We start from the raw sequence: 144179 nt of genomic DNA, 5'->3' as shown, positions 1-144179 counted from the left end.
GACATTGGAAACTAATGTCTAAAAAAAAAGATTCATTTAAAAAATGTTGGCTGCGTGGTTTAACCCCAGCTGGCAACTAAGCACCACACAGCTGCTCGCTCACTCCCTTGGTTGGGATGGGAGAGAGAATCAGAAGGGTAAAAGTAAGAAAACTCGTGGGTTCAGATAAAGGCAGTTTAATAGGTAAAGCAAAAGCCGCACATGCAAGCAAAGCAAAACAAGGAATTCATTCACTATTTCCCATCGTCAGGCAGATGTTCAGCCATCTCCAGGAAAGCAGGGCTCCATCACGTGTAATCGTTACTTGGGAAGACAAACGCCATCACTCCAAAAGTGCCCCCCTTCCTTCTTCCTCCCCCAACTTTACATTGCTGAGCATGATGTCATATGATATGGAATATTGCTTTGATCAGTTGGAGTCACCTGTCCCAACTGTGTCCCCTCCCAACTTCTTGTGCACCCCCAGCCTACTCACTGGTGGGGTGGTGTGAGAAGCAGAAAAGGCCTTGACTCTGTGTAAGCACTGCTCAGCAGTAACGAAAACATCCCTGTATTATCAATGCTGTTTCCAGCACAAATCCAAAACACAGCCCCATACTAGCTTCTATGAAGAAAATTAACTTTATCCCAGCCAAAAACGGCACATGGGCATGAAACTCTTTATATAGCTAAATCTCTGAGGCTCTTGACTCTTTTTTTTTTTTCCCTCATTGATGCACTGGGAGACACAGGGTATCTGCCAATATTCTATAGCAAGGGGCTTAGAAAATGAAATCTCTACAGCTTTTAAGACAACCTGCTGCAGAGAGAGAAACCTACATTCTGAAAGCTTCACTGCAATCTGATATTCATCAAGATCTCAGGGAGTCCAGTTGTGTTACAAGTGCTCTACCTTTAGACAGCTTAGACATCAGGACTGTTCCCTTGGAACTGACAATCAAAGCTACGGCTATCCAAATCAAAGGTATTGCTGAAGTGACAGGGTAGTAGGAACTGGTGGATGTTACTGAAACCTCTTTGTGGCTAATTAAAAAAGACAGCAAATCAGGCCAAGCCATGGAAACTTTCATTTTTGATTACTTTATATTTTCTAGCAGAAAATTAGTCATTTGTAAAATTACAAAGTTACTCATATTTTGCCATTGATTTTATCCCTAAGACTCATGTTCTATCATACTGTAGAAAGTATTTGGGGAAAAAAAAAAGCTAGAAAATAACACCTGAAGAGTTTGGTGCAGAGAATCATCAGCAAGCATAAATTGTACATGAAGGTCCTGTACAAAACTCCCAGAAATTAGTGGCAGGATAATTCCCATCTTCTCTTTGCAAAACTCGGAGCAACACTCACAGATAGAAAACATGTTATCTCTTTATTATAAGTACTAGTACAGTAACAGTTAATATCACACTGAATGGAATAGTTTGGTCCTCATGTTACCCTGGAAATTTCATAAGTATCTGTTCAAACACAATTATTATAATGCATTTCCTATATCCTGAGGAAAGATACAATAATCTTTAAGATTAAACTACAGCTCTGAGGTTCCTTATTTGAAGGACCTGACCTACTTATCCTTTCCTGTGGAGCTGCCCTATGTGATATGATTTGTACTGCATATTTGAGAGAGTTTCTCAGAAGGTAACTGTGCCACTCGATAGAAGTTAAAATATATACAACAGGTGATGTACTTTCAGGTGCAATGGAACCTGATGTCCGTATGTGAGGTGTAATGACAATTGCAAATGGTGTGGACAGAAGCTGAAAGCTAAATTAAAAGAAAACATTTGGTTTCCAACAAGTGTGTTGAAGGAACCTTTGTGTACAGACTGGGTAGTCTTTTATATTAGGCTTGAGTGGCTGCCATAAAACAGTCACTCTCAGCAGATATATATTAGTCAATGATTATGTAAGAAAGAGATTTTTAAACAGGCATTTATTTTATCATAGATGACAGAAAAACATATCCAATAGGAGAAACATATCTCCGTTGAGGGGGAAACAAACAGCCTTTCTCCACCCGTTATTGTTTTGGTGAAATTTCTTACATAAGCTAAAATTTTCATAAGCTTTGATGAACGTAATAGTGCCAATACCGAAGAAAGTTCTTATCATGTTGATTAGTCAGAAAAAATCTCCAGAAAGCCAATCTTTGGTTCAGCAGAGTGGCCCAGGTACTCAGAAAGATTTATTCTTTACCTGAGATTTTCCAAATGCGGAAAAATTATTTTGTTTTATTTATGAAGCTAAGAAATATTATATGAGTATTCACTATGATACTACTTTCTCAATAAATCCTCTATTTTTTTTTTCATATTTTTCAAACGGCAAAAAAATAAAGAAATTTATGTGGGTGAATACTGTTTCTCTGTAATTGACAAAGCAAGGTAAACCAGACATTTCTTAAGAGCAACATTAACTGTTAAAATTATGTTTTTAAAGAGCAATACAAATCAGCTTCTAATGAGCAAGTTTCATATTTATTGAGTAAGAGCTACTTACGGTATTAAATTAAATTAATCCTTTTTATATCATAAAAGATGGGGCTTATGCATTCATAAGAATATTTAAGATGTTGCTTAAATATAAAGAGGTTTCCATTATGAGTGCATAAAGGAAGAGAAAAGATTGCTGGGGTCTGCTAATTCTATGGCAGCCAATTTGACTGTTTATTAAAATGTTTTTATTTCTCTTTTGAAAAACACTTTTAACAGAGAGAATATAAGAGTCATGATTGCACCTCTGCAGAGATGAAATGCATAAATGCATTTTATAAATATAAAGGAATAAATAGAAATTTATTATAAAGTTATATTCCTCTTTCCTATATGATTGTTCCTTTCCTAACTTGAGCCTAACTAATACCAGAATCAGAACATGAAAGATTCACACACAGAGTCCCTCTCTCTCTCTCTCTGTCTGGCCTCTGTCTCTCTCCCCCCCTCCCACTCCCCACTCTATTTCTCATCATTTGAATGACTATGTTTAGCAATATAATGCTAACTAGTAAGCAACAAGCCACTATGAGATGTTTCCATTATATGATCTGTTGTTCACATTTTATAGCTATGAATATTCATATGAATATGCCCTGTAGTACAAACATATGATTCTATTTAGCATACAATAAAATATTGATTATTAAAAAAAAAAAGTACTCTCTAGCCTGCTGGTACCCTTCAGTGGAAAATACATTTCCTTTGACTGATTGCTACTGCAAGGCTGGAATTCAGGTTTCAATCTCTGCCTGTGCTGATTTCCCTCCTTTTATATTCAGGTGAAGTTAAAATTATTAGCATGACGCTGACAGAGATGCTGACATGAGGGGTTTGAAACAAAAGTTTTTGAATTATTAGCGAAACTACAAGGACAAAATCAGATTATTCAATGGATGTTGGGATCTTAAAAAGACCAATAATGGACACTAAATTTTAATGAAGTTCCAGAGTAACACTGAAATGCACTATTTCATTTGGCGTTAAACTTTTTGATATGCCACTCCTTGGACTTTAACTTCTTTAATAACGGGTGCCTCTTAACGACAAGGACAGGTGACTGTTCCACTTAAGTGAACATGCGTAACTGAAACATGGCAGGCTAGTTAACATCAATGGGGGTTAAATATGAAGGGATATAGCAGGTTTAGAGGATATCGCCAAAGACAGAAAGGGGAAGGAGGAGCTGTGCAGAAATAGAAGACATTGGGTCTTCTGAAAAAAAAAAAAAAAAAAAATCACTCCAAAACAGAACAAATGTAACTTGAGAGATAATAAAAAGGTCTAAATGTCTTCTCTGAAGAGGTGCTGAGAAGACTCAGTTCTCAGTTCTCAATTCTCAGTTCTTTCTTCATGCGCAAATACACCTAGCACTGATGGGGAAGAGACAACACACTCTAATGTCACATGAAGGCTTAAGGCTGGGCACTGATCTCATACTATGTTGCAGGACCTGGGATGTGAATTCAAATTCTTGTCTTTCTTTGTATCTTTAAGCAACCAATAAGAACTACTTATATGTTTAGAGAGAGCCATATACCTAGTAAGCAATACAGTTAAGACTGTAAAAAAAAAAAAGGAGGTTGCAATATTGGTGGAATGTTCTTCTACCAAATGAGTCCAACTTGGTTAACTTTTTAAAGCAAAACTGTAGGGATTTTTATGAAAGTTTGTAAGTAAAGTTACAAATGATATTTCAACAATTGGCATAAAAATGAAGAGACCTTACTGCCTGAAGTTTTTCTGACTAGAAAACACTTAAGGTTTCAACTGCTCCCAGAGCTGTTTCATAGTCCTCTGATTTCTATTGGGAAGTCTGTTGAGCCTGTGATTTGGGGAACTTTTGGGGATGGTACTTTTCATTATAGAAAAGGCATGAAAAATTGATGACCGACTAGTAAGAAAAGTCTTACCTGAGACTAACCTCTATCCTACAAAAATGTACTCATTACAGCATAGTTGCTGCTGTTCATTCAAACTGTAGGCATATGTACATAGCTGCAATCAGCAGCCCCAGAGGCAGCTTATCTTCAATTCTTAATCACTGCATTCAAAAACTACCCTATCATCCTGTTGGGTTATCTCCAGTCGTTCACAGATGAACATTTTGTATTCATTCATTTTATATTTCGGTCACCAGCTCCCAAACCTTTTTATCTGGGGTCTTTGGGGAAAATTTCTAATGCTTACACCATTTTTCTAATTCCCTCTAACAATATCCTGACAAATTTTATCGTAATTTCTTCTTTATATTCCATTTTTCCTCTTGGTTCTTTTGTGTATATTCCTTTTTTTCCCCTTTTGTTCCTTTTTTACAAAATATTTCAATGATAGAGAAGAAAATTATATTGGAAAACTCTCTCACTAAACTTCTAAGGAATTATGTGCAATTTTCATTTTTATTTTTTCTATTTCATTCAATAATTCCAGCTTTTCTGCCTTTGGAGAATCATAAACTCTTGACCTATACTGTTTATACAATTCATAGTCTTGCTGATGGGTTTGAAAAACCTGGTTACTCAAAAGGGACAAATAAAATTAAATTTTCTACAGCAGATATGATTAAGAAGAATTTCAGTTTTCACATGGATATAATTTCTTACTCAATATGAATGAGCAGAAATAGGAAAAACTAGGAAGAGTCTCTGCTGAAGCTGTGTGTGGTGATTGAAAGACAAATGACTACGAGATGCGTTTGGAAATTGAAAGGAGTGATCAAAGTGTCTGTTTCCTAAGGTCTCCTCTCCTCTGTGATTCCTTTTTTAAGTTATAAATCCCATTGTGCACCTGGAGATGAGAAGCTGCCTGCTTTGTATTAGTGTATGTATTGATTAGTTTAAAATGTCCATATAAAGTCAATTAAATATTTAACAATGAAAGGTTTTTGAAAGTTTTTTATCTTTCTAGGAACACTGAATCAGACCATTTACAATCTCTGACCGTAAGCCAGTGTAAGTGATACAGGAGGGGAATATACTAAATGAGGAGAGGTTATGAGTCCAGAGGTCAGAGGAGGGATTTGATCATAAATATGGATTTGACTTGGCTTGTAATTATTACTCACTCTGTTCACAATATCTCTTGAAAATAATTTTGAAAAATTAATCTGAACAGTTGCTAAGTAGGGGAGATTTGATAGAAAATCTGTAAAATTCTAAAACTCCAAACCTACCACTGTTAATACTTACTGTAGCTGTTTTTGATCAATAGACATTTACATAAATATCCCTTGCTGGAATTTACTACAGCACCTAGACACAGGAAACTTTATTACCCTATTAAAAGCTGTTGCTGCCTAATAAGAACATTTATTTGCCTCACATCAGTTTCACAGGACATCAATATTTAACTATTTACATAGTGTTCCTTTTATTGCATAGTCATATGAGCCTTATCCAGAAACCCTTCAATTCTGGTTCAGTGACTATGTGCATGAGAACTGCAAGGTGCTGTTGAGAAAATATGTAGCATTCACAGCTTCTACACATTTGGAAAGGAAATGTTTTGTAGGATTAGAAATCTAAATAAATACAACAAGACCCACTCTAAAACATGTCTATAGTCAAATACAAGCACTTTTATTTTATAAAAATGTATTTAATGCCTTGTAGACTGTGCTGGTTTTGGCTGGGGCAGAGTTAATTTTCTTCATAGCAGCTAGTATGGGACTGTGTTTTGGATTTGTGCTGGAAACAGTGTTGATAAAGCAGGGATGTTTTAGTTACTGCTGAGCAGTGCTTACACAGAGTCAAGGCCTTTTCTGCTTCCCACACTGCCCCACCAGAGAGTAGGCTGGGGGTGCACAAGAAGTTAGGAGGGGACACAGCCAGGACAGCTGACCCCAACTGACCAAAGGGATATTCCATACCATATGATGTCATGCTCAACATATAAATCTGGGGGAAGAAGAAGGAAGAGGGGGACATTCGGAGTGATGGCGTTTGCTTCCCAAGTAACCGTTACGCGTGATGGAGCCCTGCTTTCCTGGAGATGGCTGAACATCTGCCTGACGATGGGAAATAGTGAATGAATTCCTTGTTTTGCTTTGCTTGTATGTGCGGCTTTTGCTTTACCTATTAAACTGCCTTTATCTGAACCCACGAGTTTTCTTACTTTTACCCTTCTGATTCTCTCTCCCATCCCAAGCAAGGGGAGTGAGCGAGCAGCTGTGTGGTGCTTAGTTGCCAGCTGGGGTTAAACCATGACATAGACATATCAAATGAATAGTGATTTTCTAATGCTGCTAACTAACAGGAGGTCAGAAGTAACAGTAAATAAGGTGGGATTATAGCTGTTAAAAAGTCCAAGAGGTGGTACTCTCTCTGCTCTCCACATGTACATACTGCATCTTGCAGCTGGAAAGTGAAAATTATTGAACAACATGGCTTGTTACACTTATATGCAGCTTTCTTACATTATCGTCTTTTTATTGCTTGCACCTAGAACAAACAAGAGCCTTTCTTGCCAGCCTTAAGTTATTCAAAATATTTGCTTATTTTTTTGCACCATAACTATTACATGTGCTCGTTCATGTAGGAGGATGGTTACTTGTTAAAAGGATGGACATCAGCAAAACTGATGAAGGAATAAGGCAGTGCACAAATAAGAGGAGTTGTGGTCTTGGGTTCCTGCCTGTATTTACTGTCGCAAACAAGAAGCGTGCCTTCCAAAATATTTGGATCCCAATGATTCTACTGGGAAGTGCAAGAAACCTAATCATCTTGATATTCACTGAAGATTAGCATTCATTCTATACCTTTTACTGAACACTAAACATAACACCAATTTCTAATAATTCTATATTCAACGAGGGTTTCTTCATGCCCAGGCCATCTGTAAGAACCTCTTCAATATCTATCTCTAACAAAGGAAATGTCTTTTTTTCTTACACAACTGTATCAGTGCAATGAAACATTCGATGGTTATCTGCTTTGTATGATAGGATATGAAAACATACAAAATGAGATTACTTAATATTCTTGTTTTGGGAAATAAATTAATGAGCTCTTTATGACTTTATTTCCTCCTAACCTAATTCTGCAGCATATTTGCTCCAATTTTTAAAAGGTTTAGATAGTAACCCTAAACTGTGATTTATAGGTGTGTCCCAAAAGGAGACATCAGTCTGTTCTTTCAGTATCTCTAGGGCTTTTAAAGGTTTATGCGTTCAAGGGACATTTGATTGCTTGGCAAAGATAGTGTTAAAAAGGAGTTGAAGAGCTCAGAGAAACATAAAAATGAAGTGATGAAAGGGGCAATATGGTGCAAAAAGTATCTGCTGAATTGCCTTGCTAGTTACAGTATCTTCAAAAGTATGAAGCTTCTATGTCTGATGTGGAAAGAAAAGCACAAGAAAATCAATACCTTGTTAAGATAATTGTTGGGATGTCAGTTTGTTTCCTAAAGGTTAATTCTTTACGAAAGGTTTTGTGAATGACAGTTGCTCCTGTTACCAGTAACTGATGAAATGGAGGTGACTGCTCACAGAACAGTAATGGTAGTATAAGGGTCAAAGGAGGAAATATGGCAAAATGTATAAGCAATAAAATTATGGGAAATCAGAAGTAGAAAAAAGTGGTAAATATACTAATTATTACTGTCTCAGCTCTTTCTATTCTTCAGTTACTTTTTAAGCAAAAGAAAACAATGTATCGGATGAAATACCAGATATAAAATGCAGTAGAATTTCAGTGAGTCATTTAAAACTTGAGATACAAATAAATTTAAACTATCAACGGGGTTTTGAGAATAAGCATTAAATTCACTACTGCACAGAGGCCTGTACTCATCAGGTTCATTATAATTCATATAAGCATAGATAAGTTTAGGTTCAAAGGAAACTCTGAAGCTCACCTAGCCCAATCTTCTGCTGAAAGCAAGATTAAATTCAAACTGAGATCAAGTTGCTCAGAATCTTGTCCAGCTGAGTTCTGAAAAACTGTCAATAATGATAGCAACAATGCTAGCAGACAAACTGGGGTATTCCAAAACTATAAACATGAATTTTGACAGCTTGAGCTAAAAAGCCAATCTTTTAACAAGTCTTATGTACATATATATATTCTTATTTTTTTGTGAATTGAGGAAGGTTGGGTGCTTAGCCCACAATCACCAGTCTGCTATATTTGTAATTCATCTTTAAAAGGGATTAGGTTAGCTCCAGCCTGTACTGTGTAATAAAAAAGTCTTGTGCCATACAACTAGGTCTTGTAACACTGAGAGTTATGCTGACGAGGGCAACTTTAAATGTGTCTCTGCCTGACAGTATATACAAAAGAAATAGAAGTCCAGCAGCATACCAGCTGATTGAAGGAAATGCTCTGATTCAGAATGAAATCTGGGGAATAAATTAGAGGAAGGAAAGGACAGGAGAAAGCAGTTTACATTTTAAAAGTGAGGAAGACCTGATGAGACAGCAAGTATCCAGTAGAGAAAATTCATTGCTCAGACATCTCAGAAAGCAAGATGCAGAGGATAAGCTATTGCTAAGGAACACCCCACGTTCTGTTGTCAGTACAAGCGTAACATTAACAATAGTAGCCGAGGAAAGATATTTGCTATAGAAGAAACCTAAAAAAAAAATAAAATTAATATATTGTTAAGTGCTAATCCAGAGCCAGGTTTGGTAAACTTTTTTTACTTTTTTTTCCACTTTCAGTGAAACTTTTTTTCCCATCAAAATTGTGGGGGGGTCCCCCCCCCCGAAAATTAAGATTATTATAAATCAAAGGCTCAACAGGGTTATTCTTTTTACGCTGTATACATTTTCCCTCATCTTTTCTCCATTTGTTAATTTGTTAATTAACATTTGTTAATGTTTCTCAGGTTATGATTACCCCTTCTTGTTCTGCAGACTAAAACACCTTTCTTACTTCTCCCATGTCTAACATTTTTCTCTCCTCAACACAAATCAAGTCTGAAAGCATATTAAAACCAGGAAACATAAGTGAGTTAAACTCTGTGTGATCTGATGTAGTTCCTTCCACATTTGTTAATTCCCAAGACTTGTAATTGGATCATTTGACTCATCTGGTTTATACTGGTGGCCTATGAGCATTTACTGTCACAGCTGAGGCACCCACAAGGTACGAGGGACCCCAGAAAGGAAAAACCAGGGGCATGAGAAGCTAGGGGAAGGCTCATGAACCTTAACAGTCACTACTAGCCTGGCCTTCAGCTGAGGTTTTCTCCTTCTCTTTTAGCTACAAAGAAGAGGTGATGGGTTCAAAAGTTTATTTTTAACAACTACATTATTTTTTCTAATTAAGACCATCAGTTGTCACTACAGCCTTGTCTCACTTTCTTCCACTAAGTTTTTTTGTTTAGAAAGTGTAATCTTCTCCTCCCCCATTTTAATTTCAGAATAAATATTTTGATTTTCAGTTGCTAAAATCCTGGCTGGAAAACATAAGAATTGAATAGCATTCAGTTGTTAAAAGCATGGAGGACAGGTTTCTCTTATGATTTAGACTGTGTCTTGGTTTTGCTTTAATTCTTGTAATTAAAAAGATAAAAGTATGTTTGCTACCAAAACTCCCTGAAATGTAATTTCCCAGAAAGCTTCCACTGTTCCGGATGCAGGTTTTTACAGAGGTGGGGGTCCCTCAGCTGAGACGACGACCATGAACTGTACTGTCCTTGTTCTGTTGAGCCCCTGGGGCACCAGGGACCTTCACGTGGAGCAGCTACCACATGCCAGCAGAGACCGGCCTTGCCTTGGAAGTCCAGACCCTCCATAGGTAGAGGAGAGGAAACAAGAAAACAGGGCCCCACATCACACCTGCTCGAAGCAGGAATGGAAAGCAGCCTGCCTGGACCATGAGTAAAAGACCTTCTTACCTCTCCTTGAAATGGTCACAGCAGCGCCGTTCCTCAGGGCCTGGAGCATGGGGTCCCACCAAGGACTGAGGCCAGCTCAGAGCTGGCATCGCTGAGCGTGTCCTGTCCCTCTGGGGCCCTGGGGAGAGGCCCTGATGTCCTGTGGGGACACCCTGGCCTGGCCTCAGCCTGTCCCTGTCCCCACAGTCCTGCCTTGGGCTCTGTCAAGCTGGACCCATCTGTGGGCCCATGTTCCAGCCCAGAGCTGGCCCATCCCTGTCCCCAGGGGGGTGCCCGATGCCAAAGGCTGGGCCTGCCTCAGTGCTCCCCAGCTGTCCTGCTCCTGGCTGGGGTGGTGGGACGGGCCCTGGCTGCCAGGCGCTGCCGTGGCATGGTCCCGGCCCCCCCAGCGCCATCACACACTCCTGCAAAGAATCAGGAATGAAACTGCAGATCACTTTCAACTTGTTTTCAGCCTGTGCATGAACTTACTATAGTAGTAATATCAAAATTAACTAAACACTGAAGAGGAACAAGAAGATGGGAGTTACTTAATTGTTTTCAATTAATTTTAATTGCTGACATTTTGAGCAGCAATTTAGTTTCTTGAGCTCTCCCTTTCTCCTTCTCCGGATGACGTTGGGACTTCTGCCAGTTTTTTATTACTTTGGGTTCCCTCAGTGCTGTTTGAAAAAGAAGAGCTTTAACAGGTGAAAAGTTTAAAATCCGTTTTAGTCAAGTGACTATATGGAGGCAGGATAGCTTTTGAAAGCTTAGCAGTTTATTTCAGGGAGGGAAGAAGGACAAAAGGAGCCAGCTCATCATCAGTAGACTGAAATCCACCTTGCCAGTTTTGTGTACTTATGTTATATATAGCCACTGCAGCCACACACACATCATGCACTATACAGAAACAGCCTTTGGTACCATTTGGACTAATAAAAAGAAAGAGGTTTGTATGGCATAAAAAGGGGGATGGTTGTTTTTCTTCTCTTCGGCTGCTGCTGCTGTTGTTAAAATAGGACAAACATTTTAAGGTAAATCTTATTAGACAACATGGAATTAGGCAACATGGAAGAAGACCAGCAGCCAGAACTGACAATAAAAGGCATGTGGAGTTTTAGATACCATAATCCATTTATAGGTATAGTCATTTTCAGGTCAATATTTCTTAAGAAGCCACTTGCAAACATTTGCAAAACTCCCTGCAGTTGTCAGCTAGATTGGTCCAATGTACTCTCCTACCCCTCACCGCGTAAATGCTGACACCCTGCTTTTTTCTTAAATCCACAAGCCATTAATTACTGACAACTTGCCTTCTGCCTCTGAGGCACCTTGGTGACTATAAGATCTATTCCAAGTTCAAAGTTAACCATCTTACATTATGTCAGGGTTTTGCTGCTGCTGTGGTTGTTTGCAGGTAAATAATTTAAATGTTCCACCTATCTCATCTGAATCAATGCCCCTGTTTTATTCTACCTGTACAGCTCCACACCACGGATAGATTTCTTGGTGCCAGTGCTTCCAGCATTATAGCTGGTATAGTCATTAACTCTGCACATTAGCCATCATGATCAAAAACTTTGTTAATCTGCTTGTTTCCTGTAAAGACATACTGCTAAAAAAACAACCCCTGTATAGCACTTATGCTCAAAAATTGCTAAACGACCAGTGCTAGGTTCCCTGAAATTGGCAATGAGTCATATTGATTTTCCTGAAAGGCAGAATTTTTCTGTATTAAAAATAAATAAATAAATAAATAAATAGATTACTGAACATTCCTGTAACTTAATCCTTCATTTTAACAGTTACAAAATGCTTCTACCAAATGTGCATATTTATAGAAAATGGTCACATATTGTGCTTAGATAAAAGTGCAGCTGGATATTTATGAGGCACCAGTTTTCTATAAATATAGAAATTAGGTAATTATCACTGTTGTGCAGTAGTAATAAGCACAGCTGGGGAATGCTGCTGTTGTTGTTTCATTGGTTAGAAAGCTAAATTTCAGACTTGCAGGTCCTCTCTTGTTCTCATTTGCTTTTTTATTCTACATGGAAAAAAACAACTTCAGGACATCAGAGTTAAATCTGTGTCTGGTCCATACATCTGGTTGTCAATGGCATGTTCCAAGGCAAGTGGAGTCAGTATGACTGCTTCTGTGCCTTCGGATCAAACCACCAACATTATTCAGAACTGAACCACTGAAATGTCTAAGCAAAAAAATGAAACTGAAAACAACAGTACTTCTCCCCCCCCCCCCCCCCCCCCCCCATGTAAGTCTCCTAGCTGTTATGATAAAAATCTGGAATTAACCTCACAGCTTTTAAGTCTTTCATGCTTGCTTTGTACCTTTCTGTCTCCTTCCTTCTTTCCTTTCCTCCTTCCCTCTTTTTTATTGTGCAATCACATAGCAGTGCTGTTGAAACTAATGGACAGTATAGTATGAAAGAACACTAACTATATAGTGATAAACAGCTAACCTGTTTATTTAACCTGTAATATTCAGGAGGCCCTAATTATTTTGAAATTATCTGGACACATAGGCAGCTGGTGGCTAACATTCCAAATTGTCACCTACTAATTAAACATGATACATTCATGTACAAACTTCATTCATAGCTTGTAGAGCTTGGAACTGCCTGACTTGATAGAAAGTGCAGTATAGTTTAAAAAAAAAAAAAAAAAAGGCATTTAATTGAGGTATTTCTTTTTATTTCCTCTCACTTTGGACTTCCAGAACTAACACGGGGCTGGTTTCTTTTGTCTACTCCCTCCAGCATGCTATGATACTTAAGAGAGTCAGATAGCCCTTTTTCGGAGTGATCTGATACAATCATCCTTAACATCAGAATGAAATTTATTTATCACCCTCTTTTAGAAACAAGATGTCCCCAAAAGCTGATTGGAAGACTGGCCTTTGTTGCCCCTTTGCACTGGCCTTCCAAGTTAGCTGGCTGTGTAGAGGACAGCTACACTTCACACTGTGAAAGCCATTGTAGATGTATATCATTACACTTCCTTTTCCGCTTTTATAACCAACAAATACATTTTCCTTTTTGAATCTGTGTCTTTGATGATACATTTTCAATTTTCTGCGAACTACTTAGATAGAAAAGTCATGTAACCACCAAGACAGATTAACCACTGAACCTCTACTGGATTCCACACAATGATTTTCAAAAGTCCTACAAGATCTACAAAGTACCAAAACCCAGACTGAATTGGATCCTCTTGACAGAAGGCATCTTGTTTAATGGATGTTAAGGGAGAAATTTTTGGAACTTGTTCATAGTCTGGCTGTACTTTAGTTTTCATCATTCTTCCTTATAAACCTCTACGGCTGAAAAGTGCTGTCTGTGAAACAAGCGTTTAGAGACCACATCTTGATTGGTTAATTGGGGTATTTGAGGTTTTTTTGTTTGCTTTGTTTTGTTTTCAGCTCATGCAGAAGGAGGATATATAATAAAATAGAAAATAAGAAAAACAAAAGAGATATAAGGAAAGTAGGAAGTAATGTCATTCATAATAGCAAATGTCATACATAGTAGAAAAATGTAGCAAAACTTAGTGCAGACCTTCTAGGAGGGAAAGATGATTTTATTAAAAACCAAACCAAACTAAACCAAAAAAAAGCCGACTAATTTAACTCGTTAACACTCACACTGATACTCACATACTCACAGGCACCAAGATCTTTGTTTCTTAACAGCCTCTGCAGCATGTAGTGACCAAGGTGCTTGTACAATAGCAGTTGGTCCCAGGATGATAGAGATTCCAAGGAACACCAACTATTCATCATTTCCTTAGTTTTTCTTAGGTTGGTGACTACATGCTAGTTTTGCATGTGTCTGTTGGACCCTTCAGAGATTAATCTCTCCATCCTGTCCAACCTCTATGAGTCTTCAGAATTTATTCAGTTATTTGTCTATTGATATGGATGTTTTGAGAATCAGCATGTAGGTGTGTGTGGGTCTTGATGACCACCTGATAATCTATGTGCTATCAGCACATGCTATTCTTACAGGCCTCACTTTCTTCTGCTTTTCCGTCCATTGCTTTTGTAGCCGAAAAATCCTGTTCATTCTCCATTCACACCAGTTTTAATGTTTTTACTGCAGTTCCCTACAAATGAAAGTTGCAGAACCAATTATTTCCTTTGTTTCTGTTTGTTTCTCTTGTGTCAACTAATACATTAAAGCCATTTCTCAAAATGCAATAGTATGCTACATGCATAGTTTGTAAGTAAACCGTGCAAATCAGTAAGCATTACTGTCTGGTCAGATGTGACAGCTGAGGAATATGAGAGAACTCATAATGGTCCATGGTTTTCTGACTAGTAAACTGATCATTACCAAAGAATATGAAGTCTCTGAAGTGCAGGATGTTTGTGCAATGACAGGCGGATTGTTTTGAGGAAAACAAAGTTTGATGGGGATAAAAGGCAAGAAGAACATATCTGCCTAGAGATGTGAAATCACTTTGCATTCCCAACTTTCATCTGGGTAGTACAGACAAGGATGTATCAGCTGCCTTGAGGCCTGGAACTACAATTCCCATCTCAAGGCTGGGAAAGTCTTTAGAGAACATTTCAGCACATCTTCTCCTTTTTAGGTTTCTTCTGTATTAATTTTTCACTTTTAATTACAGGGCCTTTAGTCTAAACTATGGCCATTCTTATGTTCTTGTGGATATTAACTTCTTAATCTGGTCTGTGTCCTGACATACCTATCCAAATTTTCAAGGGTTCTTTGAATGACATCATCTTCTTCTTACCTAAAATGCTGATGTAATATTAAAAATTATTCACATAAATGTATTGCCATTTCTTAAAAATACAGCAGAACATGGATATTTTATATTCTCTAGACTACGATTATTGCCATATAAGAGCAAGTGTGTGTGAGGCGGGAGGAGAATATAAATGATGGATGATTACTCTCCATTATAGTGCTGAAAGGCAGCCAGTCACATATCCCTTGAGTGTAGGCCTCTACTTTCAATCTGTGAATGAAAAATACCAGTATGAATGAGAAACAAATAGTTAATCATATCTTGTAAAAGCTTTTGTGGGAACTCATGCAATCACAAACCCACAAAACCCATTAAAATTGCAAATCTGCAGTCCTTCACTGTAAACCTCCCTTACAGTATGTGACAAATCAACTAAGGTTCAGCAAGATATACTCAGAGACTGTAAAAGATTAACAAGTAGATGTTCGGTATTCATTCTGTGCATTGTTAGATATTTTAGTCCACTAGCACTCTGAACAAAGTACTAATAGGTGCATTATAGCACCCAAAAGTAATACAGCAGGAATCTAGTTTTCTAAATCTGTGCATATGTTTTAAATAGATCTTCTGCAGAGATGATTAAGTAACAGTTTTTATAGGTATGCTACAAAAATGTAATTTTAAGTGGGTTTGAAAGCATTGGTAATCCACTGGAAAATTTTATACACTTTGAATATTTTAACACCTGCCAGAATTCATAATTAAAAATTTATTAATGCTATTGCAAATACTGGAAAAGAGGTGAAAGCTCATGAAAATGCATGTATTTTTTATTATTTTGTATTTTCTCGCTTAAATATTGATCATAAGGAAAGAGTCCTCTTCCCCATATTTTTTGGTCTGATTCCACACTGCCTTAGGTAATCACCATTTTGCATGCAAAAAAGTGTAAGTATGATCAGAATAGTGCTGTTTTACATGCACTCTGAAAAGTTATAAGAAATTACACAGGCTTCAGGCAGTAGAGAATTAGATTCCCTGTCTACAGAGCACTGTACACTACTGGCTAGTGCCCAGTTTTGCAAAGGTAAAAGATGCACAAAAGATTTATAGACAGCTGTTCTGTCAGGCAGTGAAGCCTTAACCAAATACTCTTTCTTGCTCCTCCTGACTTTCTTATCAACTTATTTTTTGTTCTTGTTTTTACTGACATACAGAAGCACAGATCACTCTACAGGAAGCAGAGATAGAGATTGCCAGAAGACCGCACTTATTTTCCTGGCAAACCTTTACTTAGTGATTATATAAAAGCCTGTGACAGGAAAAATACACCTAAAATAACTAACTGCTGGTGTTAGAAATGTTATAGGTCTGAACGTCTTTCTGCACTGACTCATCCCTTGAAAGTTACACCTGCTTTTGGGAATTACTTTTCAGAAAGGCACATTGTGTTACCTCGGAAACAGCTGCGACTGCATGCGTATATTTAGATAGAAGGTATTTCACTTCCTTCGCATTCCTGTCTGATATGCCATTTACTTTTTATTTAAGCTGTTAATGCAGTAAGTCCTCTGCTATCACATCTGCTCTCTTTTACTCTTAAGTCTACCCAGATGCAAAAGATGGTGCTGTAAGGATGCACCTCTGGTGACACATCCAAAATTTCTACAGGATACACAGTAAAAGAATATTATTAACATATTTAGGACCAGAAAGGTAAATTCTATCACCATCTTTAGAGGATGCAATATTTCATCAAGACAGGTCAGCTAATAAAATCACACAAGGTGACTTCATTTCCTTTCGTTTCACTTCACCACTGAGAACAAGGGTATTTGTAAGACAGGTGCTTGGCAGGAATGAGGTCTAGCTAGGAAAAAAGGAGACCTAAATTATGGAATCTTATTTTTGTTACTGGAATAGAATTGTTGTGTGGCCTTGGGTAAGTCATTTAAATTGTCTATGCCCTGATTCTTAGCTGCTTCTGTGTAAATAGACCTCTAATACTTGGCTAAATGTTATTAAGCTTGAAAAATACTTTGAATTCTTCACACATAACATATAATATAAATGTAAAGTTTTATCACTATGATTATGATTCTCATTCTATAGGGGAAACAATTACATTACTTAGTTAAAGGTAACATGATTCAGCAGTCAGTGAATCTAATATTATAAGGCATTCTGCTTTCTGTAGATGAATGATATTTATTTAAAAAATACGTACTTTGTAAAGCTATAACACTGCTTTAAAACAGACAACAAAAGAATTGGGAAAATATAACCTACAATTTCCTATTACTTTCTTGTCATGATAGAGCAGAGAAAGCAGTGGAGAAAAAAAAGATTAAGATACAAAAAAAATTTTTTCATAAAAGCCTGTTTCTATACTGGTCTACATTTGTTTATTTTAGCGTATAAAAATAGTAAAACTGCTGATTGAAATTATGAAAATCTTATGTTTCCTTCTCAGTATTAAAAATATGAATTTCCCTATGCTTAATCTCAATTTATCAATTTTTTTTTCCTCTAGCAAAACCTCTTTACTTTTCCCCCATTTCTTTTCTGGACTACTGTACAGAAAAATACTGGAGATGCCTTCTGAATTTCTTGCTCTTTTCCATACAATGATATATAGACCAGCATCAGTCATGATATCTGAGTGATAAAGACTCCTGTGTGCAAATATCATGAGGCTAGAGCCTGCCAGGGTGAGCTGTCTTTTCCCAATTAACTACTGGGGAAGTGGTCTTGAGTGACATACAGTAGGGTAATGTTAACAGGTAGTTTCAGATATTCAACCAGAAATGACAGAAATTGGGAAAGGTGAGACAAGTATCAGTAAAGGGAAAAAGTCAAAGTTGCTTCACTAAAACCAGTGATTTTTGTAGTTGTATATATATGCAGTGTTTAAGGCACTCTAACAGCTAGAATTTTGTTCTTTACAATATCGATCCTAAATTTTAAAATATTACATTAATTTCATCTAATCCCAAATCAGATTTATACCCATTTAGTAACATGGACCCAGAGTGTTGCTTTAAGGCCCCGAAGAACAAGAATTACACAAAATGTGGTATTACTTCTGTTTTCAGGTTGGAAAAACAGTCAATAATACAGCTTAAACTCATAAATAAATACAAATAAATAAGGAAATAGAGCTTGCAGGGGTGGGAAAAAAAAAAAAAAAAAAGAGTTATAGCAATAGAGCCCAGTGCTCACCAGTTATAGATTAAAGAACATCTATTTGGATAGGCACCAAAAAACCTTAGCTGAACATCTCACAAGTCACAGCACTATCTTCTCTCAACAAACCAAAGACTTCAGTATTCTAACACCAGATCAAAAGCTACAAAAATGTATGGAAATATAGCTGAGAACATCAAGGGCATTGACGCTCTCCTAGATTCCTGGAAGAATGGGAGCAATGGTTAGATGAAACCATATAGGTAAGGGCACTGCATCGCAAATTAAAACAACTTTCCAATGTTTTCTGCCAGTCAGTCTTTGGGATGACTTCCTGAATGCTAATTTAATGATATGCGATGATCAATTGAGTATGTAAGCAAGAAATACCATGTAGGCATTTGAAAAATTTTCAGTATTGCTAGAGCCACTTGTGAACCTGTAAAGTAGCCTGTGACCAGTCTCCAAGTGCTTTTCGGGATAGAGAATAAAAAACAGAACACCAAAAAAGTGCCAGTTTATTCATCTGGGAGGCAACCTGAGCAACATGTAACTTTTGTGTAGTACCAAATGAATAGGGTCCATATTTTTGATCAATGAAACATTTAAGTTTATTTCAACTGCCTTGGAAAATTTAAATTGGTTGAATACACATAATCTTTCATCATGAGAATTAGGATTGATGTATTCTTGTCTTATGTGATCCCTTCTTCTATAATTTTTTCAACTTCTGTGTTAAAGCCAAAAATATTAGAAAGGCTATCCCAGGACCTTACTTAGAAACATCTTTCTAATTGTGATGACAGAATTATTCATGGCCATTTTATAGCCATGCATAGCATTGTCTTCTAAAACAGATCATTCTTGTCCTTCTTATATTTGCACACTTAAAAAGAAAGTCATCTTCTCTCAACATTTGTTTTACTATCTCTTCTAACATAATTTCATAGGGATTTTTCCATTCTCATAGTCATCCTTATAGCCTTTTTCTGCACCTGATTCAGGTTAGTCTCAACATTATCAGATGAGTAATATTGTATAGAATATTTTGAGTAAGATCCTGACAACATGTTACAAAGGGGAGCAATTTTCCTATCTGTACTGAGAATGCCTTGCTTGATGCATCCCAGGATATCATTAGCATTTTCACAGCCATGTCACACTGTCATCCTATTACTCACAAATGTATTCAGATTTTTCCTTTCCTTTGTCACATACAATTGATGTAGTTTATGTTTATGGGCTCAAATTCTCATTAATCCTGAAGTACATATCTTTGTACTTTTTATTATAAAATTTAATTTAATTTCCATTGCTTTAGCCCACAAGTTCATCTGATTCTTCCACTTACTCATCTGGTCTTCCAGAGTATGGAGATACTTTCCACTTTGCATCACCTGCACATCTCAGAGCACCCATTTACTTCCCGCATGATGTTCTCTAATGAAAATATTAAACAAACCTACCCCAAGAATAATGACTGAGGAAAATCACTGTCTAATCTCTTCCCAGTCTGATCTGTTTGATGTAACTTGTATAACTTTCCTATTACCTAGCTTTTCATAATTTCTGATTAATATAAGTTCATTTAAAATATCATTTTCTATAGGGAGCTGTATGAAGTGCTGTTGTAAGTCCATCTAGATTGGACTGACTTGACTATGATGATCTAATAGATCAGCTGTTAGAAAATATGCATATATATACACACTTGCAAACATATATATATGGAGTGAATCTAATGTGCTGTATCTTTAATACAATTTTGTAACTTACTTAAGGGTCTGCAGAGTTCCATGGATTTGGTAATTTCTTCTCCAAAATATGTTCTAAGCCATTATCCAGCATTGAGGCCTATTATGTACATACATCTGATGTATATGCAGTGTTGTATGTGCTGCTCTCCATTCAGAGAGCATTGCCATTCATTCATAGTACTGGACTTTCAAGTTCAAGTGATGATTCTTTTAAGGAACAGATTCTTCAGGGGCAGAGACTAATGGACCATCCTGATTTTGTTAGATCATACAGTCTAAGCTTTGTTTCCATTTCAGATACCCTTATTTCTGTTACATACTTCTCTTTTTTTTTTTTTTTTTTATGATATGTTACCATTATTTTTTCTGTATAGCAGGCATAAAAAAAAATCCGAGGCAAAAATATTCCTTTGGCAACTGGAATAAATTAACTTTGATCTTTGCTCCTTTTTGAGCATGTATTAGTATCACTTTTCTTGTTTCCTACCCCTGCTCACCCTTTTCTATTTTTATCTTTGTCAGTGACAGTTGTAATTTTCTTTAAAAAGTTCAACTTAACTATATTTTGACTATTTTCACTTTGTTTATGTAATGTACTTGTTGGCAATCATGTCATAGGCATCCTTCTTGCAGATTCTTTTTCCATACTTTGTGCTTGCCTTCTCAGTATTCTTTTGGACATGTTTGAGGTGCTTTTGGTTTCTTTCATTCAGTAGGTCTTGTACTTCTTCCATATCAGTTCTTTTGCCCTCCTTCTTTCAATAAAAAAATCTTGTTCAAATTTGCCCTTTTTACAGAAAATAATTCTTTGCTTTTTCCACATTCAAATCCTTGTGCTCCTCATTCAAGCCAATCAACATCACCAATTAGTAGTAAGAAACTAAAAAGTCAGAGGCTTACTTTTGTCTTGTACTTCAACACATCAGTCACAGATTACTTTCTGTGTCTAATTCTGTTATAAAAATACTGTCTGATCTAAAAGAATTTATTTCACTGTTTCATTTCGGTATTTGGTAGAGATATCTGCCAGCTCCATGTACCAAAATATCATGTCCCTACAGTTATTATGATATCTATTTCACAATAGGTGCCTAGAAAACTGTAGTGTTTCATAAATATGTTACTTATTACTTCCAGAATTTTACTGAGATTGTTACATACTGAACATCTATAATTTCATGTAGGTTAAAGGTAAAAAGATGTAAGAAAGAAGGAAGACATCAGAACTTTGTCAAAAATTGAATCTATCTAAATACATACCTGGTTTAATGTTTACTTTTTACCTGATTTGAACATAACAGCTAGAAGTTTTGAAAATTGATCATGGCAACTGATTAAATATCAGAAAGGTTTTATGACTGACATTAACTTGAATGATCTTTGCTTAGTCAACTATTTTATTTTGTTTCTAATGCTATTATAAAAATGCTGAATTAACAATCCATTAACATCTGAAGCTTTCTTGATCTTGTTCTGTGATGGCTAGTACAGGTTTTCTTCACCAGTGTGCCTAAAGAAAATGACCTAAAGGGAACATTTTGAAATCAGATGGAAAGAGAGAGGTTATTTTAGTGTGTGTGTTAATTCAGTACTTTTTGTCTTTACTGAGACTGATGACAAAGATGTTAAATTAATGGTCAGCAGTTATGTGAAGACTTATTCTCCATGACCTAATTTCAAAACACAACTCATTTGACATAGGCTTCCTGATAGCCAACTGAGAGTAATGTAATGTCTTTCAAATATTATTGACTAGCATCTCCTTCCCACTCACAACTCATTTTTTCCTGAGGCCTGAAGTCCCTTTTCTTACTCTGTCCTTTCCTCTACACAGTACCACAGTTTCTTGAAAAGTTTTTCTTTTAGAATTCATAGCATACACAGGCAGAAGGAGAAGACATCAGGCAGTGTATTGGGTTTATATCTTCTGCCTGTCTTTTATAAGAAATAATAGGCAAAATCCTGAACATATGTAAATTTTTTAGAGAATTTTGTTCTAGGTGGATCTAGAAAGCAGCCCTTCCAGAAGCACTGATTAAGAAACCCATTGCTGCAACCTAATTTTGCAGCCCAAATAGTGAGAGTACCTGGTACATCTTAACCTTTTAGAGATTCAGAGGTTGTATAATAAAATAGATTTATTAAAGGAGGGAAAAAGTGAAGGGGAATAAGGAGAGGAAAAATGGTTGTAACAAAAGTCTATAAAATCGTGTGACCGGTCATTTATTTTTCAAGATGCCAACATGTCTAACCTACAAAGTACTGATGGACTACCACTACTAATTGACCTTTAAATTGTATGCTAATATTATACTTTATATCTATTTTAGAGCTAGGAGAATGCTAAATTTATTTGCTTGCAGATTATAATTTACCTTTTTAGTCTCCTGTGTTTGGTTACATTTTCTGAAGTGCACTAAGTTTAATAATTCATATGTAAGAGCTCTCTGATGAATACACTCCATCATAAACAAGATATCCTGTTTCTAAGCTGGTTAAAGTTTCATCCTTTTAGCCTAACATCATGTCATCTTGCACATACTCACTCTTCTGCCTGTTCGCTCTAAATAACATGTGTATCTAGCTCCTTGGACAATATGTATAAAAACTACTAAATTTAATCTCTGTCTTGTAATGTGAAGGTCAGTAGGATCTTATTTATAGAACAATAATAAAAAATAAAAAGAATAGGATGTTTCAGAAGCTATTACAGTTTTGTCCTAAGCCCAGCTAGCTTGCTATTCTTCTAAACACAAGATATTCTGATTCTACATTTCATCTCACATTGAGTGTCAAAAGATTAGATTCTATTAAAAAAACGAAATAGTAAAAAGAGAAGCTTTATTATTGACCTACTGTATAGTTCTTCGTGTAGCAGGTGGAGACAGAAAGCATAGCAACTGAAAAATAATTACAGATTATAAAAGACTTCATTTTGAACCACCAAAGATTGCCAAGAAAAATCAAGGGACTTTCTAAAGAATTTAGCTTATGCAGTTTTAATGGGAATTGTGCAGACAAAATTTCATGCAATGCTTTGGTCATTTGAAGGTGAAAGACTGCTATGATCTCTTTCACTATAATAACAAAATATAAAAAGGTGAAAGTTATATATGACCTTTTTTTCTATTACTAGATTTCCTAAGGTAGAGTCTTGTCACATTTCACTGTCTAAAGACTGTTGTGCTCAGATGTCTGGTCTCCAGGGATTTTAGAAATGAGGGAACAGTTCTGATCCTGGCCCTTAGAGGTTTTTAGCTGCCACACTGTCATTGATGATGTGCCTAAATACCTTTGAAGATCTGAATCTGGCCTCATTCACTGAAAGACATCTTGTTCTCTGGGTCAATTCACTGCTGCTCTAGTAAGACAAAATTATTGCCACCATATTGCACAAATTCTGAGCTTCTGGATTCCAAATAAAACAGCTGTTGTAGTTACAAAAAGTCCTCTTTGAGCTCTTTGAACTCTTACGTCTTCTTTCTTTGACTTTTTTTAATTTAAACATGTTGAAAACAAACAAGTGGAACACTTGTTCGGTGAGGTCCCATTTAGTTTAGAAAATAATTTTGGTACCAGAGTATTGGCATCCTTTTTAATTCACTCAACAAAAATTTTAGCAGTCCAGCTTTACTGGCCTGAATCTTGACAAATTATTTCACACATAATATTTTTGGACAGTATGATCAACTTTTAAATTAATAATCTATCAATTTTGTCTGTTTCAATTGGTTTATATAATTTCCATCCACCTTCAAATTAAAGAGATAAAGTGATAGAGCAAAATCTGGTTTGCTACTGAAGTTGATGATAGCATACCTGAGCTGCCTCCACTTTGGTTTTCTAACAGATCAGTGATTCCTGGTGACTGTGGCAGATAAACTTTAGAGATATTATTCAGTTAGGTTGTCTGTTCAAGACCGTTAGCTTTCCCCACACATTGCTTTGCCAATACGACTTGCTAGTGAGGGAGCCTTTAATTTCTCTTTTCCAAAGGGAGGACAGATTTTTAAATTTACAAAATCATCGGGGCTTTTTAGGATTAAATGGAAAGAAGGATGAATTAACTATCCTTCCTCAGACGGAGCTTCCATATCAATGAAGTTTATATTTATAATTTCAGATTAGTTAAACCATAAGGTTTGCAAAGATATGTGTTTTACTTTAGGAATGGATTTTAACAAGCTTCAGCTGTTAAAGTAAATTAGCTGAGGAGACTACACATTCTCAAAACCTTTCCTGGTTACTTGCAAATATGGCTTCTTCCATATTAAAAAATCAATCAAGTATTTGTCTTTATCTACTTGTATACTCAACAGAAGGATATAAAGCTTTCTTTTACCTCAGAACAAACTATAGTAGCCCTCCAATATATTTATACACCACTGTTTCATTGTGGATTTGAGAGAACACGTACTTCAAAGACAGAATGAATAAGCAAATTAATTCAATCTTTCTTTGTCTGAAACTCTGTGGAACACAAGGTGTATGAAATGAAAGTAGTGATAGCCTTTATTTGTGTTTTTTTCTACAGCATTCCATCCCACTGGTATGACTATCATATTGCATTCGTACGCTTTCCTAATGCCAAATCATTTTCAGGAATGCTCATTGTCTCTTGATGCTCCTTTGCCATCCCATATACAACGCTGAAATTACATTTTTGCTGACATTGGCTCAGGAATGGTTTAATCCAGACTTATGCCAGGACTGAATTCTATCCACGAGTATACTTCATATTTTCAATTTAAAACAGAAAACAAACAACAGTTATTATGTAGATGTTACCATACTATTTTCATTCTCAAAAATATTGAAAACACTGTTCCTTTTCAGGCCTTTATATCAACAGATGACAAAGACAGATGAATCAACCAATGTTACAGAACAGATGAGTGACAAAGCTGGGCAGACAACTTGATATTCTGATTCCAAGACCAATAATGTCTCTTTTCAGCAACATCATTAATATTAGTAGTTAGAGTAACAGTAATATTGCTTTTCTGATTAGAAGGCCTAATCATCACCTGTAACCAATTGTATGAAGCATCATACAGGGAGAATTCAAAAAGATAAAACTTTCCTCTAGGAAGTAGCAACTAGAGAAAGAGATGAGCAGTGGATGTATATAGGAAAGGATGAAGAATGAGACAGCAGGATGTTGTCATTCAGCATGGTCTCTGCATACCATCAGTCTTAACTCTAATGTAAGTGAGAACAGACTGCCAGTCAGCCACAGCTTTGGTATGTATTTGCTTTACCTCTTCATGGATGCAAATTCACCAGAAGACAACAGAAATCTTTTCAGTGTTTTTTGTAGCACACAAAGGCCAAACTAAAGTAAGACAACTCTTAACACAGATGACAATAATTGGCTCAATGAGATTGATTAGAATGCACGCCATTGAAAGATGCCTCCTCTGCTTCTGTCTTGCTTTCAGTTGTAGTCAACTGGATTTATGTACATATTCACTACAGGTGTTAAATTCTAAAAGCTTCCCCTTCCTGTCTTCTCTGTATATATCTACCTGTTCTCAGAAGGATGAGAAGTCTGGATTGTTGGTTACCTCTGTTTATTTCCAAGGAACTGTGGCTTTTGAATGTTGACATAACCCCACATTTCACAGTTGCTATTTGAATTAAAATATCTTCATGAAAGTGCTTTGTTCATGAGCCAAGATGGTCTATGATAATCTTTGAGTCCCAATAAAGTACATTGACCTGTGCTAAGCCACAGTAAAAAAAAAAAGTCATACATAATATATAAATATATTTGTCATGATCAACTGTTACTAAGTATCAATTTTCCATATCATTTTATTTTGTTATCATACAATAATTTACACTGAAAGATAAATCATAGTTCTACCTCAAAGCTAGTTTGTCAAGGTCATATAAAAAGAGTAGGAAACTGTTAAATGTTTTTCCTAATTCCCAAGCTTTGACTTTGACACTGTCTTGGTCTCCATTCACCTTCTACATGTGACTACTACAAACAATAATGAATGTGTACCCAAAACAGCAAAATTACATATTAGCAAAAGCTTTAGTGTTATTTAGCATCTTTGAGGAGACAGAGGATGGAAAGGGAGAGAAGAGAAAGGGGGAGACAAAATGTTCATCTTTTCACTAACCTGTTTTAAAGAAATTATTTTTTACACTGCTTCAATCTTCACAGTGTCCTTGGAGGTAAATATACCACACTTTTTCATTGCTGCAGTTGTTTTCTATATGTCACAGTCAAACTCTACTAGAAACTGAAGGGGGAAAAAAATGTGAACAAACATCCAGCCAGAAATAGTAACTGCATCAACAAGTTCTATGTCCTATGAGAGCTATATTCACGTGTTCATCGCACTTAAGCTAGGAAAACTTAATGTTTTGAGGAATAGCAAATTTCTTATTAAGCTTATCACTTAGACATTTAATCTTTCTCCTTAATAGTTCTTTCTTTATATTTGAACAAGAATATGAGATGAGGGCAAATACTGTTGGAAGATACTGTTCCACAGGATGGAAACGTTATTAGCTCAGAGGAAATTGTATTCCAGTAGCATCTGGTAAAATGTTATTTTTCACATCATTAGGTCATATATGAAGCAATAAAAACACCAGGAAAAGCTTGGTACTCTTAATCTCTCTGTCATTTTGTTGCTTCAGCCCCTTTCTATGTTAATAAAATCTCAAGCAACAGCAAGATAACAGACTCCAAAACAGGAAGATTATGATCCATTTGGATTGTATCTACAGTCATGGAAGTCAGTAAAGCTACAGATGGTCACACTGTCTGGGGAAAGGTATAATAATTTGATTTTATAGCTCAGACATTGTATATGTTCCTAATTTTAGGGAGAAAGAGATTTTTTTTTTTTTTTCTCCAGTCAGTATTTCATCATTGGTACTTCATCAAGTGTAAACCTTTTGTAACATTTTCTGTATTTTGCATGTGCACAGAAATGATCATTGTGAGCAAGGGTACTATTTGTTTACAGTGAGGTTATGTGTACAATGCTGATAGTAAGTAAGTAGTTTATGCCATTAGAAACATCCTATTAAGCTACTTGCATTTCCATTAAAAGATGCAGATTGTGGCTTCTAGACAGGGAAAGTCAGCAGAAGAGATTGTGTAAAAAACAAAGGGTATCCAGCTCAAATTAACAACCTCTCATCTTGATGCTGTAAGTGGTTTTTTATCAGTCTCCTCTAACAATGCATAAATCTTGACACTTCTTGAAAGCCATAGAGATGTGCCAAGTACTTCAACATGATCAGCATTTCACCTAGCGTTTTTTAGGTGCATCAGTAAATACTACTTTCTCCATATAATTTCAACAGTGTCATAATAATAAAGGATGTTTTGATCATTAAGGAAATATAAGGACATTAAAATTCAGACTGACTGTTCTTGTCAGAGTCTAATGGTCTAATGTGGCTTGAATGCCTTGCTGGATATCACACTTATTCTAATTGATGAGTAGTTAGTCTCAATGAGAGGAAAAGCTATCAATGTATTAGGGAGTACTAAGGTAGAGCAATAATTAAAACACTGCATTAAAAGTCAGTACACATAGGGAACTGAGCTACAGGTAACAAACCTTGACAATTCTAAAAACAGATTTTGCTAAACATATAACAATTGCTGATAGTAGTTCCAGAAAATGACAGTATATTTTAAAGTTGTAAGATTAGACCCATATCATGATTTGAATGGTCTTAATGGCAGCTTAACTATAGTGTTTGTGAGCTTGTGTTTAAAGAAAGTGACAGATTAGTTTCACTGCAGTCTGTTGATGCTATGTTTAGCTTTTTCTCCATAGCTTCTTGACATCAAAGAGAAGGAACGTCTCTGGACTTTCCGAAGAGGTGGGTTTGAAGTCAAAACTGAAGAAAAGTCAGGATATACCTGGCTGGTATGTTTTTGACCAAAGAAAAAGAAAAACAAAAAATCCCATGAAGAAAGTCAACTCATCCAAATGTAAGCTTTTCACCAAGAATAACAGTTTTAAAAATAACAAAAAAAGAAAAAAGCCCAGCAACTTCACAGGTCTCAGTTAGCATGACCTAAGAGTCAAGACATCATCAGACAGGAATAATTTTATAGAATGACCTAGTAAATAGTCTTTTAGCCTTTGTGAGGAGGAGACCGAGATCCAATTCCTTACTGTGTCTAACTTAACTTAACATGATTTTGCTTTGATTTACAACGAAAAGACATTCTGACTTTAGCAGAGATGGTGGAGAGTAGAAAATAAAATCATTGACTTCTTTCTAGCCCTGGTTCAGCATTCAGCTTGCTGTTATGATGCACAATAGGTTTGTGCATCAACACAAGGTTTTGTGTTAGTTAATCAACCAAATATTAAACTCCATTAATCTTCACGTCATTTCTAGGAATAGGAATTTCAATCTGATACCATTTTATTATAAAATAATCTGTGGCTTTAAAACATTGTGGAAATAGCAGTCCTTGCAACAGTTCTAAAAGCTTTTAAAATATTTTGGGTCAAAATATGAAAAACATTTGCTTTTATTGTGGGTGCAATCTTAAAAGTTTTGCCTGAGTCTAAACAATATTTTTCTACGTCAGACATTAATGGACATAGACAAAGTTTTTGAGAGCAGGGTTAATTTCTTTGCATGCTCTCTGGTTGAATAAGGTATTTTAAAATAAATAGTGTATGGGTGGAATGTTTAAATATACATATAATTTTAGGAAATATGAGATAAGAGAAGAAGCATGCATATGATACACTACTGTGGCTTCAAATCAGATTTTTTTCTGATTTCCAAGAAATTCCTATGCTGTTTTCTGCTTTCATTGTGTTTGATTAGATACATAAAGATTCCATGACAATCTTGTGTCATATAATGCTTAGGTAAATCAATTTTTTTCAGCCGATATATTTCTGTCTGCAATTGTATGGTCTAAAGTTTCACAGATTTTAGGTACCACACTGAAAGACTTTTCTCTTTTGTGAGAAATTATAAACTATAGTCACAAAGCAAAGTATAGCATTCATATGTGGATTTTTTTTTTCATTCCCTTCATTTCATTCCCTTCAAACCATAGTGATTCTGTGATTCATTTAGGAAATAGATTATATATATTCCTGTTGTGTACTGTGATTCTCCTAGTTCAAAGAACAAAACTGCAGATAGGTATCCATAAAAAACTTTTCAGTAAACAATACAATATATTTTTAGGTGCATTGATACTGAGCAGAGGAAGAATTCTTGGTGGGGAAGAAATGGTGCTAGGGTGTAACTATATCTCAGGATATATTTGGGAAACCTAGATAGATATCTGGGAAACTTAGTGTTGCCATAGTTAAGGCTGTAACTTGTAGATCTCTGGTTATCTTGTAGACTTTCCTGTTTCTGTCAAATAAATAAAATGACATTTCTCTCTTTTGCAATTCACTTTTAGAGTCACAGACAATAAAAGTATACTTGACATTGAGGTGCTGGAGCGTGTCCAGAGAAGGGCGACGAAGCTGGTGAGGGGTCTGGAGCACAAGTCTTATGAGGAGCGGCTGAGGGAGCTGGGGTTGTTTAGCCTGGAGAAGAGGAGGCTGAGGGGAGACCTTATCGCTCTCTACAATTACCTGAAAGGGGGTTGCAGAGAGGTGGGTGTTGGTCTCTTCTCCCAAGTGACTAGTGACAGGACTAGAGGAAATGGCCTCAAGTTGCGCCAGGGGAGGTTCAGGCTAGACATTAGGAAAAAGTTCTTTACTGAGAGAGTGGTGAAACACTGGAATAGGCTGCCCAGGGAGGTGGTAGAGTCACCCTCCCTGGAGGTATTCAAGGAGCGTGTGGATGTGGCATTGTGGGATGTAGCTTGATGGACATGGTGCTGTGTGGTGTTGGGTGGGTTGTGGCTTGTTATTGTTGTTGTGTGGCGTGGGTTTTGTGGTGGTTTTTTTGGGGTTTTTTTGGTGTTGGTGTTTTGTTTTTTTTTTTTTTTTTTTTTTTCAGGTTGGACTCGATGATCTTACAGGTCTTTTCCAACCGTACTGATTCTGTGATTCTGTGATTCTGTGACCATCTATTACTGAGGTGAATACAACGTTGTCTCAAAACAGTATTGCTCTACATAGATTATAAAGCAGAGAAAAATTCTACATATAGAAAAATAAAATCAGCCACATGACAGGCTGCCACCAAGAATTTAATACCAGATTTGATATAGGTAATTGTGTTTAGCCTTTCAACTCTTTAATGACCTTAAATTCAATGTAATTGTATGCTTTATAGTGTATTTATTTCTTTTTCAGAATGAAAAACTACTACTTTTCTTAATATCATACAAGAGTATTTGTCCATAAAAATAAGATGCTGCCATTTTGTATTTCATAACATGCTTTCATCCAAAATCTCTAAAAAGAAAAAAGGACAGGAGATATTTTATTATGGATGAGTTCCAGCACCTGAAGGGCAAATAGCACAAAATAACTGAGAAAAGACCTTAAGTTTAAAGGGGAATTCCCCTTTCAAAACAACAAAGAAAACAGTAAGTAAAAAGGAAACAATTTTTTTCCCCTTAATTCTTAGGGAGAAGGAGAGGTTTTGGTTGGTATCATCAAATTTCACGAGTCCTGCAGTGATTGTATTAACCCAGCCATCAGAATTAGTAGGCTTAGGAGGCTTGTGCTGTGCTTAGTGGGGATATAACTTAACAGAATAAGTACACTAACTTTATTCTTTTGAGTAAAAAATGTAAGTCAGAATGTCCACTGTTTAACTCTGTTGAATTCAGTAGATTTTACACTGGTCAAAGCAAAGTAAGGAGTCTTGCCTTAAATCTTCTTCCAATGGGTTAACTTCACGTGGATTTTTTTAGTAGCACTCTTAAAACCATATGCTTTTCAAGGCACTTGGAAATCTCAATTTAAAATAAGCTTATTCAATTGTGGAAGGAAAGAGCTGTTGGTATTTCACTATATGATGGGAGTGGTTGCAATGTTTGACATACTTTTTAAGGAGGATTTGTGGCCTCTAGTTAGATACTGGAGCTCTTCAGAAAGTTAAATAAATAAATAAAATAGAAAGTCTTTATGAAAGGCCTTTCTAATTAATTTGCTCAAATAATTTCATAACCTTTCCAGGACAGAGAAAATATTTTACATTATTTAGTCAATATACTTTATGACATCAGGCTATGCAATATAAATAACAGTCAAAGGAATAATTTGAATCAGATTATAAACTGTGAAAACCTATAGTCATGGTAACTTATGGAGAACATTATATAGTATGTGTATTATGCAGACCATATATATATACTATAGAAACACCTGCCATCAAATGTAAGGGATTTCCATCTTTCTTTCTTACTGCAATAGTATAATCAATAGGTAAGCATATATAATGTAACAACAGATTTACTCGATTATTTTAGAACTGTGCAACAGAAAACATACATATGCAAGAGTTTTTATGGCATTAGAGTAAAGCATAACTCTTTCCACAGAAAACACACCAAAAAAAAACCCCTTAACATAGTTTCATAACAGGGGAGGTTTTTTGGATTTTTACAGATATAGAAGGTGGAAAAGCATAGGAATTGTTCTGTTTACTCTAAATCACATTTAAATCTCCTTTGAGTGTTATGTGCTAAAATCAGCATTTTTGACATCTTAATCCAGATGCATCAATTATCTTCCCACAAAAAAAAGGAGATTAATAAAAAACTGTTCTCTCAGAACCTTGCTGATTTAATACCCGCTTAACTCCTGCAGCATACCTTGCTCTCATTAAACTGCATACACATGGTTCATTTTCTTTTTTTTTAATTTTTTTATTGAAAATCTTACATGTATGACTAAAAGTCATGGGCGATATCTTTCATTTCCATTACAAAATCTGTTTTTTATATATATACCTATATATATATATTTAATACAACTAGAGGCAAATCTACTGAATTATGAAACAATGATTGTCTACCAAAATGTAACTCAAATTAAATATGTTGCAGATGATTAAAATTATTTTGTTTTTTCTAATGGAGCTGAAGGCCACTTTCACATAGTTAATTGATAATGCTGGGCTGCAAAAATTGCAGAGCCTTAATGATAGTTTCCCATCTCCCAGCCTGTTGTCACCCATTCACTAGGATTTTAGTACAAGGATCCTTCCTGCAGAAAGAATTACTTTTAGAGTGAGCATCATCCTCTGTGGAGTACCTTCTATTCACAAACGCAGTCCTGCAAACAATTCAGTATGCCTCTCAGTAATTACAGGCAAGACAAGTGATTTTGTTAAGTACAAGCAAAAAAGTTTGCAGGAGCAGAGTCTAACTTAGGAACTCATCTACAGCTTATCTAAACCAAAACAATCTGAAATAATACTTAAAACCACTATTTTACTTGAATATATGCCTTATTATCTAGTAATAAATCATGAAAGATGAAGTATAAATATTGTCAGAATCATAAAAAAGCTGTCTTATTCTAAGAAATCCTACTTCAAAATCGTACAGTATTTTAACCAACAGCAGTTGTACTTCTGTTTTGGCACTCCTAAACCAGTGTAGAAATTATGTGTAATGAGTTAACTCTTTGGGGGAAAAATACTTAAGTGCTGCAGGATCTAAAGATGATTTCTGGAGTTAATAGCATTACATTGCTTAACATAAGAAGGAAATTGAAAAGAGTCTTTTACTGTGATTCATCAGCAGCAAAAGAGAAGGGGAAGGAGCAAAGCAAGGTGGTTACAGTCTTTGAAGCATATAACATGTTTAACCTTGAAAATTAAATCTTGCATTAAAGACACCCCCAGCTACTTCTGTAGTCTTCTTTCCAAAAATTCAATGTACAAATATTTTATTTAAATGTCTCAGAGTTTGTAATGGCTCAGAAGAACAACTGCACGTCCTTGTAGCTGGTCTCCTTTCTGAGAGATGAACGGTGGGAGAGATAGTTTTACTGTAATTTCTCCATTCCCATGCTTCATTTCCTACATTTATCTGAGACCAGAGAAAAATCAGCATGTTCTGACAAGTCTAATACCATGAGGCAGTAAAATGGACCTGAATTTAGTGGAGATTGGAGCTCCAAAATAAATATAACACTTTATGTCAAATAATAATAAAGGATAAATTCTCCTGTACAAATCAGAAGAGATAATAAAAAATAGCAAATAGATAGCAACATCTTTTCTATACCTACATGGGCATCACAAAACTTTTCAACCATAAGAATATCCCTCCATATTTCTTATTTTATGTGGTTTGTAAACCACTTCAGTAAGTTGATGACAAACATTGTGGAATTTCTTAGTACAAACAGTAATTTTTCATAAAACTACCCAGAAAATTACAGAGATTTCTTATTAAATAGCTCTGAGAACAAACAAGGAAAAGCAAAAAAAAAAAAAATCTGCTGGCTTTTGTTTGTTTTCATGTCTGTCTTTCTGCTTTTGGCCTAGCAAGCTGCATGCAACAGTGTTAAGAAAATTTGTTAAAAAAACCTTGCATCTATAAATACTATATATTGTAAAGTTGTATTGAATGATATATTTGTAAATTTGTTTCTTCTTACACTTATCTCCACTTATCTCTTACACCAGAGACTCTGTGTTCTAGATATAGCAAAGGCATCTACAGAGTATCATTGGCTCATTGAGGTCACAGTGCATAACATACTCTTGAAAGTGAGTTGCCTCTGCAGGTATCTGAGAGTTGCTATCTATTTGAACGTGGCTGAGCATTTCATTTTATCAAAAATGCCACCAAATGCTCATATTCTGTGTGGTCAGTGCAGTCCCTAGGACAAATCTAATGAAGATATGTTCCACCAAGGCAAAAAAACCTAAAAGGTTAAAAATGGAGAAATATTTACAACTTTCTTCAGTCTGTAAGGTTGAGTATTCTGTTTTAGCATTCTTCAGTGCATTTGTACATAAAGGTTCCAAGGCTATGAGTATAAGCAATCTGGTCCAGTCCCATACATATCCGCAAGCCTTTTAAAGCGAGGGCCCCAGTCACTGAGGTAATCGTAGTTCTGGTCAGAGTTTGAGCTGATCGAATCTAAAGAACTGAGCGACTCTGCCACTGAGCCATTCCCCTCAAATGCGTATGTCTGCAGGGAGTCATAGGGTGGTGCACAGGGGTCCACATCAGCTTCTTTTAGTCTTTCCCAGATAAATTCCCTAAAAATCACATTATCTGGGATGCTTTTAAAAGTCGGTCTGCTCAAGAACTGAATCTCAGGTGTCACATCCCTTCTGGTCTTGGTGTCTCGGATAATGTTGAGGTTTCTCAAGGCAGCCATATCAAAAGCCTCAGTGTCTTCTTCCCCACCACCTTCATCATCATACCTGACAATGTTCTCTCTGATATCTCTCTCTTCATCAAAAATGAGGGGCTCTTTTTTCCGTCGCCGCATGGTGACAATCAGCAAGACAAGAACTGGAACACAGAAAGACTGGAGTTTTAGCAATGCTAAGTTTCCTCATGTTTTTCCTAGTGGTGGAAGTACTCATTAATTTATATGGCAAAGACCCAAGGAAATAGCAGGCAATTTATGCAGTTAGATTTGAAACCTACCAGGTTCTGAAACAGCTTTTAAACCATAAGCTTTTTAGGTGTTAAAGAATCTATTTCCAAACCCATTCTGGATTAACATCTTCATCTCTAATTCTATATCCTATGCTATCTGCTAACCATAAATTTTAGGACTGGTTCAGTCTGACTATTACAATCTCACAGCCATGAAATAAAAAAAAGACCTTTTCTTGAACTCTTAATTGCCCAGTGATAAAAGCACATTCATAAAATAACTGAATAGAATTTAACAACCATGGTTTGGGAAGTGACTGAATTAAAGTATATGGCCAATCTCTGCTGAAAAAAAAATATTAAAAAACGTAGATTGGAGAACACTGATTTGTCAAGCAATGTGTAAAATAAGACTGTCTTAGTTCATGGATTAAAAGTATCTCTATAGAAGACCTCACTTTTCTATAAAGTGCAAAGTACCGTACTTGAGGTTTAGGAATTACATCTAATGAGAACTGCTAGGGCTGGAGTTTATTGGATCAGCTAGTGCTAGAAATGTAACTATTTTTTTAATTTTAGTCTTTAAAGTTTCTTTCAGCTTGAAAGCTAATACTAGACTGCAGTGACAGCCAAAAGAACTGGGAGAAACTAACTCCAGGCTCATCTTGTTCAAATACAGTTTTAGTAGAGAAACATCATTGCTGACACACAAAATATGGAACCAATAATATTAATATTGCACCTATCTTTGGGACATGATGAAGTGTGAATCATCCTCTTAGAAAAGGATTAATACTACATTGTAGCATCTAGATAACATTTGTTGAGTTAATGATACTCCTAGAAAATAACAGGCATCAGTATGACTGTAAAAATAACAGTACATTGAAAAGTAAGTGTCATTGCACATTCAATTAATCTTTTCTGATTTTATGTTTATTTTTAATCTTAAGAATATGTGATTATATGCATTCAAATGTCTAAGGTTTACAATCTTTACTTACAATACTTTGATACACCAATTAAATGCTGTGTACACATTTGGAAAAGCAAAAGCTGATATAGAAAAAATTAAGCTTGAGCTTTCCTAGGTAGTCTCAAAAGTGTCCTCCATAAATTTTATGATGTAGGACTGCCATGCTTGAAAACCCTTCTTTTCATGGAGGAATTTTTAAAATCAATATCAATCTAGTCATTGTGAGGCATGATTTAATATTGAGATCACTTAGTTAGAATAAACCACTCAGAGACTACAGACCTTATAGTACTATTTGGAATTGGCTAAAGCATAAGATGACTTTAAAGGCAGACTTTCTGCAATGCTTTTTGTTTTCCTTTGGAGCCATGTATGTCTAAAAATACAACTGGAACAACTTCAATTTTTTTTCTAAACTTTTTGACAAATATATTAGGCAATATTTTTTCCCCTTTTTTAAGTAGCTACCAGGCACACATCTAATGATCTATCTACTAACAGATGCCTTGTGACTCTATATTACTGTAGCATTAGCATCACTCACTCACTTTTTTGCCCCTGGCATCTCCCTGATTCATGCTTTATGTATTGAATTCAGAAGCCACTAGTTTTGGGCGTTTTGCTTTGAACAATATTTACATAAACAGTTTGACAATATAAGATATTGACCTTTAACATGGCTTTTGTGAAATTTCAAAATGTTCTTATATTTGTATAATACAAATTGAGCTGTAAATTATACAGCTGAGAACATAAAATTGTCATCAGAGACAACACTTGCACTCCATTCTTAATGTTTTTTCTTATTATAAAAGATATTTCAAAATGAAAGACAAATTAGCTTGCTGAGAGTACAAATATACATTTAACCCAAGATTGCTATTGACATAACTTTTTAATTATTATTTTTAAAATTTACTGCCACAATTTTTATTGCCATATAAGTAAGCAGCTAATAATTTCCTTTACTCAAGTGTAAATGCATTTTCACACCATAGTCCCTCTTAACATACTTAATTTTGAAAGTAATAAGTGAAAAACATGAAATTTAGTAGGCAAGGCCACCTAAAGGTACAATAGCAATCAAGATACAATTAATGTTTTATATAGTATTTCTTGTACATCTCACACTTGCTTGAAGCCAAGAAAATTATGGAGTCCTTCTAAAGGTTAAATATTGTAGTATTTAGATGGCTTTATGAGATTATTAATTTCCAGCCTTTCCAACAGATATGAACAATAAAGTTTAACCTCTAAATAAACAAAGCTTTAGCTGCATTGCAGGAACTGCAGAGATGAATACAAGCCCAAAACAAGTATCACTCATACCTAAATCAAGTGCAAATGGTTTTAAAGCTTATCCATTTCTCATTAAATCATGGTGGGATTTTTTTCCTACATTTATCACAAAACAAGAGATTAAGTCAGTAATTAGTGACTGGCAGAACATGTAGAAAACCTAATTTTATGCTTTTTAGAGAAGAAATAATACAATGGAAAAGCTTTAGGAACATACATATTGCACATTGAGGCCACTAGTTTGGCTCGATACTGATACACTGAGTTCATGCTAAAGAGATGAAATGGCAATACTGATTTCATATGTGATTTAACAAATAAATAAACAAGCCAATAGATATTAGAAGTAAATAATTATAAAGAGTAAATAACCAGAATGAATAAAGATAAATCTAAACTAAACTTTTTGTTCTGATTTACCTGAATTGTTAGAAATGTTGACTTTGTTTAACAGGTACAATAGCTGAGAGAAAATGTCATTTGTATTTGTATTAGCTGTGGTAATATATAGTTTTATCCTTTTGTCAGTGTAGATGTAATGATAATATCAGTAGTTTCAGTTCACCTTAGTCAGTCTTTAAACAAACACCTTTGAATAGAAGAACGGATTTTTGCTTTGCCATTTTGCAGTGTGCTTTATGGAATGATTGTGAAATTTCCATTTAGGTATGATCTGGTAAAATGTCAGGTTTAGGTCACCTGAGCATATTTCTCTGTTTTAGCATTAATCTTTCCTTTAGTACTCAAGGCAACTGCAACATAAATGTAAGGAAGCTATAAAAGCCCTGAGACAACCTGAGGGAGACAACTACATGCAGAGCTGTACAGTAAGGTACAGAGCTAAATCACAAGTATTATCATGCCTTGTATATGCTACACCCCTAAGCCTGGCATTTGCTATAGCAATAAGCTGCATGAACTGTGAGCAAATCTGCATATTGGTTTACGCCTTGGGTGTGTCACGATTCATAAAGCTGAAGATTAGAGATCCTCAGCCATCTAAGCAGCACACCAATAGCCTATTTAGTTATACCTTGCAGTTGCCAGTACAGTCAGACAAGATTTGGGGATTACAGAGGCCAAGACTTGGGAAACCTGCATTTAATTCCCAGTTAACAAGCTTCATATATAACTGTTGTTTTATCAGTTTGGATTGATATTTGCAAAGTGACTGTGACCTTTAAATGCCCACACTGAGTGACCCTAATAGGCTCTATAACTTTCAGAAAACAGCTTCTGCATTGCATACTCAGCCACCTTTGAAATTACTTAATTTGGATACCCTCAAATTAAAACAGTTGTAGTTTTATCACTTTTAAAACTGCAAGACCAATCCACACATACTCCATAGTCACATTCTGTAGACATTTTACCTATTTAGAGAATAAGATACTGATGACTAGGACTGTTTCTTCTTGCTTACGAATCACACAATTATTTGTGTTGATTATTGGGTTCTTGTAGGTATTGTGATAATAATAACAAATTCCTCGTCTTTCAACTGAAAAAAATAATAATTTAAATCTGTATTTTGAAGTTTAACCAATGTATTATCAACTTGTAAACTTTACTACCACACTAATAGGAGGCTTTCTTTAGTGTTTCTAAGAAAATAGGTGGTACTAATAGATTATATTCAGATGTATGGAAGATATGTATGGAAGATAAAAATAATGAAAAAACAATGTTTTAATCTAGTTTTCCATTGTTTCAATACAAATATGATTGGATTATCTATAGGTGAACATTCTTTTTTTGTGTGATTTTATGTACACATTTTGTGCTAAACACTTGTTACAAAAGCAATTATTTTATCTGGGAGATGCTAACTGACAAACAAATTACCTTGAATTAAATTACCATAAAATTTTCAGAAGAGTTAAAAAAATCTTACTTACTTCTCTAAAAATTACATACAGTCTAAAATGAATACAAACTAGCTTTTCATATGCTTTTTATAGAATAAATTGCAAGCACTTTTTTTTTTTGTTTTTTTCTTTAAAACATAGCCTCACTGCAGAGTGAATAATTAAAAGATGTTTTGAGTAATTAGCAAAGTACTGGAATGTTCTTGTGGAATAAAATTTACAATTTAATCTCCATCACTCAATATGAGGAAGGGAAATGATTTTGATAAAATGTTTTTAACTTCTAAAAATTATTTTAGTGTGAAAAAATAGTCTACACTATGTTATATGCAATTATAATGAATTAGTATAATTTAGCAACATTCTTCCTTCTTAGCATCAATGAAAACATTGTGCTTACCTAAAATTGATTGGTTGCGTAAGTAAAAATAATAACATTAAGAAATCCCACCAAGACAATGTGAGCCTTGGTCAAGACAAATGGTTATTTATTAGACAAAGGGATGTATGGGGTAAGAACAAATATCAAAGTATATCATATTAACTTTAAGAAGATAAGAGCTTGTTGAGAATTCAAGATACTAGTGCCAGAATGCATGTATCCATGACATCTATACAAATCTTATGCCTTCTCCTCTTTAAAACTGGCACTCACATTGAGATGACATTGATGAATGTGACTGGATTTGCACTGCCTGTTAATCTTGGGTCAGAAAAAAATTTTGATCCAGTAGCCTGTCTCCTCTTTTCACTGATAAACTCTTACATAAAAAGGTACATTCCTTGGTCCCAGCCCTGGAAGCACTTGCCAACAGCTGAAGCCTATTTTTTATGCTGTGCTAGTGGATCGTCAGGATTTTTTCTCAGGAACGGATGTGAAAAGAAAAAGGGAAAAAGGAGAAAGTAAACTCCTAGCAGTAGTACCATTCAGCTGATCCCAGAAAATGTCTTCTAGGAGCAAATGAGAGAAGAAAGGTTCTGGGACCTGACAAGCATCAACACTTGACTGGGGTTTCACTGGGCAGCAGTGATGCTTAGGTACCTCTTCCTTGTGAATACTGGCACCTGGCTGGGAACAAAACAGCAGCAGGATACAGTACCAAAATGCAGGACTCAAAGCCAGAGTTAGCATACAAATGCAGCCTAAACTGAGCCTGCAGCTTTGAACTGTACCCAAAAGGAACAGTTTAGGTTGGAAGTGATGACAGCACATACAAACGTCTATTTAGATGAACAGTGGTGATGCATTCAGACAGCTGTATTTGAAAGTCCAGTTCTTTGGCAAATAAAATCGATGGTAAGGTGGTCATATGCCAGATTCCTCTTCAGTGCACGGCCCATTATTCAAGCACTATGTTCAGAGAGCTTATCCTCAATTTTTACCAAATGCTTGTTCGGCACACTCTAAAAACAACTGGAACAAAAACTCAAGTTTCTTCATTTATTGGTTGTATTTGAACCCTGGTGTACTGAGTAGAATAAGCAAGTTATTGCCTGGTAACATTCTGGGTCTCCACTCAGTGCTCTGTTTTAAGACATATGGCTCCTATTTAAGAAAAGCTTATGCCCAGGTCAGGCTGCATTGTATCTACAGTAGTTTCTTATATAATCTTCAGAAACTCCCTCTTTATATATAACAGAAATAGTGACATTTCAATTTGGGATGAAGTGAATTGCTATTGTTACAGAACTTTTATTCTTAAGTACACTGGACCAAATTTTAAAACGGGTGTTTTTTCACTGATGCCAATGCCAGTTGATATGAAAGAATCTTTTGTATATATTTTTTAACTCTACCATTTAGCTTCATGTCCAAATAAAGTTCATTTGGGTGTATAAATGGCCTAGAAACGCTACTAGAAAAACAGCATTTAAAATTGTTCATCAAAACTTTTGCCAATCATTCCCTTCCATTTCTCCTTAAACCTAGGTCTAACCATGTGTTGTACTTGTTAGGTTTTTTTGTCATAAAGATGGAAAACTGAAAATGCCACCTCCTATACATAGCTGTTGAGTGAGTTGGTTGGGTTCATTGCAGAGGTAGTGTTTTTTCTTACTCTGTAACAACAGTGCAAGAGGATTTCCTTTTTTGAGTCCTTTAGAAAAGTTTGTAGCAGAAGGGACATTTCCTTCCAATGATTTACAGTGAGGTGAATGAAAGTCAATAAGAAGTCTATACATTGTTGAAATACTGCCATGAACAGAAGTGTGGACAAAAGTTTCTTCATTTGACCTATTCAAATTACTTGGAAAACAGTGAGAGATAAATCACCACTGGGATTATACCAACCTGAGGAGACTATGGTCTTCCCCTTTCCATTAGACTGATATGTACAGCCAGGGAATAGAAAAATCTCTCCATTGGTAACAACACTCAAGAAAATTCTTGTGTGCTGAATTAGTACCCTTCTTAACATGTGATCTTTCTGAAAATAAACAAAACTGCACTTTTGCTCACCTGCATCCTGCAGGTGCAGGATGATCCTTCATCTTTACTCCTCAATTTGGGCCTTTACTACTAATATGTAGCCATTTTGTTTAAGGCATGAAATGAGAAATGCAAACCAAACTAGAATGTTGACACTGTTCCACTGTTTTCCAGTGTCTTTTATCTAGTTGCAGTTTCACTGCACAACATAAAATCCAACTGTGCTACCAGTCGCAGAAGTAACAAAAGATCATTCTGTAGATGTTCAATCAAATATGATGATTCCCATCAGTAAATTACATCTGTTGTATTTTCTGAATGTCTTTTGTTCTATGCAAATCAATAAATGTTTAAAAATAGTTATATCTCTGAAAAAGGGACACACACTGATACTGGTTGTACGGTGAGTGTGCTAAACCAAATACTTCCATAAACTCTATTGTCTATCTCTTAAATATTACATTTGATGCAAGTGATCTTTTTTCCTATTATTTCATATGTACATCTGGAGGCAGCTTGACATAGAAACAAAGTATCTGAACTTGAAAATCCCAAACTAAAGTTTTTGTGTGGCTCATGATACAAAACACTGTTCTGCCTGGAACGTTAGGTGTCACTGTTTACAGAAATCGGGGTGGGGGGCGTATTGAATCTTACATACATTTATAGATCTCTATCTTTTGCTACTATACATTGAACAGAAAATAAGGGTAACAGGAGGAAGACATACCTAGCAGTGTCAAGACACAAGCCAATATTGCTATCAGGGCTCCAGTGCTAAGTCCCGCAGGCAAGATATATGCTTCTGCGTTGCATGTCTGAGCAATACCATCTGCATCACAATCACAGACTCTGATGGTGAGGGTATTAGTGCTACTAAGTGAAGGTGATCCACTGTCCACAATGAATATTGGCAAGTAGAAAACAGACTGTTCCTGTCTTCGGAACCCATTTCTTCTGGTTAATACTGTTGCAGTGTTATCTAAATCAAAGAATACAAAGATAAATATAAAATATATGACTTTTCTAAAACACAAGCCTATGAAAAACACAGTCTTTCACTTAAAAGACTTTATAAACACATTTATATTATTTCAACAAGTTTATTTTTCCTGGTCATATATTTTTGAAGCTGCAGAGATAGGATCAGCTGAGAAAAGATATACAACTAAAAAAAAAGATTTCTATTTTCCACAAAAGACTGTTTCAAAATTGCAGAGGTCTGTTTGGTTTTAGTTAAGCTCACAGTTCCACACTCTTGATAGATGGTTGAAGATGAGATCATTATAAAAAAGAAAAAAAAATCACCCTTTGGTGATCAGATTAGGTATCTATATCAGATTAGGTATCTATATACCTGTCTCAAGTCTAATTTCCAAGGGTCTATTTCAATTATTTACAGATATAGATATCTTATTAATGGAAGGGATGAACATATTAATAGGAGAATAAGTTCTGAAGAGTAATGACATTTTTTTTGAATGTAAAAAAAATCCAGATGGTTATACAAATACAGGTAATTGCACATGTAACAAAGACATGCACTTGTTTTCAGTCTCATCTGAGAGTCAAGATGACTAATATAATCAATCTAGAATGTGTCGTTCAATGCTGCTCTGAGTTGGGTGATTCAAAAGTCCATGTGTTCCAGAAAACATGTGCAAAACTCACTGTGTTCAATAAAGGTTGTCAGCTCCTCAGAGGTAGGGAGTTACATCTCCTAGAATGTATAGAAAAGGTCGGTCGGTCGGTCTGTCTATCTATCTACTTATCTATCTATTTATAGCCAGATATATCGATAGTCCTGGACAGTTATCTTATTGTGTCATCTATTATGACCTATCTGGCAAAATATGCAAGCACTTGTTCTTGTAGCATTGTACGAGACACGCATAAAATTAATTAACATCAAAAGAGGCAACTGCTGCTGTCTTGTAACTCCATTGATTTTACTGGCATTGCAAAAGTCTATTATTACGTTTTCCAAATAATAAGTTCTCTGGAAGAGGGCTTGTTTTTTCATTAAATACTTTACAGTATTTGTAACAATGTCAGATTTCTGTATAGAGTCTTATTGTAATATATTTTTATTATTTTGATCATCGTTCCTATTACAGTCTTTAGTTTCGAATGGCACGCTACTCATATGAAGAAAATTAAGCATGTCAGTAACTGCATGCAGGGTAAGGCAATAAACAGCTGTGTGAGAGAGCTTTATTAGGTCACGTGTTATATTTAGTGAATGATGTTCAAAGTCTGTCTGTACAAACAGTATCTTTTAGTCTGCCATGTGTCTCTTTTTCTTATTCTATTAATAAGGATAACTTTGTAGCTCTGGTTTAGTACTGATCTATAAAAGAGCAATGCATGAGTAACTCAGGGTCTATTTGGTTCTGTTTGCTTCAGCTAATAGCTAAAATGACTGATACATGCCCAGCTGCTGTACTATGCAGCACAACTAATAACACTAATTCACAGAATCACAGAATCACAGAATCACTACAGTTGGAAAAGACCTGTAAGATCATCAAGTCCAACCATCAACCCAACACCACCATGCCCACTAAACCATGTCCCCCAATGCCACCTCCACACGTTCCTTGAACACCTCCAGTGAGGGTGACTCTACCACTTCCCTGGGCAGCCTGCTCCAGTGTTTCACCACTCTCTCAATAAAGAAATTTTTCCTAATACCCAGTCTGAACCTCCCCTGGCGCAACTTGATGCCATTTCCTCTTGTCCTGTCACTTGTCACTTGGGAGAAGAGGCCAACACCCACCTCTCTGCAACCTCCTTTCAGGTAATTGTAGAGAGCGATGAGGTCTCCCCTCAGCCTCCTCTTCTCCAGACTGAACAACCCCAGTTCCCTCAGCCGCTCCTCATAAGACTTGTGCTCCAGACCCCTCACCAGCTTCATTGCCCTTCTCTGGACACACTCCAGCACCTCAATGTCCTTCTTGTAGTGAGGGGCCCAAAACTGAACACAGTATTCAAGGTGCGGCCTCAAATGAGAACATTCAAAGCATATTCTCAGATATTTCAACTAATAGAAATGCGATGTCAATAGGAGTCTTTGCATAAGTCTTTGGGGAAATAGTCATAAGAATTCTGTGTAAATAGTGTAGGCAGCTTCCATTATCAAAAGCATTCTTCAGTAGCTGGTATACTTACTGAAAAGGTGTGGGTTATTTAAAAAAAAAAACCTCTCATTTTACCATGCACTCATGTTTTATGTCCTGAGTTATATTAATAAAACATGAATTCCTGGACATTTTTCAGCCACTGCCCCAAGGTAAAGTCTATTTTAGATAAAAACCTACAAATACAAGGAAAAAATGTGACAAGAGTGACTTCTGGAAAAAAAAAAAAAGAATGATTTGAAGTTGCTCTGTTTGGCTCAAGGCTTTAAATGATTCAAACAACAGCTTAATTCCCTTGACAAATAATCTACAGAAAAAATTATTTTGCAGGCTGATTGTACTGTAATTTATGTCCTTACCAGAATAGAAGTTTATGTAGGTCATAATCAGCACAAGATATTCAAAATGAAAGGTGTTAGTGGTGAATATTTACCCCAACAAGATGTCCTTACCTTTGTTGTCCTGCAGTGTAAAATTGTGGTTATTTGCTGCCTCTGCTGTTAAACTGAAGTAGAACTGATGGCCATTTGGTGGGTCATCTTTATCAATTGCACTGATTTTCTGGATGACCTGTTTTGACATACATCAAGGTTTCATTGTTTGGAATGGGAAGAAGCATAAATAGATGTACATTGTATAACCCCTCTATTACTTATCAAAGTATCAACCCTCCTTTGACTCCTGCTCATATTGTATTTTGGTTTTCTAATCTCCTAAGCATGTACAGACACTGCGAATTAAAACTGAAATGTGACTCAACACTTTACTTTCCCTGAATCAACTTTATTGGCCAAAAGTAATGATCTGCAGGGCCTGTGAAAAAGTTAGGTCCTGTCATTCACCAGGGCAGGGAATATAAACTGCATAGCAGTGAAAGAAGTGTATCTTCTGGATTGCCCTTAACGTAGTTATCAGTGACTGCAATTAACGTTGCACTGTAAACTTTCGCAAGGAGAAGACTATGATTTTGAGCATTTTAATTATTTTTTTTTTGTTTTAAAGACATGAAAAAAAAAAGCCAAGTCATAAGTACATTAATATTTTCTGGGTTTTTAAATTATCATTATTATTTTTCCAATTTTATTTTCTAAAATTCTGTCAAAATCTCTTTCTAGAAAAAGGTGTCACCATTGCTTACAATCCATAAAGAATGAATACTCAGAGTTAACAATCCTGACTAGATCACAGGTAAAATACAGGTACTCCAATAAGAGCACACATATTCTGTGTTTCTCGTGAACGCAAGCTAATAATTATAGTATTTTCTGTGGGTTTTTAAATTATGCTGTGATTTTGAAATATGCAACAAATAACATCTGCCACAGGAAGGACAATATTCTGGGAGAAGGCACAAAAGTGCAAAGCCTCACAAGAAATATGTGGGATCCATGTTGGTGAAACATAGACTAGTTTCCTAGGAGAAAGAGAGAATAAGAAAATAGATATATTTTCTGAAGTCTTACAAAGTAGAGACGAAAACTCCAAATATGGGAGACACCAAGGATAAACAACACTAGGTACTTTTAGTTGAGTCTAGGACTACTTGGAAGACATTTTGTGAATTAAAAACACTCGGGAATTTGGTAGGAATACATCTCCCTTGTGAAATTGTAGCCTTATGGCCCGTACTTTCTAAGGGAAATAAAAGTGTATACTCATTTTAGGAATGGTAGGCCTTCAGTCTTAGAATAACTTCCTTGTTAAGACTCCCCACTTCCCAGTAAAATTAGGAGGAAGGACGCATTCTTAATATTATTCAAAATTAGGTGAATTTAGCAAAATACATCAGTTACGTCAGTAAGAAAGCCAGAGACTTTAACAGTACCTTCAACATGTAATTTTTACACCTGAGTCTTTCTCTTTAGAGGTACAGTGAAGATGGTAGGGTTTGATGAATATTTGCTTGTGCTACATATCAAAGCATCATTTTTACTGCCTTGAAATGTTTATATTTTATCTTAAAGCTTGCAGGCTTTCATAAGGAATGACTGCCTATCTGATAAAAATAAACATGAAAAAACTATCAAGCCGCACCTGACCAGGCTGAGCATTTTCACAGACCGTTGTCTCATACTCCATGGCAAATTCAGGGGCATTGTCATTGATGTCAAGGATAGTGATGGCTACATAGCCTCTCCCAATCTGTGCTGGATTTTCTATAGGAAAATAAGCCAACAAAACAATCAAGAATAGCTCCTTTCAAGTTATTTTTTGGGTCATTATATTTTTCATTTGCATTCTTCTTTTGCATATACTTGTCAAACCAATTGCAGTCCCTCCTAGAAAGACAAAGAAAGCCCTGGGCTTGATATTCTGGACCTGGTGGAAACAATGTTTATGTTTTCCAACCACTTTAATTAAACTAAGATTTTATTCTCAGGGATAAACTGAAAATCTAACTCACTAATCACAGCACTGAATTGCATCATATGGAAGGATAAGAGCAGGGTGATGTAAAACCATCGCCAAGGGGTTATAGCTAGCCAGAACAGCACTATTCATATTGGGAACAGCATGTTTATTATGGTTTAAATAAATTTCTGTTGTAATTCAGATTGATCAGGCTATTAAGAAGTTAAAACCAGAATTCTCTCACAAAAAACAAATAACAGGGAAAAAAACCCAGGGAAAAAAAAAAAAAAAAAAACAAAAAAAAACAGAAAAAAAAAAAGGAAGCTCTATTCCCAAGCAAAAGTATTTAGAGTGCACACACAACTAGGTATTTAAACACCGTCATTAACATGTTGAACACCTTAAATATGAATCACATTGTTAAACTGATGCACATTTCTAGCTAAAATATGAACCTGTGCAGGATCCAATGTCATCATTTAATCTTAAACAGTAGATATTTTTGGATTAAGCATAAAGGACATCACTGTGTGCTGTACTTATTTTGCTAGATAACATTTCTCTTTTGGAGCAGAGAAAAGATTGGTTGCATTAATTTTTTTTTTCCACAAGTGGTAATGTTAATGATAAAGCAGGGCAGAATGGAAAACTGTACAAACCTTCAAATAGGTATGTCTTCATATAGGGTATTGCATCCACATTTTAGTAAATAGTATAAGTATTTAAAGCAATACATCCAAATGTAGATCGTGAAGTGTTTTGGGGATTTTTTTATTCCACATGTGAAATACCAGAGGAGTAAGCAATTTTTACACCAGCTTTTTCCTCTGCTGATCTAAGCCTATTGAAAACCAAGCAGGCCATGAACATAAATTAAAGCATTGCAAGGTATTAATTGTTCTCCTCGACTCTCATTTGTGTCAGGTATGCCCCTTGGCTACCTTGTCAGTTTTGTTACTACCCAGGAAAAATTTGGTTTCCATGCTGGCCTCCAAGACCAAAATTCTGCTCCTGAGAATACAAGAAAAATTCATACAGATACTAAATGATAAAAGTTAGTTTTCTGGTTAAACATTAAATTAACTGAAAGCAAGAAGTGAAGATTTTTAAAACAGCAGGTCGGAGTACTGATAACTCTTTTATTATCACAGCCCAACAGAGTAGCAATAAGGATGAAATTTGAAGAAATAAATTCTTCAAATATAAAGGCAAAAATATACAGATTTTCACAGAATGTATACAGAGTTGAACAAGTTTAGGTTTAGACTTGCATTAACAGAATTCTTGTTGTATGTGCTTAAAGAGTTTGATTCTTCAACACTTTTCATCTTACACCAGAAAAGATACCAAGTACAAAATGTCTTCTGCAGTCTTACCTTAGAGTCAGGAAAGTGAAACCACACAAGCATTCACATCCCCTTTCCTTCATACCTTTTAAAAATGCCATGGCTGACCAACAGCAATCAACTCTAAGTGAGTGCCATCGCTAAGATGGGCTAACTGCTCTCTTCTATACTTCATATCACTTTTCCTCTAATGACACTTGGTCTGAGACTGCTGACTTAACATATTTCATCTTCCTTTGCACTTTTTTTTTTTGAAATCAAAAGACTACACAAGGTGTGAGGCAAAGGAAAGACCAAATAGTTAATTTGTTGTATTTCTTAATTTTTATCACACAGGTTTCTTTTACATTGAGTAAGAAGTTACTTTTATCTGCCATGGTTTGAAACTGTCATAATTTCTCTCAATGCAGCTGATCACAACCAAGCCTGAAGTTTTACACATAAACAGCCACTAAAATCTTCAAATTGTTACTTACGACTCTCCATAGCCAAAACTGTGATATTATGAACAGCGTTAGTTTCCCTGTCCAAAGTTTTGGCAGTTGTAATGACTCCGCTGTTGGCATCAATATTGAAATACCTCTCCAGGTCTGTGTTTCGATCTATCGAGTACCTAGGTGAAGGATGAAAGAAAACTTTTTATTTATGTTCAATCACAGCTTGTAAAAATGTTTAATTGATTTCTTATTAGAGAGAAAGAGTTTACACTGTTTCCCCATTTTGAGCTCTGTTTTGTCCAGTTTCTCTGAGGAGTTGAGAGAAGCAAAGCCATATGGAATAGCAAGAGAGTTACACAGTCAACTGTGTGGACAGTGGTGGGCACCGTTCCCACAGTGCCCTCTTGAGTGATGTTATAGGTATTCCCCTCTCTTTTCTTTCTTCCTCTCTGTTGTAAGGCAAACCTTCATTTATTTATGGAATAGAACCTCAGCTAAGGAGAAGGCAAGTTGGAAGTTTGCTACATGGCTGTACCAGCCAGGCGCTGCTCCCATGGGGGCTGGCAGTCTGAGCACAGAGCTTTCTATCACCAGCAGAAGAGCCCCTGAGTCACTCAGAGCTGCAGGGTCAGGGAATAAAAGAGAGATGATGCAGAGTAGGTCAAGGGATTGCATGTCATCACTGTCAGCTCGCTGTGCTTTACTGTCTTTAGACAAACACAGGCTCATGCCCTTAACTCTTTGGCTTAACATCTTTTACCTCCAAATTTGTTCTAGAAAGGGGAAATGAGCTCCTTAGCAAACAGAAAATAGCATAAGGAAAAAGGTCAAATGCCTGTGGGTGTTTTGCTTATAACCCTTTTGAAAAAAAGGGACAGTTGGTTAGGCAGACTTAGATTTACAACTGAAATACTCTTGACATCCGATTTAATATTGGGTCAGATTCTTGCACTCTCATTTAGATCAAGTATGTACTCCAGAGCACTTCCCTACACTCAGGTTGAATTAAAATGTCCAAATCAGACCAAGTGTGATCATTACAATTACTGTCACATTGATGATATATTAGATTATTGATATAACATTAACTAAACACTTTGAACAATGTGGAAGAAAAGAATTATGTAAGATATAGTTAAAAAATGGGACTTCCCAGATATAATGATCTTATGGCACTATTTGTTTGTTCTGTGTTGTAATATACCAGCTTCTACTTTGTTGTATTACTGTGTTTTTATCACTTTTGGCTGCAAAATCTTAGATCAGAGACTTGTTATATAATTAGAATTGTTTTACCATCACATTGAGAGAGGGAACGGAGTAAAGAGTTGTAACAACAACAGTAACAGCAGTTTTCATGGATTAAGTTTCTCTCTCTTTTACTTTTTTTTTTCCATTTTATGCTAACTGTAGTTCATTTTTTATTTTATTTCATGCCAGCACTGTTGTTTATCTGGTCAGCAGTACTCTTCAGCTGTTTTGTGGCTGGTCAGCTTCCCCATGAGACTATGCCTGTCACCTCTGCTGTATAGTCAATCTTGGCAGGTCCTGTAGCTGGGATTCAATCTCCTACCAGCCCTTAGATTTCCCAATTGCTAACACTATCACTATGCATTCTGAAGAGCCAAAGACCTTTCTTAAAAAAAATAGTAAGAGAGAGAAGGAGAAGGAGAAGGAGAAGGAGAAGGAGAAGGAGGAGAAGGAGAAGGAGAAGGAGAAGGAGAAGGAGAAGGAGAAGGAGAAGGAGAAGGAGGAGAAGGAGGAGGAGGAGGAGGAGGAGAGAGGTGAGAAAGACAGAAAAAGGAAAAGAAAGCAAGGAAACAATAAAAAGAAAGCAATAAAAAGGAGGGAGGGAGGAAGAAAGGAAGAAAGGAAGGGAGGGAGGAAGGGAGGGAGGAAGGGAAAGCAAACAACTTAGATAAATTGGACAACAGATTCTTATGAAAAAAGAAGAAAAATAAATTTTATGCATAGGAAGAAGGCAGTTTCCCTTAACTTATTTACAAGCATTGTATCCATACTCAAATTCCAAAAAAACTATTTTAAATATTTTTAAACCTTTAATTCCTTGCAGCCATTAATGCTTGAAAATCTTTGAGCTGCAGGAGTTAGAAATCCTTTATTTAAGCTAGTTCAAACATCAATAGTTCTCTGGTCCATACAAGATAACCTCGTATTTTCAAAATATTTAGTATTCCCCCCCCATATTGTCAAGGTTTTAATTGTGTCTGATCTTGTCATTTCAACATTTTCTGAATTGTAACAAATCTGTTTTTTAATCAATATCAATATAATGCAATGTTTGGAATTTGGTATACTTATTTATAGATTAATAATTTAAACTTCTTAAACAGATCATGAAAAATATTATGCATTAATCCTCCTTAACACATTCCAATTTTAGGTGAAACTGGCCATGATGTACATCATAGCAGATGCAGGACAGTTTTAAATTATATGATCTGTCAGTACACTTGACAGGTTCATAAGCATATAGATAAATCGTCCCTATTTCTCTTTTTCCTCCCTTTCAAATTCCAAACAACTTTGAAGCGGAAGAAATCATCAAGATGTTAGTTAAACTGGTTTATGCTGGAGTTGTAAAAATTAACCAGATAAAGGCAAATAAACTCATCATGATTACACAGGAGTCAAAAGCATTCTGAGCATGGACTGCATTTGGGGAACTGAATTTAATCCTACTCTACACAACTATGCTAAACCAGATATTATACATCAGATGATAACATCAGTGCCAGAAAACACTGCCAGAGGAAAGAAAGAGCTCAGCAAAGATAATTTTCACAAGTAAATCCATGCCAACCATCCATCTAGGACTTGTTTATATATGATAGGAATCACCTGTTTTGAATATGTTGCAAATATATAATGAAAGAGAGAGAGAGAACACTTACATCATCCCTACGAGTGAAACATATGCTTTACTTTAAAACTTAAGATTGCTGCTTTAGAAATGACAGAGCTACACTAGAGTCCCAAGTTCATCTTCTATGCCTGAAAGTAAAAATTTAACATCACGAAAAAAGGTGACATCCAAACAAGTTCTGTACCTGTGAAGTTCTTTTCTATGTATGCCCTAAATGAACAGTAATAACAAATGAAACTTAGTACTAACTTTTAATTGTGTATGTGTTCCTCCTTCTGCAGGTGTTTAAGTTCACAAAATTCCTGAGTCAGAAGTATTACCCTCTAGATCCTTTGCACGTTCCTTTGACAATTAATATTACTACTCTGCATAAGAAAATTAATAAGTAACTCATTACTGGTTTAACAGGTGGTAAGTTTTTGTCCTTGAGCTTTGACCTTAGATACAGGCAAACATAAGATCAATACTTTGTGTTTTCTTATGGTTTCTTTATGATCCTGGACATTAGATTGTGGAAGACTTGCAGGTTCTTCACACACTGAAGACAAAGGAAGAGGCCCTTGGCAGTTTTCATGCATCTCTAATGTTCATATCTCTTCCCATTCGAATGGAAGATATTTGGCTGTAGCAGAATTTACAAAAGCAAAAAGATTATTGCCTTTAATCATCCTGACTAGGACAGGATGTGTCTCTTCTCTCACATAAAGAGTTTTTTATAATGTTTTTTTTTTCTGTGGGACTTCAGCTCTTGCTTACCATGCAAGAGTCTATGTGCTATTACATTCTTGTGCATAGTACACACAGAATATGAACCATTATGCACACACACACAGACACACACACATATATATGTTATTTTTTTTTTTTTTGGTCCTGGTTGATTTAAGAGAACATAACTGGTTACAGATAATAATAGACTCTTCCTAAACTTAGAGAGAAAGAAATACGAGTAATATGTTGAGCCTTTTTTTCTTTGGAATCCTGAAATTATATCTTCTCTTCCCTTCTTTGTTTTACAGAGACTTAAATATATTATTTTTTCAAAGGTTCTGTAGTTCAGGAGTATAAAAGTCAAAATATGCAAACTCTTAGAACATCTCAATCTCCCTCTGCAAGGGAAAAAAGCTAACTAACTGCATTCAGTGTAAGCAACAACAAAATGAACAACTTCAATAGAAAGGCTAAATAAATAAACAATTAAGACTTCTTATAATTACCTGACAGGACTGTTTGAGGCATCTGGATCATGGGCCGCTACAGTTCCAATGATAGTACCGACCTTTGCTGCTTCAGACACCACCATGGAGTACAAACGTGAAGTAAACACAGGTGGCTCATCAACATCTTCTACGATTATCTTTACTGTTGTCATGTCACTGAAGGGTCCCAGACTCAGGAAACGAGGGTCAACATGCATATTGGCTGCTTCTATCCTCAGGGTATAGCTTGTCTTAGCTTCAAAATCCAGCTCCTATAGAGGTACAGTTATTTGGAAATTTTATTATCCAGTGATGTTGCTGCAAAACTGTTTCACTTACAACTGTCAGCAAGTACATTTGTGTCCAACCAGCACTTTTGATTGGCAGAGCATAGTTGATGGCTCATTTTTTAGCTTTATCAAAACACTATTTGCAATGTCTCACTAGTAAATATTCCCCAATGACTTTAATGGTAAAGGCAGTTCTACGCTGTGAATGAAACAAGAATTTTCTGACTTAATGGCAAAACTTTCTGCAACTTCTGTGAGGACCAAATTCTCCCCCATTATTTCATCGCTGTGAATGAATACTTCTTTTTGTCTTACTCATATTTCATCTAAGGTAATGTCAAAGACAATGTGCCATACTATCCAGACATAAGAACTCAATATAATAGTCACTGATGAAAACACCTCATTCAGAAAATTGTGGTGGGATTTTTTTGCATAGCATTGGGATTGGCTAATCAATTATTACTTCAAGCTCTGTATAAATTTATGTATAAAAATGTGGCTATCAGTTAAACTACACTGTTTATATGACAGTATTTTGTATTGAGATGCAGCCTGGAGATCGTTTTCTTTTGCCTGGAGATTGTTTTGTTTTGCTTGTTAAACAAAATGCACATTAATTTTTTCCACTTTCATTCTGCTTTAATTTTCTTTGATGAAAGGATAGTTTCCTTTGGAATAAATACTGCATTAGAATTAAAAATTACCCCCCACAGCTAATGGGATATCTGTGATCTGAAGGACAGTCCCTAAAAGAAAATTATTCTGGAGGCAAAAAAGCATCTTACCTCACAGGCAATTATTGAAAGAAAGCACCATGTTAATATTAGCACCATTTACCCTGTATCTATAGTCTTAGTTTGGCATCTTGCACCAAATGCCCGGCTAACTATTCCATTGCAATTCCAAGTTTCGTCATTAAGAACAGCAGCAAAAGACCCAAGCATTTCCAAAACTGCAGTCTGGTTACTCAACTATCTTTTCAAAATTTAATTCCAAGTGTATAAAACAGATTTAAAAAGGTTTTCCACAGTTTTGATTCTGAAATATCATAGGGATCTGAACATGCTGGCAAAATAAACTGACAGCATCTGCAAAACATTCCTGTACACACTCAGCAGAGCAGCAGAGGTGAAACACACATCTGTTGACCTACAAATGCAAGGGTATAAGTTCTCCATTGAGTTACAGTAGGATAAGTCCCAAATGAGTATCTTAAAGTCAGCAATTATGCTGACATTACAATACAGCTATAAACAGTCTAGATTTAAAAATGAAAAATGAATTCCAACACATCACACTCAGAAAGGCACTGAACTTTTATAAACTATTTGGCAGCAAAAGACTTCTCGGAATGGGAATACATGTGATCCTGAATGATAACCTGGAGAATGTCAAAGACAAAAGGCTGAGATTTGTTGAACTGAAAAAAAGCAAGCTTTTAGCAAACTATATTTTCAGTCAGAATGTACAAAAATATGTAGCAGAGAAGGGAAGGCTAATTCATTCTCATTAATCAGTGATATCTGTTGAAATCAGATGATTGAGATTACAGCGATACTTAATCAAACACATGGAAATATATCATGAGACTGCAGACAAGATAGCTTCTTATGATATACTGATGTCAACACCACAGTCATCCTCAGAAAAAATTATTAAGAAAATTCTGATTTAATAGAGAAAGTGCATAGAGCACAATATATGTAATTGGACAAATCAAATAAAATCTAATTTTAATAAACTAAGCACAATAATGAAGAAATATTATTTTAAAAAAAATTTCTATAATATTCCCCTGTTTCTATATTGATTAAAGAAGGCTGAATTAGAACTTTAATAATTGGAATCATAAAAACATATGTTTTCCCTGTGAATGTTTATCACAAGGGCTGACACACACTTTTAAGTCATCATATTTCATTCTTGTAAGGTAGATATCCTTCAAATATCTTCTGGTACCCAATGCTGCTGATAGTTTCCAAAAGCTATAAGGGTATAACTAAAAAAAATTAACATACGTACATATACAGTGGGGAACAGTTAGTGTTTAGAAGAGGGGAAGTACAGATTGGCAAAGGGGTTTTACAACATCAGATGGTATTGTGTTATACAGGGACAGTATATTATATATTATTATTATATTATTATATTATTATATATATGCTTTATTTTAGTTGCTTGTGGAAGAGTCTGTCTCCTGTGGGGTGTGACAATGTCTACAAAAGCTACAGTCATCATCCTCAGTCTGTTCCTATAAGATACACATCCTCAGATCCTATGGCAAATACACAGGTACCAAGTTTTGAGGCAGAATATAATCTGGGAAAATAAACAAAGCCTCTAAGATATAATTAGTATGCAAGAGTTCTTGACCTGGTGGAAATGTTTCAACAATTCATAGGTAATATAATGAAGACGTTACATACGACAGACACTAATGAAACACTGAAAAAGTGAACTGAAAATATTTCCTTTTTTTCTTTTTTTTTATTCAATTATCACTTATGTCTGTTATACAGAGAACATTATTAAACTGGCCTTCGGATCATGCCTTCATTATTTCCTGCTATAACAAAAGCACAAGATTCCAGTAATGGAATACCAAGACAACAGACTACAAATGAATACATCAGTGTTGAAGGTTAAATGGACAATGTATACTTCAGTCCTTCAGTACGGTGAATAGAACTTGACAGCTTCATTCATATCTGTGCATTAGTGTTATCTGATTAGATCCTGTGCAGGATCCATTCATCTTTCTTTCATTTGGGGGTTTGTGGGGTCTTTCTTGCTTTTTCTTTTTTTTTTTTTTTCTTTTAAGGGCTAAGAATTTTATCCTGTCTGAAAGAAATTACAAAAAAAGTCATCTATATTACAGAAGCTGGATATGGAGTTATCATTCAGAGAAAGCCCATTTTTGTAATGTTCATTTTTTATTGTATGGTAACTTTAGGATTATGTATTAACCATTTTAAGATTACTGAGAGGTTCATCTTGAGGGCACTCAGAGGGCACGTGCAGGACAACCAAGGGATCAGGCCCAGCCAGCACGGGTTCATGAAAGGCAGGTCCTGCTTGACCAACCTGATCTCCCTCCATGACCAGGTGACCTGCCTAGTGGATGAGGGAAAGGCTGTCCATGTTGTCTACCTGGACTTCAGTAAAGCCTTCGACACTGTTTTCCACAGTATTCTCCTGGAGAAGCTGGCGACTCATGGCTTAGAGATAGGTGCACTCTTTGCTGCGTAAAAAACTGGCTGGACAGCCAAGCCCAGAGAGTCGTGGTGAATGAAGAGTGGCTGGAAAACTGCTCCGCAGAAATAGACCTGGGGTTGCTGGTTGACAGCCAGCTGAATATGAGCCAGCAGTGTGCCCAGGTGGCCAAGAAGGCCAACAGCATCCTGGCCTGTATCAGAAATGGTGTGGCCAGCAGGAGTAGGGAGGTGATCGTGCCCCTGTACTCGGCGCTGGTGAGGCCGCACCTCGAATACTGTGTTCAATTTTGTGTTCATTGAGGTGCTGGAGCGTGTCCAGAGAAGGGCGGTGAATCTGGTGAGGGTCTTATGAGGAGTGGCTGAGGGAACTGGGGTTGTTCAGCCTGGAGAAGAGGAGGCTGAGGGGAGACCTCATCGCTCTCTACAATTACCTGAAAGGAGGTTGCAGAGTGGTGGGTGTTGGCCTCTTCTCCCAAGTGACGAGTGACAGGACAAGAGGAAATGGCCTCAAGTTGTGCCAGGGGAAGTTCAGGCTGGATATTAGGAAAAATTTCTTTACTGAGAGAATGGTGAAACACTGGAGCAGGCTGCCCAGGGAAGTGGTGGAGTCACCCTCACTGGAGGTGTTCAAGGAACGTGTGGACGAGGCATTATGGGACATGGTTTAGTGGGCATGGTGGTGTTGGTTGATGGTTGGACTTGATGATCGGACTTGATGATCTTACACGTCTTTTTCAACTGTAGTGATTCTGTGATCCTGTGATTTGTAATAATGTACTTTTCTGAAGTGAAAATCCCATTTTAAGCCCAGTTGAGGTTTTGTATTGAAAACTGCAGTACATCAAACAAATGTACATTATCTCTCAAAGGAACCATGGAAGCCTCAAGTTCTTACACTGAAAACTCTGATATAGAATTGAAATAAAATTTTCTAGTTGCAACAAGGAGTGAAATGTTAACAGTAATGTAAAGATAGCTTTTCACTCAAAAGCTTATTCATAAACCCTCTGTTTTTATAATTGCCAGTATTACTCTTAGAATGAACTCAGGTGTTAGCAGTCAATTTGTATGAGAAAGTACGTTGCAACACTATCTTTACATTTTTCCCCTCTAACAATCAAGTTGGTTGGTAATATTGGTGGTAGGGCTGTGTATTGGGGGAGAAATGAAGGCAAAGCAAGCAAGCAAGAACTGTACCTTGGAAAGTTTTCTTAATGCTTGTCACTTGCTACAGCAAGACATGACAATCCTCTCTCTACAGAGTCTTCAGGCTTGTTTTTTTTTTGCACTTAAGTCCACTAAAATATCTCCATAGACTTCAAAATGGCTTGAATCAGATCTCATAACCTTCCAAAAAGTCACATATGATACATATAATAAAAATATACCTTTCAGCCTTTTTTATTATTAAATTACCATTACTACTTTAAGCACCAAGTATTTGATAAAGGTGCAGGTGGATACATATCATCAGGATTTTTCTTAAGTTGTTTTGCTACTAAGCAATTTTTATTACTGAAGTCTAACTATAGCCTGCAACTTTATGAATAAAGTGAGATCTGTACTTACATGATGCCTTTTTCAGTTCACTATTTTTAGGAATAGTTCTTTGGAAACTACAAAAAATATGTTCTTGGTATACATTTTGCATGGAAAGTGAAGCTAAGATGCCATTCATGTGTATTACAATCAGGATTCTGTGAACAGTCAACATGAATTCACTTTGAAATTGTACACATAGAGGTTTGCATGGACACTTCAGAATTTGTTGTATTAAATGACTGAATCATCATTCACTTCCATAAACGTTTCTTCATTTCTAAGGTTGCTACTGCAGAGACAAATCCAACACTTTTTTTAAGACTCCAATATATTCAGAAAAATTACACTTTTCTTCCAAACACCTTCACCACTGTGAAATGTAGCTATGCAAATGATCTGAGTCCTTACTAACAAAGCATTGATAGCAGAATGTAAATTACAAATGAAACCACAGGAAGGAATTGATCCAGATGGAGAATTGATACAGATGGAGAACTGAGTCACAGTGTGAACCAGGATAAAATTTTCAAATACCTCTAAGAAATATAAATGCCCAATTCCTTTTAAAAACTGTACAAGACTTTTTTTTTTATCTGAAAAGATCACCTAAGATGGATGTTTTCCTAAATCCTGCTTAAAAGTAACTTACACATCTAATTTAGCTTTACTTATCAATTCACTACAGAAAGTGTGCCTACAGGGTGGAGAATAGCCAAACTCTCCATTATTTGCAGCATCAGAACTCTAGCACAAAGTTTGAGTAGCTGGTATCTTTAGACTGCTCTATACAGGATAAAAATAAAGGAAGAGCTTTCTTCTGTTTCATTTGACAAGTGAGAACTTTTCATTTATTTATTATTTAATAAAAGAGGAAGTTGGAAAAGAAAAAAATGGGAAGGTTTCCGCAGTGACTTGAAGCTACTAGGTGACAAATTGTATGAACGTAGCAGGTTACAAGAAAAGACCCCCACTAGTTTTCCCATCACTTTCCCACTCTTCATGTAAGCTGAGAAAAATCCTCTGAGCTGTGCTTATGGGTCCCATTCACTTGTTATATCAGCTTCTGAAAAATAAAGTTTGTCTTCTAGCATTTTTCATATCCTACTACAGGTTGGAAGCAGAGCATGGCGTCCTAAAAACAACTTACACACTTTTATATACCACCCTAGATACATGCTGGATAATGTTTTGCATATGAATTCAGTCAGTGAACTCAGTTAATGTATTGCAGAAGAAGGTAGACTTTATTTTTTAGTGTCAATAACCAAGTAAATGGTTCAATACTGGTTTCACTAGCTCCTGTCATAAGGTGAAATTCTAGCTTCACTGATCTCACAAAAAATCTATTCTACCCAGACTTAAGCTCTTGTTATTATTTAAGCCATACATTCATGAACAAAAGTTAGTCTTTGTCGCAAAGAATATTTTGAAGAAGGTTTTTTTTTTTTTTTTTAAAATTAACTTAAGCAACTTGCTGGAATAAATGAACTTCACATCTCATTCATTTAATCATGATTCAAACATCCTAACCAGGATGAAAGAAAATAAGGTATTACAATATGTGAAAAGCCATGTAGCAGCAAATATTGTACAGTGGTACGGCATGCATGCTCCTTAGTTGTGCTGCATAAGGTAGTACAATCCTACTGTTTAATCTTTGGAGGGATAAAGACCACGTGGATGAAAACACAGAGAAAGTATTCCTCCCTTGTCTGATTCCATATGGTCAAGGGAGTTATAATAAGAGTACCAGCCTATTGTCAAAATGTTATCTTGAAATGAGGTTTAGTCTAGTAGCTAGCATATACTGACATTAGGCACTAGTCAGCAACAGTACTAGCATGTTCAGAAGCATGTAATCCCCAGTCTTGCCACGGCTATAAAAACTATGAGCAGAACTGCTACTATCTGAAAAATAGCACTGTTCTCAAACTGTTTAGAGAAAAATCCATCCTGAATAAACCGTGCAAGCCAAAGATATATCTGGATTTAGCAATGCAGAAGAGATATAAATGAGGGACGTATACACTCCATACTTCAGTGAATATCACTGTTAGAGTAAAACCATGATTATTTTTTTCTGCTGACTTTTGATATTTTGAAGTCTCTGTATCATAGGGTGCAGAGAAGAAATGTGTTCCAATGTGCATGGAAAAAAACCAAACCAAAAACTAAAACACACCCAAATCTTGTTCACCGATTTTGCCACCTTTCAAGTCAATGTATGTATTAGTCAAGTCACAAGTAATTTTGGGAAATATCTAGCCATGTAACATTTTTCTCTTTCTAATACCATGATTCTTGGTATCCCTCTTTTTCAAAAAAATTTCATTTTCCTGAATTTATATATATACATAATTTATTTGCAATTTTTGCAATTATTCACATTCCATCCACTTGGAGCATACAAAAATCCTTCTTTGCTCAATGAATTCTTAAATCTCACTTCTCTCAGTTTTTATTTTTTTAATGAAAACTACTTTTTTTTTTACTTGATGCTCCTTATGTGTTAAAAAAGGTCCTAGTTTTTAGTGAAGAAGTCAACTTTTCAAATTGTCTCAAAATAGTTATTCTTCTAAAAACAGAATGTAAAATCCTCAGTTTGTCTGTGGAACTCTGATAACCAGGTGCCAAACTTCCTCCACAACACCCAGCGCAGAAATGAATGGAGTAGTGCCTTCAGCTGCTTAGAGATACCGATGGTGATTTTCACGCCTGGCCTGCTGATTTGTATGTATGATTCCAGCAAAAGTATGCAAAGCTAATGCATGCATTTGCATTTAGAACCAAGTGTGCCTTTTCAGAAGTCTTTGCCTTGGCGTTTTACTGCTTGATGTGTACACAGACATGTCATCTGAGCATATAAATACACACAAGTTTAAAGCGATGAGCAGGTGTTCGGAGGTTGAGCTGTTTCTCAATGCCTCAGCTGATTTTAGGGACATGAAAAGGAGAGAGTTAATTGCACTCAGAGGTGTGCAGAATGTCACATGCTGGATAGTAAAACACTTAGGCAGAATCCAGGCTACAGACTTAATTTCTTCCCTGATTCCTTACTAACAAGCACACGGTATCATGCAGAGATAACCTCTGCCGGACTCCATAGTGATCTGGCAGGTTAGGCTCAGTGGTTGAAGCCCATTTAACCTGCATACACTGTCATTAATGGTCCTCTATGTACATGTCCTCCAGAGAAGAACAAGGTGCAGTTGCCTGTTAGACACTGCTTGAACTCTTCACTTACTCTTCACTTCACTTTCTTCCCTCCTAGCCAGCAGGGTTGGCAGGGAGGATCTTTCAGCCTTGGCCAATGCACCAAGTTCCCTGGAGTCCAAATGAAGAGCTAAGGCCATCCAGAGGTTTGGGAGGTGCCCCTCAGCGTGGGGACTCCCCTTTGGGTATGGCAGGGGAAAGAAAGTTGATAACAGTAGGTAAATGAGAGAAATGTTGTAACGCTGCAGAGAAAAAAGTCTGAGTTCTTGTGTTAAAATATTGCAGCATCTAGGTTTAAAAATTGTTAACAAATTGGAGCATTTCATCAGGTCAAAATTTTGTAACCTCTTTAATGTAGTCCAACAGCCATTTCATAGAGCACTTCTCAGAATAAATGTTCAATACTGAAAAGTCCAGTTCAGCTCCCTGGCTAAAGTGAATCTAGACATAATAAATGACAATTCTTTGGCCCTCCGTACCACACTGGAATCAGGAGATTCCAGGAACAAACATCATGACTACAAGAGCATACTAAAAATTAAGATGAACTCATCAGTTCTCAAATTAGATTGCCGAAGTCCCCGATTGATTCAGTGTTGCTCCCTGTGGCACTGATAAATGCTCTCCCTATAGGATAGGCATATTTCTTCCAGATCTTTGCTCAAAAACCTTAAAAAAGCAAACTGAAGGAGCCACATTGAATTTGGCTGTTGAACAAAGAGACGACTAACTTTTCATCACTTGTATTTCAAATGTGCTAAGCAGAAATTAACACAGTTTCCAAAAAGCCTAAGATGGATGGTTTTGCACTGAAAAAAGATGATACACGTTACACATATTAGAGCCTGATCTTTCAAGGGTGCTGAACATCCTCCCTTTGCTGTGACATCTATGGATGCTTACCAGCTTTCAGCAGGTGTTCAGGGCATCAGAGAATAAGCCCATTGCTTTGCAACAACATGCAGTATTAACTTATTTCAAAGGAGAAAGGTTACTGAGGTTTTATATTGCTTTAGAAAGGAATTGATGCACGGGAGGAAGGAAAAAAAAAAACACCACAACTGGTACGTGAAGTTTACAGAGATTTAAGAGTATGCAGGGAAGAAAAATCTGCTATGGAATCATATTAACTGCAAACACAGGTCCTTGTTCAGGAACATGCTTACACATATTCTAAAATGCCAAGTCAGTCCCACGTTTTAGGGGGTATTAAATTGCTTAGCAGAGTGACAACCATAGATTCAGTATTGTTGTTTCCAAGCATTCACAGATTAAGAATATGAAATTATATGAGAAGAGTTCTTCTGTCTAAGGTGTTGGGGTTGTTTTTCCTGATCTCCTCAAAATTTAAAAATTTTCTTGTAAAATACTTCAGCACACTTTTATTTTGCAAAAGGATACTCTTTAAAATATGTTGCGACCAGGTAACAATGCTGAGTTTTAATATTTTTACATAAACGTGATTTTTCAATTTTAAAATGTTATTTTTCTAACTGTACATACAGAAAGCTAAGAAGGAAAAATATTTAATTAAATATTTCCATTTTTAAAAATAATATCTTTTATAATATATTCTCTTGTAAAACAGCTATTCTTACTGACACATAATTTTAACATTCGTAATGTGTGTCTCCTGAATAGAAAAACATTAGCCAAAGACAATTATATTTTTTAAAAAAAATTGTATTTGGGATCCGTTTTGTATTTGGGGCTTGTATTTTTACTGTAAGATGTATTTTCAAATTTTCTCTTTAATACAAGGACAAATTAGACTAAAACTGAATTTCCCATCCAAATTTGTATGTGCTTTAAAAAAAATCCTCATCAAAACAATACAGCTATTGCCAAAAAAACGCACAAGAATTTTCAGTGTCAGTCAGTTATTAAAAAGCTCAAAATCACACACACATGCACACACTGAAGTCAAGATGAAATATGCCAATGGAAACTTTTACAGCAGAAAAGGGTCTTTCTTAGAAACAAAAGCTCATACTCTCATTACCTGCCCTCATCTTGCTCAGATCTGAACAGAATCACTGAGAAAAAACAGACTTACCTTCTGAATTGTTATGATTCCCTCCTGGGTGTCTTTGTCAACAGAAATTTTGAACACTCCCAAACCGTCACCATCCACAATCTTATACTCCATTTCAGCATTAGGTCCCACATCTGCATCTGCAGCTTTTATTCTGGCCACCACAGAAGCCACTGGCAAAGACTCCGGGACATTATACTGATATGATCCTGTGAAATTTAAAAATCTAGTGAATTCAGAGTCTTCTGGGACTTAGGCTAAAAAAAATCTAGCCTTCTTAAAATTTACGTTCCTTTAAATCATGCACTTGAATATTTATTCAGGCCACAAGAATATATTCAATTTAAAGTAGAATTGCCCTTTTTTGCTAGGTTTTCCTTGTGATGGACTCTACTTTAAGTAACATGTGCATAATTGCTTCCTATAATGAGAGAAGTACAAGGCAAAGATGCAAAAAAACATAATTCAAAACTTAAGCACAAATCATGAGATGAATGCCTGCTACCGAGTTCCAATGCAGAAAATATGTTATTTTCCACAAAAGAGGAAAAAAAGCAAGTAAGTCAAATAACATCAATATAAACTCTTATTCCTTTATAGCTGTGTATCTTGATTAGGCAGTTTGCAATCTGAATATTTTGCAAACTGATATATAGATATAGAAACTGGTATGTATTAATTTCTTTAATGGTAAGTGCACCATCTGCATTTTTGAAAATTCCAACTTCTTCATTCAAGTAGAAAATTATATATAAGCTGTCAAAAGGGCACCTGAGTGCAGTCTGTAGCCAATAACACCCTCACTTTCAAAAATAACTTCGTTATTCTATTATTATTTCAAGCAGTTGGTGGCTTGAAATAACAGGAAATTATATACAGATCTATTTTTTATATGATTGGAGGTGAGGCTGGAGTGGAAGTGAATATATTCACATTATTTTAATTCTATTTAGCAAAGACATTTTTTTGGTTTTTTAAGAAAAAAGCATGCCCGACAGAATGCTATTAATGAACTGAGCTCTTCAGGCTTGAGGGTACAACTGTGTACTCCTTTCTTTGGTTAGGATGAGAGCCACCCTGGTCAAAGAAAGTAAATGGAGGGAAGATGACTTTCCAGCCCTTCTGTGATTAACCCCTTAGGAAACACTGTATGCACAAGAAAAATCCTGCTAAAATGCCAAAGGAATATGAAGGATTAACAGTCAAGTTAAAGAACTGTGCATCCTGAAGTCCAGCTGGCAAGAGCTAAATATCTAAAAAGGTGTATCTTTTTTTGTCTTTTTACTCATAGAGAGGAAGTAAAGTACATTAAAAAATACACCTGCTAGACATCATTTCGACTCATCTGAAAAATATTAGGTAAAGAAAAAAGATTATGCCAATTTAATAATAATAACAATAATAACAATAATAATAATACATGGCTGTCAGTGATTCTCAAAGTACTTAACATGGAAGCTGAGCACTTTTACTCTTTGTTTAGAAATAGCATGACTTGTAAAGAAAATAAAAATGTTTAAAAATAATATTACAAATCATATTTTTACAAAGTAACTTACGTCGTGGAAAGCGGGGTGAGTTGTCATTAACATCAGTCAGGGTGACAGTTACAGATGTAGTCCCTGATAATCCACCATTCTGCCCAACCATGTCCTTTGCTTGAATAACTAGTAGGTATTGGTCCTTGGCTTCTCTATCCATATTTGGAAGGGCAGTCTTGATAACACCTGCAGTAAGACAAGATATGTCAATGGTTGCACAAGCAAATACATTACCGGGAAAGCTGAGTTTGCCTTTAAAACAGCAGATCAATGATTGCAACAAAAGAGGAAAGAATTAATTTCAACACTAATATCACATTTTTTGACTACGACATGAACTGACATACTGCAAGCTTATTTTAAGTAGTCACCAAAACCCACCAATTTTTATTTAGTACTAGATTCTTTGGGTAATGACATCCATGACTGTTTTTTCTGAATATCTTCTCCCTGAACTATAGACTTCATAATGTCTTGGGTAACACTTCCTTCCCTGGAGATATCATCTTCTGTGTTTGATTTCCCATTATTTTAGAGCTAGGAAGAACAGAATATTCTGCATTCATTTTTAAGACTCCAAGGTCAAGATTCATTTCATAATGTCTTGAACAGTCATTCACCACATTAACTCTTACTAATAATGATATCATGCCACACTCTGTGTATATATGAAATTATCTTATTTTACCATATATTTGCTTTAACAATACCCATTCCTAAAGCATTAGTGTAATTAAGAGATTTTGATTTATTAATATAAATACTGTAATATCTGAAGTAGTTTCTATTATATCTATTTGATGATCTGCATACAATTAGTAATTAATTCATTTGAAATGAAAACCAGAAAAAAGCTCCATGTTTCATCTTTTCAGTTCTGTTGATATAGATCAGAAAATAAATACGCCTTCTCAAAATGCGATGACTTTATGAATATTTCATGCTCAGTACACAGTACAGCCGCTAACACTGATTTCCAGAGAGGCAGCCGTTTACTCCACTAGCACTTAGTGTCAGCAGCAAAGGAAACATAAACAAGCTAAATAAAGGAGAGGCACATTGGGAGACATATCTCTTCATCTGATATTTGTTGAATGTTTAGTTAGAGTTTTATATCTTTCTTCCCTTATGAATGCAGGACTTGCTATTAATCATCTCTGGGTTGAAACATTTATTTCACAAACAGTCTGGCACTATTTCACCAATTTTACAAGACATGTTAAAATACAATTAATGTACAATTTCATAACCTTATTGTTTCTACGTTGCTTTTTCTGGCCTGCTTCTTTTTCTATCACAGTTAAATTGCCAGGCAACGTTAACCAATCATTTGGAAGCTAATTATCATGCACACAGGAAATTTGAGTATCACATCAAAGTGAAAATGTTTGCAAACATTTCAGTCTGAATCCTTAAAGATTTTGATGTAGCAGAAACTACCATATTATTGTTCAAGGGCTGTCTGCAGTCATTATGACAATATACATTGTACATACAAATACATGGAAAGAGAGAGACAGAGAGAAAACCGCTATAAATCATACTCATTGGGGGGAAAAAGAAAGTTCTGTATATTCCTTCTGAGGATGGACCTGTTGCAATATGAAGATAATTATAGTACTTATTTCTGCAAATTTAGATGTTGTTAAATAGAGTGTGACCTTTTGGTCATAGCATTGGGATTCAGGTCTAATTCACATCACAGATTGTTTATGATAAATAGGGTAAATGGTTTGCTTCTCTTGTCTCAACTTGTCCATCTCTGAAATAAAGATTATAATTCTTCGTCATGTTGGTGTAAGTGAAGGCTCAGGCACCAAACTGAACTGAGCAGAGCGAGAACTGATTTTCCTGCTCTATGAAATAATACAGTAGAATGGGTAATGTTTATGAAACTGACAGAGGATTAAAGGTTGCATCTTCTTGTGGGTTAAAATAGCCACAAAATTTCATGAAAATAGTAAAAAAAGTTCCACCAGTAATTTGTTTTGAAATTGACAGCAAAATGTTATATCCCATAGGGAGAGGAAGCACAGTGCTTTCTTCTTCAAACTAATAAAGAAAAGATACATTTCCCACAATAAAACTTCAGTTTAAAAAGTAGAATGGAGAGGTGTTTATGCCGTGAATCTATACTTAAGGAAATGTGGCTATATGACATTTAGATATTTCTAAAACAACATCCGCCAAAAACCTTGTTCACAGCATCTTAAAATTTTCATTGATCAGAAAGACAGCAACAGGCAGCAGACCAGGGAGCTGGTAGATTGACAAGAAGATAAAAATACCCATTCCAGCACAGCCTGCTTATCACGTGGCTCAGATGTGTGTTTTTCATAATCTATACTGAAGAATAAGAGATTAAAAGATCAACAAAATCCAAATGTGTTCTATTAACCAAGAAACCACATTAATAAGTTCCTAGCAAGTTTTAATGCACATTTTCTTTTTTCTCAGCATTACTGCAGAGAGTTTATGAAAGTTACCTGTTTTTGGCTCCACAGAAAAGTAAGGCTGCCCTTGCAATATGCTGTAAACCACTCGAGCACTGTTGCCATAAGTAGGATCATCTGCATCAGTGGCTGTCACTTGAACCACAGAGGTACCTGCAAAATGTTTAAGGAACTATTGTACATAAAAGATCCAAAAATCTGAACTACACTTATTCAGTATGCTGTTCCAATATATATCTGGAACAGCGTGAGGCAGCTTTTTCATGGTCTTCATCATTTCCGTCCTGATTCAGCTTAGAGTATAAAGTCCTCTTTGTAAACCAGTAGTATCGGCTATTGAAGAGTTCCATCTTCCCAGATAGTCTCAGCCTTTGACTCACAGCAATAAAAATGGTCTCATTCAGTAAATCCCACTCTCTATCTCTGCCTTTGGTTGGTGGAAAATATGTGAGTATCTTAAAGATATTTCTATATCTTTATATTTCTAAGAGAATATTTCTTAAATGATGGTAATGCCTGAAATGTGCTTAAGTATGAAATAAAGTAATAGTTACCCTTTGAAGAGAAGTCTGCATTCTAAAATTGTAATGAGTAGCTAGAGATTCAAATATACATACATATGTAAGTATTATATATTTTGATAAATGCACATATATATATATAAAAAAATCCTATAAAATTATTTACCTTTTTATAAATAGATGGCTGAAGAGTTTGTTTCAGCTCAGAGAGAAGCTTTTGAGAGCCGTCTCTAAATTCCTTTAAAAAGTACTCATTTCCTTCAATAATCTGTAATACCTTAGCATCAGTTGTGGTAATAATCTGCTGATAAACATTTCTTGAGCAAGAAATGCCTCTAGTTAACAGGAATAAGAAAGCGAAATATCTAACTGGCTAGCAAGCAGGGTATATTTTGTGAGGATCTCATTCTGCATCCAGCTCCTATTCATTATGTTCTCCATGTCAGTTCCCATTTGTTTTGTTCTGTACAACAGCTTCCATGATGTATGCTGAGAGCAGAATAAAACAACACTTGGGAGCCAGGGCCTTGGCCATGGTCACCACCCTTTGATAGCCAGAAAGGATTATTTTTTCTCACTGACAGATTGTCTGGAACATTGAGACCTTCCATTCAGCAGCCCAGGGACCCATTTGGAGGTTAGTTTGCAAATTAATATTGTAGCAATTTGGCAGATGCCCAGTAAAGGTCTTGAACAGAGGATCAGATTCCTTCATAAACTGTATTTAGACACAAGATTAGAGAAAAGCATTTGTTAAAGAGAGTGTTCATTTTCCTAATAAACACATTTTTGACATGCGAAAATGAGAGCAACAAGTCTAGAAATCACTCTTTAAGAACAAACTGCAATAGCAAGTGTCAAGGGTGAACTTAACATAAATTGTATTCTGGTCAGTTTTATTTGGATTTTTTGAGGAAATGGGTGGGAGAAAGTTCTGACATTCTTCATGTCTGATATAGTACATCCCACCACCCATTTTCCTCAGCTTTTCAATTCTCTGTTAAGTAGAGGATCATAAACGGGTCCTGAGACCAGGCTGAAGTTTTGGAGAGAGAGAGGATTAAGTGCAGCCCACCATAAGATGATGCAGATTACAAAGGATGGGATGTGCTTGAATGAATTCTGACCATAAATGATCATCCATTAGATAACTTTATTCAGTTAAGTTATGGACTAGCTAACCCACATTTCTGATCTCTCCTCCTGAAGTATCCATGACAAAGTATTATGATTGCAATTCTATTTTAAATGCAATTTTTCTCTCTTGTGGACTGTCTAATATTTTTGGACAGGGAAAAGGTTATTCTTAACCTGAAATTTCACATGCAACTATTAAGTAGATGGAAAGTTTAAAAAGAAAATTGGTAGTTAATCCATCAAGTCATTTATCTGTTATGGGACTTAAAATACATCAATTTTCTGTTCACCAGTAACTAAGAGCTTTGATTCAGTATGTCAAACTGATTTTACAGATTACTCTATAATGTAATTTCATAGAGACCTATTTTAAACTAGACAGAATCTCTCCAGCTTTTCAGTACAAGGGTATCATAATGACTATTTGACATCCTGTGTTCTTTGTGAAAACCAGGCTTACCACATTTACAAAGTCCCTAAGCCCTGCCAACGAAGCTTACAATGTCTGCAAATATTGGCAAAAGTGCTTATAAACCTCACACGGTTATGTCTTTGCTCCTTGCTCTTGCAGCTTTCAAGGACTCCAGACCAATACGAGAACAAAGAAATTACAGGCTCTGCCACCTCAACACAGGCATTTTGGAAATCCTGCAAGATTAGAAGTGCTTGTTTGCTGTAAAAATCTATTGATGTAGCAAACAAAGATCTACATTCCATGAGATGAATAAAGTCAGTATCTGAATCTAATTGGCTCTCTCCTAAAACACATAGATCCTTTAGAAAAGTGTTTTTTTAGGTAGAAAGTCTAACACCAAATCTTTCTGCACTCATCCGACTTGAGTGTAATCAGCAATTAAAAAACAATGATACTTTTCTAGTCCCTTTGTGCTAATCAACTTCTCTCAAACCTCATGGGTGAAAGACCTTTTAAAAGAACCATTATTGTCATTATTTCTTTAACAGTCGTACACAAAAACTTTGAGCTTCCAGAAGTCCCATGCTGAGAGGGAGATTTCTGCACAATATATTTTTTGAAAATAATATGCAAGCTAACATAAGGTATGCTAACTATGTGAAAAGCCCTACATGTAGCAAATAAGTTCCAAGGAAACATACTGCATGGAAAGATCAATATGTGAATATTTCCAGAGATTTTCCCAAAGGAAGCAGATTTCTCTTGAAGAACAAGAATTCCTTCAGAGTATGACCATCGCAAGACAGAGCTGTCCTAATTTTTCTTGCAATGGATTGATGTCAAATTCATGTGCTTATTTTCCTAAAAAAAAAAAGTAACCAATAAAGCTCTGTGGATACTCATGAATAGTCAATAAATCTATAGGTTGAGGAAAAATGAGTAGTTGCATCATAGTTGCCACTACATCATCTTACAAAAGGAGAGCTTGTGTTCCTGCACTGAAATTAGGTCTTCCATTTATTCCTGAGTACTTTGACCTCATAACAGGCAGTCAGCTGTCACACATGCATCCAAGATTAGGATGTACAGGTAACATGGGACAGTCAAATGGCACCACACCTTCATTCCATCCAACAAAATGAGTGTCCCAGTAAATCTTGTTTATAGCAGCATTGTTCAGAGCCCTAGAATGCAGGTGTAAACAGACACTAACCCTACCCCAAACTTTCATTAGTGACTTGTTATAACCTGTAGCTTCACAACTACCACTTCAAATATTTCTTATAATTTGTGTATCTGATATGGTTTGAAAAAATATATAGGGACTATTTATTTACTGAAAAAGTGTCTTTCCCTCTTAGGTATGGATTCCTCTACAATTATTTTTCTATACAATCATGTCTTTGTAACAAAGCTTGAATGTCAGTTCATTAAAAAAAGAATTCTACATGTAGCAACTTCATAAAATTTTTCAGCAATTGCAGCAAATACTGAGGGAAAATCCATGCTGCTAATCAAAGGGTGCTCCACATACTTCTTTATTGATACTAGCTAATAACCCACTGAATTTTGTGTGGCTGGCATGGATTTCTGCTTTTTTCCAGAATGTTTAAGCTATCCTTTTTAATCTAAAATTTAACAGAGAGAACTTGACATATTTAAGTCCTGATATTAGGTCAAAAGGAAGAGAAGAGTTTTGCAGAGAGGACCTTGAATTTAGAACATTATTCATACTTTAATTTACCCAAGTCAAGATTCAGCAATGTTTCTGACACATTGCAGAGACCCACATTTTCCGTGATAGGGTCAGGTAAAGGTAAAGTGGTTGCTGAAGTTTGGTTTGAGTTGGAGGTCCTTCAAAGGGATCCTTTTTAAATCTCTGAATTTATTGTTTTAGAAACCTCTGCACAGAGCTTTTTAAAAAGCTTGATAGTAACTTGTGTGGTATTTCACCAATTTAAATGAGTTTGTATGAGAAATGATTGTGTGACTTCCTTTTTTAACATTGGTGAAATCATTTAAGGGAAAACTGCTTTCTAAAACTAGATGAACTTAACATATGTTTAGTTTTGAAACTGCACAAACCCTTATCAATTGTAGCCACATTAACAAATTAAAAATAGACCTTTAAAGGCAGTCAGTTATTAAAGACATTGACTGATATCAATTAATGTCGTGTAATATGTGTAATACACAAAACATGATATCAGCTGCTACTGGAAATATTAAACACCTTTACTATCAAGTTATCCATAATACCTGCTTAATCTTTACATGCAACAGACCGGCCTGGTTCTGCTTTGTACCATCTGGTATTTCTGTGATTCTGCCACTGGCCCTCGCTCAGAGCTGATGCAGCAATGCCTCCACAGTCTTTCCCCTTCAGGAGTGTGAAGGGGGAGATAGAGCACCTGGAGGCAGGTTTTATCGTCTTCACCTCCGCCCTCTCTTCCCACAGCCTCATTAGGCTGCCTTCACTTGGGAACAAAGCCCAAGACTGGTCCCAGCTCAGCAGCAAGGGCAGATAAAGTGAAGCAGAGAGGGCTTGTAACTGGAGAGAGACAGTCTGCTTTCATTCAGGCTCTCAAAACCCACTACCCGCTTGTACCAAAGATTTAAGCATGATATAAAGCTTTTTTTTTTTGCTTTTTTTTATTCTTTGGTATAAAAATGAAATGTTTCTATCCATCTCAATCAGAAATAATAAACATGGCAAGAAATATATTTGTTGTGCTGGGTAACAAGCAAAGCTGTTGATACATCTGGAGAGTAGAGAAGATTAAACATAACTATGTTGAGTATTGGAATTTTTATCCCCAGTTCCCTTGGCTATAAGCCAAACAGATCAGTATCTCACATCAGCTGGTTTTTTGGTCAGTATCACAGGAACACTCTTTTAATACTCTTTTAACTCTAATTTGCAATCTTTTTGTTTGAAATATAACACTGCTAGATTTTTTAAGTAAGAGACATACTTTAAAAAAAAAGCCCTATGATTTTCAGATAAGCCATATCTTTGAGGTTTTTGCTACGAATTGATTTACAAGCCGTCAAGATATTTACCCTATCCAGGATAATCAATATAATTGGGTCTGACCCAAATATAATTTGAACCTGACCCGGAGTAATTTCAAGCAACAGAAAAGACTGACTTCAATTAGCCTGAGATCATATCTTAAAATATTTGTCAGATAAAATACAGAATCATTATACTTGCATAACCACCCTTTAGGTTAAAGGTTATAGTCCTCCTAGTTTATAGTTAATTTGGGTTTATAATCCTGTGACCTCTTTCTTTTTTTTTTTTAATATCCAATTAAAAATCTTTGTCATGGATATAATTTTAAACAAAATAGGAGAGAGATACTTTGTTTCTCCTTAATATTTCATGAATGCTTTAGGTGATTAATTTAAAATTGTGTTACATGAATAAACTATGAATCGATGTGTCTATGTAAGACAAGCGCCACACAGGCATTTCATGGTAATCCTTCATTCAGTAAGAATGCAATATTCGGTAGTTGTGTGATACAAACCATGAAGATGTTTAAAATGTACAGTTTCAGGAAGCTCATGAAGATGAAACCATCCTTAGTTAACACAACTTGCAGAGAGTGCACAAGCCTCAGCTAATAATTTTGCACAATATTCCACCTAAGTTGAATACATATTTGGTGCTGCAGTCCATATTGGAGAGAATTTCCTTCAGTCATTTATGTGGTAAAGATTCAACAAAATATGCAAAAGCAGATAATTTTGAAAAATAGTCCTTGTGTTCTTCACTGCACACTGTGCACTCCCCACAGATTGATTCCCAATATATTTTTTGGAACAAATGGAGCATGGGTTAGGGGTAGAGGTGTGGATTTGTGTGTGCAGGTAAACCTCATATATGTGTGGTAGTTGTCCATATGCCAGTATCGGACAAGACAGAGGTAACTCATGAAAAAAGGAAATGTGGAGATACTGCTTTTCAGGGCACAAGACAAACGTGCAAAAATTGAATCATTGTTGCATGCTATAGCTCACTTAAATAATCTAATTCTAAAACAAAACAGAATTTTTTTTAAAAGATATATTTTTTACAGAACATATTTTTGAAATGCTTAATATTTAGTTTAACAGTCTTAGATTATCTGATTATCTCTGTTTTTCCGAAGTGTAGCAGTAAAATGTTCTCAGCAAGGTATCAGGACTTCAGCTCCTCCCTGATACGCCTCAAAAGCTGTGGTGTCCATCTTTCTTTCCGAGGCTACTATTGCCTCTTCAACCATCTACACAGTGTTTGAGTGACCATGAACAGGTGCCAAGTATCAAATGAAAAATAGTGTCTATGCTCACTGCTTAGCAAAATAAATAAATAGAAAACTCATTAGCCATGTTTTATTTATTTCCTGTTGGCTCCTAAGCTGAGTTTCAAATATAAAACCAATGTTGATTAATAATTGCTGCAGGGTACTTAGGCAGGGAAGATTCTTTTTCTCTCTGTAGCTCTAATTTAGAGGCATTGTTTAACATCCAGAAACACAGGAGGTAGTATTAAGGAAACTATAGTAAATTCTATATGGGCAGTGTTACTGCAAGAATAGCAAATTTTGATATGGTTTAAAATCAGTCAAGCAAAGAAAATCCTAATTTCAATCATCATATATCTCACTTAACCTGAAATGGGACTTCCCATACATGCATTTCCACTGAAGCAGATTAAGTTGTTCTGCTTTTTTTTAGCTTCATGCTTACATATATAATTTCAGGTTAAGGTAAAATTTACCAAAATGTCTCCAGGCCAAATTCCTATCTGGTCTGAATCAGTCACCTTTCAAAGGAACAGTGGCACCTGACAACAGATGAGCATTTGGTCTCTTTAAAATGAAGACACAGTGTATTTGATGTAGAAATTTTTCCCTAATTCAAACTCAGGAAAAATTAATATTTCTTCTTTTCCAACAGAGGTTTGAAGCCTCTAAAAGCCATTCTTCTCTGATTACACTGGAATTTTGGAACTATCTCAAGTTCACTATCAAGGAACTATCACCAGTCCCTGCTGTTTGCATATAGTTCCCAGAGAGGTGGATTTCAGTATTAGAAAAGATACACAGTGAACTGTTACTAATCTATGCAACACTTACAAAGAAAATTGTGCTATGCACTAGCAGGAATTTGAAGAGTTTGTTAAGAATGGACTTTATCTGAACAAAATAATATATTATCACCTCTGAGTACCATAGTATAGGTGTGAAACTTATTATTGTTAATGAGAATTATAAAGCAAAGCCTCTGGGCACTGGCGTGAGAAATACACCATAAAATGCTTATCTGAATCCCTACATAGCTGTTTGAGTTTCACAACATTTTTGAAAGGGTAAATACTTAATCTAGCATGTTGTTTCCAGTTAAGTCTTGAAATATCTAACTGTTGCAGGTGCCTCATAGATAATTAAGTAGCTTTAGTGCGATACAGTAAAAAATAAGGACATTTTTAAAAAGGCAATAGGAACAAATTTTCCACAACACCAACAGTGTATTTTGCACTTACCCACAGGAGACATCTCAGGAACTCCAGCAGTGTAAGGGCCATCCAGAAATTTTGGCTCATTGTCATTGATGTCCTGAATCTTAATGACGAACTCAGATTCTGGTTCCACAGGTTTATTAGTCAGCCTATCTAGTGCTTGTGCTCGGAGCGTGTAGTAGGCCTGCTCTTCTCGATCCAGCCTCTTTGTAGCATGAATATCCCCCGTGTTCTCATCAATAATGAAAATGGAACTTGCCCCTTCGCCTGACAAGATGTATTTGATGGAACCATCTCCTTTATCAACATCAGAGTGAAGCTGGTGAAAAATTGATGAGAGATGAGATTAACTTACAAGTCAGTGGCATGGAGATATGTAAAAATAATTCTTATGTCGAGCAGTAGTACATGAAATTTTATTGTTCTTGGAAAGATAAGCTGAATGTTTATCATGCACGGCATGTGAGGGACCATTAGAATCTGTCAGCTTGCTCTTTTGAGCAAGATAATTTCATTCTTTCCTGCAAACAATCTAATTTTCAAATGCAATTGATATTGTCTTAAAGTCTTCTCATACCAGAGTTTTACATAGCCACACACATACACATGCACACATATGATTATAACCATGACTTTATTCCTACCTGAATTTAACTACATTGTTGGTTCTAGCTTATTATCCTACTGAAGGGTAAGACTTCAAACAAATGACACAATAAACTTAATGTCAGTGTGTGTTTGCTCCTGTGCACGTATGGGAAACAACATACTGATTTCCTTAGTGCTTACTGCATAGAGCAGTAAAACATCAAATGAATTGGAATGGATTGGTTGACGATTGCTCACTACTATCTGATGGGCTGGTAACTTGGCTTCCATATATTTTTTCCATTATCTGATTTCAGAAAAATGCCAAGTCTGAGAAAGACCAAGAAGTGTCCTGGCACCACCTGAACTACATAGCATCGAAAGTCAGGTGTAGTTTCCCTGCGACTGCTTGTAGCACGCACAGAACAAATGTACCTCAGCAGGTCAAAATGTATCTTCCATTAGAATTGCAAGGCAGATTTACAGAAAGAAACTTTCTTCCTTATCACACAAGCTATTCTAAGGTACAGAGCAAAATTCCACAGCTTCTGTAGCTCTTCTATGTCTACTGAGTCTCACCTTCCTGTTACAGAACACAGACTCAAACAATTCAAACTTGTATCAGCAATGTAATTGATCTGGATATCACATTAAAGAAACACATACATGTGATATATTTAATATGGTACAAGTGAAAAGAACATTGGTAAAATTCAAAGTACTTGCTCGCTTGTTAAAAAGCAGATTATTACTTGTAAATAGCTGAGGACAGTGGTAAAGATGTTTGGATTCTTTATGTCTCTTATCTACCTTGTACCTGCCCTGACTCCATGTCATGTTGAGTGTGGAGGTAACTCTACTGTCACCATCATCATAATTTCCTCCACTAACATTTTTTCTCTCTCAGCTGGAAGTATTGCTGAGATAGTAATCACTTCCAGAATACATGCAGAAAATTGCTATCTCAGGCATAACTTAGCACAGCTGCAAAACCTTTTCCTATTTCAGCAGGGAAGTATTCGTGATCAGTTTTGAAATTTTCAGCTGGATAGAAAGTAACCTATTTCTTACACATTATTTCACTTATAGTCTGGATATCTCATACTTATGCAATTACAGTGCACTCCCTCTCTCTTTTAAGACAGAAATGGAGTGTAAGCTTTAGACTGGATCAAAAAACAGAGCTAGGGTGTCTCAATCAGATTAGCTACATTATTTCAAAACATGGCTTATCCTCATTCTGCTGCTACCTAACTCCTGAGGTACTTAAACAAGCCAGAGATTTCTTTGGAAGAAGTATCTGTCTTCCCCACAAAGAAGCAGTGGCCTGTGCAAGTAAGAATCTGTCTGGCTTCTGTTTGATTTTGTTTTACTTTTTTTTTTCCTCTTTTCTTTTTCTAAGACATACTTCAGGTTGCATAAGTCTCCTCCTACAGAGGCACTGTGTGGGTCACCCTACCTAGCCAGAATCCTACAGTCTAGGCTGAAATGCTGAGCGTCACATTACTCAAGAACTGAAGTTATGGGGTACAAAGATTCAATGCCTTTGTCTTCTTGATGTGATTCAGTTTTCCCCATATCCTGTATTCTAGCAGAGCACTGGTCTTTCTGTGGTGGCTGAGACTCTCCCATTGTCCCTGTAAAAGTCCTTCCACCTTTTGTGGCGTACTTAAGGATGTTCTGGATGAGAGAAAAGCAGATGACACCAGCATACCCAACAGTTTATCAGGCAGAGCAGTTTTCTGAAAGTTAGAGATGTGCAAATAGATCTCCTCAGGCAGAGAAGGGAAGGGTTTCTGTGCCTCAACTTGCTGAGAGAAACATAGAGCTCTCTCATTGGGGTGAAGTCAAGCCCATCAGCATGCCAGATTGTAGTACTCACACCTGGATCTCATGCTGCAGGGCTGCACAGCCTCCCTTTCACCTTATATTTAGATCCAGCCCTATCCCGAATAACCTTCTAGCAGTGTTTTGAAAGAAGAGACCTTTAGGGGAGACTCCAGAAGTGTAAATCCTCAAAGATGCACTGAGTAAGGCTTTCACATCCCAGAGAAAGAAGAAATTCTGTAGCTTCAGCATTTCCCATTTGCTCACTCAGTGGCTCGCTGATTAACACTTTTTTTAAGTCCCTCTCTGATGTCCATAAATGTCCTCATGAATTACACTACAGTGGCTGGTGCCCTGGAATGAAGTGCTGGACAGAAACCACTTTTTGGAACAATGCCTTGGTAGAAAACTACTACCGCACAGATTAGTAAAGTGATTAGTGATGACCGTTGTTATTCCAAGGTTGAGGCTCTGGGAGAGCAAACTTCTTTGTATCTTTTATTAAGACTTTGTTCTGTTAAGCCTTTAACAAACAATGATGTTGGCCCATGCTCAAGTTAGTAAAGCACCATTCTCTCCCTACTTAACCCCAGGAAAGTGATATAGCTCAAGAATTAATTTATCTTTGGTACTACAGTACAATCAATTCTATCTAAAGCACTCTAAAGAATTTTTTTCAACATCTTAATGTGTATTTTAGTGTCAATCTGAGATAACTTAAACGTACAATACAAAAGAACAACGCAAAAATAAACAAGGCTGACACAATCCAGATGTATGTTTGGTGGAATTTTCAGATCACCTTTATTCCAGTTCCACCGAATATAATCCTTCCCAACACTGATCTTCGAAGACATTAATGTAGAGGCATCAGTAATTTGCAGCTAAGAACAACATTTTTGAATGCAGCCGTCCTGTACCATATTTACAGATCTTCTACTACCAATGTGACTTCAAACTACCTGTACTTCCAGCTATTTAACATCCTAGGAAGTGAGAAGTAATATTTTCCTTATAACGTTGGCTTTAGAAAACACGTTACACGTTCTTTTTTTTTGGTTTTGGTTTGGTATAGGTTTTTCCTCTTTTTTTAAGAAGCATTACATTTAAGAAGGAGACCAGTGATTTTTATTTGTTCTTGTGATTAACTTGGCAACAATTATATAGAATGATATTAGCCCTCAGGTCAGTTGTACTTTACAGGAAGGCTCCAGAAAGCATTTATGGAGGTGCCATCTACTAGCTTGTCCATGACTCCTCCCACTTTCTGCAGAGACATTCATGTAGGAGGCAGAACTGCAGCTCAGTCTGTAGCTGCACATGAGGACGACGACTTTAGAAATAGAGAGGATCAAGACAAAGACAGTTTAAAATTCTTGTTTCAAGACACATGGAGGATTCAAGGATTCACTGGATAAAACTCATCTGATCCTATTCTGGAACATCCCAGACAAATTTTCTTTCAGAATTAGTTTGCAATAAATATTGTAAATAAAATTTCTCCCTCTGTTTTCTGAAAGATGAATGCTATAGATAAAGATGGTTGTATACTTCCAATTCTTTTCATCCCTTACCACCTCCACACAATATCCATGATGGTCACTCTCCAATTTGCCTTCCCTTTCATGTAATCTTATTTCCAGGATGAGATTCATGATCCAATTATTATATGCTGATCCTATTGCTTCTTTGTTACATTCCACATACATTTAACCTGCAGATTTTAAGAGTTTTGCTGTTGGATGTTCCCTGCATTACATCAGGTACAAGAAAGAGTACATGAGAACAGAAAAGGGAAGCAGCAAGCTTCTGCAGAGAGATGATGCATTTTTAACAGGAGGATAACTTTTGATGTTCTAGGAAAGTTAGCAGAGAGTGAACAAATCTAACAAGAAAAGCCACACAAGCCTTGTGGAGGCAGAGAGGGCCAGTGTGTATAAGAAGTGCACTTTTTTTTTTTAGAAGATAATTTACTGAGTGCCCTCTACTGTCTCTGAACTCAACCTAAAAAGGGGGCACTCATATCTTCTTAGGCCCAACTCCTAAAACTCCTCTCAGTTTTAGAAAATGCTTGTTTGGATATGTGTGAGAGAAGGAAGCAGTCAGCTTCTCTCAGTAGCAAAGGCACTATTACCCTAACTCCTTTAATGAATGCAATTTTGTCTTCACATTTCTTGGCCCTGCAGCAATATAGCTTAGTATAGGGTCTTGCCTAATGCATTTATGTTTATGTGGACCCTTAGGATGATGATTATTCTAGGGAAACCTAAATAATACATTTCCTTCAAGTTCCGTAATACTCAATAGTTTCTGGATTTTGTCTATTTGTAGGTACAGATCTGTATAACCAAAGATGATGTCATTTTGCATCACTTGTCTCATTAAAGTATGATAATGCAGTATTTTCAATAGAGAAGGACATTTATTTTTATTAGTAAACAGAGATACTGCACTGCATTAAAAGCACTTTATCTGGCCACCACCGATCTGTTTGAGTCTGAATGAGAGGTTTGCTATTTCTCTGATTTTCAGTTCAGGCTCCCTTAAAGCAGGTGCAATGTTCATATGCCTCTCTTCTCTGTTTTTTCTTCCCCAAAGATCTGTCTCTGCAGTTGTTCCTCCCTGTGGCAGCATGGCTAATGTTTCATTGCAGAGCTTACATATTATGCATAAAGAAGAAAAGCACAGGGAGACATGAGGAGCTGCCAGATTTTCAGCACCAGCAGGATCACAGAGGTAACAGTGACAAAGACAAACACAGCAAACATGAAATGCTTCAATACAACCTAGCTCCATAGCTTCCTGAGACCATAAGAAATGTGCACTCATTTGCAGAACAACTGAAAAGTTTTCTCAAAAAGGAGTTACCTCGCCTGCACCCTTTGCTTTCTCCGTGTGAAAGTAGAAAGGGAGGAGAGGAATGAAAACTGCCTCCTCATGACTGTGCAGGCATCCATAATACTTGGTGATATGGAACTGACGCAACTTCAGCTTTATTCCTGCCTTCTCACTAAAAGCAAAGACAGACTAGGAAGCAAAAAAGGACAAAAGGAAGAAAGAACACCAAGCCAGGAGCAATCTTCTTGTTGACTTTATAACCACAACTTACTATCACAAAACAACTGAGAACTGATTGTGGGAGGAAGACTCTCTTGTGTTCATATACAACATGCTCCCCCCGCTTTCTGGAAAGACTTAAAAAGGCAACTTGTTGGTTGTGTACATATTAAACATGTCGTTGCCAGAAGATGACAGAAAGTAGGTGATTTGAAACAAAGACTTATTTTGGCTATTTCTATTAAATCTTGCTCATCACAACAGCCAGGTTCTTAGAAGTTTTGTCCTTGGATTCGATATTTAGTGTAGTTGCACCCAGAAGGTTTTGAAATCCCTTTTCCCCTCAGATTATCACTGCTAATGTTTTGAATTATAATGACTCATAAAGTACTAGATATTTGTATTTTTTTTCTTTTTTTTTTTAAATATAACACTTTATTTGTTAACTATCAGTATAACTAAGGGTTCAATGTTGCCAATTTGGAACAATTTCAATGCAAATAATAACTAATATTTAAAATTCAACATAGACAATGGAGTTAACGTTTAAGTAAAATCCAATGTGCACACAAACTACATTGCTCCAATGTTTAAGGGCCTCACAAACACATTAGATACTAATACAATTGTTGTTTTCAGAGGGAGGTATGAAACTCTCTCTCTTATAAACTGTAACCATATTTAAATATCAACAGCTTAAGACATCTTTTTTAATTTCATTTTCAGTCTCATTACAGAAGTTAGGTGGGACAGAAACAGATTCCTCAACATTTTATTGATGTCAGCAAAGGCTTGTGATTCTTATAATTTACTTCACACCAAGGCACTAGTGAAAGTATTATTCAGCAGGTTATGATTTTCTTATAAAAGTCTTTTTTTCCAAGAAACATTGAGAAAGTAATAAAGGAGCTCCTGGAAGGCTTTTGTTTGCTTTTATAAATTTATGTAAAACTATAGTACAAGCCTGGTCTTAGAAAGAAATATGCTGGCCTATGTTCCATGCTTTCAGCATAACAGATCACAGAATCACAGAATCACAGAATCATTAAGGTTGGAAAAGACCTGTAAGATCATCAAGTCCAACCATCAACCAACACCACCGTGCCCATTAAACCATGTCCCACAATGCCACGCCCACATGTTCCTTGAATACCTCCAGGGAGGGTGACTCCACCACTTCCCTGGGCAGCTTATTCCAGTGTCTCACCACTCTCTCAGTAAATACATTTTTCCTAATATCCAGTCTAAACCTCCCCTGGTGCAACTTGAGGCCATTTCCTCTTGTCCTGTCACTCGTCACTTGGGAGAAGAGAAGAAGAGAAGATAATACTGAGGACAAGAGATCAAGTCAATATAAATGGCTGTACTCAAAACCCTAACATTTTTAATTAGAGTTTGAAAAGAAGGAATACATTTGTAATGCTGCCAGAGTTTCCTTGTCTCAGCAAAGCTGCCAGTATAGTAGGGAACCAGCATAGACAACTGTGCCACAGTGGCACAATTTGCCACTTTGACAAACTAACAATTTCATGCACTGTTTTGTTGCCTCCAGACTTTCTTCTTGTCGGGGAAATGCAGAGATAACCATGTGGGAATACAAGGTCCCATGCTGTAGACCACAGTATAACCGCATTACATTTATCTAACACAAGCAGCTGGTGACAGGCTTGCTCAAAACCCAGTCAGCCTAGACAAGACTTCTGTTCTGTGTTGCTCTAAAACCCCCAAAATTGTGCCTAGCGTGCTCAGAGCTGACCAAAGACCTAAGAACTGCTGAGACAACTGAGGTCCAAGACATTTCTGAGATCTCTTCATATCCAGCACTGTCCTTATAGGCTGCCTGAACACAGACTATCTCTGAATCTTCTTTTGTTTTGCTACAGGTAATAGTAGAGTCCTACAAATGTCCACAAGCCAATATATCTACCCAGGATCACCACTAAGGCAATGAGATAACGAGTGGTTACCTATCACATGAGCTCATTTCATTCAAGGTAAAACCAGGGCACATCCCTTTGGGAGTACCAGATGTGCCATCCCACAGCTAGTCCTTAATAGCCCTTCTGCAGGCAAATTGTATGTCATTTGGTGCAGTTTGACCTCTGATATCTTCATATTCAACAGTGCATATAAAGCCGGTGAGAACAAAGCTCCATTTACAATCAAGGTATTCATGCAGGTGCATAATTAAGAAAGCAGAAGATAAGAGAGAAAATAAATAAGAAGGATAAAGAGGGAAGAGAGGAAACTGAGTTTAAAAAAAACAAGGTAAAAAACCCCACAAGCCAAAAAATCAAAGTGGATGAGAATACGGACAGGTCTGAAGGACCAGGAGAGAAATGGGATGGGAAACAGACTGATGAAAGACCTCAAATGTATGTTATGAGGCAGAGGAGATGGGGCAAGAAGAAGAAAAAAGGACACAGGTGAAAGGAAGAATGACAACTTGAAATGGGAGGAAATAGCAAGGAAAAATAAAAAGTACAAATGAAAGAAAATGCTGAAGTAGTAAGTGGAGCTGATCTTCAGTGACCGATCAGTGTTAGGCAAGAACAGTATTTGAGACTAAAGCTGTATAACTTCACCAGCATCTTCTTTTCATGCTCTGTTTAATGCAACAGGAATTAAAAAGGCTGATAACCCCAGTCTGGTCAGGTGTCATTTTACTGACGGTGTGTATTACTACTACTCCAGGTTCACCAAAAAAAAGCATACTCTGGAGGGGGAAAACAAAAAAGAGGGTACAATTTAAATTGTCGTTGATTTTTAAGTGCTGGAACCAGAGGAGCAAACATAAGAAACATGACTGATGGGCAGGGAAAGTAGCATAAATCTCAGTTTATTCTGAATTAACTAGGCACCATTCTTTTAAAAAAACCAAACCTTATTTCCCTTATTAATGTAGTTTCTGAACATTTTGCTGCCACAGAATGTATATTTCTGTGCCTAAGAAATTAAAATAGTAAGAATTTTTATTGATTTACTCAGACTTATTCTCTCCTGTGATCAAACTTGTTGTTTCCCCAGTAAAAGCTTCAGAAATGTTGGTGGAAGAGTTTAGTGAAAAATATATATGCCTTATACTCTTAAGTGACTGATCAGTGCTCCAGGAAGATAATAACCGTATCACCTCACCCACACGAAGTGAAGTGAATATTTAATTTTGCCAACCTTTTGAAAAAGGGGGGTGAAACAGGAAAGAAAACAGTGAAACTTCTTCCTAGTTCCTAGTTATTGTTCAAACAAAATTCAAAATAGAAGTACCAAAATTCTTAAACTTACGCTTCATAACATGCCAGGTAGTATCTAAGTAAGCCCTCAAGGCTTCTAAGAGGAAGACAAAGTTCAGATGAAAAGTTCCTCTAGGAATAAGAGGCACTGTCATCTAGAGGCTAGTGAGTTGAATAATTAATAGGAAATGATGAAAACTGGATGTGATAAGAGCAACCATGCCATATTTTTATAACATTTTTTCTCTTAATAACACTCAGTTGTGTCTATAGTGTTCTCTCTCTCTCTCTGTGCATACTTATATAATTTAGTTCTTTATATAGACAGTGATATAGTGATTGTATATATGTATACAATGTATGTGTACGTTTAAGTGTACGTATGTATACATACATACGTGCACGTGCGCACACATGTACATTTCCTTATTCTGTCCTCTTTTCTGATCTCTGCAGATGCTGTACTCACAAATCTGTGCCTTCCCCGCCCCCAGTTTTAATAAGAACACAAAATGCCCTGTGGCGACAAGGAATTGTGCAGCCAGCCCATTAAGATTAGTGCAGCTACAGGAGGAACTCAGAAGCAGCTGCTGCTGTAGATGGAGCTGACTGGGCATATGTAGCCAGCTGAGTATTCTTGAGGAGTTTTAATGGGCCATCATCATGACATGTCACTCTCCAAAATGACTATTTGTCATTCACACTCTTAAAAAGACAGTTTGGCAGCTTTGGGAGGTAAAAGCCATCTGTATACTGTGCATCATCACGTATTAATTGCATAATATTTATTGGGGGTGGGGGGACAGCAATACTGTATTGTAGCACCACCAAGAGCCTGCAGGCAACATAACACGTTCAGAATAAGAATGGAAAAAAGAGACCTGCTTTCCCCTCCCTCACACACTCACTTCAAGTTCTTCAGAAATTATCTTGCTAGAATTTAGAACGGGGAAACAGACCACAGTGTTTGTAAACAATATGCACATTGGAATCCTTACAGATCTGTTCAATAATCAGCTTCATTTTGTTTTGTTTTTTTCCCAAACCACTCTCAGTCCACCAATGTTTATTCCTTGGAGTATTAATTCTGAGTATTTCAGTAACAAAACTGCATCACTGACAAACCAAAACTGCATCACTGACAAACCAAGCCATAGAATAGTGGATTTGTTATCTGACTTACCATATAAAAACTGCTTCTGTTTTTACCCAAATAGATTTAATTTTTGATTAAAGAAACCAATGACTCAAACCTCATTTATACATGTGCCTAAAACAATTAAATCATATGAAAATACTGCTGTAGTGAAATTCTATTTATGAATTCCTGAATGTTTATTCTTACTAACTGTATTTGGGTCTCTGCATTTACTTATTCTCCAGGAAAGGGACTAAGTACTCTTCCATACATACCAATAGTATTTTCACATGATCCATATCTATTCATAATGCACCATATTACTTGCTGTTATATACTAAACCAACGTATTTACTGGTCCAGTGATTTGATTTATTTTGTTGCCAAGAATCACTGAAGCTGTAAGACAAAATTCTCTTAAAGTCACTGTTCTCTATTTCAGCAGTGAAATAAAATTGTGTGAGGATGCTCTCTCCCTGCATTCCCCACATACAGGTTCTATGAAAGTGATCAGGCTTAAAAAATGTAGCATGGCAAATAAATACCAAAGAACCTAGTATACTTCTTAGAATATCAACTCTGGGCTAGCAGATGTCCACGTGCTTGAAAAGTTTATGCTCATGTAACAGCTTACAGAAACAGAGCCTTCAAGAAACTTCACTCATTCTTCTTCTCAGATTACTTCCCTACTACACATGAAACAATCTCTGCTTGCACGATATTAATATAAATACAGTAAAGAACTTTTTCTTGAACATACACTTTTCTTGAATGAAATACATACATGTATATAAGCACAAATACATATATCTTTATGGTGATATTAATATTTTTATTCTTACACCATTGTACATTGTAAAAAATATGTCAATCTTTGTATTAATTATTTATGATTTTTAAGTCTTTTTTTTTTTTTTTTTTTTTTTGTGACCAGAGAATGCATGAATGCACTTTGCGTGATGGGACAGGAAAGAGGGAAAGAGGGGAGATGAAACAAGAAAGACAATGGCAGAATTTATATACCTGCAATAATGCAAAATGTATGTTTTTATTTTTTCAATGTTCTTGAAAATAGAAATAAGAAAAAAGAATATAAATATGCTGATAGGAAAGTTGTTTCTCCCATACTGCTTTTTCTACTTAGCCTTGATAATTCAGGCCTAGGATTTCAACCGCGGAAAATGAAAGCATATTAGAGGATCTATTTTTTTCATATCTAACACTGTAATCTAAAGAATTATCTGTAATAGCAGTGAGCGGGAAAAATAAACATACACAAAATAATACCAAATAATGTACACAATAATACCAAATTTACCAAAAAAAATTCATTTGGTATTAAAGTCTTTTCTGAGATAAGATATGTACTTATATTTAATGTCTTTATTTTAGAGTGGAAATGATACCTCCCATATTGTCTTTTTTTTTGTCAAACTACTGATCTATAGTTTAGAGCGATTATGCTGTTTCTGCTTCAACTATCCAAAACAGCTTGCAGCGTTGCTTGGTTGATAATGATTTTTCTCATAGCAACCTGCTTCCAAAGAACATTAGTACCAAGGAATAGATACCCAGAGGGTGTAGAGCTTTTTTCTGTGGTTTTTCGTTTGGTTTTATTCCTCAAATTTCATTTGCTCTTGAAAGTTTAACGCTACGAAAGATCCACTTGTAATCTTACCTTGCATGTTAGTGGGAAGTGCTGATACCCTGACAGACTAGAAGACAACAGTAAAATATGTAGCTGTAAAGCAGTTGAAGTAATTAGTGTGACTAATTGTGTCTGTAGAAGCTTATAAACTACTGGACTACAGAACACAGCACGATCTGATCATTTGAATGATGCAAGAATTACAATGCAGAAAAAATGTAATTAACTAACTGAGTCCACAGACACACTAACCTATAATTCCCTGAAAATAGCTAAGGACTTGTTAAATAAAATTTATGAATCTGTTAAAAAAAAGCGCAGAATTAACATGTTGGTCTACATCTCCATTTTTAACATACATACATGACAATATACATGTTAGGGCATCAGTGTTTGTTATTGTGTTTTGCTTCTTAAAAATTAAATTCCTATTGTCTTTCTTTATAAAGTTTTATATGTTTGGATACATGCAATGCTTAGTGCTGACTTTCCTGAAAGATTTATAGTCAACTTGAAATTGACAATGCTTCATATGATCATATTGGTTATATGTTATAAAATGTTTCACACCACCCAGATATTTCTCAAAGCATTTCCACAAATCTAATCCCATAAGTATTCCCACTAAGATCAATGGGACTACTTCTAGATTTAAAGTGCAGAAGTAAGAATTTGACACAATGCCATATCTCACATAATTAGTCCCTGGGAAGGTATGCTGGGGACAGAGTCATGACTGCTCAGAGCTGACAGTGGGTCAAGGAAATAAACCAAGAACAGAGAATTTTGAATGTAAAATTTTACTATAACATTTTAATATGAGTAAATTATTTCATATGAAAAAGGCAGCAATGAAAATCTATAGCAAAGCATTACAGTTTCATTGCTAGTATGACAATATAACAAGAAAAAACAATGAATGACCAAATAAAGTGCAGTATTAGATATCTTCCTGTAGACACTTGCCTTGTGTCTTGAGTTCACTTAAAAAGAGCAGAAGAATCCCTTAGTTAACTTACTATCTTAAAATACAAGTTACTGTTATCAGTGTGTTTACATTTCATTTAGTATCTCTTTTTTAATCTGGCTTGATTAAACACCCTAACATTTCTGTAGGGCTTTCTATTAACTAGTATGACCGATTACTAACACTACAGTTCAGTAAAGGTAAAACACTGAATGACAAATAAGTTGTGCTTTTTTCAATAGGCTATAGGACAATTTCTTTTTTTTTTCCTTTTTTCCATTACTCTTATGTATTTCACTGAAGATGGCTTAACACATTGATTTTTACCCAAAAGTGTTTCTAAAATACATATCCATCTATTCATATATGGTGGCTAGTTAATTAACAGCCCACTGTTCAAAATTTACTCTAAAGAGAAAGGAAATTTAACCCTGTGCTACATCAAATTAAATCTCTGTTTTAGAATTCTCTAAGTTAGGAAATTATCCTTATCCATGTACAGCATGTCAGGACTTGCTTTAATGCTCATGAAAGTTGGTACTAAGCATATGCCTAAGCGCCTTTCTGAAATAGAGCCTTAATCCCTGTGCAAAGGAAGGGTGCTTTAATGAACAGCAACGTGCATCACATAGACTAATTGTAAGAAGCAGAATTGAAAGCTTAAGTGATTCCATTACATAAATTCACACTGTAGCTGTTCAGTATTCAGAACAAGCTGAAGTAGGGTATGCACAGTAAATACGGATGTTTGAAAGTCTGCCTTAAAGTGTTCAGATCATTTAAAGTGATCCTTTGTGAAGAAATACTTTAAAAGCTTTGATTTCTTCTTAACTTTTTTTTTAACCATTTAAATTTGCAGGTCTTCCAGGGCTTTTGGATATAAACAGGCTGATCTCAAGATAGTAATTCAGATTTTGATAGGCATTTTTACTCCATAGGATTAAGGGCTGGAAAAGAAATGCTTTTAATGCCTGTGTTTGTGTTGTTTTTCAGAAAACATTTGAGAGGGAGGATAATGCATTAGTATTTCAAAACCATAACAAACTGCCTTAACATAAACAATACTAGCTTAATTGTAAAGCCTTCCAGCTTAGGCTTTTAACAGCTGTGTGTAAAGGGCAGTGCTCTCCTGGTGCCTTTTTCTATTTTGGTGAGTGCAATGAGTGTTTAATAAACACAACCTCATCAACTGCCTATGCAGTCATGACACCTTGTTTCCTTAAATCATATTTTGACATTTCAAGTTACGAGAGAAGATATTTATGGATTAGAATTGAAATTCAATCATGGTTTTTCAAAAAAATCCAAAGATGTGAGTTTTGCCATGTACAATGCTGATGCCAACCTAGGACATTTTTGTCTGTTCTTTGTGTTTTGTTTTCACCAGAACATATTCTTGCTCTGTTTCTTACTCACTGCTATTAAATGCAGGCAATACAATGGATTTATGTGCCATTGATGAAAAAATGATGACAAAATACTGAAATGGCAGGTGTTATTTTATGTTGGTGACATATACTTGCTGAATCTACATTAAAATTCAAATTGTGCAGACCTGTTTCTAATTCTGAAAGCCATCTGGATTCTACTGAAGATGTTCAAAGTCTTCCTTCAGAAACTCATTTCTGAAGGTTCCAGTACTTCACATATATTGAGAACTTTCAATTTACACAAAGACCGCTCTGATTATCTGAAACGTGTCCTTTTGCCTCTATAAAAGACGTTGCATAGGGTACTTAATTCAAATTCTTAGATGGTTCCTGATGAAATTAAAACACCCTTATCTAATGATCATTTTCATGTTGTTCTCCTGAGTGAGCTCTGGTTCAATAAAAATAGAGCACACAATGAGTTCCTTATGAGAACACTCCCTGCTTCTGAAGCACTGTGGTCAACATGAAGGTACAGGAGTTATTAGTATTGTGTGGTCTATTAATTGCAAACAAGTTCTGTCAATCTGAATTTACTCTCATCTACCTCAAATGTTTCAACTCAGATGACTGTTACTAATTTGTCTGTCATACGTTTTGTGTATACCATCAAACATCTCCTAAAGGGATCTTTTATTATAGTATCTGATCATTTTATTACAGTATTTGATCAGTTTTATAACCAAATCCAAAACCAATAAATTACTCTTGGAGCTTCGAGTTTAAATCACTATAATACTTGCCCCCAGCACTGAAGACTGATCTTTGTTAAGTTTCACTTGACACAGCATGTAAACTTCTCTACCAGATTGTCTGAGCACTCTCAAAGCTTAATTGATCCAATTTGCATGTCTCATCCTGGCAGAATTGCGCATCATTTCTATCCTCTTGGACTAAGTTATCACCATCTAATCACTTTGTATACAAAGCAGATGGAAAGTTTCCAGCTCCTTTGCTATCCCCTTGCATGCATCCATATTAAAGCAATTCTAATTCAACAAGCAATCCGATCTTTCTGTATTTTTATAGGATTACTGTCTCATTGATTAGCCTTCTGTCACCAATTGTAATGTTCAGAACTTTATACTCAAGGCATTTTCACTTTTGTTTCACACCTTCTGTGTGGTCCATTAAAATGATCACTTAATTTAACAAACTGCTAGATATCCCCCCTTAGGGAAGTTCTATATGGCTTGGTGTAAATCAGCACAGCTCTGTGCACTGGAAGGAGAGAGCAATTTCCATTCATTAGGATATGCTCCTATATTTTTAAGGGAAAACAATAATTAATTATATCCCCATTCATAAAGTTCTGAGCCTTATACATTAATAGATACTGCCAAAAATTTTATATCTTTTAAAAGGAAAATGTTATTTTAAATTCAGTAAATATTTTCCAAATAGTAACTGTTTCTGCACATGAAACAGAAATCTCTTGGTTATGTTATTTTTCTACACTTTTTTCCTTCAAAAATGTGCAAATTGTCATTTAAATACAATGGCAGTTTAGTAAAAGGTTATATTGCTGATGAACAGATGAGATCTAGCTTGTGAAAATAACACAAATAAATACAAGTTTATGCAAAGAAAAGTCACAAGCAGATCGGTCAAACTAATGAAGATCAAGGATGTATAAATTTCAAATATCATTAAAATCAAACTTTCTGAAGTGACCAGAAAATTCTACTTAATAATCTCACTTATAGCTCAGGCTGGAATTTGTATTCCCCACCTGTCTCTAGTTTATATACACCTTCAAAGGTCATTGTGTTTCTTGAACTGTACTCTATTCCTCACACTCCTAACTGGTGAATCCTTTGTCCTCTTAACGGTCCCACAGATCCTCTGCTCTTCTGGGTATTTGTGGTTGGCTAGTATTGGCTTATTTTCTTCTTAGATACATCCTTTTTATTGCTTCTTCCTCTTTCATTTTCTCCATTAATCTTTACTCATATTTGCTCAATAAAATATCTGAGAAGTCAAAAAGATTGTTTGGGGTTTTTTCTAATTTGTTTTCAGTGAAGAATACATGATAAACTCCAAAGCATGTTATTCACAGAAGGGATCAAACACTCTGTGTACAGTGCTCATGACAGCACAAGGTAAGGAATACCCTTCAGACTGCTCTGCAGCTACTTTTGGAACAGGTGGAAGACAGAAGGGAAAAACAATAGCTATATAAGAGAATAAGGGAACAAGAATGCACTATTAAATTCTCCAATTTTTATCAAAGAGAAAGCATGCCATGTTGTTGTGTCCATATGTACACAAATATAACGGTACAAGTGGAAGGAGAGTAGTTGTTCAATAGCAAAGCTAGTGAATTCAATGTTAACTGGCCAAGAACAAACTGAATTAAACAAGCAAAACAATTTGATCATAAAAAAGGCATTAAGATAGTAAACAGGATTTCTATTAATGTTCTGCATGCTGAAAAGTGGTAGTATAAAACCAGCATTGCCTTTCTGTGACTTGCATTTTAAATAGACTCAGTGGACAAGTCGTGTGTAAGCTGTTCACATTGCAACCTTGGCTGAGTCTTGTAAAGACAAGCTCTTTCCTTCCAGGAGACAAATTATGCCTCCGATTACATAAGTAAGTAAAACCCCTGTGATCTTCAGATTCTGTTCTCATTGTAAAAATGTATGGTCCCATAGCTTACAACTGGTTTATGCAGGTGTAAGTCAGTGGAACATAACAAACACGTCTGTGGATGACACTCAAGAAATAATAGGATGCAATTTGCTGTCTCTCAGCTGTGTTAGCTTAGCAGGACTAATAGCAATAATAAGCAGAAAAAAAATTATCACCAGAACAGGCAGGTGTGACTCACACATAGAATTCATCTACTGAGTAATGAAGTATAATTTTATACAGTCACTTTTAAGAGCAAATTTTCTGCTCTTCTGTAAACAATCAGACACATATCAGACTGTTGTATTATATTTAGAGAAGACACCCAAGGTTTCTAAGCCAATGTGAAGACTTATGGCCCTGAGCTGCCTTTTCCATGTGGCAACCTGCTGCTTCTTCTGACAGTCCCACACTCCACCTTGAAGGCATTTAAACCTTCAGTTGAAGTAAAAAAATTAACAGTATTGAATGTTTTCCTTGAGCCCAACATTACAGCAAAACATCAGGAAGGGTCTATTGATTAATGAGACATACAATTTCAGCATTTTGAAAAACAGAACAACGCTGACTTTGCCTTCCAAAACATCATTCATAAAATAATGTTATTACCTTCTAAACATTATTAAATAGCATCTTAATGTGTTAGAGTTTAAGAAAATCTATCTTATTTCATTGCATTACTTCTGTTGCCACCAACAAAACCAAAAGCGTACTTTGATTTTGAGAATAGATTAGGAAAGCATTGAATGTAATGTTCATCATCAGTTGTATTTATATTTCCGACAGATCCAAATAATTATGGGAAAAAAAGATCTGGTTTCACCCCATTACTCTACAATGGCTCTCGTATCGGTTCTGTTGGAGTTCTGTTATTGGTAAAGGTTATTTACAGGTGCAAGAGTGTTTTACTCCAGAAAAATTTGTGATATTGCTGATCAGTTTGTTCACTGTAATAAACTTAACTCTTCTGACCTTGATGGTTAAGCTGCAGCATGTTTCCCCTGTATCTTGCTAATTACCTTACAAAGTAATTTTCTGGAGAATTGAATCTGATCCACGACCTGTTAGCTCATCCTGCTGCAGTCCAAAATTGTGTTCCAAATTGGTCTTTGCAGTTTAAGGATAATACAAAGCATGCATGAAATGGTCAGAACTGGAAGGTGAGCCACTGTCTCTAAGTACACAAAAGATAAAATTATTTCAGAAGCAAAGGTAAATATCTTGTATTTTTAATGCAGTCTGTTGATACAGATCCTTTTATCTCTAAAGGTATCTGAAGGATCTGTCATCAAGGTGGACATCTTAATCTTTCTGTCTTCCTCACCTGCCTTCCTTGCCTGCTTGGCAGATATTACGGAATCAAGACAAAGCACCTGGGCCCTCAGTCTGCATCATCCCATATGAAAAGCAGTCATTGATTTCATTTTGTGCTTCTAGAAGTAAAATTGGGGAAAAAAACATTCTGGAAAGATGATTTTGACATCAGTCTAGCAGAATGGACCATCATCTTCTACTCAGCTCTATTTACTAAAATAATAGATGAAGGGAAATTGTTGAATGTGATACTGCGGCTTACATAGTATGGAACAAAATCTAATCTTGATAGGACATTGAAATTAGTCTGCAGGAAAAAATTCTCATGTAGCCTGAAAATAGATTGAAGGAAACACAGTTACAGGAAATTATGAGTGTCAAAATACCAGTATAGAAGGAAAGATGTCTACTGAGGTTCTGAAAGACCTAGAAAACCCACGAGTGTCATTATTTCATCCCATTAACTCCAAACACAAATTTACTTCATAAGGTGCAGGCTGCTTTCCTTAGTGGTAGACCAGAACATTAATCCTTTTGATTTTCAGCTCTTAATTTGGAAATAGTCTAGATATGGCCCAGTTGCTGCCCTGACAGCTGCACATATTCACATCCTTCTATCCATCTGGTGAGAGCTGAGACTTGCTTGGACTCCTCCAGATCTGCATGTTGCTTTTTTGCTTATCCACACTCTGTCTTGACCCCATGATTCTTGGAACCTCTACAGATGGAAGGCTTTTCGTTCTTCTCCTATGTTGTTTGGCACCATATTTGCACACGATTTAGGCTTTTTTGGGTCAAATTCTGAATTCTCTAGCCCTCTCCAGTAGTGTTTTATAAGAAATACTTACATCTTTCCTTTTTTATGCTTTGCTTCCCTGCCTCCAGAAAAGAAACATAAAAACTTTTCTACTAGTTTTTGTCTTGACGATATTTGTTTTTGCTGCTATCTTGTATCACAGATTACCTTGTTGTACGTGGCATCTTCCTCTTTCGATTACAAATCAGCTTTACTTTTTGTCCCTTTCAACTGCATCTGCTGGTTAACAGAACTAGTCTCCTGTACATTTCTCAAACCTGGGTGTTACCAGATCTCTGGCTAGCTGCCCTTTTTTCCCATCTGTGCTATCATAACTAAGTCAGCTAGCATTGATACCTACAAGGCCTTCTTTCTAGAACCCTTTCTGTGGTGGATTGATGTGACTTAAACCAATATGTGTCCCATATACAAGCATATAACATCCTTAGCAAAGAGCAAAGGGAATCAAGACCTATACATATGATTGCTATACCTTAATGTAAATTAATCTTTTCATTGACTGCTTTGGTATGTCCTTTTCAGCTTTACATCAGGCTTTGGAATGAGAAAAACATAGTGTGTTGCTTCACAGAATCACAGAATCATTAAGGTTGGAAAAGACCTGTAAGAACATCAAGTCCAACCACCAACCAACACCACCAGGCCCACTAAACCATGTCCCACAATGCCTCGTCCACACGTTCCTTGAACACCTCCAGGGAGGGTGACTCCACCACTTCCCTGGGCAGCTTATTCCAGTGTCTCACCACTCTCTCTGTAAATACATTTTTCCTAATATCCAGCCTGAACCTCCCCTGGCACAACTTGAGGCCATTTCCTCTTGTCCTGTCACTTATCACTTGGGAGAAGAGACCAACACCCACCTCTCTGCAACCCCTTTTCAGGTAATTGTAGAGACTGATAAGGTCTCCCCTCAGCCTCCTCTTCTCCAGACTGAACAACCCCAGCTCCCTCAGCCGCTCCTCATAAGACTTGTGCTCCAGACCCCTCACCAGCTTCGTCACCTTTCTCTGGACACACTCCAGCACCTCAATGTCTTTCTTGTAGTGAGGGGCCCAAAACTGAACACAGTATTTGAGGTGCGGCCTCACCAGCGCCGAGTACAGGGCCACGATCACCTCCCTACTCCTGCTGGCCACACTATTTCTGATACAGGCCAGGATGCCGTTGGCCTTCTTGGCCACCTGGGCACACTGCTGGCTTGTATTCAGCCGGCTGTCAATCAACACCCCCAGGTCCTTTTCCGATGGTCAGCTTTCCAGCCACTCATTCTCAAGCCTGTAGCGTTGCATGGGGTTGTTGTGACCCAAGTGCAGGACCCAGTACTTGGCCTCGTTGAACCTCATACAATTGGCCTCAGCCCATCCATCCAGCCTGTCCAGATCCATCTGCAGAGTCTTACTACCCTCGAGCAGATAAACACTCCCGCCCAACTTGGTGTCGTCTTCATCATGGTCCTTGCATTCGCACACTCTTTGGGATGCTTTTTCTTCTCTTAAACTTTTTCAATCTCTTTTTTCCTGTACTAAAATCATTAAAACTAGAATCTTTAAATTTTCATTCAATCTTAAGATAAATCTGAATTGAATAAATCTGTCAGTACAAGTGGGGATTATTCCTCAGTGTAAGGTACCTCCATTGTTTCCTATACTTATGCACACATTTATGTATATGCTCGATCACTGCTATCACTCCAGTTCCTGCGGGTTTCCTCCATAAAACCTCCTTTGACATGGCTTCATTCAGTTTATCATTCAAATAGGTAAACTGAAACAACTTTTTAAACAATTAATGCTTCCTTTGTTTTCCAAATTTTTCAAGAGGGATTGATATGCACTCAGGAGTACACTTGATTCAGCAGAGGGAATAAAATAGAAAAGCAATATGGCTTTAAGATCCTCAGAGTAGTAGTGGACATGAACTTGCAAAGAAAGAAACGAACATGAATTGTGTAATTTGAGTCATACAATGAGACAGGAAATAACAGCTTTACTTGGCTTATTTCCTGTTTAGCCAAAGATATAATAGAGTGCTTCTGTTCAAGGCTTTTTGTTGTCAGGAAGATATTGAAAAAATAGAGGGAATGAATAAAAAAGCAGTAAAGATGAACACAGAACTGCAGTGCTATGCTGCAGTGATGACTAATGAGGAAAACTTTTTAAAAGCTTGAAACATACATTGCTTGGCTAAGCAACAGGTGAAAGTTAAAAAACGGGTGGGGAGGACAACAGTCTACATATGCATGAAGATTATGAACATCCAGGAGCAAGAGGAATTATTTAACAGTTTGTAATATAAACACTCTGCAACATTATAGCCCTGCAAGTTAAAAAAGAACTATAATAATATGCCAAGTACTTTCCCAAATGCCTACTCTGCCCATATGATCTGTGTAAATTGTATAAGAAAGACAAGTTAAGTATTTTGCTAATATATGGCATTGCATTTATACCATGATTACGGTAACTTAAGAAATTACTATCTGCTTTTCCCAACTGTGTCTGAAAAACTTTTCATTGTTACAGAATAACAAGCTAAACTTTGCCTACTACAACACCTGCCTACCTTGTAAGGAAAATTAATTACCTAGTCAGCAGGGTTATAATTTGGTACCTCAGTATGAAATGTTTAAGCAGCTTCTCATCCTTACACATGTATCCAAGTACCAGATTTTCCGTATTTTGGAAGCATTTCAAATTGAAAATAAATTTGTGGGCTCAATTCTTCTCATACGCACTCCACAGCAACAAAATTGCATGCCTCTATAGTCCTCAAGGTAATTTCACATGATTTATAGACACGGGAAAACTAAATGGGACAGTATGACTATGGTAAAGTTTTGTGAAATTCATGCAGCAAAATCTCCTTATCTCAACTAGAAAATGACATTAAATTTATTTCTTCCTACTGAAAGAGGGCTAAAGAATCTCCTGCGATGTAGGTAAAACATTATGTCGGACCGCCCTTAGCTGTTCTCAACATTTATGAAACATATATGAAACACCATAATGGAGGCTTTCAGTGTTCTAAAAATACTATATAACTATCTGAAAGGAAGGCACTATTTTTTCAGTGTCAAAATGTGAAATATGTTGCTACCTGTTGTCAATCAGTCCTCAGTACTCCTCTTTTACTAACCTACAGAGTAAAATATCAGTTAAAAATTCAATTTTAAAATGTCCAAATAGTTGTATGCCAAAATTAATATTCTCAAATGGTTTACTAGGGTCGATAAAACTGATCTCAAGATTCTGGATCAAACCTTCAGTTATTCTATGAACAGCATGACTTAATAAACAACACATATTAAAAAACTTCTGCCTTCTTCTCAAATGTTTAGAACTACCTTCTTCTTCCAGGGGAGCATTCTGAAAAAGGCAGCCTGAGAATGAGCCAGTAAGGCATATTTTCTATTTTCTGGTACATGAATAATTGCACATGTACTACTATATGCAAAAGAGCTATATTTGCCTTGGTATTCCTATTTATCTGAAAGATAAAATAATGTTTGTTCTTTGCTATATTGTTTATGATTTTTAGACTACTAATACTATACTATGTGCTTTACACCCACATAAATAACAATATTACTTTTGCAACAGCACATGTCCATAGCACCAGCAAATACTTAAATATGGAAGTAACTACTAACGGTAGTAATTTTTAGATGAGTCAAAAACATCTGCAAGAATTAATCCTAAATATATTGTATAATTTTATGAGCATATTTATTGATTTTGGTGATCAGCATCTTTTCATGACATGTTCTTCTGTTGTCAATGGAGCTTCTTCATTGGCTAAGTTTATACTTAGCCTGAGAAGGTTAAGGTGGTTCCCCTTTATAGACTGAGGTCAAGCAATCTGTAGTTAGGTGTTGACAACGTATTTTTAATATCATGTGAACAAAACCCCCCTATTTTCAACTGGGTGATCCTCCTTCTTACAGCCTTGAAGCTATGAGGGATTAAGCATTATGACCTCTTCAAACTCCTGCTCATGGTGTAGGCTGGTATTCATACCACGACCATGGTTTGGACAGTTGGGACAGAATTAGAGTTCTCCTAACAGCATAAACTCCACTGATTTATCTAAGAGCTACTTGTCTCTAATTTACGTGACAGTAAGTGTCTCTTCCAGCACAAAAGTGGCAGAGAAAATGCTGGTAGCATAAGGTAGCTAATAGATATTCTGAGAGAATTGAGCAGCCTAGTGTATTAACTTCTTTCTTCTCTCAGCAGTTCCACCATTAGCACTTAGCTCAGCCACCTCTTTCAGGGAAATGCATAATGCTGAGAGAGAAAGATTATACTGCAGAGATTTTCCAGGACTTATCACCAGTATATTTATGTAAAAGCTAACTTATTAGACACGAAGGAACCGTTCCCTGATTCTTTCAAGATCTCTAAACATGTTGTCCCAGGTGCTCCCCTTAACTGGTAAAAGTTAGCATTGAAAAACTGATATGTGTACACATATACTATTTTATTAAGTGATTACCATAAAAAAAAAAGACAAGGAACTTGAGAAGTGCAGTGTGATATTTAAAAAAAAAAACCAAAACACCAAAAAACCCACCAATAGTGTGGAGCAAAGAAGACATTCAGCAAAGAATTGTGACAAGGCAGTAATAGTCCTGGCAGCACTTTTAAACTGTGACACATGGAAAATACTAAATACATGGAATGAATGCCCAATGGGTCTCCAGACAGACACTTATGTGTAACAGTACAGATATAAGAAAAAAGACAACATGGAAAAGGTAGTGTGATAGCAGGCTACAAGATGTAAAACTTTAAAGTATATGCAGTTTGATCTTTTGAAAGCAATAGAAAAATATCCTTTATCTTCACTGGCCTGAAAGAAGAAGTAGCCTTGTATTAACATAGATATCAAATAGATCTGCACTTACGAATTTCAACTAACTTGTCAGCCATCTAAAGGATGGAAAATAAAGGCAGGAAAGAACTCCCTGTTATCTGTTCATAATGTTTAAAAACATTGCATGAGTCTCATTTTCAGAACAAATAATATTCTATCTCCATAGAAAAGAACAATAGTGAGCTATTGTTCTCAAGCTGTTTTCAGGATGTTGACTAACATCTCCATATTTCTCTGGATTCTGTCATTGCTTCTTAATCCACTATTGCTTCTTGTCTTACAAGACCACTGCCTCAGGGCAGGGGTTGTGTTTGCTTGCACTGTGCTAGCACAGTGGGAATTTGGTTCATGACTGGACTTCCTTAGCCCTAGTATAATGCAAATACTCACAGTTCTTAGTAGCCCTAGTTTTACAGTACCGTATTTCCAATGTCATTAATACACTACTGTGAGACTAGAAGACAGAGGTAAAACTGGATGGTGAGTGACAGCCAATAGCATGAACTAGAGGGCTAAAAACAAGCTCAGCAGATGAAAAGGAGAAGGAACATTAGAACATGGCTAAAATAAAGTCAGCTGAAGCAGCATGGGTTCGACTGACATCAAAAATCTAAATCTCATGCTCTCATGAAAAGAAGGCAGTTTCTGATAACCAGCCAAGCACACAGGAGACTTGCATCTACATATCATTGCAAAATTAGCTTTTACTCTTGCTTTTCTATTTTATCAGAGACCCATAAAATATAGTTTTAAATAATGCCCAAAAGAAATTCAGAGCAGAGCAGTGCAGGTACAGCCTATTAGTCTACTGAAATACAGAACTGGTATTACAGGATAATATAAATAGTATGGCTATACCATTGAGTAAAAAGCTGCGATAGGGGCTACTTAATTTACGTAAGTTGTCATCACCTTCACTAACCTTACTCTTCTGTAATGCCACATGTTAAGGAAGAATGTTCTATATTATACCAAAAGATCAAAAAGCTGCATGTTCTGGTTCAGTATCCAACCATAAGTGTCTCAACTCTATTATCACTTCTAATAATGAAATTACATACAAATTGTCTTTTAGTGCTTTAGCAAGTGAAATTGTCATCACTTTAAATCCCCGGCATAAAACCCATTTCTGTATCTGTTCAGCTATGTGGGAAGACAACTTCCTATAAAGAGGAAAAGAGGAAATTACACTATAGCTGTGCAGGCTAATGAAATCAAGCAGGAAAAAGCAGTAGATTTTAGGTTATCCCTTTGGATAATTCTTCCTGTGAGCCTTAATCTCACCGTTCTCCCCAGAGACACTTTAGCCCTGCAAGCTAAGTAGGAAACGTTCAGATTGTCAGTCAGTTCTCAGTTATTCGGGGTAATCCAAATAAAGTAAAGCATGGAATAACGCAAAGCCCACAGTGACTATCCAGTTAAGAAAAGTGTGTGCTAATAGGGACTGCATAGTACAAGCTGAGATGGTAAATTCATACCACTGCTGTACAGTCGAAGCATCCCTTCACCAAGATCTATTCAATCCACAAAGCAGGTAAGTAGGACTTGACTATTTTGTCTGTTCATTTGTTTCATTTGCAGCACTTGTGGTAAAAAACCACACAGACAGGAATGGCATATCCATTTTACTTAAAAGGACAACTGTTATCAATTTTCATAGCACAGAACAACAAAGAGTTCCTGAGATGGATAAATATCAGAAATACAGCAGATTTGCTTTTTCACTTTCTTAAATGGCCTTTTGGGAGTATATGAAACAACAGTGCTTCAAAGATTATGCTAAAAGTAAAGATAACATAAATAGAAAAGGAGCAAAAAATACAACAAAGGGGAAGTTTCTCTCTGAGTTATTATGCCATCTTTATTTCCCATATAGCGTCCACAAAGACAGATGAATAATAGTTGGGTTGTGTCTGTTTTTTGGTTTTTTTTCCAAAAGTACTGTGGGGGGGAAAGAAAAGAAAAAAAAAATCTGTGCAGAGCTGTAGCTACTCTCAGCCAGGAACTTACTTGCAGAGCAGACATGAACGTGTATCTTGCACAGGGTGCTTGGAGGGGTGAGACCCCAGGTTGAGGCTGGGCAGAGAGCACAGGTCCCTGTGGGTTGCCTCCAGAGGCAGAGGGAGGGACAGAGCCCTCCAGGGAATTGCACCCAACCCACCTCCTGCTCATTATCTGCAAATGAGGCAGCCTAGCCTCTATTACCCACATTTAGCCTTTGGAATTTCACCCCATCTCCTCTCCATTTTCCAAAGTGTCAGTAAAACTGCTGTAGTGTAGTTTCTAGAGAGAAGAAAAGCTATTTGGGCTAATTTCTATTCAGAGAACCTCTGCTCTTTCATCACAGATGAAGTTCCTTCAGTTTCTCAGCAGCTGATATTCCCACAGTACTCACCATCTTAAAGTATTTTATCAAAGACACTTATTAACCAAGTCAGTCAAAAAGTCATCAACCACATCTGAAAGTGTCAGGCTATGATCTAGAAAAAGAGCTCTACTTCTCGCTACATCTGTATGGCTTGATATAGGGTCACACTACAGATAAATATCATATGTGAGTAATTCTGTCACCATATTGACACATTCACCAACACCTTTGAAAAACAGAAAACAAACACAAAAAAAACAGTATCTTCCCCTGTCCAGCCTCCTTCCCTCCAAAATGATGAGGCTGGAAAAAACAATCCACTCTCAATGCCGACAATAACATACACTTCTTGTTATTTTGCTGCTTGAAAAGCCTTTCCCCACCCTGCCTTGGCGCAAACCTCTAAATTTTCTTAAATACACCAATTTTCTAGGAAATGTTTAAGTTCACTGTATTTTTTTTTATGCTTCACTCATTCTGTACTACTCCAGAAAATAATAATGCAATTATTAGCTTTTATACACTTTGGTCCATGTTTGAAAATTGAATGCAACAAGCCTTGGTAAAATGGAATTGGAAGACAATGACTGTGAGCTTTAACAAACTACATGCTCTTAGTCCACTCATTTAACCTTTTTTTCTTGATTTTATCATCTAGAAAATGGAGGTTAGGATTTATGCTTTTCTTCCCCATACATTGTAAATAACAACTACATGCAGGCCACCTTACAAGTTCCAAGTGTTATTTTTGAGAAGTAGCAGTGAGCCTCTCAAAGTTAAATATCAACTTCTTGGGTTTGTGCTCAATCAAGCCTATGTCTTTTTCTCTTTTATTTTCAGTCCTTCACACCTTAGTGAGGTTTCAGGGAAAAAACAAGAGTTGAACTCAGCAGAGAGCTTGAAACTATCCCTGTCTTTAACTATACCTAAATTTAGAGCCATTGGAAAAGGAGTGTTAGTTTGGATCCAAAAGAAAACAGTGAAGCCAGCCATTAATCGGCATCTCATATGGAGTTCACAGCCTTGTTTCACTTCTTCAGGTTTATTTGTGCCTTCTTTTGATTTATTTTTTTTAATAAGAAAAATGAAAGGATTACTGGCTAAGACTTTGTGTCATTATAATGCTTTTGAGGAGACTGACACTCGCAGCAGAACACGTAAAATGAAATTTAAAACAAAATTAAAAAAAAAAAAACAACAGCAACAAATAAAAAAAAAACCACAAGCAAAACCTAACCCTGGACAGCTGATAGCTATATAACAAAACCAAAAAGGATATAAAAAAAACTTTAAAATTCTACTTTAACTGCACCCCTTTTTTGTCTGTATGTACTCATATAGACTTTAATTACAAGACTGTATACAGCTTTTCAAATATTAAATATAATAGCATATACTTTTTCCTAATTTTAGGTGTTTATGCATTGAACCATTTAAAACTCCTCTGTACTATTATTTTTATGTCCAAATAGATTCCATTAAAGTCATTTATATGGAAAATACAGAGTAAGGCATTTTACAGAACATATTAACAAGCAATAGCAAATATTTTCTGGAAAACAGAAGCCACCTATGCTTCTAGCTAAATTAGCATCATAGTTAACTGCCTCATCTCCTACATGGCATGTCTGGAAGATAACAGTGACTATCCGAACAGGTAAATGGGCTAAACAGTTAAATGCTTCAGCCCTTTAAGTGAACATAACATATGCTGTGCTGACAGAAAGAAATTGTATATGGTTCAGTCCACAATCTGATTACAAGTTAAGCACCTCCCAAGAGGCACTCAGAATTACTCAGAATTGAATCCAAGATGATTAAAATTCATACCATGGAGAGGAAAGACCTACATTAAAAAAAAAAAAAGCAAAAAACCTCAGTCACCTCTGACTCCTATTAGTGTAAAACTAATGGAACTTCTCCAGAGGTTTCTCCAGAGTGATGTGAGAAACAGGCCATTGCCGCCTTGAGAAAATAAATATTTTTTTTTTAAAAAACAAACAAAAAACATTCTGCCAATAAAAGGATGTCAAGGATGCAAGAAGGAAGGCTGCAATATAACTTAGGTATGGATCTGAAGTCTTGTTAAAGAAACATGAAAACACTGAAAAATTATTTTAAGTGAAAGACTCGTCTTACTGAGGTGAATAGGAATCCTGTTACATTATTTAAACAGAATAAGATTTCACCCTGCATGATCATGTAATTAAAGTGTCAGAATGCACACACCCAGGAGGACAGAGTTAATGCTGAACATGGAATTAACATTGGTATTTCACGACTCTTGAACGATTTGCTGTGTAACCCTAACATTCTCCAAATGCCGCCTTCCAAACAGAATTGCCTAGGGCTTTGTAAAATTGAATAGTGGTGGGGAGAAAATATTTCCTATTGCAGCTCCATTTGCCCGAGTGTTTCTGAGGCATTTTTATCTCACAGCCCTTAAAATCTGCAGGAAGGTTCCTTGTTCCTGGACGTGCAGTTAGATTGGCACCCTGCAAAGCATCCTGAATGTAAGGTAGTGCAGGACTGACCTCCCCAGGAGCAGAGCACTCCACAGAACACGAGGCAGAGTCTGGTTGCTGCTTCCACTTCACTTGATGAGAGAAGTAAGTTATGCTGACTCTTTGCTTTCTGTAGCTTCCTCACCAAGGGGAAAGAAATAAAAAAAGAAAAAAAAAAAAGAAAAAAACAACCTTCCTCTGCAAATCTTGGTCTTCTTAGTCCCTACCTGCATGCAAAGGATTTGAAACAAGAACAGCAAGATTTTTTAAGGGGAGAAAAGGGGCAGGAAGCCAACTGCTGCTCATTTCAGAGTGGTGCTACACATAATATGTTAACATATAGAAAGAAAACCACTTCTTCACCTTTTTGCTCCCCTGCATGGGAATGCAGCTTCGGTCATGATTGCACCTCAGGAACCACACAGTAAAAAGCCTCTCCAGTGAGAAGGTTAGGAACTGAGCACGTCTTATCTTATAAGATGCTCAGCAAGGGCTCTGTTTCCAGGAAGATGGGCACCTTTGCAGGTGCAAATTTTTATCTGCTTTTCCTACAAAATGAATTGCTGGTACAAATATGAGTTCCTGAGCCAACAATTCATACTGCTGATACAAAGGCAGGCTGGGCCACAGACTGTTTCAAAAAAACAGGTTTGCTTTTCAGAAGATATCTGCTTATGAATGCTAGGACTCCCATAAAGGACAGGAAAGAGCAGACTGTGAAGCTAAAAATAATGACATACATGCAAATACCATGTACTCTAGCGCTACCACAGCATCTTTGGCCATAATATAGCAATGGAATGAATATGAGAACTGATACAGATAAAAACCAGACTTCAGTCGGGTATTTAAAGACACTTCTTTTCCAGGAGAGAAATTCTTATTTGCAAGCCACACTTCCTTTTTTATCAGTGGGCAAGAATGCCAAATATGCCATTTTCCAGAGGCATGAGAGAAGCTCCAACCTGAGAACAAATTTGCGTAAAAGACAAAACTCACACAGCCAAGCAGTAGCTGCATGACATAAGAAAGGAAACTGCTATACAACCTGAAACTTAACAAAACCTTTCAGGACCTCTGCAATAAGAGATGATATTTCTGATTCTAGCACATCTTTCTTAAGGGATCAGTTGTGCAAAGTACCAGCCCCAATTCAGAAAAGCACCTAAACATAACCATAGCTGTAATCATGAGAGGAGTTCCCCATTTAACTTGATTATTCCGTTGGCATGATTAAATTCTAGAATGCTTAACTGTGTTAACACAAACATCAAGTTTTTTGTCTCAGTACGACAAATTAAGTAAACTGAAATTCATTGCACTCATATATTTGAAGCGGTGGATTTCAGATTACTTCATCTCCTTTTCTGTAAGCATGCCATTTTGCCAAAAGCTGTCACTCCCTTGTTTTCTATGCATTTGCTATATTTTAATGAGAAACTCTATTTCTTGATTCTGATATTACACAGAAAAATGGGGTTTTCTTTCAAGAAGATGATTACACATAAATGTTACGTAGAAACACAAGAGGGTTTTTTGTTTGGGGTTTTTTTTGCCTTCGTAATTGCTGAAGGAAGCATGTTACCCACTAGCGCAAGGCAGTGAATGAGCTAAAGCCTGGATTCACAGCTGTGCTCAGTGTGCTCCACGTGCAGTGATGGGCGCTTGAAATGAGCTGTTTGGGATGCCCTGATGTACGGGCTTGTTCTGCACTGGCCTGGTGCCCATCAGAGGGAAGGTAAAGACACAAGGCTGTGCTATACATGGAGGGCAGTGAGGCCCCCAAGGTGCCAATCTGCCAGCCAGGCAACGTCAAAGCAAAGCAGTAATGCAGACATGCCCTCCTTTTTACTTGTCACACCCCCAGATGCCTGTTTCTTTTTCTCTCGACTTCAGCAGTGCTGATCTTTAGGGAGCAAACAACATAACACAGAATTTTCTGGGACTAGCTGTTAGCTCTTATAAAAGAATATTCATCATTATATTTCTCTATTCCTATGTAAAAAAATACATCTAATATTAGTCATAAAATATTTTCTTTGCATCAATGGTGGTAAAACACTTTCATTATTGCACTTCTTTAAAGAAGCATAGGTAATATGTAGAGCTTTTAGAGAAAAATTGCAAGAGGAATCAAGAATGTAATGTATTGCTGTTTTGAAATACAAAACATTTTTCTTTCTCAAACTATGAAACTTTGTGCCACCCTGGTTTAATTCAACCACACTGACAAAATTGCAATTTTCATGTTGCACCACATAAACACGTCAAAAAGCAAGCATCTGCACCCTCCAAAGTTTGTTTAAATCCCCTACCTTTCCTACATAGAGTGGGTCTGTACCCATGTATTCTTCCAGCACAAAGAATTGATTCCACACCCAGCTGCGTTTTGTTCTCGTCCTCCCTGATTGAAAGTAGGGCTTTGACCTGGACCTCGAGAGCTCTGCTTGATTCATCCCAGAAAAACACAGGAAAAGAGCTAGAATCTGCAGAAAATGGCAGAACTCCACTTTGCCCAACTTCATCTTTTTTTTTTCCCCGTGTAAGAAAAAACCTTGATGAGAGCAGGCACAATTCCAGTTGTCTTAGTAGCTCTAGCCTCCGGCAGGATGTCAGCTGGGAGTCCAGAGATAATAATTTGTGGAGTGGTCGATTGGAAGAAGTCACCACTGCTGAATAGCCTTCACCAAAGAAATGGTGTAATAGGTACCTATGCGGGAAAAAGACAAGAACTGTTGTCAGAATTTTTTTTTCTTTCAAGAATGCAAATTCTTTGCAGCTTTCACATAATGCATCAAAAATGTTTATTTATGATTTTTCTCATCATCAACGCAGTTGAGTTAACATAGTAAGTCTCTGAGAGTTTAGAGTGCATTCCTTGGATGGCACTACTACTGCTGATAGATCTGTATTTATAGTTATAAAGTTTTCTCGTGACTGTTCTCTTAATACACCAGTTTCCCCAGTACAAAGGCTGATTTTTTTTCTCTTTAAAATCACAGAATCACAGAATCAAAGAATCATTAAGGTTGGAAAAGACCTGTAAGATCATCAAGTCCAACCACCAACCCAACACCACCAGGCCCACTAAACCATGTCCCACAATGCCACCTCCACACATTCCTTGAACACTTCCAGTGATGGTGACTCCACCACTTCCCTGGGCACCTTATTCCAGTGTCTCACCACTCAGTAAATACATTTTTCCTAATATCCAGCCTGAACCTCCCCTGGCGCAACTTGATGCCATTTCCTCTTGTCCTGTCACTTGTCACTTGGGAGAAGAGGCCAACACCCACCTCTCTGCAACCCCCTTTCAGGTAATTGTAGAGAGCAATGAGGTCTCCCCTCAGCCTCCTCTTCTCCAGGCTGAACAACCCCAGCTCCCTCAGCCACTCCTCATAAGACTTGTGCTCCAGACCCCTCACCAGCTTCGTTGCCCTTCTCTGGACACGCTCCAGCACCTCAATGTCTTTCTTGTAGTGAGGGGCCCAAAACTGAACACAGTATTTGAGGTGTGGCCTCACCAGAGCAGAGTACAGGGGCACGATCACCTCCCTGCTCCTGCTGGCCACACTATTTCTGATACAGGCCAGGATGCCGTTGGCCTTCTTGGCCACCTGGGCACACTGCTGGCTTGTATTCAGACGGCTGTCAATCAACACCCCCAGGTCCTTTTCTGCGGGGCAGCTTTCCAGCCACTCTTCCCCAAATAATCAAAGCAAGTGTAGTTTTTTTACAATTATTTATTTTGATTTTTCCTTCTCTGTCTGCTACAGTCTGCTTCACTTGCCATTACCATGATATAATTACAAACCAGACAGAGGCAGGAAGTTATATTAATGGAAAGGACATATGCTAGCTTAACTCTCTTCCATATAACTGAAAAGTAAAATAAAGGAGTATAAGATGAATCAGATCAATTTGATTGATTCTTAGTCACAGTACACCAGATGTTATGATTTGTTCTGATCTGAATCTGACCTGCTAAAAAGCCCTCAGAGTCTCCCCACTCATTTTTACTGCATTCCTAAAGCAAATGTCAGGCATGGTAAGAAGCAAGCTAGACTAGTTTATATACTTACACACAAATATGTTCAGAAAGATCAGAGGATAATTTGAATGATTGAATGTTTTCAATGAAACCTTGATTTAATGACAAGTAATTTTTCAGCAGTAACACATACAGGTTTTACCTTTTTGTGCATCTTGTCCTTTTTATTTCAAAATCTTGATCACTTAGTAACTGGTGGAACTCACTAAAAACCAAATCATTTACAACAAAAAAAACCCCTTTGATTCTTAAATAAGTCTTTTTTTCTGCCTTTTAAAATTGTGAGCCTTCTCTGGCCAAGTAAAAATGTATACTTGGTATAATGTTTTTGAAAGTATAAGTTCTGTCAGTCAGAACCAAATATAGCTTTGTGTTTCAGAGGAATCACCTGCATTAACCACAGGTAAGCAATGCTTTCTGTGAAATAGACATCCTCATTGTCTGAGTGAGCAATGAGGCAGATGAGAAGTATATAAGTTCCAAACACAAGGTGAAAATGAGGATGAAATTAAAACAGATAACAAGGCATTGATTTGGAGTGAACCACTGCTACTTGGGAAGCCATGGAAGAAAGAAGATTTCAGCCTTTCTACATTTAATTAATCTAAAAAGACTAGACATTAAATCACATACACATTAAATGCCTTAGATAGATTATTATTATATCCCTACCCACTACTATTAAAACTCAGTGAAATGTGATCTCTGCTATCTGTTTTCAGTATGTCAGGCTCTTTTAGCTTAAGAATGCCTATGCATCATGCTGCCAAAGGTACCTAGAGGGCAGAAACATGAAACAAATAAAAAGCTCTTCTGATTACAGACGGTACTTAAAGCCTTTTTATAGTAATCCCTTCTGTGGTACTGCCCTGCACCAGAAAAGCTTTGCTTAGAGACTAGTGGGATAAACCACAAACCCACTGAGTGCATTTGCTAAGCAGCAGCAATTTGAAAGCTTCCGTATGTGAAAATCTGGTGTCTCCCTACAGGCAAAACAAAGCGAATAGGCAATGTCTTACCTAAAGACCCTAATTTCCAAAACGTGATCCTACGGTTATAAAAGACATCTCTCCAGCATGGACCAAAATTCTTTTCACGGCGGGATTAACACGCAGGTGTCATCCTCGCTAGCAAAACATAGTTTAAAATGATTAATCCCAACTAGTCATAGCTGAGTTTTGATCTGGTCCTTTGGGTAAATCATGACCATATGACATAGTAATTACTGAGAGAGCTGCCATGAGCGTTAAGGAGGGTAGCTGTGCTTCCTCAAGTGATGTTCGCTTCCTACCGCTCAGTTCAAATAAGATAAGTGTTGTTTGTAGCAGAGCCTGTTTATGCACCCTTTACTTCCCCTCCCTGTTTCTAAGTTACATCAGGTTAAAGATATCTGATATTGATAAACTGTAAGTTTATTTCAAAGAGGCAGCAGATTGTTATTTAACAGAGATAATAATATGAAATGGCTTTTCTTAAGAATTGTCACTAAAACATTTACAATATGTTAGTCTTTCCACCAAGCAGTTTGAAATGTCTTGTTCTTGCTCTGAACAGACATTTAAACCCCAGAATTGCTCTAACCTTTACCTCAAACAGTGTTCTCTTATATCCTTTCTTTTGCAACTGCAGGGAAGTATGAAAGCCACCATATGGAGTGCCATGGTCCCCAGCCACACACAACAGCACAGAATTGAAAAACGCACCCAAAATACCAACTGAAAAACAGTCCATATGCTAGACAGCGCAATCTGATGAAAAGCAGAATACTCACACCCCATGGAAAAAAATTGTTGTGGTTTACTCATTCTCAAATACTTTCACCACACAGTTTCAAGTATTCCAATTATTTTTATTCAGCTGTGTAGCAGCACTTTCTGCTCTGAAACACTCTTCCCTTCCTTCCTCCCCTTCTTCAGAATAAGTCTTCCTATTCCTCTTAGAGCCCTTTTTTTTCAGGTTTTTATTTATAGTTCTTTCAGCACATTGCCTTTTGAGTGTGATACTTCTCAAAGCAGAAGTACAAGTGTCTGGTATTTAAAAATATTTTCTGTTTTGGGAACACTTATTTATTAAATTGCATTTAATTACCTTTCTTACTGATATCAATATACATATTTATACAGATTTTTAATATAAAAATAAAAATATTGTATTTCTGTCCAAGCATAACTAGCACTTCAACATGACCTGTTCTATGAAGTCCATAAGTATGAAGTCCACAAGTCCACATACGTAACATCACAGCATTCATAAAACTGAAAACTATTGGGGTTTTTTTCCTCATCAAGGCTTAGCTTCAGTGTTCAGGGTTGCACTTGCAGCAATGGATTTGACTAACACTGACAGCAATAGAGAGAATGCAGTGCCCTGATTCCAGTGCCTTCTCTGTCATCTGCGTTTACAGGCCTGAGTGTGAAGTGAAGGCAAAACTGACCTGCAACCATTTTGTATTTTGTGTTTAAAGATGCTCTTTTATAAAATGGTATCACTTTCTGTATAAACAGGACTCAGAGTACACAGAACTGAGAAATATTTGCACTTGTAATTGATGTCATTAATTACCCTAAGACGTAAGTGCACCTTTACATCTTGTTTCTGCATCTCCAAAACGCTACTCCCCTCCCCAAACAGGGCAAAATGCAATCACGTCTCCTCACTCATGCTTTGCCTACATAAAAAGTAATTTAGGCTTTAAAAATAAAATTAATTTGTCTGCTGGTATATTTAAAGCACTAGGCTTTACCTTTCACATCTAAGCTTGTATTCCCTATTTACTTTGCATATAGTCCTGACAATCACAAATATGAAAAATATGAAGTATGAAAACTGGTGTGTAATTCAAAGAGTATGTTATGTGATCTGGACTGTGCACGTAGTATGTCTTACCAGAGCACTATACATGCTGTCTATGTGAACAGCTATAAGAATTAAAAAAAAAAAAATAAAAAATATACAGTAAATATCTAATCTCTCATGTTTGTGTTCTTAAATATCTGGTTGAAATATAAAACATCGGACTGAAGAATATACATTTGAAAAAATAATAACCTTCTTATTCAATATATACCATAAAACTTACGTTTTCTCCCATCTGCTGTATAGAAATTGAACTATATTTAAACCACAGTCTAGTAGCAGAAGAGGTCTGGTGAACACTGCTAATCTGAAAAATGTTACTACTCTACTTCGCCAAAACAATCTGCTGGTGTCAAAAAGACACTATTATGCACTGTCTCCAAGGGGCAATATTGATTTGCTGAAAACATTCAGATCATGAATAAGATCCTCAGCTTTAAGGAATAGTTCCCCTCACTGTAAGCAATTAAGGGTAATTTACACCCACTGAAAATCTCTCTGAATATTTTGCTTCGCTCCATAATTTCTAAAACAACATATCAAGACTAGTCCTTGCTGTTTGTGAGTAGCGGTGAGCAGCAGTAGATATGGACAAAACATGTCTTCAGTCTCCTAGATACCCTCTTTCCCCACCGCAGAGATTTCTCCAGCCTTGTAGAGCCATTTGCTGAAGGCTCTTGAGATCATCTTCGTACCACCTAACTCTTGCAGCCAAAGTGCAAATTCCTGCAGACTTCCACTCACACATTGCTACTGGTGTCAAAGTGCCAGCTTAATCTATGAACTATATCATTTCCCTGTCAACCTCTTCAACTCAACAGGGAATTTTGTCCTTCACCGTATATTGTCCTAAAGTCTTTCCAATGTGCAAAATTCTTCAGCAAAAAGTGAAAATCCAAAACCTTTTCCATTACTAAACTCCACCGGTCTGGATTACATTTCTCTATTTTGAAATCTCGCTGTCAGCTCAGGGCATCCACTGGAGGTGTGATTGAAGAGTTTTCCACTCCTATTACCTTCCCTCTCCCCTGCCCCATTATTCTCCTCTCATCAGATTGCTTCAATTTTTTATAGCATTTCAAAATTTACTGCATAATCCTGGACCTCACTGTCTCTGAAAGTGCAGCCCAGACAACACCTGCTAGTAAATTTTGCTTTAGCTTGGTCAATAGCGCAGTTATCCCATGTTTGGGGGGGGGGGTTTTCTACTTTAGTCACCCAATAAAATAAGACCCTGCATGTTGAGATAATTCTGAGGGTGGCTGCTGCCACTGGATCTTGAACCATGATCCCTTAAATGCAGTGGAATCAGCAGGTGAGCCCCCTGACAGCTGAACTACCCTACTGAAGTATTTATGCTTTGCCATTCAATTTTACAATGCCCATTGGAAAGGGTGTCACTTTCCGTGGCAGAGGAAATTCCCCTTTGTTACAAGCCTGCAGCTCCTTTATGTCACACATCCTAAGTATCACAGGAGACTCCTTCACAGGCAGAGGAACTCTGTGATCCTTGAGACAAAGGGTTTAGAGAAGATAACATGTCTAATTACGGTGTGGATTGCAATGTCTGGTTATCCCTTTTTTCAGGGAAAGAAAGAAAAAAGAAAAAAGGAGGGTGCCTTGGATCAGCTGAGGTGGGGACACTTCCGTGAAATGAAGCTCTGCAAGTCAAGGCAGTACAATGAAACCTATTAACTCCCTGTGCCAGATGACATTACAACTACAGACCACAACCTCCTGCCGCTAACTGGCCTAAATATTCACATGGGAGATCTGTAAATGTAGTGCACATCCTGCAGTCTGCATCTGGTTATCAAGCAAAAAACTATCACTGCTCCAAACATATGGTGCTGTTACACTAAACTGGCTGCAATACCCTCTGACTCAGGTGAAAGGACCTGATGAGACAACAGAAAAACACTAGGCACACTTCAATAAATGATATGGCTTCAAAAAATACGTAAAGAAAACCAGGCAACAGCTTTTGGTCTTTCATACTGCTCTGCAGTTGATCGTAAGATTCCATGTGGCTAAAGTGCTAAGTTGTTTGAGTTGTTGGTAGGTTTCTTTTTTCCCCCAAGAACAATTAACAAAAGAAAGTGGGTTTTTTAAACATAATTTTCTCCACGTGAAAGTGCTCTGCTGATTTTTCACCCTGCTATGGTACATTTTATAGATCTAAGGTGCTGGAAAGGATGATGCTAATTTGATCAGTTATTGAAAAGAAGCGCTAGCAGTATTTGTATATCTGTGACCAATCAAGTCAAATAGTTAAATTTCCACAAGCTCAGTTTCTGCAGCCTCATTTAAGCTGAGGAACTTCACGTAATACCTAGGGATGACTTTCTTGCAGAACCGCAGAATTCCCAGAGGAGGCACTCCTACATTACTGCTTAGAGTTAAGCCTGGTTTGACAGGAAGAACTGAAGTAACCATGATCTATTTGATGCACCTTTCCTCAGCTAGAATTTAGTGATTTTTATTGCCACGAGTAAACAATACCCAGCAGTAGCATGAAAGTGTACGTGGAAAAAAATGTGCATGATAAACTAAAGGAAACTGAATGGCTCAAGAAAGGCCTTCATTGATGAACCACTGAACACATCAGATATTGAAGCCAATAGCCAAAAACATACACAGAAATTTACTAGCCAACCTGTCACTAAAACTGACTCCCAAGCAGTATATTAATCTGCAAAACATTTGAAGTTTAAAATATTTTCTGTTTTCATTGCACTTTGGAGTCAATTTGTGAGTTGAATACCTTTGAGTAAAGGCTTAGACAGGTTTAGAGCAAAGCAAGAGTTTAACTTAGAGTAGAACAACCTAAGGTTTTGCATTAACAATGATTTTCTTCAGCCAAGTCTCTGACTGCTGAAAAAACATAGAAAAATATGGACACAACATGCACACACACACAGTTATACGTGAAAAGGATAGATGAAAATCTACATGGATGTTATATCCATTCTTCTCATCAGATAATTCCTGGATAATCTGCTATTATACAAATGCTTTACAATTACCCTTTTATATGGAAAGATAAGAATGCTTTGATATTAAATCAATAGCAAATAATCAAGAGTGCTTGCTATTAAATCAATAAAAGTAGGCTTAAGAGAGTTGTGAGGCTGTCATCTGACTCTTAACACAATTCTAATGACCTGCTTCGGCCTTTAATTACAGTAAAGTGTCCCATTATAAGGGTGAAATGCCCTATGATTAAAACTGCAATCTTTAATGACTTTTCACAAGAAAAGAATCTACATTACTGATGTTTGTATTTTTATTCACATTAACTGGCACACAATTTTAACATGCAGTGGTAGCTCAGATATTTCCCTAATATTCCAGCTAGTACTCAAACCCAAGATATTTCACATGCTTAACATTAAAATTTGTCAGAGTCAGCTTTTAGCTACTTTGCTCTTCTCCCCTTGCTGTGGATTTTATTGCAATTGTTTTTTAAATCTTACTTAGCCTTTCTTCATGACCCTAAAAAAGAAGTGTGTCTAGATTAGATCCCCTGGTAGTTGCAGGCTGGAGAGCTAGTAAAGTGGGTACAAGGACTTTAAACAGGATGTCACATTTGGTCCCTAGATAGTTCTTATGATTTGTTTGGTGGGTTTTTTGTTCTTTTTTGCCCCAAGGATGATAACACACCCGCTGCACTGAACTAGCTCTAATGAGGCAGAGTCACATTATTTCTAAACATCCTCACTTCACTTTTGCATCTTTAAAACTGTAATGATATTGCTAAGAGCAAACCAGCACCATTTCCCAACTGATCTTTATCTGTCGACCTGTTGTACCTTCAGAGCTGTATTCTAAGCAAACTTTACTTATGCAACTTTCATGCTATTATTGCCTGTCTGAATAGCTCTTCACCTGAGATGACGTAGACCTATCTTTTTCAGAAACAGAGTAAGTGTCTAGCTTTCACCAATTAGAATTCCCTGCAAACTTCAAATAATGCAACAGAGGAACAATTAGTAAATGTAATTAAGTGTAGAAAAGTAAAGTCACACATCACAGCCAAGGAGAGACTGTTTCAGAACCTTGCATTCTTAAGAGTTTGGCTCCTTTACGTATTTACTTATTTGTCCTGGAAAAGTGATTTATTTTCTGCAAAGCTGTACAGTCACCTATGTTTTAGCTGAAAAATGGCAAGGCAGTGTATCTTGTTAGAGAGACTATAAAGTATACGCTGCCCTTTCAAGTCTCTGCTTTGACTTGAGAAGTTATCTATCAGAACACAAGATTTTATCCTTGCAATAGGAAAAGATTAAAGTATCAACATTTCAGTTCCCAGAATCAGAGTGCCTCACTAGGTCTCCATCTCCCATCCCTCCCTAAATCTCCCGATTTGTCGAGGAAGACAAAATTTGCAGAATCCGGGCTCACCTGAACTACCTCACCTTTTGAAAGCACGAGTATAAAGGCTAAATCTTGTCTCAAAAAGGGATATTTTTTCCTCCATTTAGCAACTAGAGGTCTGAGGATCCAGATCACAAACCACTTGCTACCGGTGCACACAACCTGTTATAGGAAAGCAGAACATGCCCGTGTGTGGATACGTGGATAGGGTGATGGGGCGAAGGGAGAAGGGTCAGTATCAAACAGCCAAGCGCTGCACAGCTAAGCTAGCCTTACCAGTTGAATACTAATCAAAGAAAAAAGCTCCCATCATTTCAAGATTTGCAAACTCTGTAACATCCTTGACATAAAAGGAGGAGAGCTCCGGGAAATAATTCAGGAAATTCCCTGGCCTCAGTAATCTTTTGCTCTGTAGCATCAGTGCCAGACTCTGAGAACAAGCAAGACAGCCGCTTTGGTTTGGCAGAAAGGACTGAGATAGTCAGGACTTAGTGCTGCCTATATTTTACAGAAGTCTGTGGTCCTCCCTTCCCCCACCCCACCTCCCCGCTTGTCTGTGAGACTTCTCCAAAGAGTCAGAGAGATGCTATTGTTCTCTTATTTGTCAGAAGGTGCACACACGCGTACAGCATTAGTGCTTTTACTTCCCACGGTTCTCTTGCCGCATCTGGTGCTGATGCCCCCGCGGCCGTTCCCAGCCGCGCTGCCCGGGCCGCCCGCAGACGCTGCCGGGGCCACCCCGCTGGCCCCTTCCCCGCCGCCCCGGGCACGGGGAAAACGAAACTCACCGCTGCGCCCGCGGCCGCGCCGCCCTGCAGACTCCGCAGAGCCGCAGCCCCGCGGCCGAGCCGGAGCGGTTTAGGGGCAGGGGGGAAGAAGAACCGCACACAGCCCTTTCCTGCAACTGCTCCGATCTCCCTCTGCCTACGTGGGAGGGGATGGGGAAGGGGGAGAGGAAAGCAAGGAAAGGCACAGGTGCAGCCGGCACTTACCTGTTCCCCCTCTCCCTCGGCTGCCCAGCACAGTGAGTGTTTTAATCCCAAGGGCCGGTGCCTCCGCGGCGAAGTGCCTGCGGGATGCTCCCAGGCGGGGGCCGGGCTGCGGGCGGCGGGGCGCCCGCCTGGCATGGGGGCTGCGCGCCCGCCCGCGCACTCGCCCGCACCCGCGGATGTAGGAGCGCCGCCGCCGCTCCGCTCCTCCTCCTCCGCGGCGCGGCACGGCAGGGCACGGCACGGCACGGCACGGCACGGCGTGGCGCGGCCAGCCGCTGGGCACACGGTGGGAGAAGTGGGTGCCGGTGCCAAGCCCAGCTCCGACTGGGTGCGGATCGTGGCTGAGGGAGGAGGAGGAGGAGGAGGGAGGGAAGGAGCGGGGTGGGAGGGAAGAAGGCAGAGGAGGTGGGGATGCTGCTCTGGGCAGGGGATATCACCGCTCGGCGGCCGGAGCCGGCTGCCAGCTCCGACCGAGGGCGCGCGGAGGAGGAGGCACCGGCGGTCTTTGCAGCTCCCGAAGACCCAGCGGCGGCTATTGAAAAGGGATCCAGGGAGCAAGCAGCCTGCCCGGCCCCACTTCCCCCCCCCCCCGCCCCCCGCCTCTCCTCCTCCTCCTCTTTGACAGGACATACAGATGGAGTCCTTTGGATAAAAATCAGGAGCCGGGCTAGGGGGTGGGGCGGGAGCCAATCTATCTCTCATTTGCATTTGAAACGCGGAGCTGAAGGAGGGAGTTTAATAATTTTTTATCCCCCGCCCCCCCCCAAACTTGTCCTAGAAGCCGCGATCAATTGAGGCGTGAAGGCGAAGTCGCAAAACTAATCCGAACTTGCGGGGTCCCTGCTTTACAATTTTGCCCTTTCAGTCTCCCCAGCCTGCCCTGCTTCCACTTGCAAAATCCACACCCCCTCCCCCGGCCCGTTCTCCTGGACGGCGGTGGGGAAGCTGGGGACCGCGGGGCTGCGAGCGGGCCGGGCCGGGGTCCCCTCTCCAGGTCTCGGCGCCGCGGGGCGCGGCGAGGCTCTCCGGGGCCAAGGCACGGACCGGCCACCGACCTGCTCAAGGGCACCGACCTGCTCAAGGGACCGCATGCCTGCTGGCCTCCGCCTCCCCCGTGCTGCTGTCCCTCCTACCCGGCCCCTTGTGTAAACCGGGGGGATGAGGGGGGAGGAGAGGATAAAAACAGTACATGGAACAAATAAAACAGGTGCTTTCCATAGAATAAACGGTGGGGAGAGGCGACCGTGCCCGTGCTGGAGCTCTGCGCACCGGTAGGAGGAGAAGGCGCGGTGTCACGCTGGGGCTGGAGCCCGGCACAGCCCCACGCACAGCCCCGCGAGCCCAAAGCTGCCCGGGGAAGACCCTCTAGGAAACGGATACCTGCTTCGTTTGGGCTTGGTCCGGCTGGAAAAGCGGCAGCACAAACTTTCTCCCTCATTTCAGCACTGCTGAAGCCTTTCGGGTCTGCAGAACGAAACAGGTCTACAACTGAAACGTGATCACCCCGGAGTCAGGACGCCTCCTGCAAAACAAGGCAGAGGTTGCAAGTGCTGGCGGAGCTGCTGAACTGTCATTTTCCACGGACAAAAATGTTTTTAACACCTACCGTTTTTAGAACAATGGATCCTACCAAGGGCAACTGTAAGAAATGAGCCTTGGCCAATGTCTTTGGATTTCTAGCTTTAGCAGAAAAGCATTCTCAACATACTATGAAGAGACTAATAATGTGCATTTATAATTCATTTTCATTTTTATTATCCATTACACTATGAAGTGTGGTGCCAGCAACAATAAAGTAATCTGAGGATAAAGCTACCTCTTAAAAAACCCCAAAAAAGTAGTTGGTTTAGATCACGAAGGATTTTTTTAAAAAAATCATTTTAATTTCTGGATTTGTTTGTAGCCTTTGAATACACAAGTGCAAACATGCATGAGTATTTTAATAAATGCAATATGTAACTGCTATGTGTTCCTCGTCTTTTAGCTTCATTTTCAGACATGTGATTTCCAATGTCACCCTTACAATCAGAGAGAGGCAATTCAGCATCATGGCATTTGTGAACTGAAGAAGTGGTTTAAAGAGGGCGAGTAGAAGCAATCTTCATTCTCCAAGAGAGTCTGAGTGCATGGTTGCAATGTAATAAGATGTATTCAGGCAGGAAAATCCTGAACCATGATTGCACACAGTTACTTAAGATTGTAATTAAGGATTCTTCCTTCTTTTGTCCTCCTTCCCCCAATCCTAATTCATCTTTCTACAAGTTAATCAAAATAAGACTCTGCACTGATCCTTAGAGGACAAGGTTCACGGACAGATTATCTTTTTTCATCACTAAATATCACAAACACCTCTGCTTTATCTTCTTTCAAATTCATTCTGAGATGTAACCAGTACTTGGAAACCTTATCTTTTCCTACTTAATTCAGTAGCTATGACTTCAGTGGTGAAAATAGAAAAGTTTAAAAAGAGAAAAGAAAAAAAAATGTTTGGGAGTGGGATGATACAAAAAAAGAATCTACAAGGGGTCACGAGCTTCATAAACTTTACCTAATGTCTTCAAATATTTCTTCGCTCTTCAAGTTCAAAATAGGGACTAAATAGTTTTACAATCACTTAAAATCTCTATAAAGGAAGGATTCTTTCTCATTATTTTTGACTCTGATCCAGAAATTACTAATGGAGAACTGGAATAGCCAATTATCACCCAATTAAAAAGCTTTCATGTGTAGACTTTCACAGAGTATTTCATGATTTTCTTACTAACTTAACAGACCTCTCTCAAAGATGTGCTTTATGTTCCAAAAATCTATATTCTCTCAAGCAAAACCTTTCATTAAACATCATGTCTGTGAAAACATATGAACTTATTTTTACTGTGTTGAAAATAGGATATTTTTGTCTGATTATTTTTCTAAATACTTATTCTGTCATATCAAAATAAAATGTATTAAACCCTTTGACTTTCATGGGAGCAAAGCAGCCCAGTGACTCCAAGCAAAAAGTGTGACTAAACAGACCAATTTAATTTCATTGCACAGGTAGAATAAAATATAAAGAAGCAATTATTCTTAGTCACTTTTGGCAATCTACCATTTTTAGTAACAAAAGCAAATGTATATTTTTTTAATACAATTTGTTCTTGACTGTCTTGGTGGTGGGTTTTTGCCAATGAATCAGTCCATTCTAATACATTGACTGGATCATTTCCGCTGTAATCCATACTTACAGTCCTATTGTGTTTCTTTTTAATATGTTTTGTAGCACACATAGTCATCCTGAGAAATACGAGTGTACCGTGTCCGGTGGAAAGTCTATGGTTTGTAAAAATAAACATTGGACCATGCTAGGCTGTCTTTTAGGCAGGCCCTGTAAAGACTGACTGCAGTCATCAAAGGGTGCATTGGTACTGGCACCTTTCCCATCTTTTGACTTCTGAAAGTGTCAAGGATGCCTCTTCACAGTACGAGTTGTGTTGCTGTTCTGTATAGTGGATCCATAGGCAGATTTAGGACCAAAAAACCTGCTCTGAAACATACTCTCAAATGCTTCTTAGTCAATGAGAGCTTTTTGGCTGCTACTTAGGGAGGGTTTTGACCTGAGGCAGAAAATGGAAAAGTTTTATAGTTTTTCTCAGTCCCCTGAGCCACTGACAGTCTCTCAACATTAACATTTCTACTTGTACACTCATAATATACACTCTGAAAAAAGTAATGTCTGGTAACTGCTACCTGGGTGCTGGTAACTCATTGACTGTGTAGGCAGAAATAACTTCCATTATGCACTCAGCAACAGCTTGCAGCGTTCCTTCGATATGAGAATGTATTAGACTCAGAGGCAAAATGCTGACTTTTCCTTACTTCTCCTGAAAATATATATGAATATTAGGCTTTCATGAGGCAAGTAGGAGAGCTGGTAGTTTAAGATCTTTTTTTAAAGGAAAACACTTCTTACCACCATGAGTACATGGTTCCTCTGTACAAGTACTAAAGCCTCTATAAATGACTCTTAGATAAGGACTTCTGCTGTCCAGAGGTATTATTTACAGGTGGCTATAATTCTGATGTGCATTTCTCACCTTCTGTATCATATAGGAAATCACTGTCCATTGCTGTGGTTATACTAGCTGGGATTCAAATCTAGAATTGAGCATTCTTGTCTTCAGTCTTCTTTAATTCTCATTTCTACCAATAGCAAAAGGAAAAACAAAATGTCTATTGAAATTGAAGACCTTTAACAAGATGCTCAACACAGGAATGTCTCTGCCTTTCTCTGTACTACCAGTTATTGCTTAATTCCCTATTTAAACTGAGTTTTTGAGGCAATTACATTGTTGTCTATAACCCGGGAGTTTTTTCCACCCCCTGTGGAGCCACAATAATTATGGGGACATACCTAATAGTCCCCAAAAATTCAGCAACCTGTTCTTTAGAAGCTATTTTGCAGAATATTCTATAAAGATTTGGCATCCCCAAAGACATAATAATGTGAACTAAATTGTAGCAAATAACAACAGAGGTGACTCAACTGGTCAATTTATTAGGTCTCTATATGTATCCACAATCACCCATTTCACTTGGGAAGTGTTACCTTATAATGTCAACACTACCATCATGGCTCCACCTGTTCCTCTCTGGTTCTTCTTTATATTCTCTAGAGTCTCCACAGTCTTTTGAAATATTTGGCCCACGTATACTGGCAAATCTGGGTAACAGATATATTTGCAAGAATGGTATTCTTCTTCAGAAGTAAATCTAGTTAATTTAAGGGAATGTAACTGTAAAAGTAATAAGAAGTTACTGTTGCCTAAGGTAATAAATATGAATGCAGATAAAAATGGAGTTTATGTTGTGAGGAAGAACAGAGAAAGGAACCAGAGGGAGTTGTAGGAAAGGAACCTGTAGAGTTAAGAAACTGTAGATAGAAAACAGTCTTGTTTAATCATAAGGAGGCTGCAAAATTAAAAGAACAAGATTCTGCCATTGAGGGTAATTTATTAGTCACACAGCAGTAAGAACAGCACAAAGAGAAATCAATTGAAAAACAACTGCATAGGAAGAATTTTGAAAATCTCACAAGAAAATGGTGGCAAATGGCAGGTAGGCTGTCAGGAGACTGCAAAGAGAAATGGAGAATTTCATTACGGCCACACAGGAATGGGCTATTTGTACAAGCAAGGATAGATGGCTTAAAAAAGCCCTAAGACCAGAACGTAGGCTGTGTGGCCAGGCTCCAGATGCTATTCATCATATTTTAAGTGGATGTACCAAGCTGGCCAGCACTGAGATAGAAAACGGCAGGGAAAAGCTGGCAGTGTTGTGCACTGAGCGCTTTGCAAGAAGTATGGATTACCAATAGGGGGGGGAAAGCAACCAAAGAAAGGTGCTGAGAATAAAAGCATTAAAATTATTTTTAAAACCTTAGAATTAAAAAAAAAAAAAAAAGCTAGGAATAAGAGCTAGGAAATGAGATATTATAAGGCAATTAAAAGAGAGGAAGAATGCTTAAAAAAGCCTTTTTTTGTGTTTCATTAGATGAGTTCGTTCAAACAAAAATGCTAGGAAAGGCACAGTGAGGGCAGGAGCAGAAGAAAATCCAGTTTCTGAGAAGTGCAAACAAAGTGCCAATTACTTGTGTGTCCTCGGACCTGCACTAACATTGCAAAGGTACTAAGTTAAACAGTAGCTCTGTAACAGACCTCACAAAGCTACACTTATGAGCATCTCTAAAATGCTGATAAACACAATAGTTCAAATTGTAAATAAATACATCCACAAACAGTTAGGTCTCAGATTAAGGCTTCATGCCAGCAAGATCCTGCTGGTGGAGAAGAAGCATCACCATTTTTAAAATCAGCACTCCTCTCTTTTCTGTTGTATACAGAAAAAAAATTAGGTTAGATAAGTTTCTGTTGGATATTATGCTCATTTCTGCAGGGCATTCACACTGTGGCACAACTAAGGCCAATTTTTCAGAGGAACTGCAATCTAGACTGAAAACACTTGTCTGACCCTATGAAAAGTTATACATAGGAAGTCCAACTGACTTCAGGGAGTTTTGCACGCTTCAGGGGGCTGCTACTGTGTAGCACTCATCTGAAAATCTGCAGCTAAGTTACTTGTGAAAAATGCCAATATAGACACAAATAAACCAGTAACTGCCCATACAGAGAAGGATGTATCACTTCAGGTCAGAGTCTATGCTCTTCATCAACTTACACAAAATTAATGTGAATAACTCCGCCACTGCCTCTAAACCCAAATCAGATGTCAGTGTTCCAGTGTAGCTTGTCAATATAACCTTGAATACTTGCATGAACAAAACCGGAGATTACAGCTGCAATTTTAGAAGTCTTTTCTGAATAATTTGCCCAAATTATGTATACTCCTGCATCATGACCAGTATTCAAAATGCTCATAACCTTCCCTGTGTGAACACCTTAGTTAAGTAAGCAAATTTCATTTATTTGTATGTTTTTCCCCGGACCGCAATAATTGGACAATCTCTCTCACGCTTTCAAAAAAACCCCAGAACTATAGACAAAACAAGCCAAAAAAACCCAACAACCCAACCCAAAACACTAAACATTTACAAAATGTACAATCTGAGCATTATAAGCACAAGAAACACTACAAGCAAGGAGCATACTGGTGACCCTTCTTTTTCACCTTCAGACGATCAAACTTTTCATGTCTGAATGTTAACGTAAATGCCAAAATCCTATACCTGAATATTTATGGAGAAAATTCTAAAATGACATGTAAGCAGTTGTATAGAAAGCAGATGGAATTATCTTCTAAGTGAGCTAGAGAAAAAATGTGACTATCTTCATCATCTTGAACTGGCCACTTTCACAATTCCGTGGTATGAGTGCCGAAGGAGACATAATTCGGTATGTCAATTTTCCACCCAGCTAATGTATCCATCAATTTTTTTATTCCTTAGGAAAGACAACTCAGACATCACTTTTATACTTAAAATGTTAAAAATATTATAAATACCTTAATCCTATCCAGCTTCTGCCTGTTCTTGGAATAGATTCTGCATTCATTAAAATCAGTGGAAAAACATCTTTTGATTCAATGAGAGAAGAATAAGTTTTATGAAAGATCTAAGTCATTGTTGGTTAGAAAATTACCTCAGAGTATGGAGCACAGCACTTTGTCCCACTCCCGCAGAAGGTGGTAGAAATTGTTGTCCATTGCTATGTAGATGCAGGTCCCAAGGTATTACACCAAAGGTTGTGCTGCAAGAATGAAAACAGAGGTTTACCAGTTCCTATTTCCTCCGACTTCTACCTAGGCCTGTATGTGTAAGGGAAAAAAAAGGTCTGCAGGCAGGTGGAAGGAAATAGCAGTTCTCTGGAACCTGCTTCCTCCCACACTTAGCAGGTCAATGGTATAGTGCCCTAGCACCAGAAGGAAGAGCTATTCAATCCCCTTCACTCTTTTAATGTATTTCCTCCAGTTTGGCCTTTGGAGACATCAGGGACTGGTCACTAGGATGCTGTGCCTAATCATTCAGCAACACTGACCTTAGTGTTACCAGTCCTACATGCCTTAGTTTTTCAATAGAAGTACTGCTTTTGTTTTTCTTTGACTCACTGAAGTTTGTCGTATCTATTTCTGCTGTGAACTTTCCAAGACAAGGTTTTTTTAGGTCAGTCATGGGACATAGACAGAGCACAAGCACCCTGATTTAACTGGGAAGTACCACCATACAATAAATATTAATAATTTACTACACACATGCATACAATACACACATGTCAGCTACTCCCAAGTCATCTCATGTCATGGAGCTTGTGTTCATCCATACATATTCATGTTGCTTTGAAGTTAATGGCCATGGCTTGATTCACCAAAATTCAGTAAAACTGGAGGCACCACAAGATTTCTTCCTGAGTATTCTAGCACTATTTCCTGTGCCTAAAAATTGTACCTCTATAAAGCTTTATTGCTAATCTATGCAATTGAATAACTCTACTAGACTTCTTTTGCATAGCTTTTATTTAATTTACCGTGATTACCTTCAAAATAGTGGAAGGCTGATAAGAATAGCTTCATGTATGGGATGCAATATACATCCTCAGTCTCAAGGCCAACAAAAGAATAGGTGCCTTCTGAGCAGCAGATGCCTGCAGGAGAATAATATACCCACGAGTTACTCAGTTGCTTCATCTGTCATTTTTATGAAGGCATGTCATGGTTGGACAGAGCAAAATTGCCTGTGAAAAGCTATGTGAGGAAAAAGGGGAGAGAGAAACAGGTAACTGCCTCTCCCTAAGTGCTGGATAAAATTAATGTTTTTTTGGGGGGAAAAGCACATTGGAAAACAAACATAACAAATATATATTTTTAATAATATAATAATTTAATTTTTTTTTTACAAAATATATTTTCATACAATATCAGTCATTACAATAGTGCTAAAATGCTGCAGTTCCTCCACTATTACTAGTTGTTTTAAAAGATAAATTAAAGTGGAAATTAGAAAGTAACAGATGTGAAACAATCTTAAGCACAAATTCCTTCACACTTCTTATTAAGCGTGGTTAAGATTTCAGTTGTCTAACACCCTTTGGTTCAGAGAATAAAAGCAAACAAGGGAAAATTTAACTATTCTTCAGTGTTGTAAGCCCACTGAGCTCTGTAATTTGCGGAAGATTTGTTTTCTGACACATTCATCAGAAAAGGGAGAGAGAGGGGGAGAAAGTGTTTCTCCAAAAGCATTCTGACCCATAAAAAGACCCCACTGTGTGTGTTGGGAAACACGTCCAAATGCTGCTCTATTTAAGGCTTTTTTCTCTTTCAATAAAATGTCAGTACCTCTTTGAATAGATATTGTCCTTGGCCAAGACCCTAGTGAAAGGCAACAGATGTTGCTAAGATTGTACCCAGGCTATCCTCTATCCTGTTTCATTTCTGAAAGGGAGAAAGAGAGAAAGAGAGAAGAGAACTTGCTTTAAATCACTGGACCATTTTGTACTTCAGCAAATCTGTTTGCACATGCTCGACTGGCCTCGCAGAAAAGGCTGAGCCTCTTGCATTCAGCCTGAGGTCAGTCCTAATGCTCTGTTCAGTGGTCCACACTCCTTTCACATGGAGCAGCTGCCTCTGATTGCTAGAACAAATTGAGGTGATTCAGGCCACCAGCAGGGCCATGGTACAAGTACTTTTCACCAGAAAGGGAGGGAAAGCCTTAGAACAGGACCAACTGGGGCTGCCCACAATAAACCGTAGGATTAGATTTGATACACTCAATATTAAGACACGCTCTTGCTGAAAAGTAGGCCATAGTGACATAAACTACAAGACACTTGGACTGAAAGAAGAGGGGAGAAAATGGTGTTCAAACATTTATTAAGTTGCACCTAATTATTTAATTGGGGAACATTTAAAATAGTAACACTGACAGTTCAGGCTCGGAAAGATCTTGCTGTTTAACACTTAGCAGAATATTCTTGATGTAAGTGTGATACAAGGTCAGTTGTGTCATCCCCCCCAATATTGTTTGAAATATTGTCTGCAAGGTCTCTAAACTATTTCTGAGAGGAATAATCACCATCACCATTTCCTACCATATTATCAACCTGTTTCAGTGACTGGAAGCTGCTACATAGCTGTTATCCAAGGGTTAAAAAAAAAAAAGAAAGAATTAAATTAAATTTAATTAAAAGTAATTAAAAGAAAAAAAGGAAATTAAAAGAAAAAAGAGAAAGAAAAAAAATGATGAAGATTTGGTACTTTCCTCTTTTTAAATACTTTCTAATCTACCAAATGAGATAAGAGCACACAGCAGGCATTAGCAGGGAAAGATGAAGGCATAACCCTTTCCCTTTCCCTGGTGCAGCCAAGCTCCTGCAATTACTTGGTTCAGTCCCAGATGCCAGATCACAGTATTTTCTGCTGTATGAAGGATCAGGACAACAGCTCTCTGAGGCTGAGGCCAAACAAAACAATACGGTACTGCATTAAGCCACAATACCAAGCACTTATCACTTCAAAAGGAAGCACTCTTTGATGCCTCTGAAAGGAAAGCAAAATCTGTACGGATATATAGGTAATTTTACCAGACCAGTCAAAAAATGAATGTTTATATTAATCCATAAAACTGTGGATTTAAGATGAGGGGAAATTAGGAATTACAGCATTTACTCCGGCACTGCATTTAGATGGAATGGCTGGGTATAACACATGGCCTTTGAAGTACAGTTATCTGTGAGGTAGCTTAGTAAGCTGGAGAAGAAAGGAAAAAGATCTTACCATTTACTCAATTAACAGGTATAGAAATGGAAGCTAAGGGAAAAGATATGTAAAAATCTGCCTGTTGACTCAGAAACATGGAGATGTAGAAAAGAAAGTGTCCAAATGGTATGCTAGAGTGTCTGATACGTGACTTCACCAAAAAATAAAAAATCTTTTAACTCCTTTTATTACAGACACAAAACTGAGGTGCATCACGATCTTTCTTTATTAGTATTTAATTCTATTACTTGCTACTGTTTTCACACAAAATATAGAAAAAAAAAAGTTTTATGTTCAAAGAAAAGTTTTAAAACAAAAGACCAGGAAGAGTTTGTATCCTCACCAGAAAATTCACTTCTTTTTCTCCATAAAAGCAATAAGTAAACAAATATGTATATCATGAAATCTCATTCATAGTGTTTCTTAAAGCTTTCTTTTCTTTAAGGCACTGGCTATAGTAAGTGTATGAATTTTGAAGAGCTGCATCTGAAAACTCACTCCCATTTAAGATGTGTGGTTTTCAGCTAGGCAAGCAGTGTAATTGTGTGTTTCAGTGTCACTGGCAACAAAGCCAGCTGAGACATTCCTCTTCTCCTTCCTTCCTACCCCCGGCCTGCTGCTTACCATCCCGTCAGCTGAGGTGACATCATGTGTGTGAGGCTATGTTGTGAAATAGATCGGTTCAATGATTCAAGTTAAATCAAACAATAAAAAAGAGAAGTTTCCAATTTGTTTTCTTTAACACAGATCACTTCCCTGATCAACTTTAAAGCACAAGTCCGTAAGTAACTATGCAGAACAAAAAATAGGGCCAAGATGGCAGAAGCAAGCAATGAAACTTACGCTTTAACTTTTGTTCAAAAACTTTATGCATACTTCTTTGGGAAGCTCAATATAAAAGGTATTTGGGCACATCTGCTGGTATATTACCTGGTTTTTATCTCATTCTGCTAGTGGGGTATATGTTCTTCTTACTGGTCTTTTCCCAAGCCTCTGCTAAGTCATAGTTTCCCAAAGCATAGATATTGAATGAGAAAGGGGAAGGAATTGAACCTTACCAAGTTCTTTAATGGCAAGTTCTGGAGATAGAAATGGGGCCTTCTGGGATTAATCTGACAAGAAAGATCAGAGTCACTTCAGCATACTTCTGCCTACACTTGCCAGATTTGTACAGCATGTAAGCAGGAAAGTATGACTGACAGTGTCAAGCACTGTTAAGGAGACCAGTAGGAAGGGTATGGGCATTTGCCAGTTGTCAGTCTGAGGTGGTACACACTTTAATAAGCTAGGCACCAGGGAACAGGAATGGACTGAATTCGTGCTTTGAAGGAAGCAAGTTCTCATTTGGTCTTCTACACAGGGTCTTCTTGTGCATAAAAAATAAAATAATTTTTTAGTGTGCAAAAGCTTGTGCCTGTCCTTTCTGGGTAGCAAATCGTATTAAAAAAAACTAATATCAGTTCCCATATATTCATTTTGAGGATACAAGTCTTAATATCTAGGTGTGCACAGATTTTTGGTGATATCTAAAAAAAAGTCTCTCTCATATATAGGCTTTAGCATAATATATATATAGGCCTCAGCAGAAGGCTCAAGCTCTTAAAATTTAAGCAGACAGGTTACTAAAGAAAAGAATTTTTAAAAATCTCGCTGTTAGAGAGAATTCATGGGTGGTTATTGCTATGCCATGTTTCAATAAAGGTACTATCCATATCACATTAATTGTACTCCAAGCACTTTCAGTACTGATAGGAACAGGCAAGAACTGTATGGCGCTAAGTCTGATCTCCTGTATATGTATGGCTCCTAATTGGTATCACTGACCAAGGGTCGATAAGAATCTCTGATGACTACAACATGAAAAGGGAAAAATCTACAAAGCTTATTGTTACAGAGATTTTTACATTATTAAAGGGTTAGTACTACTTGGGATCGTTAACAAAATACATAATAGAAGCAGGCAATATAACTGATTTAGAATTTCAAGAGTCTTTTGAAAAATTTCTTCTTTTGAGGATATTAAGCAATGAGAGGGGATGATGCACAGTCATGTTATGGATTAAAAACTAATTAGGAGACAGAAAACAGAGCAGGAATGTATTCCAGCTCACAACCCAGAAGTGAGTGTCTTTACACAGCAGTGCCTGAGCAAGACTTATTTGCACCAAACTACATTCATTGCTTTTTAGTATCCTTACAAATTAAAGGGAAAACAAATCAAAACACTTCTTCAAATTTTTCTTCTTTCCTTTTTCACCAGGACTGGGTATACAGTGATGTTCTGGTCTGAAGGATACAGTGTGTTACAGTTTTGTCTTTGACTATTTACCTGTAAGAAAGAATTTATAAGGAAATTACAACATTCACATAGTATTTCTTTTTCTTCCTGAAGCAAGCTGATGGAAACTGAAGGGGAGTGTTCAGCTCTGAAATGGCTTCTTTCTCTGCAGAGACCACAGTATTCATTGGCTGTAGTTGGCATGCAGAATGATCACCTGCTTAATTTAGTGTTTACGTGAGGTGCCTACATTTGGTAGGTTGGCAATCTCAGGCAAATCAGGGACCTTCAAGAATACTGGACAGCCGTTCAGAGATTTAGCCCACTAAGGATCCATGGGAACCCATTGGGGCAAACTGTGCTCATTCCATCCATTTCTAGCCCTTCATGGGGCTCCCTTCAAAAATGACTATTTGCTAACCAGAACCTCTGGCACCCATTTGCATACGGCCATGCTGAAGAGATGGGTGACCCTCGTAACGCTGTGCTGACTATAGAGCACACCCCCATGAGAACTCATTATCTCAGTTTAGTTCACAAGTCTCACGCTGTTGAGCCCTTGAGGCCACCAACTGCAGTTAGTCTCCTAATGAAGTTAGGAGCCTAAGGTAACTAACTTCTCTACAAAGAAGAGTCTGGGAGAGAGACTCTGCTCAGGATAGGCTTTGAATCTGAATCAGTATTGCAGAATAAGGCAGTCAGAGAACTAGTTGTAACTTTTCAGGAACATTTCTAAGTGTATATAGTGCAAACATAGTGTCACTTCTTTACATTTCTAGAAGAATCCAATAATGAGATCTTTCATGTAAGTTTTGCCGAAGAAGGAAGGCTGTATCAATTACTGAACAGTTTAAAATTATATATTGTGAAAATGGGAAATAGCTAGAGGAACCACATGGTATTATGTTAAAAATATGTCTCCTTCTACATAACAATGTACTTTGTCAAAACACTTTATAAGCATGAACTAATTAATACTTACTCAACAGGCTATACATTAACACTATTTTTCATTTGTGAATTACTCTTAACTCTTTTACTTGAACAGTCAAGACAAACCAATGCTAAAAATTCCTTATAAAACCGCATTTAATGTCTTCAACTTCCTTTTTGATGGAATAATATCACCGACATCTTGAAATAAAGGGATTTCACTGTTGTTGAATTTAAATGTAGTTCTTACCTGGCAGCCAAAATGGTACTCTCACCAGCTCTAAAATCTGACACTCATATTATTTTTATTTTTTTCTTTAGCCTTCTTCTTTTTTTTCATTTCTCTTATTTTGAGATTTGCCTATTCCATATTTATATATGTATGTTTATGTATCTGTGTGAGCGTATATATGTATATTTTTACATGAATAGTTCCTTCACTACTTATTCAAACAAAACTCTCACTGAAGACAAGAATTGTACTAGGATACACGTCTCTCCAAGATAAAGTGTTCCATAAAGTAATAGTCCCCAGCTCCCCCAGGCTACTTAAGCTTGAAGATGTGCCACTGGGTTGAATATTACAAAAAACCTAGAACAAGCTCCCTTCCAGTACAGAAGTTTTGTATTAATATGTTAGTTTACATTCAGTATATTTTGACTTGCCTCTATACCTTCTCTGTTACTTCCTTTGGTGTTACTCAGGTTAAAAATAAATAAGGGAGGATTAAAAAAAAACAAGCTGTAGGATAAATTGAGACTAAGCCATCGTGATAGCACACACTTCTTAAAATGCAATTTTGGACTACTTTTGCTATTTTCAGTTCAGAGTAAAACACTGTTCTCAGTTTGACTAGACTTCAAGTCTAATCATGATACTTTTCCATTAGGAGACAGTTACAAAGATGATATAACTACTTACCTGACTTAGAAGCTTCCAACCCATTTTATGCTCTTACTTAGGACAGTCAAAGGTGTTTGAATGTTGTTTCAAATTACATATTTATACATAAATTCCACTTTCAAAGGCAACTCCCACAAAAAACTCCAATGCAAGGTATACGAATTATGGTGTTAATCAATGTATTAGCTGCTCTGATGTAACAAAATATATTTGATAAATTTTTCCCTTTTTAGAATAGCTGAGGGATATACAGGTTACCTGGCCTTATAATCAGACACAGTAAGAACACTCACATGGTTACTGCAGAACTCTGCTATAAATTCACATCCAAAAGTACTTGGTCCTTAGCAGTCCAATTATTTGGTCCAAGAGCAGTCCTTATCTTTTGAGAAAAAGACTACTGAAGAAATTAAGTGAAGAGTACATCATAATGTAGCAGGAGAAACCTGTAAAAAAAGAACAGGAATAAGCCATAGTTTAAGCATGCTACAATCACTTAAAAGTCTTAAAATATACAACACAAGCCACGGAACCTTGCATATCTGATTAAATACATTTAAAATAAGTTTCAGGGGTTTTTTCCCTGAAATTGAATTCTGAATTTGGTTTTGGTCACCCAAGAAATATTTATGAGCATCCTGAAGTCTTGTATATAGAGAGATATTAAGAAGATTTCTTTGTATGAAGTAGAAGAAGAGGTAAAATATTTCTGGAGTTTTTTAACCTCAATTGTTATTTTCCATTGATAAAAAATTCAGCCATAAAGAACCTAAGCAGTATTTTTTCCAATTGTTTTATGTTCAGTAAATACAGCAATCTTAACACAGAAACAGTCCCAAATAGTACACTAACTAAATTTATTCTTCAGAAGTATGATGAATATACAGGGTCTGTTTGTCCCAAGCATGATCTCTAATTAGAGAAATTATAGTAAAGGGCATTTCACTACTGCTTGCTACAAGCCCCTTCAAAAGAAAATACATTTTAAAAGAGCATTTCTTCTCAAATGAAAAGAAGAAAGAGCCTACAAAACTGATGTCTGGTGAGGTTACTACTTTCCTAGAGACATGAAGGAATTGGACTGGATATCAAATGCCCTCTATACTTTTGAAAATCGTAGTCATCTATCAGACACTGAAATCTATAAAAATCAATTCAATGCATTCATCTATTACACTGCAATGCAGAATGAAGAAACCATGAGTAAAAACGCATAGTGATACATTTAAGAGATAAAAGAATATTTTAATTCCGTATACAAATAGCCAACAGAAATCTGTGTTTGCAAGAAGAAAAACACTGATTAAAAAAAAAAAAAAAAGAAATAAAAGAGAATCTGAGGGATTGCTTCTCTATTTATTATGTAGAAATAAAACCCCTTAATATCTGCTGTGAATTTTTAATTTCCTGGGTATAAAGTAATAACCAGTGTAAACTGGGAAGACACTACACCTTTCAGCCTCATGGCTGGATGGAAAGAGCATTACAGCATGCTCCTGAAATTTGTGCAATGATCATAATTACTAAAACTAATTTTAACTATGTGAAACACGAGGCTGATTTGTTAAACCTGAACATATACTCTGTCGCTAGCAAAGCCATCCATACTCAGATAAGCTAGTTGACAGTAAGAATGCCAATACTGTAAAATTTACAGGTTTATGAAGATGCAGATGGTACTTCATTTATTAAAATAAAATACCTTGATCATTCTACCCTTAGTTCTTAAACTAGGTTCTATGTATCTGGGAGATATATTATGAATGTTGCTATCAAAACCTAGAAAGTAAATATGCACTGAAAATAAGGAGTATAAGAATATGACAAATTCAGTTGGTTGCTTTGTTCATCTAATATTGACCAGTAGTTCTGAGATGTAATCGGAAACCAAAATGTAAATTCACTTTTCAAGTCAATTCACTTAGTTTGGAGGAAAAAATGCATCAAACTGATCTGCTGGGACATTACAAGTTAAATCAATAAACCCACACTATTTAGAATTACTGTAGATGCTGAATCAACACAAGCCCTATGAAGATGAGTGTTAAAGGGTTAAATTAGAATACATTATATACTGCAAAATGCATTCACTAGTCTGCACATACAGCTTCTCAAATGAATGAGTCATATGCAATTTATATATTGAAACCATTCTGCAAATAAAGCAAGTACTCTGAAATCATACTATTTTTAATTGTAGAGCATCTAAAATTAGACATTGAATGTTTTAAATTTTGTTATATTTTGGCACATTAAGCTCTCTTTCTTATCTGGAGAGATCCTCTACTTCACTCTGAATAGTTGTCCTTATAATTGGTGAACAATCTCTCAAAACATAAAATGTTCTGCTGGGCAGAGATCCCAGGTAAGGAAATACAGCAACTGAAGGATCCAATGACTGATAGAACTGTGTTTCAAGTTGTCCACGGGGTCAGTTGTCTGTGGCACAACGGCAAAGACTGATAAGAAACAAACATATTCTCCAGTCAGCTCTCATTTTCTTGAGCCTGAGAATCAGGATTGCAGCTCCATAAATTTATCGAATCTCCTCTTTGAAAAGGATTGCATAAGCTGCATTTAACCTGGCCTTGGTTTTCTTTAGAGACTTCTGTAAAGAACTGATTTGCCCCCCACTTTTGTTTTGACCTCTATTTTTGTGTTGATTTGGGGGCATTCTGCTGACAAATTTGCAGCGACACTTTTTTGCAGCAGCATGTGCTGTATCTGAACTCAGTGGAGAGACTGCACAACGTATAGGTCCAGGGCTGATATCCTTGCTCTGTTTAAGTGCGCATAATCTGCTTTGAAATAGATTTAAAGCCCTTGCCACAATTTCTTGCATGCCTTAACCAGGACCACCCTTGCTTATGGGAAATATGAATGATCAGGCAAGAAAATTTTCCCAAGAAATATTGTCTTAGGCAGAATGTTATTGGCCTTAGTTTCCACCATACCATCAAGAGAGATTCCACAGGAACAAGTGACATTAAACCACTGGGTACAAGACAGGGAAAGCCCACCTGTGTTTCAATAGTTATTTTTGCAGTTCATATTGTTCCTCTGGTTTGCAATGCCTTTAAACCAGTTTGGGTACGCACTAGACCTCATTCTTTTGGAAGGTTTTGCCAAAGAGAAGTTGTAGGAAATTGTATCTAAAGAAGCCTGAGCACCTTTCTCCACATCATCAAAATCAAAACAGTTTTACCAGGTGGGTCTAGAAGTGAGATATTGATGCAGAGTTGTTGGTCCCAGAGAAAGCATTTCAAACTATAAATGTCATTCATCAAAAGTTTGTATCTTAGCAACTTTGTTTAAAATTAAGCATGTACCTGAGGGGTTGTCTTCTCCCCACTGTCAAACATGTTATGTTATTTCCTTAAAATTCTTTTCCATTGAATATGTGATTAACCCCAGAAAACTTCACGCAGTGACTATCTAAGTCATATCAATAGTAAAAGGATGACTGGCCTTTTTTTCCACAAGTGTTGCTTTTCAGACATAGTACTGATGGCTATAGGTTTGTCAGAGATGACCCTCTTTAATAGTGATCTCAAGTGATTTAACGAGATACTTGAAATCAGTACTGCTTAAAAAAAAACAAGTTGTGTTTAACATTAATTATGAGTATTAGCATGATTTCATTCAGTAATTGCTCCCACATAAAGATTTCTAGAATTCAATTAGTTGTACTTGAAGCACGTAACTTCCACAACATAAATTACCTGCTTGTCTCAAGTAGGACCATGTGAACTATTTTGTCTCAGAGAATTGTTTTTCACAAGCTTGCTCTGAGCTGCAGATTCATTTATAGGCTTTAGAAAATAAAAAGACTCTTCTTGCTTGTGTGAAACTTTCCTCCTGAGGCTCAGAAAGTGCTTCCTGACACTTTTATTAAATTTCACAATCTTTGTGATACAGAATAGTGCCATTATGATCTTACAGATAGGGAAAATTAGGGAAAAAACCTAGATAACTTATATGATAATAGAAGTCCTTAGCAGAAATATAGACTGAAGAACAGAGTAGATTATTAATATACATGTAGCTAGGTGATCATACAAGCAGATTTCCATGTAGTTATTAAGAAAAATTAAAGGTTTTTTACATTTGTTAGGAAAATTCAGACCTATCTCTGAGCACACAAAAAATACCTCTCTAATACATCCCAGACCCGGTGTTACAGCTAATGCTACACAACATTTCTCTCCCCATCTTCCCAGACAGAGATGCAGCGGCCAGGGCAGCATCCCAGGAGGTACAGTGGATCTCTACTGGGAGTTCAGCCCACTCGCTTTAGACCCAAGAAGTGGCTAGCTAGTGTATGGATTGCTTAGTTGCTGTACCTTGTCAAACAGCAACCTTGTTGCTTAGAGCATGCTGTGGTCAAGTCTTTCTAAACTTCAGTAAGAAACTGGAGGGAGAAAAGACATCTCAAGGTTCATTTTCATTCATTGTGCTCACAGTGTTCAGAGGATTGCATGATGAAGCATAATGGATCAGTCTGAGCAGGCTAACACATGTGGCATAACCCAGATAATTTATCTAGCTGCATGGTTTTAACTGTAAGTTTGGACATTATTTTGAAATACGTGTCCTAGATCAATGGATTACCAGATTGTGAAATGATTTTTTTATCTCATGTCAAGAAAGAAAAATATTACAGTGAAGGCACTCCAAAGAAGGGAACTTTGGGCTAGCATTAGATTTCAAACATGTTGGTGTCTATTCAGGAAAATTACAGTGAAAACAATAACTCTATTCTGCTTTCATACAGTCTAATTGAGTCCAATGTTATTCTTGAATTTCTCTGGTATCACCCCAAACAAAAGAAAGTTGAAAATATTTGACAGTGTTCTGTAAAAGAAAAATATTACAATGTATTTTTTCCTACTACAGAAAAGATTAATTCACATGCAATGCGCCAGAGCACTTTATTTTACATTCCCACTCAGAAATATACACATGTACTCACTCTTACAAGAGTATACAGTAGCTACCGTCAGATTTATGTCTCTGTGGAGCAATTTGAAAGAGTGTGATCCAGAAACTAAGCTGAACATTAAGCCTGGAGGAGCTGTTAAGCAGCAAGGCTTTGCTGATTAAAACATGAACTTTATTTTAGTTTATTTAAGTCATTTTGCATTTGCCTGTTTTATGTTAATTAACTCTTATGCAATTTTTATTAAATTTACTTTAGGCCCTAAATGAATATTTCAAGTTGCTATTGACAATTGTTTATTGACTATTGAACCCACATTGAATATATTGCTACATTTAATTCCCAACACAATTATGAAACACCAGATTTTCTCAGTGGTTGAAGACAAGGATGGGAAGTCAGGAGGTATAAAACTAAATGGAAATCTGCAGTGTACTCACTGTGTAGGCTGGAAAGCTGCAACTACTTTAGACAGGGATCATGACTGATTTTTGGAAGAGAAGCAACTCACAAACTTCCAATGTTTGGAAGAAGATACCTTGGAAGACGTAGTTAGAGTATGCTCAAGCCAATACTAGGCCCCAAAACTGAATTAATTTGAAAGACTCTGCTTTGTACTGTAGTGGTGGATAGAGAGAGTTACCTGGAGAAAAATCCTAACCTTGTATTTCAATCTCCTCATTTGTCTACGCTCATGGTTACCTACATGTTTGAAGTGTTTCAGATATTATAATGCCTTATGAAACAGATTCAGCTCTGGTATAAGCAGATACAGTTTGACTGGCAGTTGTACTACAACACTGGGTAATCTTTTAAGTAATAAGCTCTATCAGTAATTACTTCATCAAAAAGCATTATTATCTTAGCTTTGCAGTGCAAGACAGAGTGGAAAGATGATCTTCTTGTTACAGGACAGAAGTTATGAGTTCGATATCCAATATCCAGCTTTATTACAAACTTCCTTGATGAGCCAGGAGCAGTGTCTCCATATTTCAGTCATCCCTCTTTCCGTAAAACTACATACACTATTGAGATTAACTTTTTCTGTTTCTATGTTTATCACCACCACAACAGGACAATTAAAAGGTATTCTAAGATACTAGCAGGGGGTTTTTTTGTATCCTCTGCAACACTATGCAGTCCAAGTACTGCTGACATGTTCACAGTTATCTGTGACTGTGCTTGCTTTTCTTCACTTCAGTTTTCAGTATTTTGAAAAATACAAAGCTGGCAACAATGGAGAATGAAGGTAATTTATCCACAGGCTAGGAGCATTAAGAAAGTGATGTGCATTAGACCATTTCACATCTGGAAATTTCTGCAAGGTAGTTCAGCTCTCCAGTGTCTTCTCTTTTAAAGCCACTGACAGATAGTAACATGTGTTCTAACAATTTTTGCTGATTGGCATGCCAGAGGAACAGGAAACAGGCTGAAAGTCAAAATATGTCCAAGCAGTCAGTTCCTCTAAAAAGCATGAGGTGAAATAGTCCTCTCTAGGGGCAGAAGGATTCGCAGCATTGGCAGATGGCTGCTTTAGTCACAGGAAGCAGCTCTAATCAGGATGTTTCTAGAAAGCAAGCTAGTTGTGAGGTCAGTGAAACATGGTGCCAGCCGTGGAGTTAAATGACTGAGGAAATATAATGGCTTTTATCACCTTGCTTTAGTCTTTTTGATGAAAATAAGATATGGTGTTCTTTTTTCCCTCCAGAAAATGATACTGTATTATAAGCTGTCCTGTCCACTGGCTCTATGACACAAGTGATAATAGTTACTGAGTTCACAAATGTGAGAGGTCTTCTAGAGTTATAGGTGGATAGAGTCATGAAGAAGTAGGAAGATGACGAGGAAAAAAAATAATGTATTTTTAAGGCCTTCTCTAAAGAGGAAATGCAATATTCTATTTTGGATTTAGTGCTTGGACAACCACAGGCAGATCAGTTCCTATGGCTAATTTAGAAAATGGCAGTTGTGTTATAAAGACAATGGGGATTCTTTTTTTTATTTATTTATTTTCTGATGGCTCTTCAGGAATAAGTCTGGGAAAAATTGTTAGAATTATCTGATATACTTCCTCTCTTCTTCCCTATGTCTTCCTTTTTAAGGACTTGCTGAAATAAGGCCAACAATTTTCATTGCCACAGAAAAATACCAACAGAAAAGCAGTTCTATGGGAAGAAATCTTTTCAAGGACCTCATGCAGAGCAATCATGTTATGGCAGAAAACAGACTGCAGATCTGAGAATAGGTAGAAAGATATACAAGAAGTTAAGATCATGCAGAACTTTTTGCTCGTCTACTGGCTTCTCTCCTATGTTTCTGATACACTGACTGAAGATGGATGAGGGATAATCTGAGGTCCATGCTCATTAGTGTTGCTAACTACAAGAGGAAAAAATGCTGTTTTGCACTAAAATCATGTTAAGCATGAAAAACCTGTAAATTTCCTTGTAGAAGCTCAAGTTATTAAACTGAGAAATAGGACAAATGCAATTTGTTAAAACATTACACTCAATACAAATAGTGATAAAGTTAAATTCCTACTTAATATAATACTTAAAATAGTGGTCTGGTAAGGCTTTCCTCATCCAACTATGCTGCACAAAAGCAAAAGATAAACTAACAGCATGTACTTTAGATGCTTGCAGTCTCTGGAAGGAAGGTCCTTTGCCATTCTACAGTGGGGTTTTAAGTGTTTATTTCATGTGTAAGTGTAAATCTGCCCCGGAAAAAGCACTGGGGATGATGGAAGATTATAGGGTGTGATTTACTCAAATCCATATCCTGAGAGACAAGATGCCTTGAAATGGTCCCACCATGTAATCTGATGTAGATTATTGTGGAAGGAATAAAAGTAACTAAGAACGTCTACTGTTTGTTATGTAGAAACTGTTTTTTCAGGTATTTGAGAATCTCCTGGCCACCCTAAAGAGCTGTGCTTTTGATTCCCCTGTTGTTTCCGAAAAATCACCCACGGTAACTTTTTTTTTTAACGATGTGCACTCTTGCCCCACCCAGTGGCCATTACCTACATTGCCAGCTCTGCTGGTTCTTAAAGGCGTTTTCCCCCCTCCGCCCCGGTCTGCAGGGTGGATCTGCCGCCGAAAGCTGAACAAAAGCAGCATCTGTCCTCTGTTGCTACCGTGAGTATATTAGGCTATCATTATCTGCAATGACACTGCCATCTGTAACGTGCTCTGGGGCAAACACAGGCACTGCCAGTAGCTTCGGCACCACAGGCAGATGCTTCATCACGCAAGAAGACGCATGAAGCCAAAATATGCTATACATGAATCCAAGTACTTGAGAAGAGAAGGAGAGAAGTAAAGGGCAGCCAGGAATTAGATGCTGTTCATGTGTCTCAGCAGCAAAGATGGAAACAAGGAAGCACAGGCTGGGTCAGGTGCATTACTCAATCTAAAGGAATAACAGGTATAAAAAAGAGACTGATTTTATTGCAGTAGGAAATCTGAGAGTCTATGACTTTTTATGGACTTCTATATCTTCCCTTTTTTCACAAGTAACTTACAAAAATTGGTTTCAAATTAAAGTAATAATAGAGGTTGTATTTCTCAAAATTCCTGCCTTCATTCATTTGTAACAGAAAACAAAGCACACGCACACACACAGAGACACACAGACACACACAGAGATGGGAAATAAAGACAGAGAAAGGACTTTTTTTTTCCCTTGTAATGATTTTCTTCTCTCTAAATCACAGAACTCTTATATTCCTCTCCCTGAACCAACTTCTCTGTTACTAAGTTCTCAAGGAAACAGAACTCTCTTCCTGGACCTCATTGTCACATGGGAAGGCACAAGTGCAAAACAGAGATAAATAAATCTTTTCAGAAACCACAAGCATTCTGGCCAATACTTTTTTTGTTTGGTTGGTTTTTTACACTGTCTTTAGAGGTAGGAATGCAAAACCACATATTTCAGCCAATGTCCTGATTTCTCTACCTGCAAGACATACATGCAGAGAACACAGTTCTGTTCTTGTTAAAAACCAGACACTTACTGAATATGTGCATTGTATTACATTACATGTCTATTACTACACCAGCTATGTGTCTTAGCCAAGATTTGGGCTTCAGTGTCATCTATTCTGTATTCATACAGCAAAAGAGAGCCACTATCAATAAAAATGTCCTTTCCTTCCAGAATGAAATGTCTCTACAAAAGCTACTTCAGTACTCCGTCTGTAAAGATGTTAACAACATCAATTTCCAGAATTCCCCAACATACGAGTAGCTGCAGAACTGCATTTTGGTGTCATTTTTTCCCCACTCTCTTTCTCCCATCCCCCATGCATGGTCTCAGGAACTTTCTCTGTACCTTCCAGAAATGGACTGCATTGCTGCAAGCAAAATTCTTCTCCTGAAATATGCAAAATGCATATCCTCTCATATGACTGTATACAGCACATGTATATATTAGTAACATTTTCCCCACTGTTTCATTTGCTTCATCAAAAAAGGGTCATTAAGGTCTGCACTATTTTTACAGAAGTAGAGAAAGATATTTTCCTATAAATATGTTGAATTACACAACTAGCTTTAACCACAATTAGCTATGAAGAGAGGACTGTCTCTGTGTTGCAATGTACAGACAAAGACTGAAGGATTCTGGCTTCCCAAGCCACAAATTGTTGTACGGCATCCTCCAGTCACTCTTTTATTGCACTACAAGGACGCTGTCTCGTTGCGGGAGAGGAGGAGGTATCAAACAATGCCTTTGTATTAAGCGGTCCAATGCTGCCTCTATCAAGATTAAGTAGGTCGTTTATAAGAGCCCTAGCACACGCTGTATTTTGCAGTAGGAGTTTGAAGTTTAACAATCAGCCATCCAGACAGCAGCTCTGATCACACCGTACATGAGACAATATTTTTCTCAGAGACTCCCCTTCCAAATAAGCACAAAATATCTTTAACATGTCTAGAGAGAAAATGGTGCTTTCACTATGTTTTCTCATATGGTAAAGGTTTTGTAAGCATTGTTTACACATCATCACAAGAAGGCTATGGTGATTTTCTGGGCATTTGTACAAGCCTTTTATGCTTTTCTATACATTGTTGCTTCTGTTCTGAAACGTGCTTATTTAAAAATAACGTTCCAGAGAGTTAAACCAGTTCAAGGTATTCTAAACTTGCCACATTTGTCTAGAGGAACTTTCAGGGGTTTTGTCAAATTTAATTAGAAATGGCACAATGATTGTGCACAATATAGCAGATTATCAGGGCTACTTGTTAAATTACAAAAGGCTGGCTAATCTTCATAGTGAAGCTAGTGTCCAAATTAGCAAATTTGATAGTTTATAGTTTATGCTCACAAAAATAATTGCTTTTTCTGCCTTTCTTTTGCAGATTGTGTTCTTTATCTGAGAAAAATACCAAACCTATAGATCTCTAGCTAATTTCTGTGAATTAAACCTGGGTTCACAATACAACCAAGTAAAATGCCCTTTAATATGACTTATCTATTTTTAACATTTCTTATTTTTATGTTAAATTCTTAATATACTCTTTGCTGGAGTATAGTATATTTTTACCTCAGAAGGTCATTTATTGTGAATTCTGAGAACAAATGTTGAACTAAAGAAAAAAATAGGTATCTGCAAGAAGTGATATGCATGGATGGAAAGTAAGGGAGGAATAGTCCACCATATACGTTTTCCATTAGGACTGTCTGACATGAAAGACATGCCCTGCTCCAGTACCGAGGCAGAAGCTATGTCTCCCTGTATCAATGTGACCTGCAGAAAACTAACCTGGTACTGGACACATGAAGCTGAAGCATGGGGTCCTGCATCATCCTCCATCATCCTTGGATGATTTGCAGCGTTGTCTGATTTTGACTGTGGGACAACTCTGATTTCGACTTGTGGGACAACTCTGATTTCATGCCCAAGGTAATATGCTGATTTTCTTGCCTGTAGAATTAACTCTGGAGGCAACACAAAATCTTTATGAAAGCTAAAGAAAAGAAAGTTGAGGACCAAACTCTCCAGTTCTACAAGTCTCGAATGATAATTCATTAAGCATCAGCCATCTACTAACACTGCTGATGGTCAATGGAAAGTTATAACACAGTTCCTCTTTTAATCTCCAAGTATTAGCTTATATTCAAAGACAGTTAAGAATGCATTGGCTAGAAAGCAAAATATATATGCAAATAAGCAAAATAGATTTCAGGGAAATCTATCACCAGTGAATGATCTGAAGCTTGACCAGAAGTAGATTTTAAGGTGGTGCAAGCAATTGTATCTACCTTGCATCTTGAACTCATTGATTTATTTTTTGTTATTTCTAAATCAAAGGTCTTCCTAGTTGCACGATTGCATGTAACCTCAAGTTCAACAGACAGTGCACTATTTAAAAAAAAAAAAAGCGAAAAGAGAAAAGTTCAAGTCCTATACTCTGAAGCAGAGACAAGCGAACCAATGACTCTCTGATTCTGCAAAAAAAATTGCCAAAAGACTCCTGCATAGAAATGCCCACCTGAAAACTTCTAAGGGATAAAATAGAAACAGGAGTCAAAATCCAATTCCTCTGTATCAAGGCCAGCCTCTTTATAGATTATCTGATTTGCATTGACACCTATGGGGCACAATAAAGACAGCTCAAGAATATACCAAACCTGATACACTGTAGGATATATCTTCACTCTTTGCAGTCATGTAGTTATCTCCCATCTATCACATGACCAATGACCAGGTGGTTTGCTGAGTTCAAATGTTTCCCAGTACATGTCAGGGGGGCAAGATGAAGGGATGGTAAAGAGGTTATTTCTTCTTCTCTCCCTCTCTTTCCTCCTTCTCTTTCATCCTCCCCTCCCTCCCTCCTTCTCTCCTGCTCTGTCTCTTTCTCATATACTGTGGTGACTGTCAAAACAGCGTATCTGCACTAATATATTCCATCTAGAAATAATATCTTACAAAGTAAAGTACCTTATTAAGGAGTATACCTGTATAATGATTAATTCCATTAGGCAACATTCTTCTCTGAAGGCTCCTGTTTGTAATGAAATCTTTGGACAATCTCTACCTAGGGAAGCAATATACCTGCTAAGAGCATTACAAAATAATTATCAAATGACAAAATATGACATGTCAACCTTTTCAGATGATTGAGTAATAATACTCTAAAAAATCTCTCCCCCCCCCCCCCCCTTTTTTTTTTGTACTTTCAAGCTGTTTACACTGCATGGTGCAAAATGACCATTAACTTAACGAAAACATTACAATACCAAACCACTCTCACTAGAGCACACTGGCAACATGCAGAAAAAACACAGTGAGCTAGAGAATCCTTTATTTTAAAAGACTGCCACACATTGTGTATTCCAGAAATGAGTATGTTCAGTGGTCATATTCATTTACAGTGTCTCTGTACACCACATTAATGAAATCCTGACTGTTTTGTTTATAAATTTTATCATACCTAAAAAATGTGGAAACTGACCAACACACATACAAGAAAGACTTTTCTTAAAAACTTCATTTAGAGACCTGAATAAAGCCCTTTGTGGAATCTGTAATAAGGAGTTTGTTTATACATATTTATTGCCTGAAAATATCTTGATGCCAAGATTCAAGAAAGACTTGTTTCAAACAGAGTAACATTCATTTTGGCGCAAGGGCTTAAGCTTACAGTGGACAATGTGTTTTCTTCTTTTCTCTACACAGCTACCTTGTATTGACAAGGAGCTGTACTGAAGAGGCCTTGCTCTGGAGGAATAAAGAATGTCTGCATTGTGCACACATTCTTGAGCTGAATATTTGCATTTGCCTACAAGAGTTTAGACTCTAGTAAATAGGGATTGTGCAGAGGATCTGCCCTTACGAAGGTTTGGTTACTGTGTGAAAAAGCTAGTTTCCTCTATTGCCTCCTTTATTGCTGATTTTCTTTTCACCCCTCAAGAATTCAGAGATAAAACATGTTTTGAACCCTTTTTAGATAAAGTTGCCTCATGCTCACAATTCATCCAGTATCTCAACCTCTGCAATTTGCTAGTTGGCTCTAATTTATTTAAATGTAAGCATCTTTCAGCATAGTTTTGTTCTGTTCTATATTAAAATGATTGCAAAGATATTCAATTTTCAGAATAGTGTATTAGCTCAGACTACAAAATGGGCATTCTAGGAGAAAGATTTTGATTATTCAGCAATGCAACTCGTACTTTGAATGTTCTACACAGGTCAGATGATGTCATTCCAATTACCCTACTGTTGTGACTATCTGAGCAAGAAGTTGAGGAGAACGTAGAAGGTAAGCAGGAGTAAAGCATCTCTATCATGATATGATTTTTCCAATTCCCTTGTTTGTTTTTTTTTTTAAATAAAATTGCTAACTACTTCAGGAAAGTACTGGTTTCCTTTGATTTTTGCATGCTTTTGAGAAAACAGGATTCTTTTTTTCTCAGTCTATAGTTATTTTATTTTTAGCATTTGAAGTGTTGCAATGTACTTGCAAGTGTACTATTATATGCAACATAATTTATTCAGTAATTAAAACACAGGGATTGTCATTACAAGTTCAATTTTTGCTCACAGTTGTTGCATGTTGATATCAGAGACAATATGAAATTGCACTTTCCTTACCATTGGAAGGTATGGCCTGATTCATATCCCATGCAGAGCAATGCATTAACCACCACTGACACTCTCATTAACTCATGGATCTCTGCTTTAGAGCTATATTTGGTATGCTGTGTAGGATCATCTTTTATGCATACTTGCACCATTCTATGTAGGTATATTCATCTTTTACCTTTCATTTCCCCTTTTTCATCATCTCCAAATGATGGGGCTAAATGAAAACCATTTCAATGAAGAATACAGTTATCATTCCTTACCACTGTCTCAAGCACCTGAGATTTCCAGATATTTTCTGTAATCTTTGGATGGACACAGAGTGGCTTTTTTTCTAGGTTCAGACAAGAGTTCAGGTCTGCTCCTGCTATTATAGTAGAAACGGTGTTTAAGTGCTATGGTAATTTATTTCCTCATTTTTAGCATATAGCAGAGTATTTCAATCAAATGGTTAGTACCAAAACTAAAAGCCTTCCCTAATTTGTTTCAGGCCCTATTTTCCACTCTGAAAATTCCAAAGTGTGCCTTCCTGTCCAGGGTTTCAGAGGTCTGCCAGTTTCTGGCAACCCTACTTTGGCCCAGACCAGCCCTCTGGGATGGGAGGCCCCTGGAATGGGTTGAACTCGCGGACACCACAGCAGCATCAGCTTCTTCGGCACAGCGAAGCTACAGGCTTGCTCGGGCTTCAGGTCACAACTGCATCACGGCAGCATGGGGAAGGAGAGAAGGTGGCCTTTCAAGCAGGTTTTTTTCCTAACTTTCTAAGGAAATAGGCAGTTGTGGTGGGTTGACCCTGGCTGAATGCCAGGTGCCCACCAATGCCACTCCTCAACTGGACAGGGGAGAGAGAAATATAATGAAAGGCTCATGGGTCAAGATAAGGACAGGGAGAGATCACTCACCAATTACTATCACGGGCAAAATAGACTCAACTCAGGGAAATTAATTTAATTTATTGCCAATCAAATCAGAGTATGGTAATGGGAAAATAAAAACAAATCTTAAAACACCTTCCCCCCACCCCTCCCTTTTTCCCCAGGCTCAATTTCACTCCCGAATTGTCTACAGCCTCCCCCCAAGCGGCACAGGGGGACGGGGAATGGGGGTTGCGGTCAGTTCATCACATGTTGTCTCTGCCGCTCCTTCCTCCTCAGGGGAGGTCCCCTCACCCTCTTCCCCTGCTCCAGCTTCATGTCCCTCCCATGGGAGACAGTCCTCCATGAACTTCTCCAACGTGGGTCCTTCACACGGGCTACAGCTCTTCACGAACTGCTCCAGCATGGGTCCTTTCCATGGGGTGCAGTCCTTCAGGAA

General features: G+C 37.0%; 1 protein-coding gene across 2 annotated transcripts; it reads right to left on the bottom strand.

Annotated features, from left to right (window-relative positions):
• Window positions 1-33904: 33904 nt before the first annotated feature.
• On the bottom strand, window positions 33905-105222 carry CDH7 (cadherin 7). 2 transcript variants are annotated; one of them, XM_059815541.1, is made up of 11 exons: window positions 105013-105222; window positions 74322-74616; window positions 66746-66865; window positions 64278-64445; window positions 62740-62927; window positions 52439-52692; window positions 48374-48510; window positions 46234-46355; window positions 44652-44769; window positions 41790-42041; window positions 33905-34398 (listed from the first exon to the last, which is right to left on the bottom strand). In XM_059815541.1, the coding sequence occupies exons 1-11, from the start codon at window positions 105220-105222 to the stop codon at window positions 33905-33907; spliced, it is 2358 nt and encodes a 785-aa protein (XP_059671524.1). The 2 variants fall into 2 exon arrangements, with proteins under 2 accessions (XP_059671524.1, XP_059671526.1); XM_059815543.1 differs by lacking the exons at window positions 33905-34398; window positions 41790-42041 and adding an exon at window positions 42757-42779.
• Window positions 105223-144179: the final 38957 nt, after the last annotated feature.

This window comes from Gavia stellata, chromosome 3 (assembly GCF_030936135.1).
Source record: "Gavia stellata isolate bGavSte3 chromosome 3, bGavSte3.hap2, whole genome shotgun sequence".
Taxonomy (NCBI): domain Eukaryota; kingdom Metazoa; phylum Chordata; class Aves; order Gaviiformes; family Gaviidae; genus Gavia; species Gavia stellata.
Note: the sequence above shows the minus strand (reverse complement) of the source record. Positions and strands in the feature narration are given on the sequence as shown.

Coding starts and splice junctions, on each gene's coding strand:
- CDH7 (XM_059815541.1), bottom strand. CDS start 105,222: ATGAAGTTGGGCAAAGTGGAGTTCTGCCATTTTCTGCAGATTCTAGCT. Junction 52,693..62,739: donor GAATCATAACAATTCAGAAG/GTAAGTCTGTTT, acceptor GTACCTCTATAG/GAGCTGGATTTTGAAGCTAA. Junction 46,356..48,373: donor AGTTTTGGCTATGGAGAGTC/GTAAGTAACAAT, acceptor ATTTTCCTATAG/AAAATCCAGCACAGATTGGG.